Source organism: Mesoplodon bidens (assembly GCF_964165515.1).
Source record: "Mesoplodon bidens genome assembly, chromosome: 19".
Taxonomy (NCBI): Eukaryota; Metazoa; Chordata; class Mammalia; order Artiodactyla; family Ziphiidae; genus Mesoplodon; species Mesoplodon bidens.
In genome coordinates this window covers 55,281,200-55,425,378 of record NC_138179.1, presented here as the reverse complement: position 1 = coordinate 55,425,378, position 144,179 = coordinate 55,281,200, and the positions used below count along the sequence as shown (strand labels likewise).

The following is a 144,179-nucleotide window of genomic DNA, read 5'->3' as shown; positions in this document are numbered from 1 at the left end:
GCACAAGATGGGCACGAGGGACCCTGTCATGGACTTGTGACCTGAGGGACAGGGCTGCCCCAGGGCACACCCCAGCCTTGGTCACACTTGTGGACACTGACTGGCCTTGAGCCAGGGTGGACCAAAGAGGAGGAGAGGCTCTCCTGCCTGCCTGTCCCAGGAAGGCTCCCTGGAGGAGGGGTCAGTGCTACCCCCAACCCCGGCTCCCTGACACACCCACATCTCAGGTTCTGGTGGGTGTGCCTGGTGGGTGTGGGTGCACAGGGCTCCCCTCAGTGCAATCAGAAGCCTGAACAGGCACCTGCCCTCGAGCTGACTGTGTCCCAGAGAGCCAACACGCCAGTCCCTGTGGGTCAGCACCAAAGGGCTGAGAGAAGCAGCTAGAGGAAGGATTCAAAGCTAGGTCTGGTGGGAGAGACACCACCCTATGGGGCACTGCCCTGGGGAAAGGAGATGTGTCCCCAGCCTCCAGCCTCCGGGGAGCCTCTAATCCAATGAGAGACTTGGCCCCTGCCGGCTCCTTGCTAAGTCCCCTCCCTCTCTCAGAGCCCCCACCCCTCACTGAAGGAAGGGTCAGTCTGATGGGGCGGTTTGCACACCACCCCCCCAGAAGAAAGACCAAGACGACCCAGGGAGATGAGTGTGGTGACTGGCCTTTGAGAGTGGGAGGGGCCAGATGAGGACAGGACCCATCCCACCAACATCTCTGAGAGAAGACTAGGAGGGATTCCCAGGGGGTGGAGTTGGGCAGGGAATGTGGGCAGGGAATGTCTGAGGCTGGAGAAATACCTGGTTGGGGCTCAGAGGAGGGTGAGGTGCAGGGAAGAGCTTCTGGGGGGACTCCCTTCCCATGACCAGGAGCACCCCAAAGACTGATGTAGTGGCCACTCTCAGCCCCGAGGCAGCCCAGCCCAGGAGGAGGAAAGACACAAGGCTTTTGCCCAGGTTTCCGACTTGCGCCTAAAGCCCTTTCACATCCTCTTCCCCCTTCACTTGCAGCCCACAGCCCCGGGTGGCAGGAGAGATCAGTGGGGGGCAGGACAGGAAGCGAGGTTCCAGCCCTCCACGCCCTCAGCGGGGACAGCTGTTCTGCACAGCTGCTGGGGACTCTGGGGGCTGCTGGCGGATTTGATTTGATTCAGGCCCCAAAATAGCCCTCATAGCAGGAAGCAGCCCCTCCCGGGACCCCTCCAGGACTCTCTATCGGGGGCTGAACTGACACCTTAGAGGTTCTGCCTCACCCTCCCCCTGCACGCACTCCCTGGTCTCCAGAGACCCACTCCATGTTTTCTCCCCTTAGCCACCTCCCCTCCTCCAGGAAGCCTGCCCTGGTCACCCCGCCCCACAACGTGCCTGTAGCGGCTCTTTGCCCACACATGATTCCCAGCCCTGCTCTTGTGGGGGGGTTGGCCGGGGTGGGGGGAAGGGGCTGGGTAGTCTAGGGCTGAGGGCCTGTGGCCAGGCACGGGCGGGCTGTGGAGGGCACACAAAGACAGGGGCAGCCCTGGTCTTTGATGAGTAATCGCCATTCCCTGGAGCCACGATTCCATTCAGCCCCCTGCCCCCGCCCCCACCCCCAACTCCTCAAATAAGACTCGTTTTTGTTCTGAGGACACAATGCGAGAAAATGTCACCCAGGGGGCGTGCCCCCTGGCCCCAGCCCTGACAACCGGAGCTCTTCATCACCAGGGCTCCTTCCTCCCCAGCTTCCCTCTCCAGCAGCTGGCTGAGCTGGGGGAGGGGTGAGAGTAGGGGTAGGGGGACCGCCACCACCTTCTAGGGTTGAGACTTATTCCAGCTTGACATCTAAGGCGTTCATTTTCCTCCCTCCCTGGGTGCAGGGCCGGCACCAGCTCCTCACAAAGCCCTGGGCTTCTGCTCAGTTCTTAGCTTCCATCAAACCTGCCAAGGTCCCCAAAGCAGGGGAGATAGAGAGGAGCCTTGAAAGTGCACCAAAATCTCTAGAAAGGGAGAACTCTGCCAACACTTTGATAAAAGCTACAAAGAAAGTAAAAGAGCATGGTAGAGAGTGATGGTGGGGAAGGAGGGCAGAGGTCCTTTCTCCAGCAAGGCTCCAGTGAGAGCCTTTCATGCAAAGGCCCTGTGGCCTGTGATGGTGTTAAGAAGTGGTTTGGAGGGGCAACCCCCCCCCAATTATCCCCCAAGATCCTTCTTCACCTGCCCCAGATAAATACAGTCTAAATAAGAGCAGTGTGCTTGCTATACGCACAGCTTCTAGATGGTCTCTTGCCCCTCTTCCAACAACATGACTGCTCCCAAAACCCTTCTATATTGAAATTCTGGAACCTTCACTACTGAGTTCTTTGCTCTCTCTCTCTCTTTTTTAATTTTTTTTTTTTTTTTTTTTTTTTTGCGGTACGCGGGCCTCTCACTGTTGTGGCCTCTCCCATTGCGGAGCGCAGGCTCCGGATGCGCAGGCTCAGCAGCCATGGCTCACGGGCCCAGCCGCTCCGTGGCATGTGGGATCTTCCCAGACCGGGGCACGAACCCGTATCCCCTGCATCGGCAGGCGGACTCTCAACCACTGCGCCACCAGGGAAGCCCCTCTTTTTTAATTTTTATATTGTACTGGAGGATAGTTGATTTACACTGTTGGGTTAGTTTCAGGTGTACAGCAAAGTGATTCAGTTATACATATACATATATCTATTCTTTCGCAGATTCTTTTCCCATATAGGTTATTACAGAATATGGAGTGCTATACAGTAGGTCCTTGTTGATTATCTCTTTTATATTTAGTAGTGTGTGTATGTTAATCCCAAGCTCCTAATTTCCCCCTCCCTCCTCTTTTTCTCTCTTATCCTCACGACTCATACACCAGCCCTGCTCTCCCTCCAAAACCTACACCGACCTGCCCGCTTTCTCTGTCTCCACTGCCGCCCTCCAGCTAACACCATCGCACATCTGTGCCACTTCAGCGGCCTCTATCTGTTGTCCCAGCTCCACTTCGTCCCCTATGATGCAGTCTCCACAGAATAGACGGAACAGTTTTTACGAAATGAAAGTCAGATCACAGCACACCCTTACTTAGAAACCTCTCAAGACTTACCGCTTTGAGAATGAAACTGAAATTCTTCTGTAAGTAGAAGTACGGAGAATGGAAGAGTCACATGAGATAAATGTTGGCGGGTTCTCACTGTGTGTAAGGAAGAGACCAAAGTCAGATGACAAGGACAAGGACTAGAATGAGTATATACTACATCATTCTCTAAGGAGTATGAGCTAAGTGAGCCGAGATCCAGTAAAGAAACAAAAAATCCAAACTCATGATTTTGATCCACAGGCCCCAGCTGGAGTGGCCTTCCCCCCTTTCCCCACCTCGTCTCCTACCACGCTTGCCTTTCCTCTTTGCTCAGTGGGCTCCAGCCTAGAAAAAAGGAAGATTTCACCCCAGCGTGCAATTTCCCAGGCCATTCTTATATTTATTCATTCATTCAAACTCCTGTATTGAATCGTTGCCACACATCAAGCATTGATCAGCTATGGAGATACAGAGCTAAATAGGAGCTTACCGTCCAGTGGGGGAGGCAGACAGATAGTAGAGATGTACAAGAAGTGTGATGGGAACCCTGCCTGGGACACTTGGGAAAGGCTTCACAACCTTGAGCTCAGACTTCAAGGAGGAGTCCAAGTTCACCAAGCAAAAATCAGGGTCAGAATTTTCGGTTGAGGGGATGATGTTTGCCAAGGCAATAACCCTGAAAGAACGTGGGTTGCTTGGTGGGGAGAAGTGTGCTGTGGATGGATCAAGGAACATGCTGGGAAATGCACTTGGCTGGGGAAGTAAGGGTCAGACCATGAATGGACTTGGAAGCTTATTAGGACTTTGGATTTATCTTTAGGCCACAAGGCTAAAGCCAAGATTTTAAAGCAGAGATGTACATAATCAGATTTGTGTTTTAGAAAGAGCTCTCTGGCAGCAGCATAGATGGATGATAGATTAGAGAGAGGACAGACTGGAGTCAGAGAGACCGACCGGTTCCGGAAAGAAAGAACATCGGCCTGAACCAGGACAGGGGTGGCGAGGGAGTGAGAGGTGGGCACGTTCCAGGTAAGACCGCCTGGACTTTTGGCCACGTGAATATGAGAAAGGGAAATGTGAGAAGAGACAGGTTGACGCTGATACCCAGACTTCAGGACAGGGTGACTGGGAGGGTGGCAGGGCCGCCCCTGGGAGGGACAGCCCAAGAAGAAGGGCGGCCTAGGATGGGCGTGGAGGGTTCAGCCTGGCTGCATTCGGATGCAGGCCTGGGGGTCTGGCTGTCCGCTGGGAACCAGGTTGTCCTTGCAAATAAGATGCAGATCGAGAGTGTGGCCCAGGTGATGCTGAGAGCATGGATCTCAGCGCGAGTTCCCCAGTCTCCCAGGGACTCTGCTTCTCACATTACCCGCCCCGCCACCAGAGGACTGCCCCTGAATTGGGGGCTGGGGAGGGGGACGTAGGGGCAGAAAGCTCTGCAGTGCACACCAGTGGAAATCAGTGAAGGCCAAGCGTCCAGGGGAAAGGGAGGTGCCGGGAACCACAGATGGCAGGAACGGTTATGGAATCCTTCCTTTAACCGTAGCAGAGGGCCTCAGGGATCAACGGGCTGACCAGATGCTCACATCTTACCGATGGGGAAACGGAGGCTCGGGTAGGTAGAGTGGCCTGGCCAAAGCTGTTCCCTAAGTTGCTCCTGCTCTGGGTTGGGGAGGTGTCTGTAGATTTGCTTTTGATTTAGGTGCAATCTGCCTATTTCCGCAGAACCTGGAACCCTACTCCCCCCACCACCCTGAGTGTGGCAGAGGAGATAGCCTGAGCCCAGGTCAAAGAAGAGGTGTTCCTGGGAGACCTGGAGACCTCTGGGGCTCTCCCTTCCCACCTACTGAATGTTCCCTCTCCCTAGAGAGCGCCACCCTGCAGTCCACTCGAGGACACTGGCTCCTCCTAGTGGTCACAAGGAGCATTGCTCTTGGTCCCTGGTCAGCTTGGAGTCCAAGTCTGTGGAGCACAGGACCTCAGTTACCTCTGACCAATCTCCAGAATGGGCCCCAGTCCCAGTTCCTAGCCGCCCCGCAACAGACACTCCGCCTGCAACTGTAGGAGACATTCACTCTCACCGGAGCTGAGGCCTGACCCCAGCAAGATGCTATCTCTACCAGGCCAGACTCCTGGGCCGTGACTGATGTGTTTCCACAGCTTCTGGTCCACAACCCGCCCTGTTATATCCAGATGTTTTTACCAGACTGAAAGCTCCTCGAGGCAAGAACCATGCTTACTTCACCTCTGTTTCCTTAGAGTCTGACACAGGGCCTCACACGTACTGGGGGCTCAGTGAGCACCCATCCCTGCTCAGATCCCCTCCCCCTCCCACACACTCCCAGGACCAGCATCCTCTCCTCAATTTCACCTTATCATGAAATTCCCCCTTTAAAAAGAACCCGGACTACTCTGTGTGACTCGTGCCAGGTCCCTCCAGGCTTCAGTGGAAATGGAATAACACCTCCGAGAACCACATCCAGCTGTCTGTGAAGGTCTACACCTAGCCCCCAGCCCTCCAGGCTCCAGCCCCCTCCCCATCTCTTTCCCTGCCCCTCCATCCTACCTCAGAGACTGAAGGTGAATCAGAGCCCTCCTCAGGGCTTTGTCAGCACTTCCCAGGCCCCATCCATCTCTTTTTCCACATGGTCTTTTATTTTTTTAAATGTTTACTTATTTAGTTTTGGCTGTGTTGGGTCTTCGCTGCTGCAAGCGGGCTTTCTCTAGTTGCGGTGCGCATGCTTTTCATTGCGGTGGCTTCTCTTGTTGCAGAGCATGAGCTCTAGGTGCGCAAGCTTCAGTAGTTGTGGCTCACGAGCTCAGTAGTTGTGGCTTGCGGGCTGTAAGGCGCAGTCTCAGTAGTTGTGGTGCACGGGCTTAGTTGCTCCGCGGCATGTGGGATCTTCCCGGGCCAGGGCTCGAACCCGTGTCCCCTGCATGGGCAGGCGGATTCTTAACCGCTGCACCACCAGGGAAGCCCTCCACGTGGCCTTTGAAAAGCTGAAGATTTTTGCTTATTCAACAATCGTGGGGAAAAAAAAAGGAAAAAGAAAAGAATGAAAATTAAAAAAAAAAACTCTGGGGCACGAAAGGTGGTGTAATTTTCATGATTTTTCCTCTCTCTTCTATGTAAAGAGTTAGTTGTGTGTGGCATCCAACCAGGGAAATGTTTTCATCACTCCTGGCCGTGACTGCATTTCTGAGGGAACAGGAAGAAAAGATCCTGCGTGAGGCGGGCATCCTGTCCTGGGGACAGGGGTTGGATGTGACTATAACAGCAACTAATATTTGCACAAGTCCCGAGGTGCTTTTTTTTAAAATAAATTTATTTATTTATTCATTTACTTAATTTTTTGGCTGCATTGGGTCTTCGCTGCTGCACGCGGGCTTTCTCTAGTTGCAGTGAGCGGGGGCTACTCTTTGTTGCGGGGTGCAGGCTTCTCATTGCGGTGGCCTCTCTTGTTGCGGAGCACAGGCTCTAGGCACGTGGGCTTTAGTAGTTGTGGCACACGGGCTTCAGTAATTGTGGCTCATCAGCTCTAGAGCACAGGCTCAGGAGTTGTGGCGCACGGGCTTAGTTGCTCTGCAGCATGTGGGATCCTCCCGGACCAGGGCTCGAACCCGTGTCCCCTGCATTGGCAGGCAGATTCTTAACCACTGCGTCACCAGGGAAGCCCCACGAGGTGCTTCTGTGTAAGACTTTTGAACATGAGAAGTTGTTCTCCCATGTCCATTTAGCAGAGGAGGAAACTGAGGCAAATGTGTTGTGTCACAGAATTGGCAAGAGTGACACAGCTGGGACCTCAGCCTCCTGATTCTCAAGTTCAGTGTCTTTTTCCCACAACAGAGTTGCCCCCTTTCCACAGTCTGTGACCTTTCAGAGACCTGTTTGGTTGTGACCTGAGGCTTGGTGACCTGGAGAGGATGGATTCATGCACTGACTTGGACACAAGGGCCCCAGGATGCTCAGAACAGTGTCTCCCCACTCTGGGTGAGTTGGGTGCTGGGTGGGAGGAGAGCAGGGGAATATTGTACCAAAGTCCCTTGAGAGAGAGAACCGTAAGGAGGGGTTGGACCTATGTGGCAGTCATGCCGCTGCCAGAAACACAGGCCAAAGCTAAGGAGGAGCCAGGAAGAACGACTTCAGTTTCTCTCTCACCCCATCTTCTACCAGGGCCTCCCATTGGCCTAACCCACCCAGATGTAGTGGGCAAGTGAGCTGGGTTGCTGCAGGCCAAAGGACTGGCCTCCCCACCTATGGGGTAGGACAGAGAATGGATCTGGGGGTTGGGGGTTAAACTAAGATGGACCAGCATGTTCATATACACTTAGTATTCCAGGGGTCTAACATAGCATCTGATACACAGAAGGCACTCAAAAAATACTTAAGTGGATACCTAGAATAGGATAGGTAACAATATCTATCCAATGTGGTGTTAGGAGGATTAAATAATAACCCTTAACATTTGCTGAGTGCAGGTGCCCTGCTAGGGAAACCACAAACATGATTTAAAATGGTCTAACGTATGCCTAGATGTAGCAGGAGCTCATTAAGCATGCCTCCCTCTCCTCTCCCCTCCTGAATGAATTCAGTTTAATCAAGCACGGGCCTGGGAAGCACCACCTCGAGCACGGTATGGTCTAAGCACAGGATGCTCAAAGGGAAATCAACGTGGCCTCCAGAGGTTTCAGGGAGAGGGGGACAAACAAGCCAAAGTATAAGCAATCTAGGGCTAAGTCAGCTCCCTTCCAAGGGGAAGGCACAACACCTCCAGATTCTGCTGCAGCACAGAAGACAGGTGAGAGCAGGAGAAGGAACAGGAGACAGAGTCTGGGCCATCACCCCCATCAGCAGGATCTGGGAGCTGTTGCCAAGGAAGGCCAAGCCACCGAGGGAAGGAAGCATCAAGATGGGAGGAGAGGGCTTCCCTGGTGGCGCGGTGGTTGAGAGTCCACCTGCCGATGCAGGGGACACGGGTTCGTGCCCCAGTCCGGGAAGATCCCACATGCCGTGGAGCGGCTGGGCCTGTGAGCCATGGCCACTGAGCCTGCGCGTCCGGAGCCTGTGCTCCGCAACGGGAGTGGCCACAGCAGGGAGAGGCCCGCGTACTGCAAAAAAAAAAAAAAAGATGGGAGGAGACCCCAGCCCACCCCCATCTCAAAAGCCCCACACCTGTCTCCCCAGCCTCACTCCCCTTTCACCCCCATCCCCACCAGAAGTCACCACAGGTCTCTCTGACTCTCATCCCTCTGCATCCCTCCAATCTGACCCAAACCCCTACCCTGGCCCGCAGTCCTCCCAGCCCTCCCTCAGGGCCCCCTGCTGCTCCCAGCCTGTGACTGGCAAACTCCCTTCTGTCTTCGCCTCTGTCAGGAACACCCAGTCCCACGTGGAAGTCTCTCCAGAAGCCTGTTCAACTGAAGGCTTTTCTTCTCTCACACACTGAACACCTCGGGGCTTGGAGGAGAGAGAAGAGTCCTCCCTGCTTTCCATTTCTTTTTCTTCCTTCTTCCCTTCTTTAAAAAGCCCAGGTCCTTTGAAGCTCCTGTGATCTATGTAGGTACCTTCGCCCCACTGCGTTACTACCTGTTCCTCACCAGGAACTATACCTCCTCTGAAATCTCTAACTCCAAACACCACCCCCTGACCACCACCTCGTGTCCTTCCACCCTGCTTGCTTGGGTCCACCTGTGGCCACACTTCTGCAAGTTCACTGAGACCTCCTCGTCGGGTACCACTTTCTCACTAGCCATACGCCCTTCCTGACTTCCCTCTTCTCACCCAGCCTAGATCCTAAGGTCCACCCCTTGCTACCCCTCTACCCATCCCCACCCTTCTCCTCTTTCTGTTGTCATAACCCACCCGACAAAACCCCAACCCTGGATTTAGTCAACCATCCGCCTTCCCCAAGCCTGGCCTGAGTAGCTGGCCCTGGCCGGAGAGAATCACGAGGCTGAGTGGGTCACTGGGTACTGGTGCTCGAAGACTTCCCGTGGGCTCGACTCCGCCCAGCAGTCCTGCTGTATTTCTCTGGTAGTCTTGCTTCCACTTCCCAAGACATCTCGTGCCTCCTCTTCCACCTGCCTCTCAAAAGATGACCTCACACGTACTTAACTGAGAAACCATCTGATGTGACTCTGCCACTCACCACCAAACCCTAACCCTCCTGCATCGCACCATCCCTTTCCTCCTGTGCCAGAGATGGCGACGCCTCCACTTACACTCCTGGCCTTTCCAAAGACCCTGCTCCTTCAGTGAACCACCCTCTCGAATCATCATTCTCACCACCCGATAATTCCCATCAGTCTACAGACAGGATTGAGTCTCTCCCGTGGTGGGGGGGGACCCACCCCCCGCTTCTCCCACGTCATCCTCCAGCTCCTACCTCATTTCTCTTCTCCTCTTCCCAAAAGAATTGTTGACACACTCAGTTTCCACTTCCTTGCTTCCTATTCTCTTTTTCTTCCCCCATGCTTACGAAGAATAGTTAATGAAGGAAAATTCTCACAAGAGAATATAAAGTGAAAATAGGCCAGATGGAAAGCTGCATATTCAGCCTGATTCCAATTATTTATACATTAAAAATGAAGGAAAAAGCAAAATTCTAACAGTGATCACTTGTGAATGTTGGGGTTAGAGGTGATTTTTGTTTGCTTTTGTATACTTCTCTCTTTTCTTATTTTCTACAGTGAACACGTTTTACATTTTTTATAATCCAAAAATTAATATATATACAAAATACAAAATATACACAAAAGAAATCTCCCTTTAGCTAAAAGTCTGTTGTGTCTCTACCACATCTTTCTTTATACCATCTTTCTTTCTTCTTTTAATTTTTATTTTAATCATATATATATATATATATATATATATATATATATATATATATGTACATCGTTAAACAACTCAAAGTATTCCAGAAGCCTTACAAAGACAAACAGAAGTCCTTGTATCTTTTCTTTTGGTATTTCCCTTCATGTTTCTAACAAAACCCCCAAACTGCTGAATTTTTAGCTGTAAGTATGACTTACGGAAGTTGCAGTTTTAGCTCAGACACATACACATCATCTCCTTCCCTCATGTTTCCAATACAGCTGCCGTCTCACCTTTTACGAGATTGTCAAGTGCTAGTATTATTATGACTATGAAAGTGTTATTCACGGCTGAGCCATGTTGTGTACTACAATACTATTTCCTATCTTGAAGAACTTCATTTTCTCTGGAATTAAACTTGTCTCCCTTTTTTAAAAGTTTGTTTAGTTTCTATGTACTTATTGCTAATCCCCACACTCTGACAGAAATTAAAAATCTTCTCTCAGTATTTTCAAACAAAATATTTTTTTCTTCACCATATTCTCCCTGGAGCCCTGCTTCCTCCTGCTCCCATCTGGTGTGGGTGCTTCCTGGGCTCCTGTAAATTCCCTTGACCATCATTCTAGAGATTCCTTTTGCCTCTCTTGTGGTTGGATCTCCTATTTCCTGAATCCTCTAAAAAATTTTTTCTCCTTCTTTTGCTGCAGCTCATCCTTAAGTAGCTTCCTGAGAAATGGTGCGTGAGAGGTAAAATTTTCGAGAACTTATATTCTGAAAACGCCTTGATTTCTCACATGATCCATTGGCTGCATGTAGAATACGAGGTAGCAAATTAGCTTCCCTTAGAAACTGAAAGCATTGTTCCATTGTATTCTAAGTTCCAGTGGAACTGGCAAGATATTCATGCCGTCCATTCCAGTTCCTTTCTCTCTGAGAATCTCCTATTTGTCCTCGTTGCTCTGAAAGTTCATGATGACGACTATTGGTGTCAGTCTTTTTCGTTTCTTATGCTTTGCTTGATGTGATCTTTATATCTGAAACTCATGTCCTTCGGTTCACTGTATTATCTACTTCTTCACATCTTCCTCCTCTGCTTTCTCTGTTCTTATTTTCTGCAAATCTTATTAGTAGAAGTCAGACCTGAATTGATTCTCTAATCTTTTTTCTCCTATTACCCATCTCTATCTTTTTGTTCTGTTTTCTGGGAGTAACTTTATCTCCCAGTCCCTCTCCTGAATTTTTTAATTTAAATTTTATCTCAAAATTTTAATCTCCAAGAGCTTTTTAATGTTTTCAATAATTCATTCAACAAATATTTATGATGAATCTACTATATGCCAAGCATTCTTCTAGGTGATAGGCATATCAGTGAAGAAAGACAAAAACCTCTGTTTTTAGGAGCTTATATATACTCTACTTTCTTAAAAAAAAAAAAAAGACAAAGAAACTACAAAAAAAGAAAATTACAGACCAAATATCACTGATGAATATAGATGCAAAAATCCTCAACAAAATACTAGCAATAAGAATCCAACAACACATTAAAAGGATCATACACCATGATCAAGTGGGATTTATCCCAGAGGCACAAGGATTCTTCAATATACACAAATCAATGTGATACACCATATTAACAAACTGAAGAGTAAAAACGGTATGATCATCTCAATAGATGCAGAAAAAGCTTTTGACAAAATTCAACACCCATTTATGATAAAAACTCTCCAGAAAGTGGGCATAGAGGGAACCTACTTCCACATAATAAAGGCCATATACAACAAACCCACAGCAAACATCATTCTCAATGGTGAAAAACTGAAAGCATTTCCTCTAAGATCAGGAACAAGACAAGTATGTCCACTCTCACCACTATTATTCAACATAGTTTTGGAAGTCCTAGCCACGGCAATCAGAGAAGAAAAAGAAATAAAAGGAATCCAAATTGGAAAAGAAGAAGTAAAACTGTCACTGTTTGCAGATGACAGGATACTATACATAAAGAACCCGAAAGATGCCACCAGAAAACTACTAGAGCTAATCGATGAGTTTGGTAAAGTTGCAGGATACAAAATTAATGCACAGAAATCACTTGCATTCCTATACACTAATGATGAAAAATCTGAAAGAGAAATTAAGAAAACACTCCCATTTACCACTGCAACAAAAAGAATGGAATACCTAGGAATAAACCTACCTAGGGAGACAAAAGACCTGTATGCAGAAAACTATAAGACACTGATGAAAGAAATTAAAGATGGTACCAACAGATGGAGAGATATACCATGTTCTTGGATTGGAAGAATCAATATTGTGAAAATGACTCTACTACCCAAAGCAATCTACAGATTCAATGCAATCCCAATCAAATTACCAATGGCATTTCTTACAGAACTAGAACAAAAAATCTTAAAATTTGTATGGAGACACAAAAGACCCCAAATAGCCAAAGCGGTCTTGAGGGTAAAAAACGGAGCTGGAGGAATCAGACCCCCTGACTTCAGACTATACTACAAAGCTACAGTAATCAAGACAATATGGTACTGGCACAAAAACAGAAACATAGATCAATGGAACAAGATAGAAAGCCCAGAGATAAATCCACACACCTACGGTCAACTAATCTATGACAAAGGAGGCAAGGATATACACTGGAGAAAAGACAGTCTCTTCAGTAAGTGGTGCTGGGAAAACTGGACAGCTACATGTAAAAGAATGAAATTAGAACACTCCCTAACACCATACACAAAAATAAACTCAAAATGGATTAGAGACCTAAATGTGAGACTGGACACTATAAGACTCTTAGAGGAAAACATAGGAAGAACACTCTTTGACATAAATCACAGCAAGCTCTTTTTTGATCCACCTCCTAGAGTAATGGAAATAAAAACAAAAAGAAACAAATGGGACCTAATGAAACTTCAAAGCTTTTGCACAGCAAAGGAAACCATAAACAAGATGAAAAGACAACCCTCAGAATGGGAGAAAATATTTGCAAACGAATCAACAGACAAAGGATTAATCTCCAAAATATATAAACAGCTCATGCAGCTCAATATTAAAAAAACAAACAACCCAATCCAAAAATGGGCAGAAGAGCTACATAGACATTTCTCCAAAGAAGACATACAGATGACCAAGAAGCACATGAAAAACCGCTCAACATCACTAATTATTAGAGAAATGCAAATCAAAACTACAATGAGGTATCACCTCACACCAGTTAGAATGGGCATCATCAGAAAATCTACAAACAACAAATGCTGGAGAGGGTGTGGAGAAAAGGGAACCCTCTTGCACTGTTGGTGGGAATGTAAATTGATACAGCCACTATGGAAAACAGTATGGAGGTTACTTAAAGAACTAAAAATAGAATTAACATATGACCCAGCAATCCCACTACTGGACATATACCCAGAGAAAACCATAATTCAAAAAGACACATGCACCCCAATGTTCATTGCAGCTCTATTTACAATAGCCAGGACATGGAAGCAACCTAAATGCCCATTGACAGACGAATAGATAAAGAAGATGTCGTACATATATACGATGGAATATTACTCAACCATAAAAAAGAACAAAATTGGGTCATTTGTAGAGATGTGGATGCATCTAGAGACTGTCATACAGACTGAAGTAAGTCAGAAAGAGAAAAACAAATATTGTATATTAACGCATATACGTGGAACCTAGAAAATGGTACAGATGAACCGGTTTGCAGGTCAGAAATTGAGACACAGAAGTAGAGAAAAAACGTATGGACACCAAGGGGGGAAAGCGGCAGTGAATGGGAGTTGTGGTGTGATGAATTGGGAGATTGTGATTGACATGTATACACTAATGTGTATTAAATGGATGACTAATAAGAGAAAAATTAAAAATAAAAGAATTTCTCTCTATCTCAGTGGGGTTTTTTTGAAAAAAAATCAACCCTATTAAGGTGTAGTTTACACACAATAAAAGGAAACTATTTAAGTGTGATAAAATTTGACAAATTAGTAACCCATGTAGGAACTTCCCTGGTGGCGTAGTGGATAAGACTGTGCTCCCAATGCAGGGGGCCTGGGTTCAATCCCTGGTCAGGGAACTAGATCCCACATGCATGCCGCAACTAAGGATCCCAGGAGCCGCAACTAAGACCTGGTGCAACCAAATGAATAAATATTTTTTTAAAACTCATGTAACCACCACCACAATCAAGATATAGAAAATTCTTACCACCCCAGAAAGTTCCCTTGAGCCCTTTTGCAGTCAATCACCCCCTTTTCCTGGTCCCAAGCACCCACCAATCTGCTTTTTGACACTATAGATTAGACTTGTCCTTTCTTGAGTTTCATGTAAATGGAATTTTACGATTTTCACTCTTTTGCACCTGGCTTCTTTCACTAAGAATAGTGGTTTTGAGACGTTCATATTTGCTGCTGTATCAGTCATCTCTTCTCGTTGCTGGATTGTATTCCACTGCACACCACAGATTTCTATTTATTCACCTTGTGACAGACAGTGGGGTTGCTCCCAGTTTGGGGTTATTAGGAAGAAAGCTGATATGAACATTTGTACACAAGTCTTTGTACGGACACAGGTTTTTGTTTCTTTGGGATAAATATCTAGGAATGGAATTGCTGAATTGTATAGTAAATATATGTTGAATTTTATAAGAAAATGCCAAATAGTTTTCCAAAGTGGTGGTGCTATTTTACAGTTCCACCAGCAGTGTTCCAATTACTCTATATTCTTACCAGGAGTTAAGATTTTTAGGCTTTTCCATTTTCATCATTTTAGAGGGTATATAGTAGTAACTTGTTATGGTTTTAATTTGCATTTCCTTGATGACTAATGATACTGAGCATCTTCTCGTGTGTTTGTTAGCTTTTTGATGAACTAACTTTGATGAAGTGTCTATTCAAATCTTTTGTTTATTTATTTTTTTAAATTGGGTTTGTATTCTTGTTCTTGAGTTGTAAGAGTTCTTTACATGTATCGGATACAAGTCCTTGGTCATATAAATACATTGCAGACATTTTCTCCCAGTTTGTAGCTTAAATTTTTTTCTTAACAGTCTGTTTCAAAGAACAGAAGTTTATATTTTAATGGAGTCTAATTTATCCATTTTTTTCTTCTATGATTTGTGCCTTTTTTGTCCTATGTAAGAAATTCTTACCATGGTCATGAAGATTTTGTCCTGCTTTTCTTCTAGAAGTTTTATGGTTTTAGCTTTTTTTTTTCCCCCTAAATTTATTTATTACTTTATTTATTTACTTTGGCTGTGTTGGGTCTTCATTGCTGCATGCAGGCTTTCTCTAGTTGTGGCCAGCGGAGGCTGCTCTTCGTTGAGGTGCATGAGGTGCATGGCAGTGGCTTCTCTTGTTGCAGAGCACAGGCTCTAGGCACGCAGGCTTCAGTAGTTGTAGCACACGCGCTCAGTAGTTGTGACTCGCAGGCTCTAGAGTACAGGCTCAGTAGTTGTGGCACATGGGCTTAGTTGCTCCATGGCATGTGAGATCTTCCCGGAGGACCAGAGCTCAAACCCGTGTCCCCTGCATTGGCAGGCGGATTCTTAGCCACTGTGCCACCAGGGAAGCCCCTGGTTTTAGTTTTTATGTTTGGGTCCATGATCCACTTCAGGTTAATTTTTGTGTAAGAAGTAGGATAAGGGTCAAGTATTTTCATTTTTCCATATGGATATTCACTTGCTCCTGTGCCATTTTTGAAAAGACTATCCATTTGCCATTGAATAACATCATCATCTTTGTAAAAACAAAACAAAACCAAAACCAAAAAACTGACCACAGATGCGTGGGTTTATTTCTGGATTCTCTGTTCCTTTGAGAATCAATACCACGCCTTCTAGATTACTGTAGCTTTATGGATGAATGGACACTATATTCTCCATGTACACTAAACCTTCCAACCTGGTTCTCTTTTTAAAAATTGTTTCACCAATTCTAGGTTCTTTGCAATTCCATATAAATTTTAGAATTAGCTTGTCAATTTTTACCAAAAAAAAGAAAAACCTTGCTGGAATTTTGTTTAGGATTGCTTTGAATCGATAGATTAATGTGAGGAGAATTGATATTTTAATAACACTGAATTTTCCCTTCAATGAATATGGTATACCTCTCCATTTCTTTTGGATCTTTTAAATTTTTTCTTAGCAATGTTTGTAGTCTTTATCAGACAGGTGGTATTGAATTTATCCCTAAGTATTTCATGTTTTTGGTGCTATTGTGCAGGGTGTTTGTGACTTTCAGTTTCCATCTTTCAGTTTGTTGTTCAGTTTGTGTATTAACCTTACTTCTTGCATCCTTGCTAAACTCACTTATTGATTCTAATAGTTTCTTTTTAAATTTTTTAGGATTTTCTACATACACAATAAATAAAGGCAGTTTTACTTCATCTTTTCCAATCTGTATGCCTCCTATTCATTTTTTCTGTGCCTGTTGTAACTATTATACTGGCAAAGATCTCCTAATGTTGAATAGAAGTGATAGAAGTGTGTATCTTTGCCTTGTTTTTTTAATGTATTTATTTATTTTTGGCTGTGTTGGGTCCTCGTTGCTGCACGCTGGCTTTCTTTTAGTTGTGGTGCGCGGGCTTCTCATTGCCGTGGCTTCTCTTGTTGCAGAGCACAGGCTTTAGGCACGAGGGCTTCAGTAGTTGTGGTTCATGGGCTCAGTAGTTGTGGCTCCACGGCATGTGGGATCTTCCCGGACCAGGGCTCGAACCCGTGTCCCCTGCACTGGCAGGCCGATTCTTAACCACTGCGCCACCAGGGAAGCCTTTGGCTTGTTCTTGATTTTAAGGGAAAACATCTTTCAACTCTACTTATTTTTCTTAATAGCATCTTGTTCTAGTTTCATGCATGGTAGAATCTTTCTCTTTATCTGAGGATATCAATTATATGGTTGGTTGGGTGGGTGGTTGTTTGGTTGGTTGGTTTAGATTTTCCATGCTCTTTGCCTTGTCTCTGATTCTGCCAAGTTTTTTGTTTGTGTTGCTTTTGTTTTGTTTTTGTTTTGCTTAGTTGTTTTTGTTTGTTTTGTTGTGCTTTTTCATGTTATGGCTTTTCTCAAATGGACTTACGTCACTTGTCTGTTCATACTTGAAAGTGATGTACTGCAGACTGCTGGTTAGTCCCCAAATCCTTTCTTCCTTGATACTTGGCTGCCCAGCTTAAAAACACATTTTCTAGCCTCTTCTGTGACTAGACGAGGTCATGCAACAAAGTTCTCACCAGTACAATGAAGTGGAATTTACATGTGCTCCTTCTGCCTCCTTTGCTTACAACAAAATTGCTGCCCAGATTTTCCTCTGTTTTCCCTTCCTGCAAGCTGGAACACAGATGGCCCATGATTAAGTGAAGACAATCTTTTAGGGGATGACAAACCAACGAAAGGAAATTGGGTCTGTGAATGACCTGTGGAACAAAGACAAACTAAGTTCTATCTTCTTTAGTCTACTGTATTTTGGGGTCTCCTTGGTACAGAAAATCAAACTTTGCTCTAACTTAAATCCCAACTAATACAAGTGCTGAAAAGCTGGCTGGAAGCTTCACTGGTGTGAGTGTCCAGTGGTGGGTTTCACTCCAAGGTAGTGGCTCTCCAGGTGTGGCCTAGGTAACCCTGGAGGTCCTTGAGGTCCTTTCAGGGGGTACTTGCAGTCAAAATTATTTTCATGATAATACTAAACCATTATTTTACCTTTTTCACGCTCATTCTCTCCTGAGTGTCAGTAGAGTTAACTAGAGGCTACATGACCTGTGATAACACAACAGAATGAATGAAGAAACTGAGATTTGCAAGAATGTAAAACAATGCCACTCTTGGACTTCCCTGGTGGTGCAGTGGTTAAGAATCCACCTGCCAATGCAGGGCACATGAGTTTGATCCCTGGCCTGAGAAGGTCCCACATGCCGCAGAGCAGCTAAGCCCATACACCACAACTACTGAAGCCCGCGCGCCTAGATCCCGTGCTCTGCAACAAGAGAAGCCACTGCAATGAGAAGCCCGTGCATCCCAAAGAAGAGTAGCCCCTGCTCGCCGCAACTAGAAAAAGCCCACGCGCAGCAACGAAGACCCAACGCAGCCAAAAATAAATAAATTAATTAATTAAATAAATTTGTGAAAAAAAAAGCAATGCCACTCTTCTCATTAAATCTTTTTATTTGGGAAACTATATTTATTTTTTATAAAAATGTGTTAAAACGATGAGTTTACTGTTGTTATTTTTAAATGAGTAAGTAAATATTTTAAAAATTTTTTCATTTTAACTTGACTGTATATAATCCATCTTTTTTTTTTTAATAAATTTATTTATTTTTGGCTGCATTGGGTCTTCATTGTTGCGTGTAGGCTTTCTCTAGCTGCGGCGAGCAGGGGCTACTCTTCTTTGGGGTGCGCGGGCTTCTCATTGCAGTGGCTTCTCTTTGTTGCTGAGCACGGGCTCTAGGCATGCAGCCTTCAGTAGCTGTGGCACGTGGGCTCAGTAGTTGTGGCGCATGGGTTTAGTTGCTCTGCGGCATGTGGGATCTTCCCGGATCAGGGCCCGAACCCATGTCCCTTACATTGGCAGGCAGATTCCCAACCACTGCACCACCAGGGAAGCCCCCATGCAACCTTTCATGTCTAACTCCTTTACATTTTGCCCTAAATGTCATCTCCTCATGGAGGCCTCCTTGACCAGCTCACTCAAAAGAGACCCTTTGTGTCAGACATGGTTGGTTGCAATTCCAACATCCATTCTCCCTTGCATGCTGTTCCTTGCTAACAAGAACCCCCATTTTGATTTGTTAGCGTATTAAGCAGTCATGTGGTTTAGGAGAAGCCAGCCCTCCCCAGTCCCAGAGGTAAACTCTTGGCTTATCAAATTTCAACTTGCAATGCCATTCCTTTGCCAATGACTGGTCTAGAAATAGGCAGATGATACAATTCTGCCTAATAATGCATAGGTGGATGTCTGGTTGGGTGCTTCTGGGAAACTTTACCTCGCTCTTATAAAGGGACCCAAAAACGTGACATGTCCTTTCCCTGCCTTCTGGCCTTTGGTTATTGTTGTGTGAGAACATTAAGCTTGGACCTTCTACAGTCATTTTGTGACCTTGCGGGGACAAGCATGAGAAAGAAAGTCAACATCTGAAGACGGCAAAGCTGAAAGATGGAAAGATTCTGCAGCTTTGATGGCCTTGGTGAGCCACTAAATTAACCAACCCCAGCCCTGCTCTCCCCTGGCACTTGTTTTTTGATATATCTCTTTACTGTTTGTCAGTTGAGTCCACTTTTCTATTACTTGCAGTCAAAGCCTTCTTTACTGGTTCACCATCTTCCTGTTATGTTTGTTTCCTTCATGAAGCTAGTCAAAATTCCATATCATTTATTTCTTTGTGTACTTGTCTTTCTCTGTATACACCAGCCTCCCCTTAACCCAGAATGTAAACTCCATGAGGACAGGGGCTCTCTCTATCTTCTTCATCACTTATCCCCAATGTCTAGCATGATGCAAGAGGCCTCCAAAATATGTGTTAAATGAAGAAAAAGAGATGCTCTTCTATAATTATTTGCTTTAATTACCACCCTTCCCATGTTAGCACTGAGCCTGGAAGTAGAATCAACCTTTGTTTACATATTACTTACAGATCACACATTCCCACAGCTTGGAAAATCACTGGCTATGATATCATACATATCTGCCACTTACCAGCCGTGTGACTGTAAGCTAGTTACTTGACGTCTCTGAGTCTTCATTTCTTCATTTCCAAAAGGATAATGTGAAAATAGGGTTAAATAAGATTATGTCTTTATGCAGCAGTCGGTCCACAGGCGGTGTTCGAGATGTATTTGTTCTTATCTTCAACCTGTACACCAGTCTGGGAAGAAGAGCTGAAGGGCAAAATGCTCTGTGTGGCAAAGAATTGGATCCACTCCTAAAGCTGGCGCACCAGTGCTGCTCTGTGCCTAATTTTTGCCTCAGCACAATTAAATTCTTCCCAGATATCCTCCTCATTATCCTTATACTTCATCCTCCCCATCTCTCCACCTACAACTAGCCCAGGTCCGCACGATGCCCTCATGTCACGTGAGCTTTCCTGTTGCCTTTGCTTCCCAGGACACAATGTGGGGAAATGGAAGGAATATAGGGCTTAAACCTAGAAGACGTGTGTTCCGGTCCAGTCTGGCTCTGACTAGGTGAGTGACCCTGAGGAAGCCATTTAACCTCTGAACCTCGACTTCCTTATCTGTAGAGGGATAATGGATTGTAATGATGCTCAAGCTGGATGCTGTAGATACACAGACTTGAACGTTATAAAACATTCAAAAACTGATTTCTTTTCATATTTCCAGCATTCCTGCTAGTGAGATTAGACTAGAAGCAGACAATACCAAGGCTATTCTTACAGGATTCCAGAGCATCCTGCCTTGCGTTTCCTGGCCACAGACTGCCTAACCAGCTACTTCAACACCCTTCATTATTCATTCATTCAGCAAATACTTATTGAGTGTCCACTGTGTGCCAAGCACTGTTGTATGTTCTGGGAATAGAACAATAAAGACAGCACACTAAACATTCAGCTCTCATACAGCTTGCATTCTGGTAGGCAGAGGAAAAGACTGTGGGCACTTAGGGCAAACCCATACCACCTGAAGCGTGCTGCCACGTATACCTCTGGCCGTTTGCCGTCCCACTGGTGCCAAGTGGAGACAAAGAAGGGGGACGGAAAGGAGAGGAATGCAGGAAAAAGAAGCTGAAGGAATCCAGTCATACTAGAATCCAGAAATGGGCCTGGTTTCATTAAAATTAAGTGTCCCGGGCTTCCCTGGTGGCGCAGTGGTTGAGAGTCCGCCTGCCGATGCAGGGGACACGGGTTTGTGCCCCGGTCCGGGAAGATCCCACGTGCCGCAGAGCAGCTGGGCCCGTGAGCCATGGCTGCTGAGCCTGCATGTCCGGAGCCTGTGCTCCGCAACGGGAGAGGCTACAGCAGTGAGAGGCCCGCGTACCGCAAAAAAAAAAAAAAAAAAAAAAAAAAACTAAACTAAAAATAGAACTACCGTATGACCCAACAATCCCACTACTGGGCATATACCCAGAGAAAACCATAACTCAAAAAAACACATGCACCTCAATGTTCATTGCAGCACTATCTACACTAGCCAGAACATGGAAGCAAACTAAATGCCCATCAGCAGAGGAATGGATAAAGAAGATGTGGTACATCTTCTTTATCAATGGGTATACAATGGGATATTACTCAGCCATAAAAAGGAATGAAATTGTAGAGACGTGGATGGACCTAGAGAGTGTCATATCCCAATTGAGTAATATCCCAATGGGTATACAATGGGATATTACTCAGCCATAAAAAGGAATGAAATTGTAGAGACATGGATGGACCTAGAGAGTGTCATACAGAGTGAAGTCAGAAAGAGAAAAGCAAATATCATATAACAACGCATATATGTGGAATCTAGAAAAACGGTATAGATGATCTTATTTGCAAAGCAGAGACACAGAGTAGAGAACAAATGTATGGATACCAAGGGGGAAAGAGGTGGGGTGGGAGGAATCGGGAGACTGGGATTGACACGTATACATTATTGATACTATGTATGAAATAGACAACTAATGGGAACATACTGTATAGCACAGGGAACTCTACCTAACGCACTGTGGTAACCTAAATGGGAAGGAAGTCCAAAAGGGAGGGGATATCTGTATGTGTATGGCTGATTAATTTTGTTGTGCAGTGGAGGCTAACACACCATTGTAAAGCAACCATACTCCAATAAAAATTAATTTAAAATAAACAAATAAAATTCAATAGAAAATTAACCACCATTTTTAGACAAAAAAAAAATGTGTCCACAGGACCCACACTCAGCCCAACCCCTTTTTTAATTGGTGCGTGACCCTGAATGACTCCCTTCCTCTCTCTGGGTCTCATTTTCTAGTCCAGGTGTCTCTACGGTTCTCTCTGGTCTGGCAATCAAGGTCCCACAACTCAGGTCGCTTCTAGATAGGTCTTTGGAAAGAAGCCAGCCCTTCAATCTCTCAGCCCACCAGTTACTTCACCACGACTTTCTGCAGCGTGCTCACCTGCCCTCTTTCATCAGCCCTAAACTTGCCCTTGCCCTTCTCTGCCACCAGCCAGCAGGCCCAGCCTCTCCTTCCCAGGGCCTTAGTGCCCATCTTCTAGCAGGCTCCAAATCTGTTCAGGACAGGCACGTGCATTTATCCCTCAAGAAACTACAGCACCCAAAAGGCTTTGCGGCAACCTCTAGGCCTTTAGTACCACCAAAGAGAAAGGTTTTTCAGCGCGGGCCAGCCGCTGCATGGCTTCTTGGAAATTGTAGTTCGTCTGCGAAGAGCCCGGGAACTAGGGTAAGGCTGCAAGCCACCCTTCCCAGAATGCACAGCGCTCGTCTCCACCAATCGGAGGCACGGATCTTGGAAGGAAGGCGGGGAAGAGGGGGGAGCTGCCCGACGCACGCGCAGTATGTTTGTCTGGGGAATTCATGTGGAGGTCAGAGTGGGAGCAGGTGAGAATGGAGCGGAGCCGCTGCGGCCCGCGTCCGGGCGTCTGCGCAGTCCCCCTCTGCACTCCCATTAGCCCCAGGTTTGGGCGGGCGGGGTCCATGCGTGGGTCCGCCTTGTATCGGAGGGGAAGGGGGGTGAGCACGGGAGAAGCCAGGGGTTGCGTAGAGTGAGGTAGGTGTGTATGGGGGCAGAGTGAGGAATCATCTAGAAGCTCCTAGGAATGGAAAAGCTGAGGGGTCGGGACTGGGCATCCGGGTCTCAGGAAGGATTGAAGTGCACGGGGGGAGATGAAGGTAGAGACGTTGAGGTCTGGGGAGGAGGTAGGGAGGCTGAAGCGGACGACGGCAACGGGGCGGAGCCAGACAAAGTTAAGTGCTGGAGTAGATTCTAGTGAGGTCAGCCGTGCTCCCGCCCACCCCGCCTCAGCCCCCCTACCCCCACCCGTTCCAGGGCTCTCCCTCGGGGTGCAGCTGTTTAGGGCCTTTCTGGCCCGATTGGTTCTCGCGATATGTTGACCCCAGAACGTCATGTAGCGCCTGCTTCTATAATAACAGGTCATTCTTAACGCCTGATGTGGAGAAGCTGCGTGGTGAGGAGTTAGGATGTGCCTTCTAGAATTAGACCTCTAGGTTCTGCTCCTGGTAGCCCTCCTCAGAGCTGCGTGATCTTAGGCTCCTGGTGTAACTTAACATCTCTGTGTGCCTCAGTTTCCTCATCTGTAGTTACCTACTTCATACGGGTTGGTGTGAGGATTAAATATGGAAATTGCTGTTAGAAGACTACCCAGTATAAAGGTCAGCTATTACTGTTATTTTGTTCTTGGAATCACATTCTTTTCTGAACCAGAATTGCACAGAACCAGCCACGCAGCCTCTCTCCTGGGGCCTGACTGTCCAGGAAATGGGAGGGTGTTTGGTGTGGGGCTAAGTTCTCTATGGGTATCAAGCCCATGCCTCCTTCCCATTTTGAACCAAGGACCCCAGACCCCTTTTCTTAAGTAGTAGAGAAAGAAGAAAGAAGCGCAGAGGCATTGAGTGTACACTTACACAAGCTGCAGAGTGTTGTTTATGAAATGTCCTTCAGTCGATAATTTAGAGCTCTCACGAGTGGGGAAAGAAATAGCCAACTCGACAGGTCCATGTGATGCCTCAGAGAGGGCTTTACTCTGAGGATGTGGGGATTGAATTGTTTTGTTTGTTTTGTTTTCACCCACTTAGGTGTGAGCAGGCCCAGCAGAAGAAGACATGGCTGCCAAAGCGTTTGAATCCATTGGCAAGTTTGGCCTGGCCTTAGCCGTTGCGGGAGGCGTGGTGAACTCTGCCTTGTATAATGGTGAGGCACTGAGGGGTGGTGGGTCACTGCCCTTTGCCAGAGGACTTCTATTGCTCTTCATAGCCTGTGTGACACTCCCGTTGGCAGCCGCTGTCCGTGAATGTGTTTGTGACCAAGAGGGCTCACCTACTGCCATCCTGCACCACATGGTTGCATTGTCATCAGGGCCTCTGTCCTTGTAGCCGTAGGTTCTCTCAGAGCCTTTATTCACCAAGAGCCTCCCAGCCCAGTTGGACGTTTCCACCTGCTCTTGTGAGTTTAAAGCGATGCTGCAGCAGAGTGCCAGGATTTCGCTGGCCAGCTGAAACGGAGAGCTCGTTTGTTCTCTTCTGCCTGTGTGTGGAGTAACTCAGCAAGGGTTTTAGCCCTTCGGTGACCTTGTCCTGAGCAGGAGCTTTGCTCTGGTGTGTTTGAGTCTTTCCAGAGAAAATATCTTTGAGATTCACTGCCCAGCTTTTAACAGTGTGCTGGGTGTTTAAGCTGGCTTTTCCACTTTTCTTTGTGACCCTAGGCAAGTCACTTTCCCCTCCCCAGGCCTCAGCTTTCTCATTGGTCAAGCCACAGGATTGAACTGGTTTATGTCTAAGACCCCCTCCACCTCTGATATTCTCCAGCTTTCACTGTTGGAAAGTAGCAGTAGATCGACCCACCTCATGTGCGGCCCTGACAAGAGGAGGATTACTTTCAGAGTGAAGGTGTTTGGGCCAACTGTAATGTCCAAAAAGGCAGAGACAGAAAGCGGCTGGTCAGAAAAGCCTGCTCTCGGGCTGCCCTGGTGGCACAGTGGTTAAGAATCCGCCTGCCAATGCAGGAGACACGGGTTCAATCCCTGGCCCAGGAAGATCCCACATGCCATGGAGCAACTAAGCCCATGTGCCACAACTACTGAGCCTGCGCTCTAGAGCCCGTGAGCCACAATTATTGAGCCCGTGTGCCACAACTACTGAAGCCTGCACCCCTAGAGCCTGTGCTCCACAACAAGAGAAGCCACTGCAGTGAGAAGCCCATGCACCACAACGAAGAGTAGCCCCTGCTCACTGCAACTAGAGAAAGCACGCGCGCGGCGAAGACCCAACACAGCCAAAAATTAAATAAATAAATTTATTTAAAAAAAAAAAAAAAGCCTGCTCTCCTTCTATGGCACAGCTTTATACTCTGATCTTTTTGGCCACCCCTGAATAGCTAAACAGTAGTCACCATTACTAATTTCTTTCTGAGTCAGCAAGACAGCTCTATAACCCCTTCAAACCTTAGAGAAACCAAGCTATTGGAAAGAAAAAGTGGGGCCTTCCAAATTTTAGGATTGCCATAGGGAGGATGCTGCTTCCGGAAACACTGAGTTAAATGGGACCCAGGATGGACTGTGGTAACAGTGAAGACCTTGGTGAGTTTTAGAAAGAAGTTTGGGGAGGTGGTTAATCAGAAAATCAGCAGCCAGTTGTTTCAAGGAGAAAGGATGCTGAGGAATAGATCCTATTACCAAAGTCCTTGGGAGGACATGTGGGATGGGAAATGATTGCTTAGTTTTATAGCTGTTTAGAGGCCTCTAGAGACCAGAAGTGTAGGAAGAAAGAGCAGGAGGGGGGAGACTTAATAAATGAATGGAAGGCACCAGGGATTTTCAAAACCATGATCCTTTTGGTTAAAGGGTGAGGGGGTTTTTCTGACCCACCATTATGCTTCATTCCTAGTGGATGCTGGGCACAGAGCTGTCATCTTTGACCGGTTCCGTGGAGTGCAGGACATTGTCGTAGGGGAAGGAACTCACTTCCTCATCCCTTGGGTACAGAAACCGATTATCTTTGACTGCCGCTCTCGACCACGGAATGTGCCAGTAATCACTGGTAGCAAAGGTGAGTCTTGTCTGTGGGTCAGGTAAAGTAGAGAGTGTGGAAGGGCTGCCGTGGGACCCCGAATGAGTTGAACTTTTCGTAATACGAGTTCCTGGCATATTTTCCGTGAAGAGGATTATGTGGCTGCAGAGAAAGAAATATACAGGTATACCTCAGAGATGTCGTGAGTTCGGTTCCAGACCACCGCAGCAAAGCACATACTGTGATGAAGTGAGTCACACGAATATTTTGGTTCCCCAGTGCATATGGGTGCAATAGCTTTATCTCTGAAGAAACAATATATATACAATACCTTAATTTAAAAATACCTTATGGGCTTCCCTGGTGGCATAGTGGTTGAGAGTCCGCCTACTGATGCAGGGGACACAGGTTTGTGCCCCGGTCCGGGAGGATCCCACATGCCATGGAGCCGCTAGGCCCATGAGCCATGGCCGCTGAGCCTGTGCGTCTGGAACCTGTGCTCCACGACGGGAGAGGCCACAGCAGTGAGAGGCCCGCGTACTGCAAAAAAAAAAAAAAAAAAATCTTATGGCTAAAAAATGCTAACCATCATCAGATCACCATAACAAATATAATAATATTGGGAAAGTTTGAAATATTGCAAGAATTACCAAAATGTGACAGATGTGAAGTGAGCAGGTGCTGTTAGAAAAATGGTGCCAATAGACTTGTTTGACACAGGGTTGCCCCAAACCTTCAGTTTGTAAAAAATGCAGTGTCTGGGGCTTCCCTGGTGGCACAGTGGTTGGGAGTCCGCCTGCCGATTCAGGGGACGTGGGTTCGTACCCCGGTCCGGGAGGATCCCACATGCCGCAGAGCGGCTGGGTCCGTGAGCCATGGCCGTTGAGCCTGCGCGTCCGGAGCCTGTGCTCCGCAACGGGAGAGGCCACAACAGTGAGAGGCCCGCGTACCGCAAAATAAAAAAAAATGCAGTGTCTGTGAAGCTCAAGAAAATGACGTATGCCTATATATTTAAAATACACACACAGTTGTACAAATTTAGAGAAATGAACAAAGATATATTTCAAGAGTCACATAGCAATCCAATTTTAAAGAAACCTAAATGTGCCTTTGCTCCCTCGGTTGACCCTTCCCATCAGTTCTTGTTCCCCAGGGTGACTGTAAACCGATCTCCAGCCGTCCTGTTTGCCTTCACAGCTGACTTACCCTTTGCCTTGCTTTCCAAGGCCTCTGTTTCCAGAGGTGCTGCCCTCACATTGTTATCTCCCAGGCCAAGGCCCACATCCCTGAGAGCAATCTGGTCTGACACGCCACTGGCTTCCCAGTTGGAGCCTAAAATGAATTGCTGTCATGGTTCTCCCCGCATCGTACACATAGAGGTGCACAGGCAGATGCTGTCTTGGCCGTGAAGTTTCTGTGCAGCAGGAGAGGGTTGCATGGATGTTGCTGTTCCTCAGTAGATGTTTGCTTTCTGTGATAGTGTCAGGCTTTGTGCTGGGTCAGAGGGTGGGGTAGTTCAAAGTTGACGAAAGCAGGAGCCTTTAGGAGCTTGGTCTAGCTATAGGGAGGTAGCCATGTGGACAGGCATTAGAGTGGGGCGTGGTGACTACAGCATGGAGGGGAAGCCGAGAAGAGAGCTCCTGTGAGGAATGTGCGTCTGCACTGGCACTTTAGGATGAGAAGTGTGTCGGGCAGAGGAGGGGAAAGGGTACATTGGTGTTCACTAACCTGTCCTCTCGCTCCTGGCCAGAGAGAGGAGGAGCCTCCTGTAAAGGGTCTGGCCTGCCTACTACATCAGAGGAAATCAGCGGTGGGGTGAGGTTAATCAAGAAACATCATATTTTAACTTAAAGGCCTAGTTCTGAACTTTCCACCTTTTTGGGATTTCTTTCTCTACTGTTGTGCAGTTGTTCTAAGGATACGTTATACACCTGTCTTCAAAACTTGATAGGAACTTGCAGAGATCAGGGACGGGTGTATAACCATTTCCTGCTCTGGTGCCTGGTTCAGAACTCATCTCATGGGCGTTTGTTCCATACTGTTGATGACTGCAAGCAGCCTGTGACAGTGCCTTAGCCCCAAGCAGGACTGCGTTGTCAGGGGAAGTTGTAATTCCCTCCCTGTGTCCTTTGACTCGGCCAAGTAATGAGAAATGGCCTCTAGATGAGTCTGATAACCCCTTACATCTGTTGCGCATTTGACAGAGTGCTTTTATATCTGTTTCCTCCTTCGGTTTCTCCCAACATGCCTGGGAGGCAGATGAAATCATCCCCATTCTTACATGTGAGGAAATAAGCTGAGATAGGCTAAGGCTTAGTGAGCCCGCGTAATTAGTAAAGAGCAGAGTAGAGGCCGCAGCCAGGCCTTAGACTGCTAGTCTGCTGGACCCACGGTCACCTCTCTGAGGCACACTCCTACCTCGGGCCACATTCACTGGGCCTTGGAGAGGCCTTACCCTAGAATTCTTCGCATTGGCCTATCTGTTTTCTTAAAATATTCAGTGTTCCAGGCATATCCATGGCAACTGTTAGACATACAATCTGAATTTGCTTATATCAGAGGGCATTCAGGACACACTGAAAAGCTGTCATCACCAGAATCCTTTGAGAAGTTTTTAACGCTGATGCTGTGCTGGGTTCTCTACCAAGGAGACCATGCACAGGTGCACCTCACCCTCTAGGATCTGGTAATCAGCAACTTGACTTATAAATTATAGCAAATTTTGGGTAGGAGAGGTCGTAGAAGGCCACTTTGGTTTTTATTTTTAACTCCAGCACTTCTCCCCCACCCTAAGATTTACAGAATGTCAACATCACCTTGCGCATCCTCTTCCGGCCGGTCGCTAGCCAGCTTCCCCGCATCTTCACCAGCATCGGAGAGGACTATGACGAGCGCGTGCTGCCGTCCATCACCACAGAGATCCTCAAGTCCGTGGTGGTGAGTGAACAGGGCCTCAGCCTCGAGCCTCGAGCCCGGCCCCCAGGAGGTCGTTAGGTGGCAGGAAGAGCTTGGCGGTGACTGGCTGGGACTCCGCTTCCTCGTTGTCCTGACCGGCTCCTCTTCCCTCCCTTGGAACCAGGCTCGCTTTGATGCCGGAGAACTGATCACCCAGAGAGAGCTGGTCTCCAGACAGGTGAGCGATGACCTCACGGAGCGAGCAGCAACCTTTGGGCTCATCCTGGATGACGTATCCTTGGTAAGGGTCTTGGGGTGCCTGCAGGGGAGGGTGCCTGGTTCCATATCTGGGTAGACACTGTGAGGTCCTACCTTCCACTTTCCTCAATGAAGGCTTGAAAACATGGAACCTTCTTGGTGGCATGTGGCAGTCTCCATGGGTTTGTTTTCAGAAGAAGGTTCTTTTACCTCCCCTGTGCCACAGACATTTTTCGCCCTGACCACTAGATTTTTCATCTTCCCCAAACTGAATGTTCCCCCGAGCTCCCCAGGAAGTGACGTCGTGTTAACCCTGTTTGACACAGGCAGAAGTTGCCCGGTAGAGATTAGGGAACAGCTTGGGTAGTCTTTCTCCCTAGCACAGACCTCCCAGCCTGACCCCGGGGAATTTCCTAACACCTAGGGTCTAAAGCGCAGTGAAGTGAGCTCTGGGACCTCCCCATGAAAGGTGATAGAGTGTACATGAGTGGTTCTGTTTCCCAAAGCCTGGTGTGGGAGGCAGGGGGCATCTCTGAGGCATAAGCTATCCTCTTGAGACCGTGTGGTCTGTGTATTTATATGACACTGAATGCCGCAATGCAGACAGAAAGCAATACAGGCAGGATAGCATTTCAGATCGAGGAGGGTGAGGGGAAGGGGTCGTGTTTCTGATTCTCCGGGGAAAATCATTTGGAGTGATTTGTTCGGGTGGTGAGGTAGAGTGTTCCCCGTTCCGTTCTCCTGTGCGTCGCTGGGGAAAGGTACAGCTTCCCCCTCAGCATCTGTGCAGCTGTTTCAACAGTAACAACTCTACATACCCTGCGCTCACCCCAGGGCACGGCTCCGCTTGCAGCTACTGCCTGAGCCGTGGGAGGGCTCGTGGGCTCCCTCTACTGGCGAGACGCCAGGCTGCAGCCATTTGGCTCCTTGGACCAGAGTGGTTGCTCAGGCTCTCCCACTTAGTGTTAAACTAAACGCTGTGGCCGTGAGAACACACTAAGTGAAAGCCTAAGGAGAAGCTTGGCATTTTGCTAGACTTTAACCACATACTCCATCCTAGGGAAATGGGGGTTGACCACAAGAAACCATATCTAAGAGGTGTGCGAAGAAAATTAGGTTTCATGGGGAATTTGCTGCCCTCAGCTGGCCCTTTTAGAAAGAAATTTTATTCCTTAATTACGCATTGCATTCTCATTGCTCAGGATTGTATTTTCTTTCGCAAACTTTGAACAAGAGTCCAGAAATGGAGCAGGCGAGGTAGAACAGCTGCAGTTTAAGAGTTAGGAGTGTCAAAAATTCTGGAAGACACTGGACTGGGATTTACTCTTCAGGAGAAGTTTTGAGCCGCTTATTTTCTTTTTTTAAAGCAGAGGTTGGGAGGGTAGTGGAGGAAATGAAACAAGTAGAATTTGGTAGCAAAACCAATGCTGTTATCCCCTTTATTCTTCCCTTTTAATAAAAAATATAGATAAATTAGACTGGGCATTAGTAGTGCTGAGATCTGTTTCCGTTGTTTGCACTGTCATTACAGATACATCACTTCAGCGAAGTCTCGGTCACTCATGTTGTTAGGGAAGACCTATGCATAATCAGAATTTTAAACCTTCACCCGAAGCAATGTCTTTACCTGCCTTCTCTTTCTTTTAAACCCTTTATCAGAAGCACTCACACATAGGGAAAACCATGATTTGCAAAATCATGATTTGGAAATCGTCTCTCTCATCCTCTTCCTGTTTTGTGGTGGAGATGCTGTGAGAAAGCAGTGGCCTGGTTAAGTCATAAGCAGAGAGCATCACACTCTTGAATCCCTGAGAACCAGCTGCATCCCTCACGCTCAGGGGCTCAGTTTTCCATCTGGCTTCTCTGGGGGCTTCAAGCCGGCCCTCAAAGGACCTTGGAAGAGCACTAGTCAGTGGTGGGGGTCCTGGAACCCACAGGTCTCCTCCCCCAGGGAGGTGGTCAGTCGAGTAGATGCCTTCTGGTGCCCGTGGGCTGTGTTGTACCTGAGGGTGCCCGAATGAGGTCCAGGAGCACTTTGGGCAGCCGAGGATTCTGGGGTGTGAGCTCAGTTTGGGCACGGCTGTGGAGGTGGAAGGGCGCTCTGACCTCACATTGTCTCCAGCTGCTGGAGCCATTCGCGGCCTCTTCCTCCAGCGGCCGTGCGGGCCCTGCAGCAGCGCTGTTGAAGCCATTACCCTGCCTCGTCTCGTGCTCACTCTCTCCCCTTAGACGCATCTGACCTTCGGGAAGGAGTTCACAGAAGCGGTGGAAGCCAAACAGGTGGCTCAGCAGGAAGCAGAGAGGGCCAGATTCGTGGTGGAAAAGGTGAGCTCTCAACCAGATGGCAGGAGCCTCTCTCCCCTTTCTCCTGTGCTCAGCCTCCCTGTTTGCTGGGTGGCCTGGAAATTCATCATCTGTCGTGTCTTCCGGGATCATCGGAAGGGGACTGAAGGGACTGTACTCCTGCAATTGGTTCCAGAGTCTTCGGAGTCTAGTCAGGGATATGTGAAGTTATGTTCTTAAATCACTGAAGGGTAATTTTTTTTCCACGTCCCTAAGATCAAAAACACTCTCCCACAAATAAAAACGTTTCTTCTGGAATATTTTCAGCTTCACTGAGAGGTCATTTTTAACTGTGATTACACAGTGAAAGCTGACAGCAAAAGGGATCAAACGTTGCACCAGGTGCACTGTCATCACTGGATTTTTTTTTCAAGCACTAAATCCATCCAGATGAGTCAGAGTGTGCTGGGACGCAATATAGTTGCATAGGGCCTGGTCTTTTGGTCTTTGCAAAGGTGTATTTATTTCATATATTCCCTTCTCCCCACCACTAATTCTCTTGGATTTTTATTCCTAATCCAGGACACCTTAGTCCTTAGAATCAGGCAAAAGAGAGGTATATGGGTAGACATTTAACTTTAGAGAATATAAACTCCATGTGGATGGAGACTTATTTTTTCTTTTTCCACTTTTTTCTGCCTCTCTCCAGCACCTAGAACATGTCCCAAACCATGCCTGGGATAGAGTCTAGGTGTCACTAAACATTTGTGGAGTGGACAGTCCCAGAACCTCAGTTGAACAGCTGTCTGTTCATCTCAGAGGCTCCACACTGTGTTCTCCGTGCTTCTGAAGGTCATGCATTGCACACAGACGTCCTCCTGTTGGTAAGGGTAGGGAGGGCCAGGAGGTCTCGTTCTGGGTGCCTGAGTTCCTGGTCGGGAACCAGTTTAGCCCAAGAGCGACTTTAGGGAGCGTCCCGTGCCTGCTGCCCCTACTTAGCTGCACTGGTTTTGCTGAAAGTCGCTTTGACTTGGGGCTGGAGGGAAAGATGAGGACTAATTCCATCTTTCTTTCTCTCCTGCTTTCCTCGGCCTGGGGTCCTCCTGCCTCGGAGTATGTGGCCGGACTGGGTTGCTGTTCATATTACTGAGGACTTTTAAATAAGACGCTGTTTATGTAGCCAACAGAAATGTGTCCCTGTGGTGGCAAGGCAGGAGAGGAGGACTTGGGGGGGCAGTGCTCGTTGACCCTGTCTGGAGGGGGAGGTAAAGTCCCAGAGTTCCTTCGGGACCCAGTGAGGGTGCCCAACATGGTCCTTTTGAGACTGCAGCCGCCATCCAGCACCCCGAGGTGTGATCTCGGCCTCTCCGCTTCCACCCCCGCAGGCTGAGCAGCAGAAGAAGGCAGCCATCATCTCTGCGGAGGGTGACTCCAAGGCCGCGGAGCTGATCGCCAACTCGCTCACCACTGCGGGCGACGGCCTGATCGAGCTGCGCAAGCTGGAGGCGGCGGAGGACATCGCGTACCAGCTGTCGCGCTCCCGGAACATCACCTACCTGCCCAGTGGGCAGTCGGTGCTCCTCCAGCTGCCCCAGTGAGACCCGCACCTCCTGGGGCCATCTGGACCACAGCCCCCATGATGCTCACCACCACCTTCCTTCTCCCGCCCCAGAAATCACTGTGAAACTTCATGATTGGCTTAAAGTGAAGGAAATAAAAGTAAAATCACTTCGGATCTCTAGTTACTTGATCAGGTGAAGCTCTTTCACTCTTCTCCTTTCCATCCCCTTTTTTTATCCACCTCCCTACCCAGAGTTGCCAAGTACCTACACAGACCAGCTTGGCTCCCGTCTTTGGGGCCTGCTGGCACTCCAGCCTAGGCACTGGCAGTTGGCAGAAGACAGGCAGGGCCATGTGTGTGATGAGCTGGGAGGCAGTGGGCGGCCTGAGTAAACTGGTAGCCTCCAGCCTATCTTTTATTCATGATTTGAGGAAGACGGCATGCGCAGCTGAACAACAACGAACACAGGCCTTGGAAAAGGTTTTTTCCAGTGGTTCCTTCACGTACCCAGCTGAAGAGAGGTGCTGGGGAGGGGTCAGAGAGGAAGCGATCTGTCTCTTACCATAGGCCGATTCTCTTTAACTGCGGGGCCAGCGGAAGCACGGATTGAAGAATCTGCCCCTGTGAAGGTGGGTGGGCTGATTTGCTGCCCTACCCCCACCCCAGGGTCCTAAAATTGGAATGGACTTGGATAATGAGAGAGCAGGCCTGGACCAAGATGTGAGTCCTCTGGCTTTCCTCTCCACCTCCCACCTTGGTGTCTTAAATACCCGGCGGATTTCCAGCTTGAAGGATTGCATCCGGCCGGGGCTACATGGGCCTGCCAAAGGCGTGTGCAACCTGCGTTCCTGGCTTCCCTTGTTCAGAGACTGCCCTTTCTAGAGGGCTCTGTGCCTGTGCCTTGAAGGAAACAACCACGGGAAGAAAACAAATGTGTGTAAACTGCTATCAATAAATGACACCCAGACCTTCCAGCTCAGTCTTACGGGGTTTTTGTGTGTGTGTGGGGGGGGGGGGGGAACCGTGGGATCAGAACAGAGCATTCTAGCAGTTTTTGTGTGCACGTTTGTATCACCAGATACAGACAGAACCTCCAGCAGGGCAGAAAATGCTTTGGTTTCAGAAAACACTTTGTGCCGTGTTCCAGATCCATCCCAGCCTGAAATGAATCGGTGTCAAGTGAGGTTTGTTGTTCCGTGGGTTCTTGGGAAGTGAGGGGTGGTGGAGGTTCGTTAACTTCCCCCGTGGCTTTTGGGGCCAACTGGAAAGTTGTAGGCCCACCCCTTAAATGAGGGGTTGACAAAATACACGTGTGCCAAGCTCTCGGTGCACTCTGGTTAGACTTTTACATACACGAGATGGCTTCGGGTGCCCTGCCTGTTTTGGGCTTCTATTGCTTATTCTGCTTTGCTTTGATGAAGAAAGGCCTTGGCCTTTGAAGGGGGGCCAGGTTTATGCACTTTGAGTGGTGGGGAGGGAAAGCGGACCTACAACTGAGAAGTGGGCCGTGCCAGGCACCCATCTCAATCCTTTTAGGAATAAAATGGAAATAACGTGCAGTGAGCGCTCACATTGACGGCTTTAACCTCCGCTCTCAGTTTAATCCCCAGCTCACCACCTGGCCAAGGAGAGTGGTCTCTTAACAGGACTCTGCAGGCTGGTCTCTGACCTGGATTCTGCATTTCCTCTCCCAGAGTGATAGGGCCAGCTGTCAGCTGGGAAATGGGACCGGTGCCCAGATTTAGGGTGGGCTGGGGACTGAGTTCTCCCAGCACCGCACCGCGCTCCCCTCCCAGGCCCTCTCCCCAGGGATCTCGTCCTTTCCCACCTGTTCTGTTTGATGCTGGGTGAGCCTCATCTAGCCCATCTCCTCACCACCTCCCTGGCATCAGTTATCTCAGGTTAGCTCTTCCCACTTGTGTTTTGTGCTGTAAGCGTAGTGAGACCTGCGAGCGGTGAGCTGCCTGGACTCACAAAACGCGTGAAAGACTGGAGCAGAAAGAGCATGACTGCTAAATAGATTCCAGACCGGCTTCCACTCCGCGGCCTTCCTGCTTTCCTGCTGTTTATTGCTCTGGACACCCTTGTGGGGCTGGGCAGGAGGCCTCTCTGTTCCCCGGGCCCTTTTTAAAAGAGCAGTTTGTTTCTTGCATATGGCAGGAGATTGGGTTTCCCAGCCAGGTGTGTGAGGGGAGCCGTCCCCGGCTTCCGGGTTCCTTCTGCCTCCAGGTCCGCCCCTGGCGTCAGGCCGGCCAGTCCCTGCTGGTTTTGCCTGCGGCCTCCCTGCCACAGACAGTGCCAGTGGCAGGCCAGGGGCCTTATTCTGCCTCGACTTCCGCCACGTAATTCTTTTCCCAAATGTTCAAGGGCTGTTAACTGGCTGCTTAGCCCCAGAGTCCCCCCGATGGCCTCTGGGTTTCTCCAGAAACTGCCACAATGGGCTTTTATCAGCTCGGGATTCTCTGGGCCCTGGATCAAAAGCCGTGTCCTGTCCTGGCCAGGGAGGGGGCCGAGCGGGGAGTGTCTCTCCTTTGGTCAGGCTGAATAGTTCCCTTGTTCAGGCTCCGAGGGTCCCAGACTAGGAAGGCAATGAGCCCTGGATGGAGGGCGGGGGCGGGGTGGGACCCTCGAAGGCTCGCCATTTTTCCTTCCTGCTGCATTTTACACAAGTTCTGCTGGTGTGGACTGAAGCGGGAGGAGCTGTGTCATCCCCAGGTGGGTGGATCTGAAAGACAGGGAGAGACAATGGAATATTGTCAAAGTCTGACGTGCAGCAGATGCTATTCTAATCACCTGGTGGTCCAGCAATCAGCAGGGCAAGAGCAGTTAGGCCCTCCCCTCAACCTTTGCCATCTGCCAATACTGTGGGCAAAGTAGCCCACCTGGACTGAAAATAACCTGGGTGGGACAGTCGCAGGAGACTGGAGTTGATGTCCCCACCTTTCCTAGGCCTCCTGGCCATCCTGCACACCGCTCCAAACTTAACTTTTCGAAAGCAGATCTCATCCCCTTCCTCCTGAAAAATCTTCAGCAGCCGCTCCTCCCTTGGTTCATAAAGTGCAAATGCCTTGTCCTGGCATTCGAGGCCCTCTGCTCGCTACCTTTCTAGTCCAACTTTATACTTTACTGCTTGCCTTCACATACCTACCTGGTGGCTCCCATGGGATGGGGAGTGTTGTCTAAAAATGCAGGTGGAAAGGGGCAGCGGCTACTGGCATTAGGTGATGGGAAGCAGAGGTGGCGGGGATGTTATGAGACCTGCTTTGTGTGGGACAGACTCATGCAACAAAAAATTGTCCCAAACGTGATGCCAATAACGCTCCTCATTGAAAACACGCACCGAACTGAGCTCCTTGCTCTTGTCTGCGTACCCCCCAGCCCCACTTTCACTGCATCCCCTCTGCTCGCACGGTCACTTCATCCCGGACAGCCCTTCCCCCACATTTCACAGGTCCAGATGCCCCCCATCCTTTGAGTGCTAGCTCCAATTCTTTCTTTAATACAAAACTTCCGCTGAGCCACAGTCCCATGAGGCGTTTAGTGCTCATTTGGGTTGCAGGTGTGTGTGTGTGTGTGTGTGTGTGTGTGTGTGTGTGTGTGTGTACACGTGTTCTCCCTCCAGCCCTACATTTATGGAGGGCAGGACCCTTGTCTGATTAAACGTTTCCTCTTCCTCTTCTCCCCCCCCAACCACCCCCGGATCTTTTCCCCCAAGTCAAACATGGCTGGCTCTTGGTGGGAGTTACTGAATGTTTGTCAGATGAAGAGATGAAAAAATAGACATACAGCACTGAAGTTAGAAGTGAGGTGAGTGCTGGGGGTCGAGGCCCCTGATTCTCCTCCCCTGCCGTTATGTTAGGTAGCCTCAAGCTGCTCTGAAGCAGGGTGCTCAGGGTCTAGCAGACTGACCCATCCACAAAGGTCCCACCCAGATCGATTTCCCAGCCTCACCACCCTCTCGCTTCCTGTGGCCTCCAGGTGGGGGCTCTCCCCTTGCTGTCCCCTGCCCACAGCTCACCCTCTCCTGCTTCTGCCTGGAACACCTCTCCTCTCTCGCCTCCCTCTTTCAATCCCGGTCCCTCTCTGTCTCAGGCCCAACTCAAAATCCTTCTTCTCCAGGAATTTGCCTGTGGCTGACCTCTTCCCACCTTTCCTTACATTTAAGGCCTCCCTTTTTTTCTAAAGACATTAGCTCTGGAACTCTGGCAGCACTGGGGTTGAGAATTGAACCAAAAAAGGAGTGAAGAGGCCTGCCGCAGCCAGCAGAGGCTGGGATGTTTGGCCCAGAGGCACATGGCTGGAAGAGGGAATGGAAAGGTACTGGCCTGGGGAAACCAGTTTATAGTTAAAAGAAAATGACTTTGCTCAGGACACTGGGTGGAGAAGGAGGAGGGTGTATTTCCAGCTCCCTCCAATCAAGCTACTTTGGAAGAGAGAGTAAAGCTGAAAGGGCAAGGTTACTCTGAAGGAACTTAAAGCCGCTGTCATCCAGGGAAGATGGGACAAACCATGAGGATTAGCCAGAAAAGCCTTCCATCAATGACAGGCTTGGGCCATCTACATGTGGCTGAACGAGCTGCAAACACCCAGGTCAGAGGCTGGCAAACTGTGGCGCGCAGGCCACGCGCAGCCCGCTGCTTGTTCCGGTATGGCTCGTGAGCTAACCGTGGTTTTCACACGTTTAAATGGTTGGAAAACAATCAAAAGAATACTATTTTGTGACATGAAAATGATATGAAATTCAACCTTCAGTGTCCATAAATAGAGTTTTGTTGGAACACGTCTATGCACGTTTGCACTACGGCAGCAGATTTGAATACTTGCAACGGAGATTATACGGCCTGCAAAGCCTAAAGTCTTTACTATCTGTTCCTTTATAGGAAACGTTTGCTGACCTCTGACTTAAGGGCATTAGATAGCCTTGGAGAAGGGATGAACCCTGGAATATGGAAGTCTCAGGCACCAAGGAGGGGCTGAGGGCTTTAAGCCAGATACAGTGTAATTGTCCCCGAAGTCCTCGACTGTGTCCGAGGCTACAGTAACCTGGGAAGCGAAGTCACACTGAGGCCCTGGCACACAGGCCTATGACACCGTCTGTCTCCGTGGCTGCAGATGGTTCTGAGCTGGGCAGAGGGTGGGAATGGGAGTAGCAAACAGATGGGAATTAGCAAGGAAGAGCCCAGTGGTTCCCCAGAGGCCTGAGGATCCCCAGGCCTGGGGTGAAACCACTTCTTTTCCACTCCTTTGCTCTCCAGGTAGGATTTGCTGCTGGATTGGACTTCCCAAGCCACAGCTGAGGAAGGGAGCCCAGTGCAGCAATGACTCCCAGAGACGGGGACTCTGGGACCTTTAGCCTCTGGGTGGAGGAGTCTCTTGGTGAATGCCGTGTCTATCCTGAACAGTCAGAGACCCCAGAAGAACCCACAGATGCTCCTCGTTGCAGATTGTGCCACCCCTGATCTCCACCAAGCATTCAGCAACAGAGGAGCTTGCCGTCTCTGGCTAGCAGCGACTTCTTTTCCTCGCGTGCCTTCACCACCCTCCCTGTGTGAAATGCTGTGTCCTTCATCCACGTCCATAACCCTCCCGCCTCACTCACTTCCTTTGGGGATCCTTTCCTATCTAACTCCACCCCCACTGGAGTCACAGCAGCACAGAACTGAGTCGCAGGCTTTCAGGTCCTCAGGAACAACCCCTTCATTTGGAAGGCGAGGGGGAGGAGACTTGCCCAACGTCCCACAGGATGCGGGTTGCAAGGCCAAGGGTGGAATCCAGGTGTCCACACTCTGTCTAGTACTGTTTCCGTCCCATCTCTCAGCTTCCAGGATTCTATATCCAGGCCCCCTGGTCCTGTAAATCTTTTGCACTCACAGGTGGGCTTGAGCATGAGGGGTCTTCATTCTCTTCGTAGGCACACTTCCATCCCCAGCTAGACCATAGCAGGCAGAGACAACACCTTCTCCTTCGTAAGAACTTCGAGCTGGCCTGGACATTCCAGATTTATCACCCCAGAAGGCAACTAAGTGTGTAGAAAGAACATGGGTTCTAGAATTAGAAAGATTTGTGTTTGGACTCTGACTCTGCCAATCACTAGCTTGGGAGACCTTGGGAAAAGTACTTAGCTGCTTCAATCATCCTTGTTTTTCTTATCAAAACTAAAGGTACGAATATCCACATTGCAGTGTTGCTGAGGAATAAATGAGTTGACTGATGTGAAAATGCCCAGCACAGGGCTCAGCCCACAGAAGATGCTCAAAATATTCTCGTTCCTGTCCCTATTTGTGTTCTAAGGGGCTGCCTGCCTCTCCCTGATGTCAGAGATCAGGAAACACCTTTGGACTTCTGAGGTAGCAATGGGCATCTACGTGCCCCTGATTCCATGCCTATAGCTATTGAGAAGAGGGCATAGGGACTATCATGGGTCTAACCCTGGTTTGATTCAAACAAGAAGATGTAGAAGTTGAGTTTCAGGCTTCTCCTCCCAGGAGCCCGGATGTCTTGGGGTAGGTGGCTTGATCTAGCACTCAGGAAGCTGTGTTCAGGCCTTCTTTATTTGAGGTTGAGGGTACAGGTTGGCTGCACAGATTCCAAAGTGTGCCTTGTACAGAGAATTTCTGCAAGTCCCTTTATATCTCCAGGTCTCCGTTTCCCCATCCTTACAATGAAGGGGTAAACGCCCTATCAGCTGTTTGCCAGCTGAGCTTGGGGGAGCGTGGAACGCGTCCAGTCTTTCCCCTGCTACAGCCAGAGCAGCGCTGAGTTTAGCAGTCTTGCAGGAAGGCCTTAGTCACTGCTGTCATTTACAGGAAGGGCTCCACAGCTACAAAAGTTTGAAATCCACTGTCATGGAAGCTGTTCTCAAAGGTTCCTTCCGTCTCTCAAGTCTGTTTCAGGCCCAGCCCGGCAAAGCTGTGGCCTCTCTTCTCCACCAGATGGCAGCAACCTGCCTGCTGCTGCAGGTGCCAGGCTGTGTTGACAAGCACAAGATGTTCAGAAAGGTATCCTAGGGAAGGGACCAGGAGGACATTAGCACCAGCTCTAAGGGTAAGTAAATAGATCGAGGTGACCGTCTGCAGGCGACTTCCTGATACAAAACCCCCTGGGCATCTGTGGCTGTAAACATACCAAGTGTCCTGCCCCAACCACCAGCCAAACTGGTGCTACCCCTCTCTTTGCCAGGTGGGAGATCGCCACCAGCTCAGCTTAACTCTTTCTAAAACCAGAGAGGCTCCAAGTGTGCTGGATAGTGAGGCTTTGGCAGCCTGAGGTCAGTTTGGGGAGCTCAACAGTTGTTAATGAATTAGTGAGACACAGAGGGGACATCACATTCTCCTTTGGAGGCCCCAGGAGTTTCCTTCCAGCTTCCCCAAACACTCGTGAGGAAGAGCAAAGTCAAATCTGCTAGGCTTAGGGGTGGTTTGACCTTCCACCTTGTGGATACTCTATGAATGAGCAGACCTGAAAAGGACAAGTGTCACGTGCACAAGTTGTTCCATTTATTCATCCAACAACTATTGAGCACCTACTGTGTGCAGTCCTGGGCTAGATGCTTCAGGGGATTAGAAGATGAATCAGATACAGGTCCTTTATAAAGAAGCAAATACAAGTTAGTCCAAATGACAGGTGATCAGGTTGTGTGTATTGAAGTCATATTGTATATATTCTTCTCCCTTCAGATTTCTGTTTCTTATTGTTTGGTTCAGGTCAAAAGTTAAATGATGAGGGCTTCCCTGGTGGCGCAGTGGTTGAGAGTCCACCTGCCGATGCAGGGGACACGGGTTCGTGCCCCAGTCCGGGAAGATCCCACATGCCGCGGAGTGGCTGGGCCCGTGAGCCATGGCCGCTGAGCCTGCGCGTCCGGAGCCTGTGCTCCGCAACGGGAGAGGCCACAACAGTGAGAGGCCACAACAGTGAGAGGCCCGCGTACAGCAAAAAAAAAAACAAAGTTAATGATGAGGCCATGAAATGGGGGAAGACACAGGGAAAGGGAGTGGTTAAAGGAAACCAGAGACGGCGCAAACATTTGCCATAAGGAATCCACAAAGTGGAGTGTCAAATGGCTCTGCTGTTACTGATGTGTACAGATCTTAAAGCAAAGCGCTTTCCCCATCTCCTCCCATCAGTTGTCCTGGAGAATGTATGATCCTAGCTCTACCCTGTTTCATCTTGCAAATGCACACTGCCCGATTCTTTAAATTGGCTTAAAAATAATACTTATTGCTTTGATATTTTTTATTCTAAATGATACAGAGAAGTACAAAGAATTAAACAGAATACACCATAATCCCATTGCCCACAAGTAATATTTTTAAAATATGTATATCTATCTCAGTATCATATATACATCACTTTAAAATGCAAATGGTACAGGAGGATACATAATGAACACTGAATGCCTTCCCACCACTTTTCTTCCACAGTTCCTCTCCCCAAAATAACCGCTGTTATGTTACTTAAGTTTCCTTCCAGTAAAAAAAAAATGTCATGCATTCTGGAGCACACACATCTCTAAGCCTATATGAACATGTCCTCTGCTGTTCTGATTATTTGCAGAAAAGGGATCACGCTGTTCTGTATCTTGCTGCTTTCATTTACTGAAATATCTTGGACATCTCACCACAGTAGCACAAACGAATCCACCCCATTGTCTTTAATGGCTACAGCGTTTCCCCCGGTATGGATCTATCATGTTTTGTTGTCACAAATCGGCTTTTGGATGACTTGCTGGTGGTTTTTCGTGTGTTTTGCTGTTGCAAACAAAACCACAATGCACGCTGCCCCATTTTTCAAAGGGTCCAATCTCTGCACAAGGTTTTCTTACAAGGCAAAAGGGTTGTGTCCAGGGTCCTAGGAAATAATCTTTGGGGTGGGGAGATGGCATTGTTTGAGCCCCTGGAGCTGCCCAGAGGCTTCATATTATGCATGTGTGACCCTGACTTCTCTGGGGAAGTCATGACTCCACCTCTTTACCCTGCCGACCTGGCATGGCTGCTACCAGGCTAGCCCTCCAAGTGTGGCTGCCCTGGGATGGGTCTCTGCTCTGGAGTTCCAGATGGTTGAGGGCTTGCTGGCTTGGCTGGTGGTCTCCCTGGAACTCTTGGCTCAGGCTGGAGTTGCTCTGCTTAGCTGGGGTTCATGGCTGCACGGTGCTGCTCCGAGATTCACAAACAAACAGGAAGCCAGGCCACTTCCTCCTCGCTGGGGCTGGTCCCCCGTCCTTATCGCCCAGTTGGCCCAGAGGGGAAGGGGCAGCCCAGGATTCACAAGGCAGCTTCCTGGCAGAGGTGGGGGGGTGGAATTCTGGGTCCCACTGCCAGGATGAGCTTCCCAGCCCTGGGCACCTATTTGTTCAGCTGGGACAGCCCTACTGAGAATGAAAGTTAGGCTCCAACCTCCCCCTTTCTAGAAGACTTTTCTGAGAAAGCCCACCCTGTTTGGCTCCCCCCTCACCCCTTTGGTCTGAGATGGAGTTCGTTTGAACTTGTAGTAAGCAGCTCTCCGGGTGTTTGTGGTGGGAGAGTGTTTTCTCCTGAAGGCAGCACCAACATTTTCTTGACTTTTTCCAGTACCCACGCAGCACGGCACTCTGCTCATGCGGGATGCCCGATAAATGTTTGTAGACTGAATGACTGAGCAACTCCAAAAGGGGTGCCAGGGAACAAGCGAGACGGAACAGGGCTGTAGCCCCAGCTCCTGGTGGGGTCAGAAGGCATCGCTGCTCAGGACCGGACCATGGGGCGTCTGACCGGCGGGAGCGGTGGGGACTGTTAAGAGAGTGTGAAGCAGAGGTGTGGCTGGGGCCGAGGCCGGGGACGAGGGCTGCAGATACCATAGTCCACAAGGCCCGAAGGCCCACTAGGCTGCCCGGAACATCAGTTCCCTGGTTTCCAATCAGTAATCAGTTAGTTGCTATATACGCTACACTGGGGGGTGGGGTGGGGGGGGGGAGGGTGCCCTTTTTTTTAACAAATTCAAATTTATAAAGCACAGTCAACATAAAAACAATGCTGAATATACTTTTAATCCTTCATGGTGACTCAGAGGGTGCAGTAGGATACCTCGGTGCTTGGGGCTGTCCTTACGCCTATCAATTACTTTAGAGAACATTAGCCGAGGGCCCAGCAGCCTGCAGTGAGTCACTATCAGTTGCTTAAAAACAAAAATCTCGGCTATCCACTCATTTAGTTGCCACTGTTCTCTTTTTTTTTAAGAAAGCCGAGGACAGAAACCAAACTTAAAAACAAACAATAACTAGGAAACCCTAAAAGCTCAGTTATCTTCCCTTTGCAGTTGTTTGGGTTTCAAACAAAAGTGTCTCTGTTAAGCACCCGTGGTGCAGAGAAGCCTGTGGAGGTTGGAGGCCATCCGTGAGGACTGAGCGATGGGGGGCCAGGCTGGGGCTGAAGCGGAAGGCGAAGCAGGAAGGGCTGCCTGGAGGTGGGGACCTTGGACATTACAGGAGAGCAGAGAGGGAGTCGGAGCTCCCTGAGCCGCGTCTCCAAAGCTGCAAAGATGGTGCAGACCACGGACCAGCAGCCCCCCTGACGCCCCCTAATGTGGGTCACACAGGTGGACCGAGAGGTGACCCTGGAGGCCTGGTGAGGTTCCAGCGCTCGTGGTCCTCACCTGGCTCCATATACAATCTCATAGCATTGCGGGAGGGGGTCAGCTCCCTACGTGTCCTGCACAGTTTCCAAAGCTTCGACCAACAGCCAGTTTAGGGTGTTTCCCTCGTAAGTAGAGAAGGGAGAGCTTTATAGAGATGGCTAAGGGTGAGGGCCAAGGCTGGGCCCAGCATGAGGCCACAAACTGTAGCCTCCAAGGCTGGCAAACCACCGGACAGTAAGAGATGAGTGGAAACCTCAGCTTAAAAATACCCAATCTTGTAAAGAGAAAGGAGAACAGGAAGGAAGTGTGGGCAGGCAAAGGCAGAGTAGACAAAAAGCCCCAGAGAAGAATGACATGTTATTAATGGCCAGAAGCTGATCAGGTAGAACAGGTTGGGAAAGCCCTCCAGGTGCCCGAGGGGCTGGTGGGCAGGGGAGGGGATCATGTGCGTGGTTCAGGCACACCCTCCCAGAGAAATGATTTGGACCTACTGAGACCAGGATTCAGATCCCCCCCCCAAAGAGCCCTTGGCCCAGGAATGGAGTGGCTGGGCATGGAGTCGCCCCAAAGGAGAGTGGGGCAGGGGTGACCAGAGGCAGACGGTCATCTCTGTCCTTCCCTCTCGGGGGAGAGAGCCACCTGAGCCACCGGACCCTCAGCTCACGCCTGGGCAGGGTGGAAGGGTGTTCAGTTGGCCTTGGAACAGCAGCCACTCTTGTGGAGGGAAGGGAGAACAGTGAGAGGGCTGAGTGAAGTGGCATGGCACCGACTCCACGCCACCGAGGTTACAGTCAGGGCTCTGGATCCAGGATGCTGAGTTTCACTCCTGACTCAGCCACTTACTAGCTGCATGACCTGGAACTGATGCATAACTTCTCTGTGCTTCAGTTTCCTCATCTGTAAAATGGAGATGCCAGGAGTGGTAACCTCATGATGGTGTGGTGAGGATTAAGTGGGCAAATATGCCCAAGCCTTCTAGATCAGTACCTGGTACCTAGTATTGTTTTGTAAGTGTTAGCCTTTGGGGGGTGGAGTAGGGGGCAATGCAGGTGATCGGTGGGAAGAAGCTCCCAACACCTCATGTCTATGGGACAGCGCTTCACAGAGAGCCTGCACCACACGACGCTAGGAAGGAGGGGATAGAAATAGGATAGATGTGGTCTAAGCTCTCAGGAACCAGTGGCTTACGGAGGACACAGACAGCTAACCAATCACATTTCGGCATAAGACAAGAGCGTTTCATACCAAGTGCTGGAGCGCTTGGAAGATGGAGTAACTTTCCCTGCCTTCAGTGTTTGGGAGGTGTGGGGCATGCTAGTCTTAGAGGTTTAGTAACATAAGTCATCAGGCCGAGAAGGGAACATGGTATTCAAGGTGGGGCTCCTGGGCGATTGCCCGGGGGTCGAGAGCAGGGAGGGTGGCTGGGAGTGAGCAGTTTGGAAGGGTCAGCAGGGCCTGGACTGGCAATTCTCTGCCAAGAGTTCGAACTTTAGCCTCTAGGCCTGAGGCAAGTGGAGAGGCTAGGAAGGGGGGACCCAAATCAGACTCTTGTATTTGAAAGAATTCTCTGGCACACATTTGAAAGAAATGTGGAGGGGAAGTGAAAGGGGACGAGAACAGTGGCAGGGAGGCCAGTTGGTTAAGGAACCCAGCAATGGTCAGGGCCAGAGACACCAAAAAGAGGGCCCTTAGAAAGTGGACTAATGGGGGATAGGGATAAACTAGGAGCTTGGGATCAACATATACACACTACTATATCCAAAACAGACAATCAACAAGGACCTACTGTATAGCACTCGATATTCTGTGATAACGTATATGGGAAAAGAATCTGAAAAAGAATGGACATATGTGTATGTATAACTGAATCACTTTGCTGTACACCTGAAACTAACACAACATTGTAAATCAACTATACTCCAATATAAAATAAAAATTAAATTAAAAAAATAAGCTACAAGCATATATAGTACAACACGGGGAATACAGCCGATATTTTATAATAACTATAAATGGAGTATAACCTTTAAAATTTGTGACTCACTATATTGTACAGCTATAACGTATGATATTGTACAGCAACTCTACTTCAATTAAAAAATAAAATAAAATAAAAATACTGCTCAAGGAAAAAAAAAGAAAGAAAGTGGACTAATTTGGAAGGATGGCAAGCAGAAAGGAGGGGAAACTGACCCTGTGGTTTCTGGTCTGGGCAACTGAGTGTTTAGTGGTGTCCTTACTGGAGATGGGGAAGAAAGGGAGCAAAGTGGGCTTTTGACAAAGAAGGTTTAGAAAGGGTGAGCTTGAGGGGATTCCTCGGTGGTCCAGTGGTTAGGACTCTGCGCTTTCCCTGCTAAGGGTCCGGTCAGGGAACCAAGATCCCCGCGAGTCATGCAGCGTGGGCAAAAAAAAAAAAAAAAAGAAAGAAAAAGAAAAGGAAAGCAAGCAAGCAAGCTTGAGCCTGAGGTGGCTGCTATAGCCAGGAGGGGCTTGGAGAAAGAGGAAATGGTAGTACAGTGATGGAAGTGAGGTGGGGTTGCAGAAGACCCCCTTCAGAGTGCATCAAGGAACCCTGGACACGGAGCCACGGGCGATGTATGACACGTGGGGTCTGCAGGGGGAAACACAGAAGCAAGGGTAGGTACCAGAGGGGCTGACGGGGCTCCCCCACTCCCTGGCTCATGGCTAGACACCTGCAAAGTATCACAGATTCCATTGCCTAGTTAAATGACATTACGGATTCTATTATCTAAATTGAACTAAATTAACCTTCACGAAATGGACACGGGGTTCAAAAAGATTCCTGCAAAGGAGCTGCAGGTTAAAGATCATACTAATTCAGCAAGCACCAGCACACAAGAAAGTGGCACCACCGGCACGTCTCACACGAGCTCTTTGTCAGCCCCATCAGGAGGTTAACACAGGGACAACCTGATCAGGTCTGACACGATGACAGCCACAAAACTGTTTTTGTCCTTTGTAATTGTCAAGGTCACTGTTGGATACGTGAATTATACTTTCCACCATTGTTAAAAACAAACTCCACCCAAGGATATGTTGTGCCCTGAGATATAATGATAGTAGGCTGTGTGTACACCTTGTAAGTAATTGAACTTATATGAGGGGCGCACGCTCAAATTCTATAATTGATGAGATGTAACTTCTCAGCATGAGGGTAGTCATCTCACTCAGGATTTGATTTGGGGGAAAATTCTTAAGTCATCGGTTTCGGGTCCCAGGGCATGAACTGCTTTCCTATTTTATCAGTTCCACACATCTGAAGTGCTGTGTATTGTATTTACCTCTTAGAACAAAGGATGCTTGTACTCAGAGTGTGGCCGCAGTGGCTCACTTCTCTGTCATTGCCATGGTCCTTCTCTTCTTTCTGGGGATGAGGGAAAGATTAGCTGAGCTCCCTGGAGAAAAGCATTAAGTAAATACAAGGTGTTGCCGGAGCTACTGTTACTGTTATTAACAACACCTAACAGGCAGCAGCAGTGAACACTGCTCCAAGGTGTTCTCGTAAGGATCCAGGTGAGAGGTTTCTAAACACATCCAACCTCTCATCTCTTTTTTTTTTGCAGTACGCGGGCCTCTCACTGTTGTGGCCTCTCCCGTTGCGGAGCACAGGCTCCGGACGCGCAGGCTCAGCGGCCACGGCTCACGGGCCCAGCCGCTCCGCGGCATGTGGGATCCTCCCGGACCGGGGCACGAACCCGTGTCCCCTGCGTCAGCAGGCGGACTCTCAACCACTGCGCCACCAAGGAAGCCCCTAAAATAATTACTTTTACTTTTTCAAAGCACATTTGTGTGGGGAAGTTAATGGGGGGGATGATTATTTGCCACCATTTATGCCCAGCACTTATTTATTGAGCATGTGTCGTGTATGCAGGATGCTGTACTAGGCTCTATGAGGACACAGAGATGGAGAGCTCAGCACACTGATGACCCCAGTGGGCAAGTTGAGATATGCACATAACCAGGGCAGAGGGTGGACCCAGGGGCTTGAGGTTCAGACAAAGAAGAACCAGCATTCCAAGGTGGGAAGAGAGTCAGGCAGTCATGGAAGCAATGATCTCTGGCCTGGACCTCAAAGGCTAGCAAGGTCTGGCCAGGTAGAAATGAAGACAATGACATTCCCAAAGAAGGATGGCAACCCCAGAATGGGACAGCGTGGGACACGCATGACCCACAGCAAGGGGTCGCTTCTGGCTGGCGTCTGGAGGGTGAAGAAGAGTGGGCTTGGAAAGGTGAATTAGAGCCAGATCTTTCGGACTTCCCTGGTGGTCCAGTGGTTAGGACTCCACGCGTCCATTGGAGGGGGCCCTGGTTCGATCCCTGGTCAGGGAACTAAGATCCTGCATGCTGCACGGCGTGGCACCCCCCAAAAAAAGAACCAGATCTTCAACAGCCATATGCTGGACTACGGGATTCAGAGTTTATCTTCAGTGAACAAGGGGGAACCTTGGAAGTTTTGGGGCAGGTGAGACAGTGGACCCAAAGAAGTTAAAAACAAAACGAAACTTGCCCAAGGTCCTAGCGTGAATTAATTTGTGGCCCAGCCAGGACTTGAATTCTGATTTGTATTGACACAAGCAAAGCTCCTGGACCTCAAGCTGACTAGACAAAAATGGGTCTGTGGGAAAGCGCTCCAGGCCAGGGATCGCCAGAGTGCTCCTCTGGGAAACCCAGGAGCCCGAGCCTCCAAGGAGCCTGGCGTCCTAGCCTCGACCCTCTAGTCGAGCTCACTCTTCCCATGGAACCTGGGGGCTGGATGAGCCGGGATCTGGACTGCGGTCCTTGGGAACCCAAATGGATTGGTCTGGGAATGGCTAAGTGTGGGATCACTGCAGTAAAATGAAGGGAGAGGAGCCCTCGGAGTGTCTCGGGGTGTGGGGAGCACAGGGCGTGGGCCTCGCATTCCTGGATGGTTGAGACGCCACAGCTGATGATTATCATTATTATTCCTGCTCTGGCTTCTCCGAGCTTTCATCCTGCAGGACCCTGCCTTTCTGGCCGGGCTTCACCAACTAGCAAGTCCTCCTGGGGTGGGGCAGGGCAGGGCGGGCGGCTCCTGGCTGCAAGGGAACACAACACCATTGTGGGTTTCTTCCCCAGTGAGACCAGGGAATTTCCTAACCCTGGAAGCAGGGGCAGACTTTCTCAAGGGGGAAACTGAGGCACAGAGCCAGGGTATGATGTGACCGAGATCATGGGGGCCTCCCTCTCCTGCCGCTACTCACCAGACCATACTTATCCTTCCCCAACTGGAGCAGAGCTTGTCGGCCTGGAGGGGAGCCAGGGAAGGCGTGGATGCTGGAAGAGAGAATTGGGTCTGGGCCAGGACAGCAGAACTGGTACCTTCCTTGCCAGGCGCTGTGGGCATCATGAGGTCAGGCTCCTGGTTCCTCGTCTCTCTGGAAGGTCCTTCCTTATGGGTGGATCCTCCCCAAGCCCCTGAGGGAGGCCAACGCCGCAGACGCGGATATGCAAAGTGCCTGGCTGTCTCGCATCAGACGCTACATTGAGCACCTGGAGAGGAAGAGCCCCGGTCTCATAAAGTTGGGTCAGGCCGGGGGCAGAGGGCCAGACGATGGCTCCGAGACAGGGAAAGGGGCGTGTGTGCCTGCACGCGCACATCTACTTATGCCAGGTTTCCAGCAGTGACATGTCCCTGCCTGTCCAGATGAGATCAAAGAGAGAAAGACTAGGAGGAAACGTGAACAACACCTGATGACTGGGTGGGGGGCTGGGTGGGATCCTATCGGCAGTGGGAACCCCAAGGAGAAGGGGGGGAGTGACCTGACCAGCTGAGGCTGAGACCCAGTTGGCAGGTGCTAGAGTCACCTTCCCTACTCTCTGCTGTCCACCTAGAGAGCCGCAATCTTTGGGAACATCTTCTGGCTTAAAGCAGAGGTGGGACAACACAGAGGAGTAGGCTGCGGAGCTTGGAGGAGAGAAGACAGTAAACAGGGCTTCAGGGGCCTCCACAGGCTCTCACATCTTCAGTGCCTCCCAGAGCCAGCCAACCAGCATTCATTTATCGAGCATTTATTAAGCAACTACTGTGTGCAAGGCACTCACTCTGCTTGGAGCTGTGGGTGTAGATGCTTAAGACATGGCCTCTGCCCTCAGGAGAAAGACACATCTTCTTATTTGGTTTCACCCCCACTCCACACAGTACAACGCCAGGATCCCGGGCTGGGTCCCAAGGCATCTTCCTCTTTGGCCATTTTTGGCTATTACTGCACTGGCCCTTGCTTCTGTTCCCACCGTCAGCTCTGAGTTCACAGCAGCAAGGCTCACTAGAGCTCTTACTGCATTCTTGACACTCACCCGGCTGAAACATTCACCCTTCAGCCACGAAAGTCATCTCTGGAGCTTGCCACTGTGACTGGGTGGCTCCAAGAAGACGCACTGTTCTTCGGGTGACCCTACCCTCTTCCAGATCAAACACAGCCTGTAAAACCCCCGCCTGCTTGCCTTCTCCTGTCGGTGACCTGAAGAACCTGCAGGGGTTCCCTGTTACTCAGCAGATACAAATGGAACTTTGGGGCTATTTTCCAGAGCCCTCCCATGCATTTCTAGCGCTTTTTATTATTACCCAATGGTGTCCCTACACACCCCCAGCACACCCATCTTGTAATGTAACAACATCTGAGCAAGAGCAAAGAGCTCTTTAAGGGAATCACTTCCACATTTATAGTTGATTTATTCAACCAATATTTAATAACAGCCGCTCTGTACCAGGCACTGTGATACACACTGAAATGGCTCCAATGGTGTCTAGGGCACACATGCCTCCTGTCCTGGGGGAGCCCATGAACTAGCAGTCAGGACAGACACTAATAATGAAAACAGAATGGTATGTGTGGTCAGACTGAATGACCATCTGGGGTTCCTGAGAGTCTGGGCATTTCCACTGTGGCCGCAGAGATCTCTTTTACTTCCTGCCTGGATTCTTCACAGAGCAGAGTGTGCCTTGCTGGGGAGAACTGAAGAATGTTCCAACAGGATGTCCACATGGTAAGACCCCAAGGGCATCAGCCCCCATTCTGTTCTCCCTGGGGGGGGCGGGGGTGCCTAGGTCCCGCCCTTCATGAATTCAGTCTCCTGGGGAAGTGGCACAGGAAGCAGGGACAGAGTTAAGCTTAAGAATTCCACGTCCATATATGTATACGTACAGCTGATTCACTTTGTTATAAAGCAGAAACTAACACACCATTGTAAAGCAATTATCGTCCAATAAATATTTTTTTAAAATCAAAAAAAAAAAAAAAGACGCAGATGTAGAGAATGGACTTGAGGATACTGGGAGGGGGAAGGGTAAGCTGGGACGAAGTGAGAGAGCGGCATGGACATGTATACACTACCAAGTGTAAAATAGACAGCTAGTGGGAAGCAGCCGCATAGCACAGGGAGATCAGCTCGGTGCTTTGTGACCACCTAGAGGGGTGGGATAGGGAGGGTGGGAGGGAGACGCAAGAGGGAGGAGATATGGGGATATATGTATATGTATAGCTGATTCACTTTGTTATACATCAGAAACTAACACAACACTGTAAAGCAATTATACTCCAATAAAGATGTTTAAAAAAAAAAAGAATTCCACGTCCAAACAAACCATTTGGGCCATGAAACTGAGAAGGGCTGCAAAAGGCACTTCCCGATTTCACCCTGCTGGGAAATACCAGGTCCCGCCCCTCCTCCAGAAAGCAGCCACCTTGTGGAGGGTGAAATCCACTCTCCTCTGTTCTCTGACTGCATCGCCCATGAGGGGTAGCACCCCTGTGTTTCATTTGGAAACTTGTCCATGAATGAAGGCTCTAACCTCTCATGCAGATGTTGGATGTTGAGTCAGTGTTTTGTTTGTTTGTTTGTTTGTTTGTTTTTTGCGGTACGCGGGCCTCTCACCGTTGTGGCCTCTCCCACTGCGGAGCACAGGCTCCGGACGCGCAGGCTCAGCGGCCATGGCTCACGGGCCCAGCCGCTCCGCGGCATGTGGGATCCTCCCAGACCGGGGCACGAACCCGTGTCCCCTGCATCGGCAGGCGGACTCTCAACCACTGCGCCACCAGGGAAGCCCCTTGAGTCAGTGTTTAACCACTGTAATTGGCAGAAAAAGTCCTCCAACTATCTAACCGAGATGAGACACTGCAAATTCCACCCTCTTGCTCATCTGCTGCTCTCTGTGGAATGCAGAAAATAAGGAAAAGTTATAAAGCATTCCCTACTCCTGATGCTCCCAGAAAACTTCTGTAAAACTGACATACGTAAAAGGGCTTCAGATCTGATGACCTTCACTCTCTCTAAGTGTCAGCATCCCGTATGGAAATTTTTTTAGAGGTAGTGATGGTGGCTGTAGGTGGGGGGACAGGAGCTCCCACATTCCTGAATACAAGCCTCCTGGGTGCTTTCCTGGGCCCCTCTCCTGGTGGGCGTCTCTCCCTGTTTGGTGCCTCTGTCACTTGGTTGTGAAACTGGAATGGGCCCCAAGAATGCTGTGGAGGTGGCAGGTAAGGCGTGGCTGGCATGTGCAGTGCAGCAGTAGAGCATTCCTTCTGAGGGGTGCCTGGTAGAAGTGAAAGGGGCCTGAGCTCTAAAACAAGAAAAGCGTCGGAGAAATAAAATTTTCAAAGGCTGCTGCCCTACGTTTGTGGGAGTTTCCTAAATCAGCGGGCAAATCCCTACATTAGAAAGAGTTTCTTCCCCTCCTTCGTCACTCCCTCCCTCCCTCCCTTCTTTTCTCCCTCCCTTTCTTTTTTCTTTTTCAATGGAAACACCTTTCTCCTCCCTTCCAGCCTCAATTCTACCATCCTTTCAGGTCAAGCTAAGGGCCAACCTCTTTCATACCACTTTCGCGTCTGGTCAATCTCTGGTTGTCCGCCCCTTTCTCTGAATTCCCACTGAATTCTCTTAAACTCTGGGGTTTGATATGACTACACAGTGTCTCGTGTCCCCCGGCTGTTTTATGTACATGAGTCTTGTCTCCCCAACCAGGCTGTAGATGTCTAGAGGGCAGAGGCCATTCCTTACATCTTCGAGTCCCTCAGCCCAGGGCTGGGTATGTAATAGGCCTTTATTGAGACCTTCCTTTGCCTTTTACTTCCCATTAAACATCAGATAATTCACACAGGGAAAAAAAATCATAAGTGTAATAAATGTGAATAAGCCTTCATTTGGGTAGAGTCACCAACCGTCTTATACAACATCAGAGAATTCTTACTGGAAAGAAACCTGTATCTGATGTGTCCGTGCGAGAGCCCTCGGGTGAGTCTGGAGGCTTGGAAGGCACATCTGACTCAGTGTCCAGGAACTTAATTACATAGAATGTGATGTGCGGAAACCTTCGCTCAAGATGAGACCCAACATCGGCGTGGACATTAGAGAGAAACCATGAATCCGAAGAATGTGGAAAAACCTCCCTCAAGACCTTCACCAACCAGCATCAGAGGATTCACCTGAGAATCAAGAGCAGTGTAGATGCAGGGGATACAATAGGCTGCGAAGTGGCCACAGCTCCTGTCTCTGTATAGCTCGTCTCTAGACCCATTTCCCAGCTGAAAAAATTGAGACTTGGAGAGGAAGCATTGTCTACCGTGGGTACAGCTGGAATATTACAAAACTTTGATTAGCACTTCTTCTTTTTTAACTTGAAACCCTCCCATGTCTCACTTTCTTTGTCATTATCTCTCACTAGGGGAGGGAAGGGATGATTTCCCCCTAACGCTGGTCATCAACGGAGAAACGGGGCTGGAGGGGCTGCATCACTGGTCCAGTGCACAGGTCAGGATTAGAGCTCTATTCTCTGGGGACCTTTATTTGATGTGCTGGGGACCATGCTAGGTACTAAGGGAGACCAAAGGTGAGAAGAGAGGTCCTGTGCCCTCAAATAGCTTTTAACCCAGTGAGGGAAGTGACCGGTCCTTAATATCTGCTTTAACAGAAGTGCATATGAATTGCAGCAGAGGCATGAAATGCAGGAAAGGAGCCCTACGTTCCTTCGGGGGAAGTAGGAAGAGCCTCACAGAGGAGGTATTGTTTTAGCTGAGACCTAAAGGATGAGGAGTTTGCCAGACAAACAAGCGAGGATAGGGTGTTCCGGGCACAGGCATTGACGTAAGAAAGGGCATGGCTGTTGAGGATCCTGAAGAAGTTCAATATGTAAAGCATGGGGTGGGGGGCATAAGCTAGCCAGGCAGTTAGACGGGGAAGATAACATGAGGCCCTTGAACGCCTTGCAAAGCAGTTCAGATTTCCCTTTAAGCAATGGAAGCTGTATTCGTTTCCTACTGCTGCTGTAACAGATCACCACAAACTGAGTGGCATAAAACAACACAGATTTATTATCTGACAGTTCTGGAGGTCAGAAGCTTCACTTGGCCAAAATCAAGGTGGCAGCGGGCTGCGTTCCTTCTGGAGGCTTTAGGGAAGGGTCAGCTCCTTGCCCATCCCTGTCTCTAGAAGCTGCCCACATTCCTTGGTGCTTGTCCCTCTCCCATCTTAGAGCCAGCAATCACGCCATTCTGACCACCGCTTCCTGGTCACATCTCCTTCTCTGACTCTAATGTTCTTGCCTCTCTCTTCTAAGGACCTTTGTGATTAGATTGGACCCACTGGATAATCCAGGCTAAGGTCTGCCTCTCAAGATCCTTAACGTAATCCCCTTTGCAAAGTCCCTTTCACCAATGTAAGGTAACACATTCACAGGTTCCAGGTTTAGGGAGCCATTATTCTGCTTATCACAGGAGCCATTCAAGAATTCCGAGCAGGAGAGTGGTGTGGCTGAATGGGGCAGGACAGCACTGTGGTTCAAAGAGCAGGTTTAGGAGTCTGACAGCCTGGGTTCAATCCTGAGTCTGTCACGTAAGGCTTATGTGACCTCCAGTCATTTCCTACTTTATTTCTCTCTGCCTTGGTTTCCTCATCTGTGAAATGCGGATACCTACCTCCAAAGGAAGTTGGAAGGATTCTATGGGATAACAGAGGTGCAACATTTAGGACAGTGGAAAGCACTCAATAAGTTGGGGACATCTAGGTGCTTCGTAGGTGCTAGGAACAGCAACCTGGTCAGGAAAAAGACATGCACAGTCAATGCCACGCAGAGCAGAACCAAGCTTCCTATGGGGCCCATTTCCACAGGACCGTCAACACGATAGGAAGGAGGTCTCCGAGCACCAGGGGATTCTTTGGCTCAGAGGAAATATGCAGCTCCTCTGAATGGCACCACATTGCTCAGTGGAGCACTCACCTTCTTCGTCTCTGTTGGCAAAATGAAATGAGGGATGTAAGTTGCCCCTGTCTGTTCCCGTTCTTAGGTGAGGTTCCGTCTGTGTTGGATAAGATTAGAGAGTAGGTGATGTTTTGTCTTAAGCTCTTCCCTGAGATCTCTGAAACAACTGTTTGGTTTGACACAGGGCCAGTTAAAGACCTGGTGACATCTTACCTATGCACCCAGTGTGATGGTCAGTGTGCTTCTGAGTCGATGGGCACCTGGTTTAGGGCCTCTTGCTTCCGTATCTTCTCTGTCCCCATTTTTCTGTCACCAATGAACCTGAAGCTATAAAAGAATATCTCTTTCCTGTTGCTGTTTTCTCTAAGGAACTCCAAAGGAGTGGCTTTGGATCTCCTAGAAGTTTACCTGCAAGTGGATAAAACACAGGACACCCAGTTAAATCTGAATTTTTGGATAAACAATGAATAATCTTAGTAGGTCCCAAATGTTACTATGTGCTTAGTACTACTTTAAAACCAGATTATTTGATTAACCAGAATACTCCGTTCCCTAAGTCCACCATATAACACTTTACTCTATGTTCTTTGATGTAATCTGCAAGGGAGATTGGTATTCAAGCCCTGAACGTTCTAGTACCTTCTAGAAGGTGACTTTCTCTGTACTAATACAGGGAAGGGAGGGAAGGCTGTGTTTCTAGAGGGATGGCAAGGGTCCGAATAGTAAGGACTGTCCCCCTTATTTCCCGGATACGAATGGTGATGGCGCTTCAGCTGTGACACAGCTCCTTCTTCTGCCCAGCTCTGAGACTCAGAGAAGCTCAGATCCTGCTCTGTATCTCACCTGCCCTCGTCATTAATGGGGAGCATCATCCCCGCTGCTCCATGACCTAAGGATGACCAGGATACCCATTCTGTTTGGGTATATTGAGATTTTTTGCCTATATTGCTGTCTTTGATGTTGAATAGGATAACGATGATGACTCCCACCATCTATGGCATGTAAGAGAAAGTCTGTCTTTGGATTGAGTGTGTGTAATCTGTAGTCACTGTAACGTGAAACACATAACTAAAAGAACGGTTGAAATCTGCAAGGGTAGTCACTATTGGCACTAGGTTTGCTCAAGGTTTGGCTCCCAGGCTCCATCCCATGTGACTCCGCAATCTAGAACGATCTTCCTTTTTTTACTCACCTCTAGCTCTCGCTCTAAACTTCCGTCCTTGGTCTGTGGGGGGTAAACACCTGAAATCCTCGAGTTTACCTTGTTTGCAGGCCAAGGCTCAGCCTTGCCACCAGTTAGGGCTTCAGGCAGGTGGTCACTTCCTGGTCACTCCCTGGTCATCTGCAGGCCACTCTCCACTGCAGCATGTTATCCAGCCTGGTGCCGTCAGGTGGGACTTCAGTTTTCACATCAAAGTTGTTTAGACATGTTGTGATGGCTGATTTCTACATTTCTATACTCACCCCATTTACGTATCATTTCCGAGACTCTAAGTAAATGCAAAAGCTTATAACAGTTTATGAAATGGGAAGTGAACCCTGGATTTTACCCCTCTGGACGTGAACGAACCCACCCAGCCAATGGCAGGAGGCTGAGCCCCACAGGATTGACTGTGTCCTCTAGCACCTCCATCACTTCTAGAAAAAGGTGCCCTGAGGGGCCAGGGGAATTAATGACTTAATGCCTACAAAGCTCTAGGAACAGCTTGCTGCAGGTAAGGTCTCATTATCGTTAATTGTTGTTGTTATTGTTGTTCTTATCCCAACTCCTGTGAAAAGCTGCCACAGCTTTGTTAACGACCTCAGGTCAGGGGTTTAATGAATACCTCTGAATGCCAGAGGCCCCAGGCACTGTGTTCCCGCCCCACTACATCCAGGCTCCACCTCCTCTGAGCTCCGCCCTCAGGGTCCCCTCCACCCCCAGATCTTCCCAGGCGCTACCTGAGGGGCTCCATCATTCTTCAGTCCTGCTAACAACTCCAGGTCCCACTGCAGCCCCCAGTTTCAGACACCCTCATCCCCTTTGCCACCCCTCCCCCGTAATCTCACACACCTCCTTTGGCCAGGCCTTCCCTTTCCTGCAGTTTTCTGGCCCCCCCAACACGTTTCTTGGGGCTCCCAAACTGTTCTCCTGAGACGAGCCTTTTGAGGGTCACAAAAGCTAAGAGGGGGTTCCCTGAGCCCTGTCCTTCCCCCTTGCAGCCCCCATGTCCTACACTGCATATCAGGTCTCCCATCCCACCTCTGAGAATTTTGGGATTGTTCCTCAGGTAGCGAGGCCGGTTGGGTGGATTGCCAGGTTTAGGGTTACGGAGTTTGGCACGAACTCACAGCCCCGGTGCAGCTGCCTTTTTTAATTAATTAATTCCAATTTTTAAAAACCATGTCTTCAGTTGGACCTCAGTGCCTGCCTCTGGGGCATATGTCACATCAATTACAGACAACAATGAAGCATGCTGCCTAAAAGAATCCCAGAGCCTCTTTAAAGACTCAAAACACAATTGGGCCTAACTGCCTTAGATCACTCCCCTGCAGATGGACCTTGAGGCAGAACCCCCCCAGGGGAGGAATTGGGCTGCAACAGTCCATTTAGAGATGGGAGATGTCCTCCTGTTGTGCGTCCCTGACCTGGGCTGCCCGCACTCCCTAACCCCAGGATTCCTCTTGGCCTTTGCTTAGATATCCAGGAAGCTAAGCTATTGCGGGTAGTGTGGTAGCCTGTTTTCTCTGGGGTAGTACCAACGCCCCTCAGATCCCAAAGCCCACCTCTCTACTGTCCTAACTGGCCATCTTGCACGGGTAAAGATGAATCTCAGGCCCTCACACAACAGGACAGACAGAGACTAAGTTAATCTGTCCTTCCATCCGTAGAGATGGTAGACGCAGGGTTAACTAATGCTTTCCCAAGTGGTTTGAATCAGGAAAATGGTTAGAGAGGCTGCTTGAGGGTAGAGATGATGTCTTCATGGTCCTTGATTCCCACCTTGCATGACAGACACTTAGTAGTTATTTCAGGTAGGTTGATAGAATGTTGAAGACAAGAAGGGGAAAGAGCATGCAGTGCAGCTACAAATAGTTTTTCCGTGTGCGAAGCAAGTAGGCAGAATGGGATTGGCCTAAAGCCTTAGCCTCATTAACATTGTCCTTTCTACCCAACTGGAATTTAAAAAATCATTAATAGGCCAGGTAAACATGGCTTTCCTTATCTATTTAACTCATTTCTTTATTGGCGTATGTGAGTCGACCGTGAATCACTTTGTCCTTTTATGTTGGCCAGAATTGTGGCTGGCCATCTGAGTCCAAACTTCCAGACAGCAGAGACCACATCTGTTCCATGTGCTTTGTATGGTGTCCAGCAAAGGGCTGCAGTACCGTGTCACAGACAACTCCTGGACTTGGACCCTGGAGACCCAGGATTTCATTCTGGCCATGTTACCCTTAAATCTGGACCTTGTTTTTAATTTGCTGTTAAAAAAAAAATAGCGCAAATGTTTTCCGCCCTGCCTACCTCCCAGGGTTGAGGGAAGGATTAAATGAAATACTGTAAAAGAAAGATTTGTAGAAATTGTCACATACGTGTTTTCTGTTTGGTTTTGGTTTGGGTTTTTTTTGGCTGCATTGGGTCTTTGTTGCTGCACGCAGGCTTTCTCTAGTTGCAGTGAGCGGGGGCTACTTTGGCTGCAGTGCGCGGGCTTCTTATTGCGGTGGCTGGTCTTTGTTGTGGAGAACGGGCTCTAGGCGTGCAGGCTTCCGTAGTTGTGGCACGTGGGCTCAGTAGTTGTGGCTCATGGGCTCTAGAGCGCAGGCTCAGTAGTTGTGGCACACGGGCTTAGTTGCTCCGCAGCATGTGGGATCTTCCCAGACTAGGGATCGAACCCGTGTCCCCCGCATTGGCAGGCAGATTCCTAATCACTGCGCCAACAGGAAAGTCCCCATACATGTGTTTTTTAAAAAATTATGAAATGCATTTTGATGATAAGGACACCAGAGGAATCATGATCCAAACTCTGAGATGTTTCAGATGGAGAAGCTGATGTATAGAGACCACAGCTGTAGGGAACTATGAACCAAATGATGGTCCCAGGCCATGCTACAGCTAAAACCAGCCGAGACCGAAGTGACACTGGCTATCTCAATAGCCTCCCTCATCTCCATCCCCAAAGCAAAACAGGTCCACTCACATACCTGGCCTTTTGGTGCATTCTGGCATTTGTTTTAACTTTTCTGTGGAATTTTAGTGGGGGTGGTGGGAGCTGAGGGGGCACAGAATGAAAGTGCCCATGGACCACATATACACATGTCCACAAGTGCACGCACACGTACAAGCCCCATGGCAGATAAGCCAAAAGTCCAGCTTTCTAGAGATCTGAGAAAAAAGAAGTGAATACAAAAGGGGAGTCCAGGACAGCTTTATCCATTCTGTAAAAGGGGCAGTTTCCTATAGGAGGAGCTTAAAGATGAGAATTGGATAGTAACTCTCAGGAAAGGAATGGAATTACAAGGTATTAATGAACACAGTCAACTTTCTAAAGTAGAATCCTAGGTAGATCTGGAAGGCACTAAGAGCCATATAATCCCCTCTTTTTATAAAGCCTCAGAGGTGGAGTGATTGAGCAAAGTTCACAGCACTACAAGTATTAGGACCTAGGAGACCACAACCAGGGCTCTGGCCCCAAGTCCGATGCAGTAGGACGGGGTTACATTAGTTAATGTGTGGGCAGGGAGCCACAGCCACTGCCCCTCTATAAGTACAGGTGGAAAGAACTATTATTGACTGGGGGCACACCCCTGGAAACTTGGGGAGCAAAGAAATGCAGTGAATACGGAGCTTGTACCAGCCTGTCCAGCTCACCTTACAGGAACAAGATAACTCTGCTGCTGTTTAAATTAAATTTGTGAAGGTTTCCAGAGCTGTCAAAATATAAAGAATTTTCTCTAAAATTTTTAAATCAAAAAAAAAAAAAAAAAAAAAAGAAGGTGGGCCCAGTGGTTAGGATTCCAGGCTTTCACTGCCATGGCCCAGGTTCATTCCCTGGTCAGGGAACTGAGATCCCGCAAACCACGTGGCGTGGCCAGAAGAAGAAGGGTGGGGGCGGGGAGTTCTGTTGGTTTCTGCCCATGGCCTTAATGAGAAAGCTAGTGAAGAACTCTCCAGGGCCAGGAAACCAGGGTGACGGAAGCCTCGTCTTCCAATAAGGCCAGATGTGGGTGCTAAATGTTGCCTATGATGGCTGCCAAGACGGAGAAGGGAGGCACTGGGACTAGCAAAGTGATGACAGCCCTTCCTCCTGTAGGTTCTCCAGGGGGAAGACTTAAGGGAGAGCAGAGGCACCCGGCTCGCCTTGCCAGGCCCAAGGCCTTCCGAAGTACCAGTTGCCAAGGCTTCAGATACACAGGGCAAGTGCCAGGGTCCTGGAGAGAGCAAGGACGAAAGAAAACATGAAATAAAGGAGGTGCAGATGTAGAACCAAATATTAGAATTATTGTCCCTCACACGGCCAGGCTACCTGCTTTCAGTCCAGAGGAATATGTAGCTGTTTTTCCGAGAAGGCCTGTTCAACCCTTTGGCAGGACAGCACACTGGGAGTCCTGCTTTGCCTCCATTGTTGACTGGGCTGGGTGACTTGGGCTGAGCCAGGAAACATACCTTGGCCTGGATTTCCTTCACTGGGAATAATACCTGTTCTGCCTGCTTCATGGGGTTGTTGCAAAATCTGATAATGGACATAACCTTTCTGCAAAAACCATAAAGCATGCTTCAAATGGAAGGTGACAATATTACTCTTCCAATGACTAGGAGCCCTTCAGAGGTTTGGCCTGTGGGTAGAAACTCCTAGAAACTTGGTTCTTTAGCCGTCACTCTGCATACCCCTCTTCCAAGGAGGATAGCCCTGACAGGCAGAGGGTGGGGGGTGGATCAAATGTCCAAGAAGGCAAAGCTGGACACCTCAGTCAGATATTCTAGGCTCACCAGCCTCCACGGATGCCAAGTTATTTCTCACACTGAATCTAAGGCTTTTCTTTTACTACGTATGCTTGCTTCCTCCTGTTCTGCCTGAAGATTTTCTCTACTTGCTAAAATATGGTATCATTTTTAGTGTTTATCCACTGAAGACACTCACTATTGAAGAACATGACCCAAAGTTGCTAAACTGCAATCTAGAGTATGGAGTCCAAGTGTAATAAAAACCAAGCCTATGTTTTTGGAAGGAGCTAAGGACAGAGTTAACCCTCAAACCCCTTTATAAAGTTTCAGTCTCTTCCCTAAACTTTTCCCAGACTCACATCATTTTACTCTACACAGGAATTTTGGGGGGGCTGCTATCTTGGGGAGAAATACCTGCATGTGTCTTCAAAATGTTGAGAGCTCAGCCTTAGTGCAAGAACATTTGTTAAGTGTGCTTTTAATAATGGAAGGATAATAAGGAATTCCAATTAAGATAAAATTTGGATGGACTTCCCTGGTAGCGCAGTGGTTAAGAATCCGCCTGCCAATGCAGGGGACACCGGTTCGCTACCTGGTCCGGGAAGATCCCACATGCTGCAGAGCAACTAAGCCCGCTACAACCACTGAGCCTGCGCTCTAGAGCCCACAAGCCACAACTACTGAAGCCCGCGCCTAGAGCCCGAGCTCCGCAGCAAGAGAAGCAACCGCAATGAGAAGCCCATGCACCGTAACAGAGTAGCCCCTGCTCGCCGCAACTAGAGAAAAGCCCGTGCGCAGCAACAAAGACCCAACACAGACAAAAATGAAAAAATAAATTTATTTAAAAAAATAAAGATAAACTTTGGAAATCATCGAGGAAGTTTGGTTTATGGTGGGAAAGGTCATGCCCTGGTTCTACTCCATCTAAGGTCTTTACCTTGCTGGGTTCATTTCCCCTCTCTGTACTCCAAGCACTTTCAATTATGGACTACTTCTCTTGGCTATGAACTTGGATAAATGCTACCTTGTTAGCTAATAGTACCCTTAATTATATTAATGATTAATAGCTAATTAGTCACAATGCTATAATACTTAAATGGAGGCTTTCTTTCAGCAGCTCCCTGTCTCAAGCGCACGCGCGTGCACGCACACACACTCACACACATATCCCCTTCCCTATTTCTGGCCACAGAAAAAGCACGGCTCTAAATATGTTCTTCTGACCACCCTGGGTGATCTCTGAATTTCTCGTTTTTATTAGCTGTCCCATTACTCTAGCGAATGACCACTACTGCTTATATTTTGCCTCTTTTATTTCTGTCTTCTGCCACACTGCTCTTCAGTAACAAGGAGGCCAGAGTCAAGTTGTTTGTTTCCTTACTTTATTTCATAAACCAAAAAAGCTCTTTTGCTTCTAAATCTCACTCGGGCCTACTTTTCCTCACTTCACCTTTCCCTAATCTTAACCCGCCCCCTACTTCGTGGAATCCCGCCCCCCAGAACCCAAAGCTCCCTCCCACTCTACGTTTTGGCTTCCTTTCAGCAGCCACGCCCCCAAACCCAAGGAGAGCGGTGCGCACGCGCACTCCACGCCTTTACCTGGGTGCCCGGGAGTGGGTGGAGTGGGGGAGGCGGGGGTGGAGCGGGAATCGGCAGTTTTGTGGGCGGCGGAGCGCTCACGATGTGGCAGGAGGGAGAAAAGGTGCGCCGGGGCCGGCCCCGAGGGCTGCGCATGCGCGCCGCCGCGCCCAGCGGCCGGGATGCCAGGGGGCGGGCGGAGGGAGGTGTCGGGCTCCCCGTAGGGCGGGGGGGCCGGAGAGGGAAGGGGCCGCGGGCGCGCGCGCGCTCTCGCCGCCGCTCGCCCTCCCTCCCTCCCTCCCTCCCTGCCCTCCTCTCCGCACACACAAGCACACACGCACACCCCCTCCCCTGCCTCCCTCCCCGCGCGCCGCCCGCCCCGCCGGCCCCGCTCGCCCTCGCGCGCTCGGAAGGGAGTCGCGAGACGTCGGAGCGGCGGCCACGTAGCGCTGCGGCGGCGGCGGCGGCGGCGGCGGCCGAGGCCGGGACTGCGGAGCGGCCCTGAGGACAGACGTTGGGCAGGGGGGAGGGGCCGGCCCGGCCGGTGGTTGTTACTCGAGCGCCGCGGCTACAGGCCCCCCGCCGCAGGGATGGACCGCCGAGGCGGCGGTCGGGGCGGCGGAGGCGGAGGCGGCCGGCCCGGGTGAGTAGGGGCCCCTGCCCCCAACGCACACGCCACAGTCGCGGCTGCGCCCCTGGCAGCAGCCCTTCCTCTCCGCCGCCCGCTGAGCCGACTGGGGCTCTGGGCGCCGGGTGAGCCCTTCTCCAAGGCAGCTGCGTCCAGTAGGCCGGAGCAGCCCCCATCCGGCGGGGAGGCCTGGGGCGCTGCGCTCTTCTGGCCCCGAGCCTGGGCCGGGGGCGCCCGCTTCTGCACCTTCGCCCCCTCCTTCCCGGACCCGGGCCGGACTCCAGTTTTGCAGAGTCCGCTCGCCCCGCGGCCCGAGGGGAGGCTGGTGTTGCACGGGTTAGCGGGCCGAGGGGGAGGTTTGCACCGGTCCTCCTCCGAGGATTCGCCTGTCCTGAAGCTGGTGGCTTGCACCCCCTGCCTCCCCTTCCCTGCGGCTGCGCCCAAACCCCCAACCCCCGGGAGTATTGTGCCGCCTGAGATAAAATGTATCTAGTGTACACCCGCCCAACACTCACCCGGAGGGTAATGCAGACCTTTCTCCTCCCCCACCACCTCCTCCCCTCCAATCAGGCTGTGCTTGAGATTCTTAGATGGGAGCCACTAAAGGTAGTGACACCCGCGTTACATCTGCACAGAACATGTTCATTGTCGAGGAATGTCTCCTGTAGAAATGATAAATGCCCCTGCCTCACCCTCGAAGACTGTCTTCACGGTTTAAGATCCCATATGCTCTTCTTGAAAAGAGCCAGTCTTTGATCACATCTAGCATATCCCTCCCCCACAAAACACACACACACACTTCCTGATTGCGGAACAGTCCCTGTCATCGCGGATCCATTGTCAGGAATGGCTTGTGCCAATCAAAGGAATGTGCTTTTGCCTTTGGAGAAGGGTGCCTTCCACAGCCATGTTCTCAGGATGGTGCTGCGTGAGTCTGTCTTTGATTGTCCCGTGTTCAAGCATCATTATTACAGTGTTTCCCCTATATACATCTCCCATGGACCCTCAGTAATACCTGAGTGGTGCTTTTTTCCCAGTTAATTACGTACGTGTGGTGTGTGGGAATTTCATTGTATTTTAAATTTCATTTATTTTTGTTGTAATTTTGAACATCTGTGGTCAAGGCATAGTAAATATATAGGGTGATATTTTGGGAAGAACGTGTATTTTTTCCCAGAGATGGTCAGGTCCATATTGTTCTGGGAATGGCAGCTAGCACATGCCTTGTTGACACATGTGTATGCTTAGGGAACGAAGAGCTGCTGTGGCTGGCATGTGAGAGTGTGTGCAGGTGATGTTCCCGGGTAGGGCTGATTTGAGAGTGGTGAGCTGTACTGTCATAGGGCTGGCAGGCATCTTGGATGTTTGTATCAGGACCGTGCACATGTATTCAGATAGATACTACCTTTAGTATAATTTTGTTTAAAATGTTCACTTCTGAGTTTTAGGGATTCTGGAAAAGTCTACTTCAGTGGTTCTTAACCTTTCTTTGGAGTCATGGAAGCCTTTAGGACCCTCTTCTCGGTGAAATAGACACATAATTTTGTGTGCAATTACAGTCATCTTGAGCCTGGTCCTGGGACCTCAGGTTAAGATCCATATTATGCAAAAGTGAAAGGAATTTGAGTTTTGTGTTTTGCTTTGTTTTGTTTGTCCCTTGAGGATTGGCATTACTTTGGTCCTGAGCAATAAGCAACAAAGTAGATTAAATATGTATCCTTGTGTTCTGTTCTTTGATTACAGTGAGTTAGGTATTTGTAAGGTATCATTTCCCCGTCTTCCTGTAAAGAGATGTACGTGAGAGTTTCAGAAACAGTTAAAACTGAACTCAAAATAACTTGCCTAAATTTGACCAGTTGATAACGTATGTTCCTTGCACTATCTTCTAAATGTTGTACATTTCAACAACAGTCAGTGGTCTGTTTTGTGATGCCTATCTGGAATTGTTTTGTGTTCTTTGAGGTTGATCCCGTCTCTTAAAAGAAGGCTTTATCATTCCTGTAATAGAGCACCTGCTCTGTGAAGATTTTTCAACTTTATTAAATATGATTTCATGTCTTTTTTCAGGGTGACGTTGCCATCAGAATCATCCATTTTTAAATGTTGTTTTAATGGGAGGATTTTCAATAAACGTGGTTGAAGTGGCTTATATTACAGGTTATATATTTTTTTCATGTCATGCCTAAAGTTTTACTGTCAGAAAGTATTTGCCTATCCTAAACTCAAAGTATTTCAAAGTTGCAAATATGTTGCTTTTCTTTGTCAGGGTAGTATAGTGACACATCATTAAAATCTCAGGGGACGGTGTGCTTCCTTGATTTAATATTGCAGAACCTCTTCTAACCAGTCACTTACCTAGTTAAACACCCACACACCACAAAGCAGCTGATCATGTAACTCATATGGCTGTGAGAACAGCATTCTCTCTGCCAGATTCAGAGCTTGGAAGCTGAAAAACAATTGCATAGCAGTGAAACCCTTACGGAGTAGTGGTGCCAGTAGCGCACTCTCATTAATACAAACAGCTTGCTTTAGTTTTTTCAATGCTCTTTGTCAGACACCCTTCTTCAGACACCCTTCCCTTGGGAGGTTTCAGATCAGCAGCTCCTACTCAAGGGAAACAGCACCTACTTTCTGCAACTGTGGCCTCAAGATCTGATTCGTGACACCCAGAGCTGTTTCCATTTCTGCTCTAAGTATGGGAAGTAATCTTGTAGTGTGGTAAGAAGATACTTTTCAAGTCTGTAGAAAAAAGTTGATTAGTAATGCCGCTGATGTGATTTTGTTTTTGAATGTCTGAAGCCTATCAAAGAAGTAAACTGTAAAAGTGAATTGCTTAAAAAAATCACCTTTTTCTCAAGAGTTTTAGAAAATTTCACCAAAAAATGTGAATATACTCTTGAGTTTCATTTCCCTTGTTCTAAAAAGTCACTTGATTTTGAATCATAGCCTTTGGACCTAGTTATTCTGAAGGAGGTGACTGAGTTTCCTTGCTGGGAATTCCTGGGTCTTGTGCCATGGTTTTAGGTATGATATTTTTCTCATCTTTGTCATCCTTTCAGACAGCACTTGAATTTACTTTGATAAAGGAGAGCTGCTGTTGGCGTTAGTGACGTTAGCTGAGGGAGGATCACGGAGATGGCTCTTTGGAGCCAGGTAGAACGAAGTTTGAATAAAGCACCACTGGCTTTATGGCATTAGACAAGTCACCTTGACCTCTCTAGCCTCAGTTTCCTCATCGGCAGAACAGGATTTGTTATAGGTATTAGAGATAATATATGCAAACTTCTAGAACAGTTCCTGGCACATAGGCACATTAAGGACTCAATAAATGGTAGGACACAAGTGATGTGGGAGTGAAACTACAGATCATTTTGGCTTACAGGATTTAGAGGGCTGGTTCTGCGATCTGCATACTTTCATCTGTGCTGATTTGGGGTGAAAAAATTGCAAATATTTGACTTGGAGCATACCTAAGACTTGCAGGTGCACTGTGCTTATTGGAACTTTGATTTGTTGCTCTATGGCTGGCTGAACTTCGTGGAGACAATAAAACTTGGCTCCAAATTCTACAGTGTTACCCACAGGCTGTGCTTGTTTTAAGCCTTTACAGAGCTTATGTGGTGAAAGGGGTGTTTTAGGATATTAGCGTAGCTCAATAAGTTCTGTGTCCAGAGTTGAATCACGTGCAAAGCCTTGTGTAAATTTTCATGGTTAATGCAAGCCATAAAGTGCTTGGTAGAATCAGTGAAGACATCAGATGCTTTAGTTAATCTGTTTGTTTATATAGCAGTTACCTTTGATTTTTGAAGACACTTATGAACATTTTTTCTTAAAGAATTCCCATTGCTCTTCTGAGGTTTTTAGTCAAGAAGGCAGTTTTATGGTAAACTATGACATTATCTTTTTCTTTTTTTAAATATAGTTTAAGAGACTGGTTACTTTGAAAAGTAGATTCAAGAGCATGTATACAGTTTTATTCAGTGCATAGAGCTTTTAAAATAGGATTTCTTGGGTTCTATAGAATTAAATTATTCTGTCATTTTTGCAGAATATCACTGTGTTAAGTCTATGAACCCGCCAAAGTTAGCTAGAGACTTTTCAGATAAGGTAGACACATCGGTAATGCATTAGGATTTACCTCAAGGGAATCTGCTAAGCCTTATTTTCTTTTGTTATTGAGCCACCTAGGGGCTTGCCCATCAGTGGAATCAGTCACTAGTATTGGGTTGCTGATAAAGAGGGGTTGGCAAATAATGGTCTTAGACTCTCCTTAGACTTTGCAGAACACTTGAAAAAACTTAACCTCGGCCAGAATGTATAATATTAATAACACCATCATTAATGTTATGTGAGCCCAGACTGACTAAACAAATAAAATTTAGATGATTGAGTTACATATTTTTTTCTCCACTATAATACATTTTGCTAAGTAAAATTTTTCTTGGAAAGGGGTGCTATTTTTTTAATTATTATTTTTTCTAGTTTACTAGAGTCAAATGGCTTAGCAGATAGCTAGTTGCTTTTGTCAGTTTCTTGATAGATGAACCAGTGTGTGGTGAGAAGGGTTTGTTGGAAGAGAATAAGAATGGAAATGATGCAAAGAATGGCTCCTAGCCTGATTTTTTGGTCTTTACTATGCACGTGGCATCAGAGGGTTGTGACTCTACCTGGATTTCACCAAGATATGCAGTGGTGGGTGATTCCTTTTGTCTTTAATGCTAGTGTAGAATATAGTCTTTTACACACATTTATACTTTTCAGCTTTGGAATTTTGACTCAGTTTGGGGAATTCAGTGGAATATAACTTCTTAATTACACTGCGTGAGCTATAAAATGAGTTCTATAACTAGGTCCTTATGAATTGTTTTCACCCTTCTGAATGTATCATTTTAATAGATCTAGAGTAGTATCAGTGGCCTAGAAACATTGAAATACATGGGAAGTGTTTCATTTTCTGAGGGGGTGGCAAGGAGAGTGTTTATGATCTCACTTTTGTGCATAAATAAATATGTATTTTTCCCCAGTTCCTCTTAAAACTGTGACCCGGATGCCCAGGGACTTTTCCTGTATTAATATACTAGGAGCTAGAGTTTGAAGTTACCTTGCCTGAAAGATCCTGAGCCCTTCAGTTTTCTTTTTAGCATACCAAGCATACAAAGTCCTTTAAATTAACTCATCAAAAGTTTGGAAAAAACCTAAATGCCCATCAGTAAGAATTGGATAAATAAATGAACATATGTTCATGCAATTGAATAAATTTTATATGGCTACAAAAACGAATGAAGAAACTATATATTACTCTGGAAAATCTCTAAGCCATATGTAAGTGTAATACAGTATGTACTCATTTGAGTATGGCATATAAGATGCACCCATATCATTATATGTAAGAATAATTAGTTTCTTCTCATATAATATTCCACTGTATGCATATATTATAATTTATTTCTCCATTCTACCATTAATGGACATTTGGATTGTTTCTGGTATAGCTGTCATGAGTAATGCTGCTCTATTCACTATATTCTCTTCTGTATTTAAAATTTTTGATCCATGCAAGTGTATACTCCATAATTTTTTTTAATTTAAAAATTATCTCATTTCAAATGGCTAGTTTCCTCCTGTCAGGTTGTGGTAAAGAAAGTATACACTTCTGCATCTATTCCAACTTGTCGGGGGTTGTAACAATAACCAAAGGACAGTGTGTTCTGCCTTTCAGTATCTCCTCCACCTTTTCATCACCTCAAATGGAAAGTTAGATTTTTTTTCTTTAAAGATGACTTGTGTCTCTAAGGTCAGGTGGTACAGTGAGTACCAAAAAACGTCCAGAGAAGCCAACTGTTGCAGGGTTGTACTGTTCTAAATCTAGAGCTGATGTTTATTTAATCCCTGTAACACTGTTTCTCGAACTTTTGGACCATGATCCACAGTAAGCAGCAGTATATGCATGCCTACATTTTTCACTCACATACATGTCCCCACCCACAACTGAAACAAAAGCTTCATGAAACAGTATTTACCATCTGTGAGGCAGTCTGTTATTTTACTCTATTTCATTTGTAAAAATTGGGTTGGGACAGACAGTTTGAAAATCACTGCCCTAAATAGAGCTTAACAAAAAGTACTTTCCTGAAGTAGGTGCTAAGCAAATGCTTACTGGATTAAATGGGGGGTGGGGGAGTGATAAAACGAAAAGCTGGGCTTAAAGGTATGAGTTTGAAAGTAGAAAGCTAAGAAATGTGGCATGAAGAAAATCATCATATTTATGACCTTACTCCATATAGAGGAGTAATTCTTAAAGACCTGAAACTCTGGAAAGGTTAAGGTTAGATTCTCATTTTGCTTAGCATTTAAACGGTGTTCTTCTGAGAGGTAGGACACCTACTATTACTTAATACACACACAAACACACACACACACACAGACGAGCACTGGCTACCTGTTTATTCATTAAGTTAGGTAAAATTAAGAGGACTAAGAAATATGTACAAACAAATATATACAAATATATACAGTGTAATCTTTAACACAGAGTCTGGTTTAAACAACAATTTATTTGTGTAGAGTCATTACAGAATAAAAATACATCGAGGACTCAGTAGTGAATTTTTACTTCTATGTGAAAATCAGATGCTGGGCTTGGACTATGTTTCAGAGACAGCTCTATCAGAAAAGCAATCATCAGAACCTGGTTCTCTGGAAGGACAAAACTTAAGAGTTACTTGGTTGGAGTTGTCTTCCATTTCCATACCCAAAGTTATGTATACTGTGAATATGTCTATATTTTTATTTATTTATTTATCTACCATTTAATTCTCATATAACCCTTTGAGGTAGGTATTATTATCCCCATTTTGCCAACAGAGAAATTAAGAGAAAATGAGGCTATGTAACTTGCCAAGTTGAATGTATTCTTTTCTTGGCATTGAGATTTTATAGGAAAAGAGCCATCAAATCATTTTATTTTGCTAATTGAAAAATTAATTTTAAAATTGAATTTAAAAATCCATAAATATTTCTGGCTTTTAGAAGCCAGAGACTGAGTAAGTAATTTGTTTTAATTTTTTTATCTTTTATTTTATGTATTTTTTTTGGCCACACCATGCAGCATACGGGATCCTAGTTCCCCGACCAGGGATTGAACCCATGCCCCCTGCAGTGGAAGCGCAGAGTCCTAACCACCAGACCACCAGGGAAGTCCCTGGGGTTTTTGTTGTTTTGGGGCTTTTTTTGGCTGCATTGGGTCTTCGTTGCTGTACGCGGGGTTTCTCTAGTTGCAGCGAGTGGGGGCTACTCTTCGTTGCGGTGCACGGGCTTCTCATTGCAGTGGCTTCTCTTGTTGCAGAGCACAGGCTCTAGGCGTGCGGGCTTCAGTAGTTGCAGCACGTGGGCTCAGTAGTTGCAGCACACAGACCCCCTAGAGTGCACGGGCTTCAGTAGTTGCAGTGCGTGGAAGGAAGTCCCTATTTTAATTTTTAAATTAATGTACAGTAAAATTGACATTTTGGCATGTGTACAGTTCTTTGAGTATCAATACCTGTATAGATTCATGTAACCACCACCACAATCAGGATACAGAACAAGTCCATCACCCAAAGACTCCTTCTGTAGTCCCTTTTCATTCATACTCTCCCCCACCCTCCACTCTGACAACCATTGACCTGTTGTCCATCTCTATAGTTTTGTCTTTTGGAGAATGCTGTGCAAGTGGGATCATTCAGTATGTAACCTTTTGAGACTGGCTTCATTCACTCAGCATAATGCCTATGGGATTCATCCAAGTGTTTGTGTGGATCAACAGTTTGTTCCTTTTTATCGCCAAGTAATATTCCACTGTGTGGATGTACCACAGGTTGTTTATTCATTAACCGGTTGAAGGACGTTTGGCTTGTTTCCAGTTTGGGGTGAATGTAAGTTCTCATTTCTCTAGAGTAAATACCTAGGAGTGGGACTGCTTGATGCCATGGTGTGTGTACGTTTCACTTTATAAGAAACTGCCAAACTGTTTTCCAGAGAGAGTGTGCCCTTTTGCATCTCCACCAGTAACATATGAAAGTGCCATTTGTTCTGCATCTTTACGATACTTGAAATTGTCAGTATTTTTAATTTTAGCCATCCTAGTGGGTATGTAGGAATAATTCATTTTGAGCCTTATGACCTTATGACCAGAATCTGGGTGATAGGCCCAGCTCTGCCATCAACTAGCTGTTGACCTTACAGGAACCATTTAACATTTTAAAGCCTCATCTTTCCTCATCTCTCATATAATGGAGAATATTGAATGTGTTATAAGTTCTCTTGCAGCTCCCCAATTCATTGGTATGGAAAGATAAATCCTTGGCAAGAGGACAGATTTCTGTTGCTTGTGCAAAAAAAAATCTATTGACTGATCTCAGCTAAGGTACATATTTATAGATAGAATCTATGTGAAATAACTTGATATTTATAACTATAGTTTAGCTCTAGCTAAGCATAGTAATACTGTGACATGTCATGTCTATAAGTTAAAATTATATAGCTAATGTTGCAGTTAACATTGACAACCTAGAGTCTTTGGCTAATGTCTGATGTTTTTATAGTAGAACTATTTCTCAGCTTTCTAGGTTTATAGTTTACAGTAAGTTTAATAGCAAATATTTTGCCATTTTCAGTTGTGAACAGGGGATCACTTTTTAAAAATTACATATTTGGGTACTTAATGTCTTATTTGAGTGTGAAACAAATTGCTTCTATAGCATTATGAAGAATAGCTTTATTATTTTTCTAAAAAATTGTACAGGCTTATCCAAAATTATTTACAGATTACAGAAAATATAAAGAAAAAAATAAAATATCTCCTTCCCCATCTTTACCCCTGTCCTGAGATATCTCTCAATATGAGCATATATATGCATGATTGTATATGCAGAGTTTTACATAGTGAGATTGCATGATTCCATTCCCACATGTTCTTTAGTCTTTTTTTTTTCATGTGGACATATTTTTGGGTCTGTTAATATAAACCTATGTCATAATTCATTCGGTTATGTAGTATGCCAGTGTCTGTGTATATCATTATTTATGTTTCAAATTTTTGTTATATTAAATAGTGCTATAACGAATGCCCTTGTGTACACATCTTTGTATACCTGTGGTATTATCTACTAATGAGGAATTTTCGATGGCTGGGTCCAAAAATATGCACACTTCACACTTAGGAAAATAGTGCTAAGCTGTTCTAAGGAAGGTTATTCCATATTCACATAGCATTCTGAGCTATAGTCGGCCATACCAGCTGATGTCAGAAGTCAGTCAGGTTATCTTGGCATTAGCCAGTTTGGGATTTAAGCCATAAAACATACCTATACGTGTTTGTAGGTGGATCCTGCTGAAAAAACCCAGCCCGTTTCGTAATTGATAGTCTTTACTAAGTAAACCTGAAAAAGTTTTAAAATATCAAAGTTAAAAAAAACAGTTTTTTAGGGAATTCCCTGGTTGTCCAGTGGTTAAGACTCTGAAGGCCCCAGTTCAGTCCTTGGTGGGGGAACTGAAATCCTGTAAGCCTAGCGGCACAGCCCGCTCCCCCCCACAAAAAAAGTTTTAAAAAAACTCACTTTTGAGAAAAACTAATAAACCAACTTGCTTTTTTAATTCAAAGAAAATCTTTTAATTAATGTGATTATATCAATTTGTGTTATCCCAGTAAGTTCTCTTTTTTAAAATAAAAAATTTTAAATTTTGGAATAATTTTAGATTTACAGAAAAGTTACAAAGCGAGTACCTATATACCCCCTCATCCGGTTCTCTTCTTTTTTCTTCCTCAAAATGAACACATATGCATTTATTTCTTGGTTATAAAAAGAAAACCTTGGATTAAAATCTACACTTAAAAATATTATAATAACAGTACAACTAACTGTATATAGAAATATTATAAATTGTGGTTGATAATCTTTAATAACTGTGTGGTCTTTTTGTGGTTTATGGAATAATGGTAGAGTTTAAGGTCCAATGCTCTTAAAAGTTTATTTTCCTTTTTTTTATAACTATGCTTCCATTTCCTAACCTATTACTGATACTTAGAGTTTTACCTAACAGCCATTTAAGATAAAATAATTTAGTCTTCCACATTACTCTGAAACCTAAATTGAAAACAAATATTTCTTTAAAAGCAATTACATATTTCCAGTGCTTATTACTTGCTCCACATATATTATAAAAGTTGAGTGCTTTATATTAGAGAAGTTAATCTGAAATCATTCTTAGCTAAATTCATTGCTCTCTTATAATTGTTAGAACAAGTAAAATAAAATGGTAGGAACATTAAAGTTGGAACATTTTTATTGTATGTTTGGCAAACTATGAAAATGAACATTTGAAAATTACTTCACTATGTTGACATTTTGTTGTTTAGTTATAAAAGTAGAAATATGAAAATATTGCATATGGTTATATCTTATGAATAAAGTAGAAGGCCATATAAACACAAAGCATAATAATAATTATAACGTTTGTATAGGATTTTGAGATATTTTTCACATATATTACTCTTAAAAATTTTTTTCATTTCATTTAATTTTTTATTGAAGTATAGTTGATTTACAATGTCATCTTAGTTTCAGGTATACAGCAAAGTGATTCAGATATATATATATATATTTTTTTTTTTTTCTTTTTTAGATTCTTTCCCTTATAGGTTATTACAAAATACTGAGTGTAGTTCCCCTCATCTAGTTCTGTTATTGTTTACAATCATACATACACTAAGAAACCAACACTGGTACATTACTATCAACTTAACTCCAAACTTAATTCAGATTTCACTAGTGTTTCAACTAACATCATTTTTCTATTTGGAAACATCCTAAACCAAGCTTTTAAACTCTTTACTTGAATAAGCTTGAATATCTGTTCATAGATTAATTTTAGTCATACAGTGTACCTATGTATATACCATATATAATGTATCTGGATGTCTATATTTGTTTAGACAAATTTAAGTTTTCGTTGACATTATTATCTTTGAAAGTTATCTTTTGGTGTTCACAGTCATTCTCTCCAAGGCTATTTTAGGGTAAGTGTGAAGGTCTTTTTCCCCACCCTTCTTGTGTCCATGCAGGAAAATGGTTGATAACATGGATGAGTGTAGCTCTTGCACAGTGATAACCCTTTTCAGTCCAGTTACAGGTCCCTGTCTCCAGGAGCACATGGAAAATAGCCACCTTTTGTTTACTAGAACATTAACTTGTGCCAGATGGTCACACTGTCTGCAGCGTCTGGCTCTGAGAGAATATAAGTATTAAGCAGTTCTTGAAGGAGAAAAAGGTGCTGGTCTTGAGGCAGAATACCATTACAGATGGGGTACTACTTGAGTATCTTTCACTCTGCACTTGCTAATGCAGAAAGTCCCTCCTGAGGCAAACCATGACATCCCCCAAACGCTATATTAATTTAAATCATTCCCTGAAACAGTTTATTTTATGGAAGGGGAGGAAGAAATTGACAATATCACATGCATATGGATTTTTAAAAATCACTTTCCTCCCATCTTAAACAGAACTGTTGAGTATTCTTTCCATTAGCTTACACGTCCTTTTTTTTTTTTTTTTTTTTTTTTTTTTTTTTTGCGGTACGCGACGCGCAGGCTCAGCGGCCACGGCTCACGGGCCCAGCTGCTCCGCGGCATGTGGGATCTTCCCGGACCGGGGCACGAACCTGTGTCCCCTGCATCGGAAGGCGGACTCTCAACCACTGCGCCACCAGGGCAGCCCTTTTTTTTTTTTTTTTAAAGTAATTAGAATGTTTTATATATTTTATTTATTTATTTATTTATTTATTTATTTATTTATTTATTTATTTATTTATTTATTTATTTATGACTGTGTTGGGTCTTCGTTTCTGTGCGAGGGCTTTCTCTAGTTGTGGCAAGTGGGGGCCACTCTTCATTGCGGTGCGCGGGCCTCTCACTATCGCGGCCTCTCTTGTTGCGGAGCACAGGCTCCAGACGCGCAGGCTCAGTAATTGTGGCTCACGGGCCCAGTTGCTCCGCGTCATGTGGGATCTTCCCAGACCAGGGCTTGAACCCGTGTTTCCTACATTGGCAGGCAGATTCTCAACCACTGTGCCACCAGGGAAGCCCTTACACGTCCTTTTAAAAGAAAATAAAAATCCTCCGAAGCATTCTACGAAACAAAAATGGTGGTCAAGAAAAGCTTCATGAAGAAGGTACTTTTGAGCTAGGTCTTGAAAGGTGGCTAGGATGTTATGGTCCTGTGGATGGCGGGGGGAATGATGTTCTAGGTAGAAGGAAAGAATGACATAGTCAAAGGTTTAGAAGTGGAAAAAGTCAAGGTTCATCTGAAAAATAGCCTGAGGATGTTAGGTGGGAGGGGAGGTCTTTGGGAGCCAAGACTGAAAAAGTCAGTTGGGCGCAGATGGTGGAGGGCTTTTGAATGCTTTGCTAAGGAACTGAACTTTATTCCAAGGCTCCAGAAACCAGTAAAGGTTTGTAGCTAGGGAGTGACATGATCCAAATTCTTTAGGAAAATGTAGTTTAAAAAATCTCTGTGTAATGTGGTTTGAAAGAGGGAGGCAGAAAGACTGTTGTGATCTGTGTATGAGGTGATGAGGGCCTGAACTCCGAGGTTACGTTAGCAATTGGAACAGGGAGGACAGGGCAGTTTTTAAAAACAGGACTTGTTGGTTCATTAGATATTGGGGTAAGGTAGAAGGAACAAGCCCAAAATGAATATGAGGTTTGGGTCCTCAGTCAGAGACTATAGCTGCTTCATTTGGGTCTTCCACAAACTTGACCCTAAAATAAGAACTTAAAATCAATAGCATCCTAGAACTGAGGAAAAGTATGTAGCATCCTTGTTTTAGAAACAATAAAATGGAGCCTTAGAACTGAGAATACCTGATATTTGCTGGCTCATGATGGAGGGAGAAAACCAGGGAAGGAAGAAGGTAGTTTTTCATTTAATGGTGAGAACCATGGCTATGGCCTGTACTTACATCTGACTTTTATGCAGTGAAATGCTTACGGCCATTGCACTTACGGTGATAGCAACACCACAACACTGAATAAGAAGAGAATCCTGGTCACCTCATGGTACAGCAGATTTAGAAAATCATCTAAAATGGTCTTCTGCACACCCACAAGTCTCTCTATATAAACATACATGTACTTTGTTTGGATAATGGTTTCTTAGTTCGACCTGTAAATATGAAGGTGGCAGAATGTACTGTGTGGTATATCAGCTGGAGAACGCATATAAAGCAGCTTTAATGGCAGTTCTTACTAAAATATTGGCTATGTACTTAAGCAATATAGATCTAAAACCTTACCTGTAGCCAGATCTACATAGTAAGTTCCACATGAAGACAGAAGTTTGTGGTTCAGTTTTAGTGTCCTGTCCCTGAAACATTAAAAGCTAACTTAGTATCTGGGTTACAGTAATGTCTACTCTCTAAAGGCTGGATTCTGATCTTGACTGAGTGATGACCTTACTAGGCAAAGTGTTTGACTTCTAACATGTTTAATTTTTCTTTTATACTTTTGATCATTCTGTGTTAGCGTATTTGGGATTAAAGTTTTATTAAATCAGAAATATACCATAAGACCTGTATGCAGAAAACTATAAGACACTGATGAAAGAAATTAAAGATGGTACAAACAGATGGAGAGGTACACCATGTTCTTGGATTGGAAGAATCAATATTGTGAAAATGACTATACTACCCAAAGCAATCTACAGATTCATTGCACTCCCTATCAAATTACCAATGGCATTTTTTACAGAACTAGACCAAAAAACCTTAAAATTTGTATGGAGACACAAAAGACCCCGAATAGCCAAAGCGGTCTTGAGGGGAAAAAACAGAGCTGGAAGAATCAGACTCTCTGACTTCAGACTATACTACAAAGCTACAGTAATCAAGACAATATGGTACTGGCACAAGAACAAAAATATAGATCAATGGAACAGGATAGAAAGCCCAGAGATAAACCCACACACCTATGGTCAACTAATCTATGACAAAGGAGGCAAGGATATGCACTGGAGAAAAGACAGTCTCTTCAATAAGTGGTGCTGGGAAAACTGGACAGCTACATGTAAAAGAATGAAATTAGAACACTCCCTAATACCGTACACAAAAATAAACTCAAAATGGATTAGAGACCTAAATGTAAGACCGGACACTATAAAACTCTTAGAGGAAAACATAGGAAGAACACTCTTTGACATAAATCACAGCAAGATCTTTTTTGACTCACCTCCTAGAGTAATGGAAATAAAAACAAAAATAAACAGATGGGACCTAATGAAACTTCAAAGCTTTTGCACAGCAAAGGAGACTATGAACAAGATGAAAAGAGAACCCTCAGAATGGGAGAAAATATTTGCAAACGAGTCAGTGGACAAAGGATTACTCTCCAAAATATATAAACAGCTCATGCAGCTCAATATTAAAAAAAACAACCCAATCCAAAAATTGGCAGAAGACCTAAATAGACATTTCTCCAAAGAAGACATACAGATGGCCAAGAAGCACATGAAAAGATGCTCAACATCACTAATTATTAGAGAAATGCAAATCAAAACCACAATGAGGTATCACCTCACACCAGTTAGAATGGGCATCATCAGAAAATCTACAAACAACAAATGCTGGAGAGGGTGTGGAGAAAAGGGAACCCTCTTGCACTGTTGGTGGGAATGTAAATTGATACAGCCACTATGGAACAGTATGGAGGTTCCTTAAAAAACTAAAATTAGAATTACCATATGACCCAGCAATCCCACTACTGAGCATATACCCAGAGAAAACCATAATTAAAAAAGACACATGCACCCCAATGTTCATTGCAGCACTATTTACAATAGCCAGGACATGGAAGCAACCTAAGTGCCCATTGACAGATGAATAGATAAAGAAGATGTGGTACATATATACAATGCAATATTACTCAGCCATAAAAAGGAACAAAAGTGAGTCATTTGTAGAGACGTGGATGGATCTAGGGACTGTCATACAGAGTGAAGTAAGTCAGAAAGAGAAAAACAAATATCATATGTTAATGCATATACGTGGAACCTGGAAAAATGATACAGATGAACAGGTTTGCAGGGCAGAAATTGAGACACAGATGTAGAGAACAAACGTATGGACACCAAGGGGGGAAAGTGGTGTGGGGTGAGGGTGGTGGTGGGATGAATTGGGCGATTGGAATTGACATATATACACTACTATGTATAAAATGGATAACTAATAAGAACCTGCTGTTTAAAAAAGTAAATAAAATTAAATTTAAAAAAAAGTACACACAAAGTACTCTACACTTACCATAATGTATAGCTGGGTTTTTTTCTATTTAATAATAAATATTTTTTCTCCCGCAAAAAAAAGAAATATACCATATTGCTTATAGTTTTTAGAGATATAAAATTTAAGTTGTATAAAAGAAAATTAAATGTAGTCATAATACAGAGGGATTTTCAAACTATATTTTACGTCTTCTGTAATTCCTTAGTCAAAAGATTAATTTAGAGTTAATTGTAGTTGTCATAAAATATTTTTTCTCCACTGTTGTCAGGTTATAGTGTCCTGTATGTTTCTAAATTATATTATTTTTGGTCTTTCAAAACCCTTTTTATATTATAGAAATTCTCAAATATAAAAAAGAAAATATAATGAGCCGAAATATACCCATATCCCAGCTTTAACAATTATTGTACATGGCTAATTTCATATATATCCACCCTCACTATAATTCCCTCCCTCCAGTTACTTTGCAGCAATTCTAAATGTCATATATTATTTTTATATACAAAAATTCTTTTTTTAAAAAAAGACAGGGCTTCCCTTGTGGTGCAGTGGTTGAGAGTCTGCCTGCCGATGCAGGGGAACGGGTTCGTGCCCCGGTCCGGGAAGATCCCACATGCCGCGGAGCGGCTAGGCCCATGAGCCATGGCCGCTGAGCCTGCGCGTCCGGAGCCTGTGCTCTGCAACGGGAGAGGCCATGATAGTGAGAGGCCCGTGTACCGCAAAAAAAAAAAAAAAAAAAAAAAAAAGACAATACGATGATTATTACTAAAAGACTTCCTGACCATCATTAAGTGTTCAGTGTTTTTTTAAGTCTTTTGTCATTTACAGACAGTTCTGGGTGTACTCTGATGCTTTTGCAAAAATGTTCCTATAAAAGGGTTTCATCTTCAAGGAATTCATGGAAAAGACTGACAAGTACAGGTTTTTGGTAACTGACTATACTGCTGAACTGAATGAATAAGCATTTTCAGAACTCTAATGGAAAACTGATGATTTCATAAAAGTGGTAACAAAAGATCAAGATGAAAAAAAATTATTTACATGGGACTGAGTGAACTGATGAGGATGATTATAATTTTTGTGACTTCCTGTTTGAATTTAAAAAAAATCCCACAACGACTCAGAGGCAAAAAATATACAAATCAATTTTCACTGCAAAGTAAAGGAACTGTTACAGTGGAGGATTACTGGACTGAATGTCAATATTATGACAAAGTATGAGTGTGTTTCGTGTATAGTATGAGTGTGTTTCATGTTTGGTAATTGCAATCATTGTTGCTTTTGTTGTGGTCATCCATTTACAATGCTTGGTGTCAGTTTATCTCTTGTAAAAATAAAATACAGTGTGTGTGTGTGAAGAAAAAAAAAAGACAACTTAATACTATGATTACACTAAAAGACTTCCTGACCATCATTAAGTGTTCAGTCAGTGTCTGTACTTCCCAATTGACTCATAATTGTTTTTTCAGTTAGTGTTTTCAACATTTAGACACAGGCTAGAATGTTGAATTAAGGTCCAAAGAAGTGTGGTTGGTTAATATGTCTGTTAAGTCTCTTTATAAGTTCTCCTTCCTTTCTTTTTCTTTCTTTTTCTTTCTTTTTCCTTGGAATTTTTGTTGAAGAATCCCTATCATTTGTTGTATAGTCTCCCATAGTCTGGATTGTGCTGATTGTATCCACGTCATATCGTTTAACATGTTCCTCGGTGCCTTTTACTTCCTGTAAATTGGCTTTTAGATCTACAGGCTTGATCAGATTAAGGTTCAGTTGTTCTTGTGGGTGTGGGGCAAGACTAATAGCTGGTGGGGTATAATTCTACCAGGAGACGTACAGTGCTGGTTGTTTCTTCTTTGGTACTGTTACCAGCCACTGATGATCTTTGCCTATATCTGTTCATTCATTATGGGTTGCAAAATAATACCAAACACTATAATTTCTTCTTCAATTATTAGCTGGAATACTTCTATAAAAAAATTTCCCCTTGGGCTTCCCTGGTGGCGCAGTGGTTGAGAGTCCGCCTGCCGATGCAGGGGACACAGGTTCGTGCCCCGGTCCGGGAAGATCCCACATGCCGCGGAGAGGCTGGGCCCGTGAGCCATGGCCGCTGAGCCTGCGCATCCAGAGCCTGTGCTCCGCAACGGGAGAGGCCACAACAGTGAGAGGCCCGTGTACCGCAAAAAAAAAAAAAAAAGAAATTTCCCCTCAACAAATACTTAGTTTCCTTGAGGTACAGACCTGATAGGAATGGCAGACTAAGTGCTTGATTCTCGCCCTTCACTTACCAGTTTTCAGAAGAATGAGTTGGTTCTCTTAGCGTCCTCTAAAGGTGACCAATGGATTTAAGCATATTTGAAACGTTTCAGTGCATTACTGTTATTCATCCTTGTTGATACTCAGTTGTCCTGTTTTTGTCCATTAGGAGCTTATCAGGCTGGCTCCTGAGTCTTTTTTTTAATATATAAATAAATTTATTTATTTATTTATTATTTTTGGCTGCGTTGGGTCTTCGTTGCTGCATGCAGGCTTTCTCTAGTTGCGGTGAGTGGGGACTACCCTTCATTGCGGTGCGCGGGCTTATTGTGGTGGCTTCTCTTGTTGCGGAGCATAGGCTCTGGGCATGCGGGCTTCAGTAGTTGTGGCACGTAGGCTCAGTAGTTGTGGCTGGCAGGCTCTAGAGCACAGGCTCAGTAGTTGTGGCACACAGGCTTAGTTGCTCCGGGGCATGTGGGATCTTCCCGGATCAGGGCTCGATCCTGTGTCCCCTGCGTTGGCAGGCAGATTCTTAACCACTGCGCCACAGAGAAGTCCCTCCTGAGTCTTTGTTTTAAAATAATTTTTTTAATAGATTTATTTATTTTTATTTATTTATTTTTGCCTGAGTTGGGTCTTCATTGCTACAATGCTGGTTTTCTCTAGTTGCGATGAGCGGGGGCTACTCTTCCTTGCAGTGCGCGGGCTTCTCATTGCAGTGGTTTCTCTTGTTGTGGAGCACGGGCTGTAGGCGCACAGGCTTCAGTAGTTGTGGTACATGGGCTCAGTAGTTGTGGCTCATGGGCTCTAGAGCACAGGCCTCAATCTGGACCTCATTATGTTCTCAGTACTGAGCTAGACACAGGCTAGAATTTTGAAGCAGTATTTTTAAAAGAACTACCTCTCCTCAAGGGGCTTATAGTCTTTAAAGTTTCTACTTTTTTATTCATTTGATTTATTTATTCTGTATACATTTTTTAAAATAAATTTATTTATTATTTTTGGCTGTGCTGGGTCTTTGTTGCTGTGCACGGGCTTCTCATTGCAGTGGCTTCTCTTGTTGCAGAGCATGGTCTCTAGGCGCACAGGCTCAGTAGTTGTGGCTCACGGGCTTAGCTGCTCCGCGGCATGTGGGATCTTCCTGGACCAGGGCTCGAACCTGTGTCCCCTGCATTGGCAGGCAGATTCTTAACCCCTGCGCCACCAGGGAAGTCCCTCTGTATACGTTTTGATGTGGTAAAATCAGATTTTGATTTTCTCTTATTTGATTAAAGCAAATCTTTGATTTTATTGTATGACAGGTATATATCAGAATGAGATGAAGGTCTAAAATAAGTTACTTTTTATAATTTGAGAAAATCTAATGTGTAATAAAAATGAATAAAATTAATTTAAAGAGATAAAATCTGGAAATGATACATATTTTACAAACCTATTGCCATATAGGAACAGTAGTATATTTGTTTTTTGCATAAATGCATAACCATATAATTTATTATCCAGACTGGGAGACATGTGTGAGAGGGGCATTATTAACAATTAATCTGGGCTTCCCTGGTGGAGCAGTGGTTGAGAATCCGCCTGCCAGTGCAGGGGACATGGGTTCAATCCCTGGTCAGGAAGATCCCACATACCGCGGAGCAACTAAGCCCGTACGCCGCAACTACTGAGCCCGCATGCTGCAACCACTGAAGCTCACGCACCTAGAGCCCACGCTCTGCAGCAAGAGAAGCCCCCGCAATGAGAAGCCCGCACACCACAACAAAGAGCAGCCCCCGCTCTCCACAACTAGAGAAAGCCTGCGTGCAGCAACAAAGACCCAACACAGCCAAAAATAAATAAATAAAATAAATAAAATTTTTTAAAAAGTTAATCTGGGAGGGCTTCCCTGGTGGCGCAGTGGTTGAGAGTCCGCCTGCCGATGCAGGGGACACGGGTTCGTGCCCCTATCCCGGAAGATCCCACATGCCGCGCAGCGGCTGGGCCCGCGAGCCATGGCCGTGGAGCCTGTGTGTCCGGAGCCTGTGCTCCGCAACGGGAGAGGCCACAGCAGTGAGAGGCCCGCGTACAGCAAAAAAAAAAAAAAAAAAAAAAAAAAAAAAAAAAGTTAATCTGGGAGAAACAGGTATAAGCCAGGACTTTGCTCATTAAAATAGGATATAAGGCCACCCTGTCTAAGTGGCAATATTGTAAGCTTCTGAAACCAGGGCTCATATGTATCATGTTCATAGTTATGTCTGTGGCACCTCACACATGGTAGGTACTCAATAAATATTTGTTGAGTGTTACTGAAAGTCTGCTGGTATTTTAAGGCTTGGTGTAGATTTAAGTGTTTTTTATGCTTAGTTAAATTACGTTTGCACTTTCATCAACACTTGCATCTAAATGATCTTATACGTTGAATCTGAATAGGTTTGATGAATTCATTTAGTTTTTAAGTTTAGGATCAGTTGTTTGGTTTATTGTAGAAATAATAGGGACTTCCCTGGTGGCACAGTGGTTAAGAATCCGCCTGCCAATTCAGGGGACACGGGTTCGAGCCCTGGTCCGGCAAGATCCCACATGCCATGGAGCAGTGAACCCCGTGCACCACAACTACTGAATCCCGCCCCCCTAGAGCCCATGCTCCACAGCAAGAGCAGCCACCGCAATGAGAAGCCTGTGCACCACAACAAAAGAGTAGCCTCCTCTCCCCGCAACTAGAGAAAGCCCGTGCACAGCAACGAAGACCCAACGCAGCCAAAAATAAATAAATAAATAAATAAATTTATTAAAAAAAAGAATACATGTCCATTGTAAAAATATTAGAAAGCCTAGATTACATTACCTCTTTACCAGCAACCCTCACCTCCACTTCCAAAAAAAGTCATCGGTCCTCCGATTGGGTTTTATTTTAAGGGAGAAAAGAGTATAGCAGTTATATACTCAACTAGTTCTTACTCTCTCAGAGCCCCTCTCACCTTTTAGTCAGCAGGCCTTAATTTCCTCTATTTATGAAAGAGACTAATACTTACTTGACAGGAACTTTGTGATCCTAGATAGATGTGGGGTTTTGGCGGGGAGGAGCTGGGGAAGGAGGGAGCAGTTACTAGAACAATGGTTCTGTGATCAAAACTCTGATTGCTCTAGCCACATTTCTTAAAGGTGTTGCCAAAAGGAGTTGGTAGAAATTTTACATTGATGTGAACCAGTGTGAAAACTCTTTGATTTTGGTGAGGGAAGTATATCTAAAGATATTACAAGAAAAACCCACATTACTAATTAAAATATTTTCTTCAGTATAAACAGGTGAAGGGGAATTAGTCTTGGTCATATGTCCCCAGGCCTTCAACTGGGCAACCTGCTTGGTCACGTTGGCTTGATTATCTTGATCACCCATTGGATTTGGGTTGTGACAAAAGTTGTTTAAAAACAAAACAAGTAGGCAAACAAGTATTCAGGTTTTTGACTGATTACATCTATTTATAGCACATATATTGCGAAGAGCTGTGGTTTTCTTTAGATTAAGAAAAGCATCCTGTAAAGATCATCCTCCCCACATAAATGTTTCCTCCACCCACTCATTTGTCTGCAAGCCAGGAGTCTGTTCACTTCCTCTTGGGCCCAGTGCCTTTGCTGTTCATAGACTCATTTTTTAGACATTCCAGTGCAGTTACAATATAAATGTCTAAAGTGTGTATTGTTACTAATTAATTTATTTTATACCCTCAAAGTAACTTCTCTGGGGCTTATAGGGAGATAGTGTCTTGGAACAGGTTGTTCACTCAGAAATGTGGATGTTTGGGATTTTTGTCTTTCTGAAGTATGCATAGTATTGACAGCTCAATATAGAGAACCATGTTTTGGGAGAAAGCAATTAAGAATTCTATGTGGAAAAACCTTTGTATATTTGAACATCTTCCACCAGCTTTCCCTGCTCAGGTTATTACTGACCAATTATTGAACCAGGGAGCAAATAGTCAAGCGTAATTTTGTGTGATGCTGGGGATTTTTGCGCCTCACAAGCAGATGGTTAAATTGCCACATGTTCTATAGGTTAGCCTTGAGTTAACATTTTAGTGTTATCTCACCAATAACTAACAGAAGCTTATCAATGTGATACATGTATATGTGTGCGTGTTTTGTATATGTATGTGTTTGTAAGTACTGTGCTTTTCTTCCCTTAAACTGAACAGTTGAGATGTGTTGTAGCATGAAGATGTATTGACTTTTTTTCCTCCTCTGCTTTACCTGTTATATGGCATTTAATGAAAGAATCTTGCTCGAAAGTTGCAGATCCCTTGAGGGCAACAAACACTACACTCAGAGTGAAACTAGGTTACTGCTTCTGCAACATGCAGTGGTTTGTATCAAAAGCTGTTTTTGTCTTAACTTTGAAATTATCCCCTTTTCTTTGAAGTGGTCATATTTTAATTTGGAGTGGTTTTAAATTTTAGAATTTCCTGAATTGAACATTAAAATGTTTTGATATTTTCTTATGTGGTTGTATACACAAGCTTATAGAAGGCTTATCTCCGGACAGCGTATTTCTTCAATAAGACCAAAGGGAAAAAATACTTCAGATTTGAGAATGTATTAAAGACTGATACAATGAGGTATCACCTCACACCAGTTAGAATGGGCCTCATCAGAAAATCTACAAACAGCAAATGCTGGAGAGGGTGTGGAAAAAAGAGAACCCTCTTGCACTGTTGGTGGGAATGTAAATTGATACAGCCACTATGGAGAACAGTATGGAGGTTCCTTAAAAAACTAAAAATAGAGCTACCATATGACCCAGCAATCCCACTCCTGAGCATATACCCAGAGAAAACCATAATTCAAAAAGACACATGCACCCCACTGTTCATTGCAGCACTATTTACAATATCCAGGTCATGGAAGCAACCTAAATGCCTATCGACAGACAAATGGATAAAGAAGATGTGGTACATATATACAATGGGATATTACTCAGCCATAAAAAGGAATGAAATTGGGTCATTTGTAGAGACGTGGATGGATCTAGAGACTCATACAGAGTGAAGTAAGTCAGAAAGAGAAAAACAAATATCGTATATTAACGCATATATGTGGAACCTAGAAAAATGGTACTGGTTTGTAGGGCAGAAATTGAGACACAGATGTAGAGAACAAACGTATGGACACCAAGGGGGGAAAGTGGTGGTGGGGAGGGTGATGTGATGAATTGGGAGAATGGGATTGACATGTATACACTGATGTGTATAAAACTGATGACTAATAAGAACCTGCTGTATAAATTTTATATATATATATTATATATATATATATATATAATATATATATATAAAGACAGAGTGTTTTAGGAGGGTATTCCAAACAGTTTTAGGTAGCTATGTTATAGATTTCCTTAGCTTTTAAAATATCTGAGCTTTTATGATTTAGTACTTTGTGTTTTTGGTTTGTTTTTTTTTTTTGGTACGCGGGCCTCTCACTACCGTGGCCTCTCCTGTTGCGGAGCACAGGCTCCGGACACGCAGGCTCAGCGGCCATGGCTCACGGGCCCAGCCGCTCCGCGGCATGTGGGATCTTCCCGGACCGGGGCACGAACCCGTGTCCCCTGCATTGGCAGGCGAACCCTCAACCACTGCGCCACCAGGGAAGCCCCATAGTACTTTGTGTTTTAATATTGGAATCATCTTTTTAGTATAACCAAGAGAAGATTAGGCACTTTTTATTAACTATTTACTATTACTACTTATTGTGATAGATAATCTTTTTTCTTTTGGTTGATATGTTCTGAAATGAGGTAGAGATTAAGCTTGTGGCTTTATCATACTTTTTCATCTGTATATAATTTTTTAAAGCTTAATAAACTAACCTACTCTAATAAATTCCAAAATGTTTTCTTGTAATGGGTTCCTTGTGGTAAAAGGTGTTCCTTCCCAATCAGCATTTAAACACGCTCCAGTCTCTCCCATCTTTAAAAACCGGATGCAAACCCTTTGTCTGTTTGGAGTCTGGTTCCGGCTGCCATTCCCTCCTCCTCACAGGGTGGGCTGGTTGATTGAGCAGGCCCCACAGCTAGGAGTGGTAGCTCCAGAACTCAGCCCAAGTCTGAGCCCTTAACCATTATACTAATTAACTCAAGACGGCTGTTTTTCCAGGGAGAAGGAGGCTGTGGAAGGACAAGGTGGCCTTTATGTTAAGGAATTATTCAGCCACTAAATTCAGTGGCCATTTTTCTCTTACTCAGTGTTTTAGCAGCATTTGATGCAGCTGAACAGTTCTTCTTTCTTGAAGCTTAATCTCTTGGCCTCTGCGCATTGCAGTTTAGTGTTTTCATTTTACCGCAGTGTTAATTTCTTCTCTCTTCCTTGTTGGCTTTTTCTCCTGTGCCCATAGGGTGCCCTAAAGCTTGCTTTTCTCTCTCTATCCTGTCTTCCCAGCCCCGAAATGTAAATTCTGTATGTCGCTGTCTCCCAAATACATGGGTCCAGTCCTGACTTCTCCCCTGATCTTCTATCCAGTTGACTACTTGATGTCTCTGCATAGATGTCTAATTTGCATCTCAAACATGACTCTATAAATTAGGATGCCTTGGGCTTCAAATGATAGAAAATCCAATTCAAAATAATTTGAAAATAAGGAAAATTTATCATAACAAGTAACAAGATGCCTCAGTCTAGGATTGGCTTAAATCTGTGGTTTAGTGACATCATCAAGGACCCACATTCTTTCCACCTCTCTGTTCTGCCACCTTGGACTTGTCTGCTTTCTCCTTGAGCCAGTTCTCATCATGGATGCAAGATGGGTACCACAGTTCCAGGCATCATATCCAGACAAGATGACATCCAGCAGAGAGTGGTGGTTAGTGCTTTCTTATGCCTTTTTAAGAGTTTGGAAATCTTTCTCAGAAGCCTTCCAGCTGATTTCAATCTCTCTGTCCAAAACTTAATCATGGACCCACTTCTAAATCAATCACTGACAATGGGAATGTGGTCATATAAACAAATTTTATACAATACGGGATGAAATAAGTATAATAAAGCCAGGAGTAGTAGAGTAGAAATACACACAGGAAAAGTGATAGGGGCTGGGGATTTTTAGGAAGAGTTAGTGGTGTTTGAACTGAATTTTGAGAGATGAGTGAGATTCAGTTGACAGCGAGAGAAATAAGGGCATTCTCGGCTCATGGGGCAGGATACACAAATAACTGGCATGAGAAGTTATATGGCATGCTCAGGGAACATTTAGTAGACAGACCTTAATAGAGTTTGTGGAGGGATGTGGAGGGAAATGAGGTTAGAAAGGTAAAGTGAGGGGCCTAATCTTTTTTTTTTTTTTTTTTTTTTTGGCTGCGTTGGGTCTTCGTTGCTGCATGCAGGCTTTCTCTGGTTGTGGCGAGCGGGGGCTACTCTTCGTTGCGGTGCATGGGCTTCTCATTGTGGTGGCTTCTCTTCTTGTGGAGCATGAGCTCTAGGGCATGCAGGCTTCAATAGTTGTGGCACGTGGGGTCTAATCTTGAAGGAAGTTTGGACTTAATTTTTTGGTAGTGGTTGTCATTGTAAAGGAATGTTAGGAATATTTAGCAAAAAACGTATCTAGTCACTCTGCAAAAGATAGAACTAGATCTCTGAATTGAGGCTGATTGTCTTAACAGTAATAAGAAAGATGTGCTCTCCCACCTGTATTTTCCTGTTAGATATGGGTGTGGAAATTCAAACTGTCTAAATCATCTTTGGTATTTTTATTTACCCTTCACATCTAATGAGAAAACTCTGTTGATTTTCCCCCTTTTTTTTTTTTTTTGGACTCTCTCTGCCACTGTTAGTGATGCCCACATCTCTCAGCTCTACAGTCAAACCCTCGCATTTTCTGTCCCTACATTGACTACGTTTATAACCTTATCACCAGCTAACCCCTGGTAAAGTCCCTTTGACTGGGCCTAAGTATACTGTGCTTCTTCACGGTAACAGCCTTGCTCTCCTCATCCTGTTCTCTCATTTCCTCTCTGCTTCTTCAGATCCCTCCATCACTCAGGACCTAGCTCAGATCTCATGCTCTTCACAAGGCTTTCCATAGCCTGTCCATTCTACATCTTTCTTGCCCTTTTAAATAGTTATATGGCACCTTTTTAAAAAATACCACCGGTTTTATTTGGCAGTTGTGACTTTTTTTATAAATTTATTTATATTTTATTTATTTATGGCTGTGTTGGGTCTTCGTTGCTGCACGCAGGCTTCCTCAATAGTCGCAGCGAGCGGGGGCTACTCTTCGTTGCCGTGCGCGTGCTTCTCATTGTGGTGGCTTCTCTAGTTGCGGAGCACAGGCTGTAGGCGCACGGGCTATGGTAGTTGTGGCGCGTGGGCTCTAGAGCACAGGCTCAGTAGTTGTGGCACACAGGCTTAGTTCCTCCGTGGCATGTGGGATATTCCCAGACCAGGGCTCAAACCCCTGTCCCCTGCATTGGCAGGTGGATTCTTAACCACTGCGCCACCAGGGAAGACCCAGTTGTGACTTATTTTTTGTGTATAGTTCTTGCTTCCCAAACAAATTTAAGCTTGTGAAGGTTGGGGTCAATACAATAATTATTTGAAGGAATAAATAAATAAATACCTTCTTACATTAGACTCTTGGTACTTTGCGTGTAGATGATAGTTAAAGCTTGTGAATGGAGAGTAGAGTGTGGTAATTGGACAGAAAACACAGTGCATAAACCCGTTTGACCTATAAACTTTGCCTTTATAATCAGAAAAAAAAAGTTAAAAGCTATATCTCTCTTTAGAGGAGAAAAGGAGATCTGGGCATTCACAAATAGACCCTATGTTTGAGAAGCAGCAACTTTAGTAAAGAGTCCCATCACTTCCAAGACTGTGACACACTGGATATCTCGTGAGCATTCATTAACCATAACTCAGTGTGGTTAGGGTCACAACCCAGACCCCAGTATCAACCTCTTCTCTATGTTCAGCTGTACTTCCCAAAAGGGAGGGAGGATCCTTTGGCTCAGTTTGCCACCATCCCGCATAGAACACCTCTGTTGGGTAGAGTTGTGCTCCACACCACCTACAGAGTGATTGGGCACTTTTGCCTTTAATTTTGACACAGTTGTGGCATTGCTACCTGGCTTTGTTTTACTCAGCCTACAACTTATGTTTTTTTTAAAAAAAGGACTATTAACAGTAAGGTAGTAATGGATATGGCAGGTTATCTGAGGCTTCATAGGTTGCATCTACATCCCATTTGGCATGTTGCTTTAAATGCCTTCTGATCAAGGCAGAGGACTGAATAGAATCATCTGAGGGATGGTGTTATACGTGGTCATATCTCTCTCTACTCTGAGAAAGTGTGGTAGACCTAGTGTTGTTTTTGGAAAAAGTTACCTATACCATGGTTAAGGCTATGGGCCAGTCCCATTTAATGTCATACTTATTTCAAGATTGTAGATAGCATATTCCCTTAACTCAGGCATCCCCATCCTGAGATTAATAAACTAATTTTAGTGTTCAGAAAGTCAAATGGAAATTATGGTAAAAGCTGGAGAGTCTAACCAAAAAGTTATGATAGGCTACTTTTTTATATTTGGTTAGCAAAAAATAAAATAGTATGACCTAAACGCAGTTTCTTAGACGCAACTTTTTTTTTTTTTGGCTGTGCCACGCAGCATGTGGGATCCTAGTTACTGGACCAGGGATCAAACCCGTGCCCCCTGCATTGTAAGTGTGGAGTGTTAACCACTGGACCACCAGGGAAGACCCTCTTAGACATAACTTTTAAAAACAGTGCTCCATGGGAACGTGGGAGGGACGTAGGAAGAGTGGTGAGCCCTTAATTAAAGGGCTCAGCATTAAAGCCCTTAATGTTGAAAAGGTTGGGAATACTGTGCGGCAGTAGGTGACCAGATGAGCTAGGCAAGAGAATGGAAAGAAACAGCACAAACAGTGAGTGTCACTGGTGGGAGGGAATCCCTTAAGTGTGTAGCTGAGAAAACTGAGGGTTCGAAAAGTAAAGTCACCTGCCCAGCAGTATGGAAGAGCCCCAGGTAGAGCCAGTCCAAATTCTGTGACGCTCAGCACTGTGGGTGGTTTTGAATTTTCCGCTCAGTCTCATTGCATCACTGCTGTTAGAGCCCAGTTCATCACTTATGACCTATCCAGTAAATCAATAATGTCATTTTTATATAAAATACCTAATTTTCAGATAATCTTATTTCAGACCGTCTTTGGACTACTAGTGTCCAGATAGCCTATTTCATCTCATTTCATTTATTTATTTATATTGAGATATAATTTATATACCCTATAATTCACCATTTTAAAGTGTACAAGTCAGTGTTTTTTAGTGTATTCAGAAAGCTGTGCAACCATCACCAATATCTATTTCCAAAATATTTTCAGCACCCCAGAAGGAAACCTGGAATCCATTAGCAGTCACTCCCTGCTCCTCCCTAACCCCAGCTCCTCTCAGTCACTAATTTACTTTCTGTCTTCATGGATTTGCTTATTCTGACCATTTCATGTAAATGCAGTCGTACAATGTGTTGTCTTTTGTGTCTGGCTTCTTTGCTTAGCACAATGTTTTCAGGATTCATCCGTGCTGTACAACGTCTCAGTACTTCATTCCTTCTTATGACTGATCGTATTCCATCGTGGGGATATAGGTTTTATGTATGCATTCATCATCAGTTGGTGTATAACTGGATTGTTTCCACTTTGGGGCTATTATGAACAATGCTGCTATGAACATTTACATACAAGTTTTTGTATGAACATATATTTTCAGTTCTCTTCAGTACATACTTAGGAGTGGAATGACAGGTCATTGTGGTAACTCTACGTTTGACATTTTGAGGAACTGTCAGACTTTTCAAAAGTGACTGTACCAGTTTATATTCCCATCAGTAATGTATGAAGCTTCCAGTTTCTCCACATCCTAGCCAACACTTGCTTCTTTCCAGTTTTTCATTATAGCCACCGTAGGAGGTATGAAGTGGTGTCTTATTATGGTTTTGATTTGCATTTTTTTAATGACTAAAGATATTGATCATCTTTCCCTGTACAAATTGACCATTTGTATGTCTTCTTTGGAGAAATGTCTATTCAAGTGTTTTGCCCATTTAAAAATTGGGTTATCTTTTTATTGTTGAGTTGTAAGAGTTCTTTATATATTCTGGATACTAGACCCTTATCAGACCTATGATTTGCAAATATTTTTTCCCATTCTTTGGGTTATCTCTTTACTTTTCTGATAGTGACCTTTGACACCCCAAAGTTTTCTATTTTGATAAAGCTCAGTTTATATTCTTTCTTTGGTTGCTTATGGCCTACTTCAGTTTTTAAACTTTCTGTTCCCCATCTTTTCTTTCATCTCCACTGCATCATGTTCACTGTGGAAAAATGCATGCAACAAACTCTAAAATTACATAAATCTCTGCTCTGCTATCCATAATCTATAACTTCTTTAGGAATGATCTTCTCAAGTAGGAAGGAGAAAGGAGCCAACACTGAAAGCCCCCTGTGTACTGGGAACTTTGCCTGTGTTATCAGATTAAATAGGTGTGGGTACTATTATTCTTCTTTTACGGGGGAACACACTGAGATCAAGTGAGATTAATTGGCTTGTCTGAGGTTATACATCTGGTTAACTAGCATATTGGGGTTTATACTAAGATCTTTTATTCTACATTTAATGATGTTACTCAACACAGTTCTTTCATTCAACTGTTAGTTCTTTTATGACCATAGATATGCTGGAGAGATTCAGAGAAAAAGATGTAGGAAAGAAGAGCAAAGGAGGTAGAGGAAATTTTAACTTACAAACCTAATCTAAATGTATATTACAAATACAGAAAAGTAAAAGCTGCTGTACAACAAGAGTTCTTAGACTGGGGTTTGGGGATCCTTAGGGGGATCCATGGATGGGTTTCTCAAAATGGGCAGACTCCTTGAAATTGCATGTAAATATTTGTGTGTTCATTTTTGTGGAGAGAGAAGATTTGTAGTTTTCCAGAGATTCTTAAAAGTTTAAGAATTACAGCCAAGGAGAGGAAAATACAGACTTAGGAAGGAAAAGGCAAGTTGTATGTTAGCAATTCACCTTTTTCCATTGGACATGTTTTGGGTATGTCATGGTTTGGGTTAAACCTTCCCACAGGGTTTCAAATAATTTGTTTTAGATTAGTTGTTTATACCTGGTTTAAGACTAGTTCAGTTAAACTTTTTTCCAAATGTTAATTTTTGAAGTGTCAAAAATTTTTTGTTAATGAGAAAATGGTAACAATCCTTTGTCTTTTGGTAGGTCAAATATATAAATTAAATTCCAGCATTTCCTGGTGGTGTTCACACATTGTAAAATACAACGTACGAGTGTAATGAGGGCATTTCTCAGTTATTTTCATTTTCTAAATGAGTTTTTAATTCAAGTTCACAATGATCTAGTCAACTTGACGTATACATAGGCCTCTCACAATGGCTTACATTATAGGTAGCCACGATGCGAACATCTGAACCTGCTAAACAGGTCTCAGTTCTAACTTAAAGTGTTACTTTTAAGGAGTTTAAGAAAAGTAAGATTCACAAGGCCTTTTAAGTCTCTGATTTTTCTTAATAAAGCTAATAGGCAGGATATCAACTACTAATGATCAAAGTACTCACATTGATAGCCATTTTGAAAATGGACTAGTGCATTAAGTGTGATAATTGCGTTCCATAAAACAACCTTTGGTCAAAGCTAGACTGAGACTTTCTAAGATTATGTGTCTTGTCGATATGTTCTTCTGATTGTTTTTAAGGGTGCTGAAAGTGTTTATGTATCCAGGACTTGGTCAGATTTTAATGGGAAAGTTAACAGTAATACAAAACTCTTACTCTTCTTTTGAAAATAACTCCTTTGTTTAAATTACATTCTCCTGTCTGTAGATGACTTTTGTGAAATGAATTGAATAATGGAAAGATGTTGTAAAAATATGTTGTAATCATCCAGGTCCTGCAGTGTAACCTACTTAGTATTTGATTTCTTCTTTGGCCCTAGGGGGTTATTGGTGAAAGTTAAGGTTGCTTAAGCCACTGTGTGATGAGTAATGCACATTAGTTTTTATTGTCTTATATGGAAATGTGGAGACTGTTGATGCTTGAAGGTAATTAGGTAGTACGTAGGAGAAGTACCTCTCCTTTGTACTCTTCTACTAGCTTCACTTGCATATTACTGAGGAAACGCAAGGACAGTCTCATTTAAATGCATATGTGGGGCTTCCCTGATGGCGCAGTGGTTAAGAATCCCCCCCGCCAATGCAGGGGACACGAGTTTGATCCCTGGTCTGGGAAGATCCCACATGCCACGGAGCAACTAAGCCCGTGTGCCACAACTACTGAATCCCACGCACCTAGAGCCCGTGCTCCGCAACAAGAGAAGCCACCGCAGTGAGAAGCCCGCGCACCGCGAAGAAGAGTAGCCCCTGCTCTCCACAACTAGAGGAAGCCCGCGCACAGCAACGAAGACCCAACGCAGCCAAAAATAAATAAATAAATAAATAAATTTATAATAAATAAATGCATATGTGAAAAACTGCAGTGAAATTTTTTTATTTTTACAAAAGGTTTGTCTAAGGTTGGAGGTGACAGGCATTTCTCAGTTTCATTTCTTACAGATAACGGATTAAATGGACTGCTTAAAAATAATTATTTGACATTAAATTTTGTTAGATGAGATTGCATTAAAACTAGTTATATTTTTCAACTATGTAAAATATAGGCATCTGAGAACACTTTATGATGTTTATCTAAAATATGGTCCAATGATATATGTCATTTGAGGTTTTGTTTATTGCAAAGTTGACTTTTACATGTTGGTGTTGGTAGCTTTTCTAGTGCATCCCAGGTCGATTTTGTGAGCACCTTTAGAAAGTAAGCATTTAATAAATGTTTAACAAATGTGTGATAAATGTGCTTTGTGTAATCTAAAGTATCATATAAATGCATATAACTGTCACCACTACCATATGTGTTTCGTAGATCAGAGGGGAGAATTTACCAAGTTTTTCAGTTTTTCAGTTTTTCTTGGCTCCCGCTTTTCAGGTTGGCAGACTGAGGCATAGGTTAGTAAAATTTAAGGGTTGACAGTACCAAAATTGAGGTTAAAAATGAACCCCCCGGGACTTTCCTGTTGGTGCAGTGGTTAAGGATCCGCCTACCAATGCAGGGGACACGGGTTCGATCCCTGGTCTGGGAAGATCCCACGTGCCTCAGAGCCACTAAGCCTGTGCGCCACAACTACTGAAGCCTGCACTTTAGGGCCTGTGTGCCGCAACTACTGAAGCTGGCACGCCTAGAGCCCATGCTCCACAACAAGAGAAGCCACCACAATGAGAAGCCCACGCACCACAAAGAAGAGTAGTCCCCGCTCCCCACAACTAGAAAAAGCCCACGCGCAACAACAAAGACCCAACACAGCCAAAAAAAAATGAACCCTAATTATCGACCCCATCATTAAGCCTGTATGGTCACACATTCTTTACCATAATAATATGGCTTGTTTTATATAAAAGAACAAGATCTTAATCTCCCTCACCTATTCCTCTCCTCCCCCCTCCCCCCTCGGCTCCCCACCCCTTTGGCAACCACCTGTTTGTTCTCTGTATCTGTGACTCTGTTTCCGGTTTGTTGTTTGCTTGTTTTGTTTTTTAGATTCCACATATAAGTGAAATCATACAGTAGCTGACTTATTTTACGTAGCATAATACCCTCTAGATCCCTCCATATTGTCGCAAATGGCAAGATCTCATTCTTTTTCATGGCTGAGTAATATTCCTGTGTGTGTGTAAATATATATGTATGCATACACACCGTTATCTTCTTTATCTATTCTTTTTTTTTTGGCCGCACCGCATGGCATGCAGGATCTTAGTTCCCCGAGAAGGGATTGGACCTGTGCCCCCCTGCCATGGAAGCGCAGAGTCTTAACCAATGGACCACCAGGGAAGTTCCTCCATTCAACTGTTGATGGGCACTTAGGTTGCTTACATTTCTTGGCTATTGTAAATAATGCTACATTGAACATAGGAGTTTTCTTTGGATATATACCCAGGAGTTGAATTGCTGGATCGAATGGTAGTTCTATTTTTAATTATTTGAGGAATCTCCATACTGTTTTCCATAGTGGCTGCTCTTACAGATTGCTTTTAAGGAAAAGACAGGACATGGTGAGATTTCATTTATTTTAGGCCTACGGAAAGTAGAACCTACTGTATTATCAAAAAAACAAAATTAAGGTTTTAGTGTGGACATGAGTCTTAAACTCAGTTTAACTACTCGGTAGGGAAATTAATTATTTCATAAGGAATGCATTCTTGTAGAGAACTTTTTAGAATCACAGTTTGGATATTTTTAATTTTATTTTAGTCAGTACTAATATAGGATTTAGTGTAAAATTGTTTGTGCTTTTATTTTGTTTTTATCCTAATTCCTGGTATTATTTTCCTACTCCTATTTTTTTGTACTTCAATTTCTTTACTTATTTTAAGTTTATTCTATTTTGCTTAATTGTATATCTGTTTTATCATATATATGTTTCAAAGATATACTTACATATAGGTCTACAGTTGTTTGCTGTCATGTAATTTGACCCCTAAAACACAACTCTAATTATATTAGTTCCTTCCTTAAAAACCTTTGATGCTCTATCTTGTCATCCATATTAACTACAAACTCTTCAGTCGAGCCTTCAAGGTTGGCCACAGTATGGCAATAACTCACCTATTGGGACTTCCCTGGTGGCTCAGTGGTTGGGAGTCTGCCTGCCAATGCAGGGGACACAGGTTCGAGCCCTGGTCTGGGAAGATCCCACATGTCGCAGAGCAACTAAGCCCGTGTGCCACAACTGCTGAGCCTGCGCTCTAGAGCCCATGAGCCACAGCTACTGAACTCGCCTGCTGCATCTACTGAAGCCCATGCGCCTAGAGCCAATGCTCCACGTTAGGAGAGGCCACCACAATGAGAAGCCCGCGCACCACAACAAAGAGTAGCCCCCGCTCGCCACAACTAGAGAAAGCCCGCGTGCAGCAACAAAGACCCCAACACAGCCAAAAATAAATAAATAAATAAATTTATTTTAAAAAAGTAATAATAACTCACCTATCTTGCCACCTCTCCCTTCCTCAAGCCCTATATTCTAGCAAAACTAAACAGCTTACACAGTCTCTTGTTTAAGAATATACCTCACTATTACCCCATTCTAATTTCACTTTACTAGAAGTGACTTTTTCTGCCTTCATTTCTGCCAGTCTAAAACCTGCCTGCCCTTTATGTTTTCCTGAAATGTACTATCCTTCACAAAACTTTTACTGATTTTCCCACCTGCATGCAGTGTCTCTTCCAAACTTTCGGATTTCTAGTTTTGTTTTCTTTTTTTACTCATAGTAAGCATATAGTTAGTAGTTGTTAAATAATTACCTGACCATCCAAAGACTTTGAGATTAGTTGTTATTTGACAAATGTATCACAGACATAGTTTCCTAATGAGAAAAAAGTGAGTAGCCTTCGGCAAAAGCAGGAAAGCTTTGACTAAAGTATCAGACCATTGCATTGCTATCACTGACCCAAATGTCATCCTGTCCGTTCTTCCTAGTGGATCTTTTTTTCTTTTTTCTTTTGAAAGAACTTTGCTGATAGGCATTTATCTTTCCCTCCTTGATCCTTTCCATTTCTTGGTGGTTTTAGTTTTGGCCTGATCCTCATAGGTAGTTGTATGCTTTAGAAACCTCTCCATTCAGCAGGACCAGGGTCTGGCAGTACATGGGTGGTTTGAGCTTTGGAAACAGGTCAGAGGCCATGGCTCTGAAGGAGTGGAATAAGCAGAGATATCAGACTGATACACCTTACCAGGTTGCCTTTTCAACTTGCAAAGACTCGTCCAAAATAGGGTCTTTTTAACATACAAGGAGGATGCATAGGTACATATTTTAATAGAAAAAAATTAAATTTGTTGAAATTAGCTATTAAAACTTCTCAGGGAACAAAATTGTTTTCCTTTTAAAACTAATAAACACTCTTGAAGACTGCATAATCTTATTTTGTAGTCCACTTGGGGAAAAAATGGCATTGAAAAAAAGCACATTCTGGAAGCTGTACTTTACTATCTGTATATATGCTGTCATATTTTCTAACTTTTTTTTAAAAACCGTATTTTCTTCCCAGTAGCTGGTCCAGCTTTTACAGTACTAGGACTGACTGCTTCTCAGCTGGTGAACCCCTGACATACAGACCACGTTTTCCCCCAAGTTGTGTACACTAATTATAGCAAGACACTAAGGAATGACCCACTTCATTTTGGAATTTATTTTATGACACTCAAACAATTATCTTTAAGAACAGATGAACTTGTGTTGTTTTAATACCATAGAGAGATGAATTTAAGCAGCTTTAAATATTGAGGGTTATTTCTTATTTGCCTCTCTGTCTCTCTGAGGTTCTTAGAGCTCAAAATATTCACTTAGAGAGTCTTCTAAAAAACTAAGATGATTTGTAATAAGTAAGTTAGAACTGAGGATACGCATGAAGAGTTGGATAATGGAACATGGAAGATTCTAATTTCCCTAATGTGGTTTTGGTATTGTAAAGGTTACTCTGTTGTGCCCTTAGGAGATATTTTAAGTTTTCTGGAAAGGGAATAAAGAAAGATTATCACCAAAACTCAGACAAGGGAAAAGGTGCCAAAACCAAATGAAGAAAGTAAAATGTGGGCAGAATGCCCATATGTGTCTCAAAGTGAACAATTAGATTGTGTCTTTTATTGTGACAGTGTGATTTATTGGTGTTTCTATGAGCCTTCCTGATTTTAATAGTGGTGAGATGTCACTTTCAGGTTCATATGGGGGGACTTCCATGGCAGTCCAGTGCTTAAGACTCTGCTCTTCCACTGCAGGTTCATATGGTAATCCTATATATATGTACATCATTTAAAATCATATAAAGCAAAAAAGGGCGGATTTCCAGGTGGTCCAGTGGTTAGGACTCAGCACTCTCACTGCCGGGGCCCGGGTTCAGTCCCTGGTCGGGGAACTGACATCCCACAAGCCATGCAGTGTGGCACAACACCCCCCCCAAAAAAAATAGAATAAAGCACTTTAATTCTAATTTTTTAAAGAAGGAAAAGTCTTATTTTCTAACTTATTAAGTAGAGAATTCCCATGTGAATTGATCCCTGCGTCTGTCTGATTTTTAAACTTTTCACCTAGCAATTCTGTCTCTGCTGTCTAGCTTAAGACTGAGACCATTGATATATGTAATACGTATACATATTCATAAAGAACTGCATTAGCTAGGTTATGCTGCAGCAACAAACCACCTCCCAATCTAGGTGGCTTAAACAATGACGCATTTGTTTCTCACTACATGGCCATGATAGATCAGCAGGGGAGCTCTGCTCGTGTCACTCAGTGATCCAGGCTGATGGAACAACCACCTTCTTGTACACTATTGGTCACCATTCTAAGAGGGAAATGAAGTCTGGAGGGTCTCTCACTAGCTCAGAAGTGATTCACATTGCTTATTTCACAACATGATGGCCAGATCTAGTCATGTAGTGCCATGTAACTAGGCAGGGCCAGGAAGCACAACACTGCCGGTGCCAGGGAGACAGCTGAAAATATATAATAAACAGCACTATTCTTTTGGTCACCAGATAGTCGATCTACTCTCTCTCACAGGCAAAATACACTCACTTCCTCCCGAGGGTCCTATCAAATTATGGCGTCAAGCTTGAAGTCCAGGATCTCTGAGTGGTGCAAGGATGTGATGACTGCTGGTCTGTTCGTGAGGTGATAATGCACATAGTAGTCTCTACATCAGGCCCAGATGTTGCTCTTTTTGATCCATAGACTTATGAAAGAAATTGGCAAATGATTGGCTGCCCTCACATAAAATATACAGTGGTGACTAGCGACAGGATGATAAAAATAAACACTCCCATTTGAAAGGGGAAAGAACAGGAGACGTATAGCAGTCAGTGGACTGCAGCAAATTCTGCAATTCCTCTGAGCAGTCATTGAGAGGACCCCTCCAGGGATGGGTAATGTTCTTGAAGAGACCCTGACTTGGTTCCTTAGCTCACTTATCTGTTCTTTCTTTGCTCCCCTAGCTCCATCTTATTGGACCTCCTCCTCCTTTTTTTCCTATTATGTTCCTTGGCTGTATCCCAAATGGACAATGAGGAATATACCCCTTTAAGGGGATGAACAGCTTTCTTAGTCCACTTCCTGCCATAGATGCCTGGGAACCCAAAGATCATTTTAAGAAGGCTTGAATAGTCATAGGCTCTCAAGCCCAGGCTGGTGGTCGTTTTGGCAGTATAACTCTCAAAAACTTAGTTGGATTTTTACTTATTTGTTTCCAATCAGCTCCATGTGCCCTAGCCATGTCCACCAGTGTTTTCTAACCATACTTTATAGATTTGCTGCATAACTCTGCGTTATTGGTCTCATACTTCTTTCTTGACTTAATTTTGAATACAGGTATTTCTACCATAATGCCGTATATGCTTTCCTGAATTCTGCAAAATTGCACACTAAAATAAACAGGGCTTATGGGAAAAACAGGATTGGGCAGACCACTCAAAAGCTGTGGAACACTGTAACCAGTGCACTAATAAAAGCAAAATTAATTAAAATTAAAACAGTAGCATATTAAATCTCCAGTGGCATATGCACTCAGCATCAGTTGGTTGGAGCTTTACAGGCTCAATCCCCTGGGTGCTTGTTTCCTCCTCTGAGATTTTGGGGTCTTGAAGACATTTACGTATAATAGAGACTAATTTCATTACAGTAAAAATTTGATCTATGGTATGGTGTATTTTTCAGCAATCAAAAACTTTCTTTCTTTTTTAAACACAGGAGGAAAAACATATACCCTCAACTTCACCAGATATAAAGTGGAAAGTGCAGTGGTTCATGAAGCAGCTGAACCAGCCACAACTTGCATTAAAGGAAGGTACAGAAATGGGATGTTTAGCTTTTTTCTTAGTGTTTTCATATATTGCTAAAGCTTTCTTTTTAATTTGGGAAAGCTTTCTCCTGATCACTTCAAACAGGAAAATTTCTTATAAACCAACATGACTTCTGTGTTATATTGACATCATTTCCCTGTTTACTAATAGCATTTGAACTAATTCACATCACAAAGAAACGTGCTTTGTAGCAAAACAGACTAAGAGACTGCTTTGGTGAGAGAACCTCTCTTTAGTCTCTTTTTAGAAAAGCTATTTTATTCAGCACTACCTTAATCAGTTGGGAGGTTTTATCAGTGGTTGTGAAGGCCAAAACTTTCACTTGATCCTTGCCTCAAGACTGAATTCTGATCAGCATTTGTAGCTCAGAGACCTCCTCAGTTGTCTGTTAAGCACTTGCCTCTTCTAACCCTACAAATCACTGACCTTCTGGACTCCTTTTTTCATGATTGGAAACTGACTGATTCTTTTCTGAATTCATCCTTTTCAAATAAGAATTTGTCAAATACAGCCAAGAGCAACCAACACACTCTTTTAATAGTCCATTTTCCCACTAGAGCTATCAGTCTTTATGGCATATTAACTCTCTTCACCACTGTGCAATAGGAGCTGCTCTCCTTTTAGCCTCTGATAACTTCTTCCTTGCCTCCTTCTACCCAGCTCCTAAGCCTTCACCATATACTTTAGGTTTTTTGGTGAAGCAGCACCACACTTCTGGATTCCACCTGTATCAGCTAGGAGAGACCAGGTTATGCTGCAGTAGTAAACAACAGAAGATCTCAGTGGCTTTGTAGTGGGAAGCAGCCGCGTAGCACAGGGAGATCAGCTCAGTGCTTTTCGACCACCTAGAGGGGTGGGATAGGGAGGGTGGGAGGGAGACGCAAGAGGGAGGGGATACAGGGATATGTATGCATATGGCTGATTCACTTTGTTGTACAACAGAAACTAACACCTAACAGCATTCTGAAGCAATTATACTCCAGTAAAGATGTATTAAAAAAAAAAAAATCTCAGTGGCTTTGAAAACGTGCTCTCTTTCAAATTAAATAAAAAACAAAAAAAATTTAAAGATCCACAGCATTATGCATATCCTGTGGGTCATTTTGTTACTTAGTGTCCCAGAATGATAGCAGTCATAGCAGTCATCACCTTAAGGATTGCTGGTCCCTGTCTCAGAGGGAACAGAGGTCTGGAGGGTCTCATATTGCTCTTCCATGTATCACTTCTACTCAGCTGTACTGGCTGGAAATAGTCACACAGCCCCACCCAACTACAGGGGAGGGGGCAGGGTCAGAAAGTGCAAGTCTGTCATGTGCCCAGAAGGCCGAGGGTCAGGGGTATTTCAAAAGAACAAATTGACCACTACCACAGAGGATATCCTTTCATTTATTTTTCTTTGTCTTCATGATTTTGTTTTATTCCTATCTTTTTCTGGTTAATTGAATTTTACTGTCTCTCCCCCCTTGCTTAATTTGAGCTAATTAATGTGGGTAAGTTTATTTACTGATACTTGTAGTAGTTTGCATTATTTCCACGGGTCAGAAGTTTGGGCAATACAAAATAAAGCTCCTATGCTTTTCCTACATAAAATGCAAGGTACAAAACTGATGCAAAAAGTATGTGGTTACAGGAATAATTGAGTTTTAATTATTTTGGAATGTCATTTGTCATAATAGAAATAGACCATGAGCTTTGGAGTCAGGCAGGCCTGGAGTCAAACATTGCTTCTGTCATTTAATAGATTGGTGATCTTAGACAAATAATTTGAACTCTCAGAGGCATAATTTCCTCTTTTATAAATACAAAAAAGTATAAATATATCTATTTGGATGTCAAGTAAAACATGGTGGCATTTATCACCATTTCTTTCTGAAATTCTACTAAAATGAAAGTAAAATAATTTTTTATAATTAATTAATTGATTGATTTGGCCACACCACGCGGCTTGTATGATCTTAGTTCCCCAACCAGAGACTGAAGCTAGGCCCTCGGCAGTGAAAGCACAGAGTCCTAACCATCGGACTGCCAAGGAATTCCCTAAATATTTTTTTTAAAAGAATAGATCGGGCTTCCCTGGTGGCGAAGTGGTTGAGAATCCGCCTGCCGAGGCAGGGGACACCGGTTCGTGCCCTGGTCCAGAAAGATCCCACATGCTGCGGAGCGGCTGGGCCCATGAGCCATGGCCGCTGGGCCTGCACGTCCGGAGCCTGTGCTCTGCAACGGGAGAGGCCACAACAGTGAGAGACCCGCGTACCACAAAAAAAAAAAAGAATAAATCCATAAGGAGAGAAAATGGAAGAGAGACAATAGCAGAGGAATGATAGAAATAGTTGTGAATTACGTATTATAGTCATAATAGTGTAAGCAATAAATACTGACTTAACAAAAAAGTGATACAACTATATGGGGAGGATGAAGGGAGAGTTGGGAGCAATAAGGTAAGAATACTATAGTGGGAGACAAGTGGTATTATCTAAAATTGAAAAAAAAAAGTCAAGAAATAGAAATACAATCACAGGGACTTCCATGGTGGTCCAGTGGTTAAGACTCAGCACTTTCACTGCTGAGGGCGCAGGTTCAGTCCCTGGTCGGGGAACTAAGATCCCACATGCCATGTGGCATGGCCAAAAAAAAAGGAAATATAATCAAATTGTTTAGAAATATGAAAGTAAATACAAGGGGAAGGGGATTAGGAACCAAGATGGCGGAGTAGAAGGACGTGCTCTCACTCCCTCTTGCAAGAACACCCGAATCACAACTAGCTGCTGGACAGTCATTGACAGGAAGGCACTGGAACTCACCAAAAAAGATACCCCACATCCAAAGACGAAGGAGAAGCCACAATGAGACGGTAGGAGGGGCACAGTCACAGTTAAATCAAATCGCATAACTGCTGGGTGGGTGACTCACAGACTGGAGAACACTTATACCACAGAAGTCCACCCACTGGAGTGAAGGTTCTGAGCCCCATGTCAGAGTTCCCAACCTGGGGGTCCGGCAATGGGAGGAGGAATTCCTAGAGAATCACACTTTGAAGTCTAGTGGGATTTGATTGCAGGACTTCGATAGGACTGGGGGAAACAGAGACTCCACTCTTGGAGGGCACACACAAAGTAGTGTGCACATCGGGACCCAGGGGAAGGAGCAGTGACCCCAGGGGGGTCTGAACCAGACCTACCTGCTAGTGTTGGAGGGTCTCCTGCAGAGGCGGCGGGTGGCTGTGGCTCACCGTGGGGACAAGGACACTGGCAGCAGAAGTTCTGGGAAGTACTCCTTGGCACGAGCCTTCCCAGAGTCCACCATTAGCCCCACCAAAGAGCCCAGGTAAGCTCCAGTGTTTGGTTGCCTCAGGCCAAACAACCAACAGGGAGGGAACCCAGCCCCACCCATCAGCAGTCAAGCAGATTAAAGTTTTACTGAGCTCTGCCCACCAGAGCAACAGTCAGCTCTACCCACCACCAGTCCCTCCCATCAGGAAACTTGCACAAGCCTCTTAGATAGCCTCATCCACCAGAGGGCAGATAGCAGAAGCAAGAAGAACTACAGTCCTGCAGCCTGTGGAACAAAAACCACATTCACAGAAAGATAGACAAGATGAAAAGGCAAAGGGCTATGTACCAGATGAAGGAACAAGATAAAACCCCAGAAAAACAACTAAATGAAGTGGAGATAGGCAACCTTCCAGAAAAAGAATTCAGAATAATGATAGTGATGATGATCCAGGACCTCGGAAAAAGAATGGAGTCAAAGATCGAGAAGATGCAAGAAACGTTTAACAAGGACCTAGAAGAATTAAAGAACAAACAGAGATGAACAATACAATAACTGAAATGAAAAATACACTAGACGGAATCAATAGTGGAGTAACTGAGGCAGAAGAACGGATAAGCGACCTGGAAGACAGAATGGTGGAATTCACAGCTGCGGAACAGAATAAAGAAAAAAGAATGAAAAGAAATGAAGACAGCCTAAGAGACCTCTGGGACAACATTAAAAGCAACAACATTCACATTATAGGGGTCCCAGAAGGAGAAGAGAGGGAGAAAGAACCCAAGAAAATATTTGAAGAGATTACAGTCAAAAACTTCCCTAACATGGGAAAAGAAATAGGCACCCAAGTCCAGGAAGTGCAGAGAGTCCCATACAGGGTAAACCCTGGGAGAAACACGCTGAGACACATAGTAATCAAACAGGCAAAAATTAAAAACAAAGAAAAATTATTGAAAGCAGCAAGGGAAAAATGACAAATAACATACAAGGGAACTACCATAAAGTTAGCAGCTGATTTCTCAGCAGAAACTCTACAAGCCAGAAGGGAGTGGCATGATATACTTAAAGTGATGAAAGGGAAGAACCTACAACCAAGATTACTCTACCGGGCAAGGATCTCATTCAGATTCAATGGAGAAATCAAAAGCTTTACAGACACGCTAAAGCTAAGAGAATTCAGCACCACCAAACCAGCTCTACAACAAATGCTAAAGGAACTTCTCTAAGTGGGAAACACAAGAGAAGAAAAGGACCTACAAAAACAAACACAAAACAATTAAGAAAATGGTAATAGGAACATACATATTGATAATTACCTTAAACGTGAATGGATTAAGTGCTCCAACCAAAAGACACAGGCTTGCTGAATGGATACAAAAACAAGACCCATCTATATGCTGTCTACAGGAGACCCACTTCAGACCTAGGGATACATACAGACTGAAAGTGAGGGATGAAAAAAGGTACTCCATGCAAATGGATATCAAAAGAAAGCTGGAGTAGCAATACTCATATCAGATAAAATAGACTTTAAAATAAAGAACATTACAAGAGACAAGGAAGGACACTACATAATGGTCAAGGGATCAATCCAAGAAGAAGGTATAACAATTATAAATATATATGCACCCAACATAGGAGCACCTCAATACATAAGGAAACTGCTAACAGCTATAAAAGAGGAAATTGACAGTAACACAGTAATAGTGGGGGACTTTAACACCTTACTTACACCAATAGATCATCCAAAATGAAAATAAATAAGGAAACAGAAGCTTTAAATGACACAACAGACCAGACAGATTTAATTGATATTTATAGGACATTCTGTCCAAAAACAGCAGATTACACTTTCTTATCAAGTGTGCATGGAACATTCTCCAGGATAGATCACATCTTGGGTCACAAATCAAGCCACAGTAAATTTAAGAAAATTGAAATCATATCAAGCACTTTTTCTGACCACAATGCTATGAGATTCGAAATGAATTACAGAACTTCCCTGGTGGCGCAGTGGTTAGGAATCCGCCTGCCAGTGCAGGGGACACGGGTTCGAGCCCTGGTCTGGGAAGATCCCACATGCCGTGGAGCAACTAAGCCCATGCGCCACAACTACGGAGCCTGCCCTCTAGAGCCCGCGAGGCACAACTACTGAGCCCGAGTGCCACAACTGCTGAAGCCCATGCGCCTAAAGCCCATGCTCTGCAACAAGAGAAGCCACCCAATGAGAAGCCCGTGAACCGCAACTAAGAGTAGCCCCCACTTGCCACAACTAGAGAAAGCCCGCGTGCAGCAACAAAGACTCAAGGCAGCCAAAAAAATAAATTAATTTTTAAAAAAAGATGAGTTACAGGGGAAAAAAACGTAAAAAACACAAACACATGGAGGCTAAACAATATGTTACTAAATAACCAAGAGATCACTGAAGATATCAAAGAGGAAATCAAAAAATGCCTAGAGACAAATGACAATGAAAACATGATGATTCAAAACCTATGGGATGCAGCAAAAGCAGTTCTAAGAGAGAAGTTTATAGCTATACAAGCCTACCTCAAGAAACAAGAAAAATCTCAAATAAACAATCTAACCTTGCACCTAAAGGAAATAGAGAAAGAAGAACAAACAAAACCCAAAGTTAGCAGAAGGAAAGAAATCATAAAGATCAGAGCATAAATAAATGAAATAGAAACAAAGAAAACAATAGCAAAGATCAATGAAACTAAAAATAGGTTCTTTGAGAAGATAAACAAAATTGATAAACCATTAGCCAGACTCATCAAGAAAAAGAGGAAGAGGACTCAAATCAATAAAATTAGAAATGAAAAAGGAGAAGTTACAACAGACACCGCAGAAATACAAAGCATCCTAAGAGACTGCTACAAGCAACTCTATGCCAATAAAATGGACAACCTGGAAGAAATGGACAAATTCTTAGAAAGGCATAACCTTCCAAGACTGAACCAGGAAGAAACAGAAAATATGAACAGACCAATCACAAGTAATGAAATTGAAACTGTGATTAAAAATTTTCCAACAAACAAAAGACCAGGACCAGATGGCTTCACAGGTGAATTCTATCAAACATTTAGAGAAGAGCTAACACCCATCCTTCTCAAACTCTTCCAAAAAATTGCAGAGGAATGAACACTCCCAAACACATTCTATGAGGCCACCATCACCCTGAAACCAAAACCAGCCAAAGATACTACAAAAAAAGAAAATTACAGACCAATATCACTGATGAATATAGATGCAAAAATCCTCAACAAAATACTAGCAAACAGAATCCAACAACACATTAAAAGGATCATACGCCATGATCAAGTGGGATTTATCCCAGGGATGCAAGGTTTCTTCAATATATGCAAATCCATCAATGTGATAAACCGTATTAACAAATTGAAGAATAAAAACTATATGATCATCTCAAAAGATGCAGAAAAAGCTTTTGACAAAATTCAACACCCATTTATGATAAAAAAACTCTCCAGAAAGTGGGCATAGAGGGAACCTACCTCAACATAATAAAGGCCATATACGACAAACCCACAGCAAACATCATTCTCAATGGTGAAAAACTGAAAGCATTTCCTCTAAGATCAGGAACAAGACAAGGATGTTCACTCTCATGACTATCATTCAACATAGTTTTGGAAGTCCTAGCCACGGCAATCAGAGAAGAAAAAGAAAAGGAATACAAATTGGAAAAGAAGAAGTAAAACTGTCACTGTTTGCAGATGACATGATACTATACATAGAGAATCCTAAAGATGCCACCATAAAAACTACTAGAGCTAATCAATGAGTTTGGTAAAGTAGCAGGATACAAAATTAATGCACAGAAATCTCTTGCATTCCTATACACTAATGATGAAAAATCTGAAAGAGAAATTAAGGAAACACTCCCATTTACCATTGCAACAAAAAGAATAAACTACCTAAGAATAAACCTACCAGGGCTTCCCTGGTGGCACAGTGGTTAAGAATCCGCCTGCCAATGCAGGGGCATGGGTTTGAGCCCTGGCCCAGGAAGATCCCACATGCCACGGAGCAACTAAGTCCGTGCGCCACAACTACTGAGCTTGCGCTCTAGAGCTCGCGGGCCACAACTACTGAGCCCGCGTGCCACAACTACTGAAGCCCACGTGCCTAGAGCCTGTGCTCCGCAACAAGAGAAGCCACTGCAGTGAGAAGCCCGCACACAGCAACAAAGACCCAACGCAGCCAAAAATAAAAATAAATAAATTTAAAAAAGAATAAACCCACCTAGGGAGTCAAAAGACCTGTATGCAGAAAACTATAAGACACTGATGAAAGAAATTAAAGATGATACCAACAGATGGAGAGATATACCATGTTCTTGTATTGGAAGCATCAGTATTGTGAAAATGACTATACTCCCCAAAGCAATCTGCAGATTCAATGCAATCCCTATCAAATTACCAATGGCATTTTTTACAGAACTAGAACAAAAAATCTTAAAATTTGTATGGAGATACAAAAGACCCCGAATAGCCAAAGCAGTCTTAAGGGAAAAAGATGGAGCTGGAGGAATCAGACTCCTTGACTTCAGACTATACTACAAAGCTACAGTAATCAAGACAATATGGTACTGGCACAAAAACAGAAATATAGATCAATGGAACAAGATAGAAAGCCCAGAGATAAACCCACGCACCTATGGTCAACTAATCTATGACAAAGGAGGCAAGGATATACAATGGAGAAAAGACAGTCTCTTCAGTAAGTGGTGCTGGGAAAACTGGACAGCTACATGTAAAAGAATGAAATTAGAACACTCCCTAACACCGTACATAAAAATAAACTCAAAATGGATTAGAGACCTAAATGTAAGACCGGACACTATAAAACTCTTAGAGGAAAACATAGGAATAACATTCTTTGACATAAATGACAGCAAGATCTTTTTTGATCCACCTCCTAGAGTAATGGAAATAAAAGCAAAAAGAAACAAATGGGACCTAATGAAACTTCAAAGCTTTTGCACAGCAAAGGAAACCATAAACAAGACGAAAAGACAACCTTCAGAATGGGAGAAAATATTTGCAAACGAATCAATGGACAAAGGATTAATCTCCAAAATATATAAACAGCTCATGCAGCTCAATATTAAAAAAACAAACAACCCAATCCAAAAATGGGCAGAAGACCTAAATAGACATTTCTCCAAAGAACACATACAGATGGCCAAGAAGCACATGAAAAGCTGCTCAACATCACTAATTATTGGAGAAATGCAAATCAAAACCAATGAGGTATCACCTCACACCAGTTAGAATGGGCTTCATCAGAAAATCTACAAACAGCAAATGCTGGAGAGGGTGTGGAGAAAAGGGAACCCTCTTGCACTGTTGGTGGGAATGTAAATTGATACAGCCACTATGGAGAACAGTATGGAGGTTCCTTAAAAAACTAAAAATAGAGCTACCATATGACCCAGCAATCCCACTACTGGGCATGTACCCAGAGAAAACCATAATTCAAAAAGACACATGCACCCCAATGTTCATTGCAGCACTATTTACAATAGCCAGGTCATGGAAGCAACCTAAATGCCCATCAACAGACGAATGGATAAAGAAGATGTGGTACATACGATGGAATATTACTCCACCATAAAAAGGAACGAAACTGGGTCATTTGTAGAGACGTGGATCGATCTAGAGACTGTCATACAGAGTGAAGTAAGTCACAAAGAGAAAAACAAATAGCGTATATTAACGCATAGATGTGGAACCTAAAAAATGGTACAGATGAACCGGTTTGCAGGGCAGAAATTGAGACACAGATGCAGAGAACAAATGTATGGACACCAAGGGGGGAAAGCGGCAGCGGGTGAGGGTGGTGGTGTGATGAATTGGGAGATTGGGATTGACATGTATACACTGATGTGTATAAAATGGATGACTAAAAAAGAAAATGGATGACTAATAAGGACCTGCTGTATAAAAAATTAAATTAAAAAATTTTTACAAGTAATAAATTAAAAATAAAAAAAGAACACTACAAGGGGAAGGGAAGGAGGAACAGCTAAAAGGAACGCTTTTGTCTCAGGTATGGGACTCAGATGGGATGGAGCAGGCAGAGGATGGCTGCTGTTTTATAAACCTTGCAGTCTATTTGACTTGTAAAACAATGTATGATTTTTCTGAGTGATTACTTTGATAAAAAATTTAAAATAAGTTTAACAGTCAACCCCAAAGTTTTGTAGTGAATGTTAACTAAAAATAATAAATAATGAGAACCTTTACAATTCTGTGCACATAGCAGGTGTTCAGTAAATACTAGTTTCCTTCCTTTTGTCAATTAGATAGAGTATGTGCTCGCAGTGATATTCATATGACTCAGAGGTTAGGTGGTTGGCTAAGCAGCAATGTGGGGTATGTCACAAAGCAAATTATGTGCCTTTCTCATCTTTTTTTTTTTTTTTTTGGTACGCGGGCCTCTCACCGCCGTGGCCCCTCCCGTTGCGGAGCACAGGCTCCGGACACGCAGGCTCAGCAACCATGGCTCACGGGCCCAGCCGCTCCGCGGCATGTGGGATCCTCCCGGAGCGGGGCACGAACCCGTGTCCCCTGCATCGGCAGGCGGACTCCCAACCACTGCGCCACCAGGGAAGCCCTCATCTTTTTTTTTTAATGGATGGTTTTATTTTTCTTGGAACCATATCAACCTTATGGTTACTGTTTCTTAGAATTTAGACTTCTGTGCAACTGACACATGAAAAATCACTTGGTTATTGAGTGGATCTAGAGGGCTATGCATAGAACAAATTTTAAAATACTTAGCAACTTTGAAATTACTCTAAGAAACCTGAAAACAATGATATCTATACCTAGATTATAAATTATTTAAGGCCAGTTACATTTCTCTCTCTTCTGTAGTTGTCAGTTAGCTGCTTTATTTTCCTAGTCCACAGTGCCTAGCCCACTACTACCTCTGTTCCATGAGCTCTCACTGTGGTGGATGGTGGTGAGCGATACTGAAAAGAAAACCAGCCAGCATAAGGTCCTTACATGTTTCATGGACAACACATATTGTGTAACTGGACTGTAAACTCCTTGGGGACACAGACCATATATTCTGCCATGTCAGTACGTCCAGGATAATGAATGCTATGCAAAAACAGATATTCACTTAGTCATCAAATATACACTGAACACCTACTAAGTGCTGGTAGTCACTGTGCTAAGCTGTAAGAATACCTCAGTGAACTGGACAGGTAAACTCCTGCTGTCTTAGAATTTACATTCTAACAGAATGTTTGTTGAATTCATATAATCCAGTAAAATGATGGCCCGCATTGAACCATTTAAGCAGGATAAAGAATTGTATATATAAAGAGTTTAACCATTTTAAGATATGTTTGTTGTATGATGTCGGTGCATGCTATGAGAAGGAAATAAGAGATATCCGATCTTTTTTCTCTTTGCAGATAAGATGCTCCACGTCATTTGCAGCTTTCTTCAAAAGAAAAATCACTAGTGCTGTGCTCTTGCCATAATACCAAACCTTTTGACTTATGCTTTGGTGCTGCAACACTGGAAGAATTGCACACAGGTTCCAGGAATACCTTTTTTTTCATTTGAGTGATTCTTTGTGGATGGAAAAAGATTTGAGTCTTAATAATTACCTTGTTTTAAAGCTACTTCTCTATAGTCTGAACTGCTTAATAAAGTAGGCCACTTACCAATGAGCCACACAGTCAGTTCTTGTCAGGAGCTGGTTGAAAACTGTGCTGTGCATGTAGCAGGGATGGCACAAGAAGATAGCCGCCGTGGTCAAGTGCCGTCTACCTTTTATCATGGTGCCAACCAGGAGCTTGACCTGTCCACCAAAGTGTACAAAAGGGAATCAGGAAGTCCTTATTCTGTGTTAGTGGACACCAAGATGAGCAAACCACATCTCCATGACGCAGAGGAGCAGCCGTATTTCAGGGAGACGAGAGCAGTGTCTGACGTGCCTGCTGTGAAGGAAGACCGGGAGAATTCTGATGACACAGAGGAGGAGGAGGAGGAAGTCTCCTACAAAAGGGAGCAGATCATAGTGGAGGTAAACCTTAATAATCAAACATTAAATGTGTCTAAAGGGGAAAAGGGTGTCTCTTCTCAGTCCAAAGAGACTCCTGTTCTTAAGACAAGCAGTGAGGAGGAAGAGGAAGAGAGTGAGGAAGAGGCCACGGATGACAGTAATGACTATGGAGAAAACGAAAGGCAGAAGAAAAAGGCGAAGATAGTGGAGAAAGTCAGCGTTACCCAAAGGAGAACGAGGAGAGCTGCCTCTGTTGCCACAGCTGCCACTTCCCCTACTCCCAGAGCTACGAGAGGTCGTAGGAAGAGTGTAGAGCCACCTAAGCGTAAGAAGCGGGCCGCGAAGGAGCCCAGAGCGCCAGTCCAGAAAGCTAAGTGCGAAGAGAAAGAGACTCTGACCTGTGAGAAGTGCCCCAGGGTGTTTAATACTCGCTGGTACCTGGAGAAGCACATGAACGTTACTCATAGGCGCATGCAGATTTGTGATAAGTGTGGCAAGAAGTTTGTCCTGGAAAGTGAGCTCTCCCTTCACCAGCAAACAGACTGTGAAAAAAATATTCAGGTAGGTTTCATCACCAAGAGGGCAAACTTTCCAGGATAGAACCTGGCTGTTGACACTCACCTGGTATCTGCCCGAGAGAATAAATGCAATAGAGGCTGAAGGGACAGTTTTCACCAATTTATCGTTTTAAAAGCCCCTGCTTTGGTCTTTTCAAAAGCAGCCTTAACAGTTTCTTTCAAAAGCATTAAATGTAACTGACGCTGGACTAGTGGGAACCCAGGTACATTGGAAGGGGGATCTGTTATAGGTGATTGACAAGGAGGTAAAGTCAACACCGACCTTGCACTGAGATTTACTCTTGTAAGACATGTAATATGATTCATTCTGGCATCTTCTGTGTCAAGGTGGGAGATACCAAGTCAAGGTCAGGAGTAGAGAGAGGTCCTTTTCTAAGGTTTGAAAGGATGCCAGATGCTAGTGCAGCTGATGGGGACAGAAACCATAATGACTCAGACTGGTGGAAATGGAAGATCTCCAGGAGTGAGTTTGCTTTCACCAGTGGAGAGATGACAACATAAGTTTGTCAAGAGGCTGAGCCCATGGGAATACGCAGACGTTAAACGAGGCTGGGCTGGTTGAGAATGCTGCCCACCTGGCAGTAGGGTTGCGTAATGCTACTGTGCAGTATTGTTAAGGTAACAAAACATGGTGTTCAAACCGGGCGAGTCCTTGAAAGGACTGTCTTGTGATAGGTTAAGAAGTGTGCTAATGATATCACGTTGAGTGACGTATATTATGTTGAGCTATGTTGGTTTGCACCTGTGAATGCATGTTAATGAATATTCATAAAAGGTAAGTCTATTAATGTCTCCAAAAGATATGTAAAATAGAAATTTCTTGTACCATATTTAAGCTAAACTTCTTTTAGAAGATGAAATTGTTCTGTTTCAGTGTGTTTCTTGGAATACTCTTGATTTGGAGCGCTCCTTATTTTTCACGTTTCTTTCTTGCTTTGAATCGACGACCAAGATCATTGCTTTACTTCAAAGAGGTCTTTTTAACAGTATAAATTATATTTGCTAAAAATTCACTGCTTTTTGATTCGTCAGTTGTGACTTGATCTCTGACACGCTTGGTAAATAAAAGAAGACTGAATCGTGGTGCCTACCCTCCAATAACTGCTGGTGCCCAGGGCCTGGTTCTGAATTGGTTGCAACAGTTCAGGCCAAAAGGAGTGCAATGCTGTGCTGCACCCGAGGGTCAAACTTAGTTCTGTCATGACTCGTTGCTGGAAAGGGTGTATCTTGATCTTGATGTTTATATAGTTTGTTTGTTTTTTTTTTACTTACATTTGCTTCATTAAGTACAGAAAACAGTTAATAAATCCTTTTTTTGTGTGACTTTCTTCACTGTTCCTCACCATAATTTCATTTACACTTGTATTTAGGTTTTGTGGGTTCTGCTAAAAGAACTCTGTTTGCATTTCTAATCCTGATGACCTGGAAACAAGTAAAAATTAAAACTGTGCTTATAGGAGTTGTCTGTCCTTCTCTCGAGCAGTATCCAGCCAGAGGCTTATCTCTGTGACTCTTCTTTGTTTCCTGAAGGGATAATGTGTTCAGAGATCTTTATTTACAGTGAATAACAGCTTGCTCCCTTCAGCATCCCAGAGTCTGATGGTTACCTAGAACTTCCTAATATTGTTTTTAACCAGAAGTATTTTATTTTGGTACATGTTATGATAGCCTAGACTAGTGATGATGCATAATACAGGGAACTAGGCAGGAACGCCTGTGTCTCCTACAGATGCCTATGTGAGAGATCTGGAGCTGGGCTCCCCGGGAAAGGGGAGGATGAGACCAACAGCCGAGGGGTCATATTAAATTCTGCCAGGGGGAAATGTTTAAAAGAAAAAATTCGATTTGGGAAGATATAATAAAATCTCAATAATTTGTGTCAATGAAGGCTCCAAATGCATTCTCTAAGCTACAAAAACATTGTTATACTTCTACAGATATATAACCATTAATGTATGCTTTATCTTGTTTTTATTTATGTTAATATAAAATTAGTTTGTATTCTCTGGTAAACACGTATTAACTGCATAGTAACCCATGTGTAGGAAACAGCTGCTCTTGGTAATCCATATATAAAAAAAAAAAAAACACTTGAAGGTTCTTTCCAAAGGTATAATGCTAATTCGATAAAAGCAGTCAGTTCTTTGACATTAGTGGAACTTCCTTTTTGCCTTACTTTTTGCCATTGTCTTCATACTCCCAAAGTGTCTCTAAAAAAATTCATCTTGGGGCTTCCCTGGTGGCGCAGTGGTTGAGAGTCCGCCTGCCGATGCAGGGGACGCGGGTCCTTGCCCCAGTCCAGGAGGATCCCACGTGCCGCGGAGCGGCTGGGCCCGTGGGCCATGGCCGCTGGGCCTGCGCGTCCAGAGCCTGTGCTCCACGACGGGAGGGGCCACAGCAGTGAGAGGCCTGCGTGCCGCAAAAAAAAAAAATTCATCTTGGAAAATAGAACATAAGAATGTTGGTGTTGGAATCTGGACTCCGTGGATTTGTTTGGATTCTGGCCTGTGCCACGAATCTAAAGCACACCCATTTCATGGGACTTCTCTGGTGGTCCAGTGGTTAGGACTGGCACTTTCACTGCCGTGTCCCAGGTTCAGTCAGTCCCTGGTCAGGAGAACTAAGATCCTGCAAGCTGTGCAGCTTGACCAAAAAATCATTATAATAATAATAAAGCACACCCATTTCAGCTGCCAGTCAGCAGGTGTGGCTTTCTGGAAGCTCCTATAAATAAAGATTATTTCTGTTTATCCTGCTCAGTGTGTTTCCTGTAATAAATCATTCAAGAAACTCTGGTCCCTTCATGAACATATCAAGATCGTCCATGGATACGCAGAAAAGAAATTTTCCTGTGAAATTTGTGAGAAGAAATTCTATACCATGGCTCATGTACGGAAACACATGGTTGGTAAGTTTTTTCTGTTGCTTTTCTCGTACACCTATAATTTACCCTTGTTCTTTGGTGTGTTTTATACTTTGGATTGGGCAGGATATGAGGAACTGCCTCATTTGAATCAGTTTTGACTTGTTGAAACTAAATACAACATGTCTTCAGTAAGCATCACCAAATTGGATGGTAGAGTCTTCCACACCCAGGTTTCTTTTCAACATTGTTATTTTTTCCTTCAGAACTTTGCCGGTAAAGCCTCACAGTTTAGAGAATAATCAATTAAGATGGCATGACCACCTTACAGTAGGACATATCTCTTTTCCCATTTGAGCCTTTTGGTGGACCGTTTCTGAGCATAAGTGCATTCTGTGTTGCAGCACACACGAAAGACATGCCGTTTACCTGCGAAACCTGTGGAAAGTCATTCAAACGCAGTATGTCACTGAAGGTGCACTCCTTGCAGCACTCTGGAGAGAAGCCCTTCAGATGCGAGGTAAGGCATGTGCTGCCCACCGGGCCCAGGCATGGGGGCTGGCTTATGTGTACGTGGTGAGCCGTGGGAGAGAGGTGTGCCTCGTGCAAGGCACAAGGCTGCGTTTCCACGGAGCCATCAGACCCATGCTCTGAGCGTTGTGTTATCTCACTGCTGGATAGAGAGCGGTCCTTTTTAACACAGAGTTAACTCACTTAGATGAGGTTAAGTTTGGGACTAACACGTGACGAGTCATTTTACTTTTCCCAGTAATTCAGAGAAGTTAGATATGCTTCAGGGATAATTACTTGGGAAATTTTCCCTTTTATTATAACTCAGCTAAAGAAATATAGCAGAGCCAAATAGTTGACACAAGCAGGTTCTATTTTGAGTATGAAAAATATACCTAATCTCAGGCTATGTAGGGTGGGCGCAGGTAAAGCTGCTATGCTTGGCATTCAAAAATCTCCACTGTGTCCAATGCAGAACTGTGACGAAAGGTTTCAGTACAAGTACCAGCTACGCTCCCACATGAGCATCCACATTGGGCACAAACAGTTCATGTGCCAGTGGTGTGGCAAGGATTTCAACATGAAGCAGTACTTCGACGAACACATGAAAACACACACTGGTAAGAATTTCTTGGGAAAGGTACAGATGTGTCTCAAGCACTTGTTAATGATCACCTGTGAGTCTGTTTACTTAAAATTCTAAGCCACGAGTCTGCATTCTAAGTGCAGATTCCGCTTTAAATAAACCTGATATATAAAAATACAAATTTATAATACCGAAAAGTTAGGCTTTCATAATTTTATTTATTTAAAAAAGGATTGTTAGTGCCTTTTAACTGTGGGTTCCTTCAAGATGGTAGACTCTTTATTTGGGACACAGGATCTCCTGAAATTGTATGAAACTTGTTTTGCATATGTGTGTATGTTATTTTTCTAAGGAAAGGGTTCTGGGTCTTTAAAAAATGGAGGCCATTGTGGGTTTTTGGGTTTATTTATTTATTTAATTTTTGGCTGTGTTAGGTCTTCATTGCTGCGTGCAGGCTTTCTCTAGTTGCCACGAGCGGGGGCTACTCTTTTGTGGTGTGCAGGCTTCTTATTGCAGTGGCTTCTCTTGTTGCGGAGCACGGGCTCTAGGCGCACGGGCTTCAGTAGTTGTGGCACGCGGGCTGAGTTGCCCCATGGCATGCGGGATCTTCCTGGACCAGGGCTCAAACCTGTGTCCCCTGAATTGGCAGATGGATTCTTATCCACTGCACCGCCAGGGAAGTCCCTGAGGACATTGTTTTTAATAGGATACTCTCTCAATATCCTTAAAGTTTGATTGGATTTTATTTACCGCAATTCACTACTTTTTACGAACACATCCATCAAATGACTTTAAGTAGTATTTTAACTACGTTGTGTTTTCAGAGGTATGTGCTTCATAGCGTAGATTTGAGTCTTGACAGCATTGGATCACACAGCCTCCAGGACGCTGGTTAGCATAATAGCCCCCTGTAAACACTGGGGCATTGTGTGTCTGTCTCACCTTGACGCTCTGGAATTAGCTGGCTTTGCACAAATTGAACAGTGTGAAACATATTTCAAGTTTCTAAATAAAATCTAATCACAGGATTCTAGGTTCTGTTAGCCTACAGAGTAGCAGAGCTAGAAAGAACCACAAGAGATTATCTTGCTTAGCCTTTATCTTGCTTAGCCTTAGTGAGGAAATTCTGCCCATAGCTGGGCCTCCTGTAGTTCCCATCTCTGTTAAGTCCAAAGAAAAACACCTGCCTGGTGGGCTTCTTTCCCATTCAGAGCAGGACCTCTGATTTCAAGGAATAAGCTAGAGGAAGAGCCATGAGAGGAGTTTAAGTAAATTACATCTCAAAAGGTAGTGATAACCTTGAAGCCTAAGTGGATAGCAGGATATATCAGAGTATTTTAACAAATTCTCCTCTTAAAATCTGGTGGCTCTTGGATAGGCTCTTAGTTCTGAGTCGCCTTTAGGGTGCAGTCTTTTGTTAATTCAGCAGGAAACTATGGAACTAGACAGAAAGTACGTTTTTTTTGAAGGCAGAAGCTGTGTCACATTCACACACTGTGCTTGGCACATAGTAGATGCCCAGTAAATGTTTGTCGCAAGATTGGAAGGAAACTCCACCACTTAAGCCTCTGCGCTCACCTCCTCTTTCCTGCCCGTCTCCCTGCGCTTCTTCCTCCCGGGTCCCCCCTCTCTCCTTCTCCTTCTGCGTTTCTTACTCTTTCTTCTTTCCCCTTTGTCCTTCTTTCTTTCTTCAGGCCCTTAAATGTCCATAATATGAAACTGAAGTGTACATTTTGTGATTAATGTATAAGTTGAATAAAACTTTATGTGAAGTATTCTCCTTTGACCAAATAGGCAAGCTGAACATTCCCTGTTCCTTCTAAAGGAATACAGCCACCTAAATTCACTTAAGTTTTTATTTTTCTCATTAAAAGTAGTAGTACATACTTATTAAAGTATATTAGAAAATATGACAATTGAAATGATCTATAATCTTATCAGTGAGAGATGACTACTGTTAACATTTTAGCACATATTTTTTTAATTCTATAGTTTCTTAATATACATATAGATACTATGCATAAGTGTTTATACGTTCATGTATATAGTAATAAAACAAAAGTTGGGTCTTTACGCTCTGTTACAACCTGCTTTTTATTTTACTGTATTATGTCATTAACAGTAATATCATTTTAATGGTTGTATAATAGTCCTTCTTATAAATTTGCTGTAATAATAGCCATCATTTATTATGCACATATATGCTGAGTACTATCTTAAATACTTTACATACATTATCTCATTTAATCAGTATAACCTTTTCTTTTTTTTTTTTTTTTGCTTTATAACAAATTTAATCAGTTATACATATGTTCCCATATCCCCTCCCTTTTGCGTCTCCCTCCCACCCTCCCTATCCCACCCCTCCAGGCGGTCACAAAGCACCGAGCTGATCTCCCTGTGCTATGCGGCTGCTTCCCACTAGCTATCTACCTTACGTTTGGTAGTGTATATATGTCCATGCCGCTCTTTCACTTTGTCACAGCTTACCCTTCCCCCTCCCCATATCCTCAAGTCCATTCTCTAGTAGGTCTGTGTCTTTATTCCTGTCTACAGTGCTCCTGTTAAGGATGTTATCTCCATTTTATTTAGCCAGTTCCCTATTGGACATTTAGATTATTTCTATTTCCAATTTTTCTACTGTTATAAATAATACTGTGACAAACAACTTTGTGGCTAACACATCCATGATTATTTACTTAGGATAAATTCCTAGAAATGGGATTATTAGGGCAAAGGGATGTGTATAGTTTTAAGACTTGGTGGTATGTATTGCAAAATAGCCATCCACATATACTCTTACCAGCTGTGCATGAAAATACCCATTTTCCCAACCCTATCCAATGCTAAATAAAATCATTGTTGAACTAATAGGTGAAAAATGGTTTCTTACTGTGTTAATTTGCACTTAATTGCTAAGTAAGATTGGACATTTTTTTTCATATGCTTGTTGGGTATCAGTATATTTTCTTTTCTGAATTGCTTGTGCCTTTTCTGTATTCATCTTGCCACCGCAGTGTTTGGCTTTTTCTTATTGTTTATGATAGCTCTTTATATATATATCTCTTTGTATATATTTATGTGTATGGGACCTTGTTTAGCACCGATATTAAAATTCTTTTCCTGGTTTGCATCTGCCTTTTAGTATTGTTTGTAATGCTCACACTGGGAAAGCGCTGGATGGTGGAGTTGGACAAGCCTGGCTCTGCCACTCACTAGCAGTGTGACCTTAAGTGAATTATGCAACCCCTGTAGGCCTCTGGTTCCTTGGTACTACATAAGGATTACAATAGTACCTGAAAGGATCCCAGAAGGGTTAGCTTTTAAAGAAGAAAAGGGAGAGCTCTTTTAAGGCTGGATGAAACCACATTTAGAGTATGTTTTGGTGGGGGTTAAGGCCATTGCAGGAACTGACATTGATTGGGCTGTTTCTTTGCAGTTAAAGAGAAGTGAGGTAGATCTTATCTAGGGAAGCCGACCAGCCCTCAGGCAGGGTTTCCTGGGATGGTGTGGACTTGGGGTGAGTTCAACATAGAATAATTGTTGATTCTCTTTGTACCAGGCACAGTGCTAAGTGCCGAGGGATACAGGATGAATTAAGACCTGTTTTTTGCCCTCAAGGAGCTTACAGTCCAGTGATAGTGATGATGATGATGATGATGATAATAGCAGCACTAAAATGCACTGAATGTCTACCATGTACCAAATACTGTTCTAAGCACTTTCCTCGAATTTCTAACTTATCGCAATAACCTATTATTATTATCTTCATTTTTCAGATGAGGCTCAGAGAGTAAAGAACTTGTCCAAGGCAGTCTGACTCCAGAAACACATACTTAGTTATTCTGGTACAAATTTAATGAAGCAAGTAATAAAATGGAGGGATACACAGGACATCATGAGGGCAAAAAGCACCATCCCAGAGTCTGGTTCTCAGCTTCCAGAATTTGTCAGTGTACCCAAGCAGATGAGGGTCAGAGGGATTGATCTGTGCTAAATAATCTTAATAATATATAAATAAAGTTGCTAATTCACAGTGAAAAGCCTGAGTGACCAGTGATTCCGAACTCTTATGTTCTTTGGTCTGAATATTCTTTGCCTAAAATAAATTTATATTAGAAGCTAAATTACAATCACAAGATCATCAGGGACAGAAAATTACAGCAAAGGAAGGTAATCGAATGATCTTAATTGTGAGTACCGTCCTTCATGGAATCCAAGAAGCCATCAGTTTTAAGACAAACCTCATTCATGTATCGCTAAGAAAATGCTGCAGATTAAAGAATGACACGTCACCAATTGTTATGGTATATGTCGGTTTCACAGATGTAAATATTTGGGGGGAAATGCATGTCTTAGAATTAACTAATATTTATTTGTAAATATTAATTAAGAATCTACTAAACGGGGCTACTGTAGCAAACAAGACTGAAATAGTCCCTAGATTCACAGAGCTTATAGTCAAACGCAAGGCAGGCAAGGCATAACAGTGGTTTGGTGGTGAGAGCACAGTAAGTACAAGTAAATGAAGTTGGTTAGAGTTTGATGGATTGGGGGAGGAGGGGAGGCAGGGAGTATAATAAGACATGATACTGGAGAGCAGTAAGCAAGTGCCGCATCACAGAATAAGCCGTGTAGAAAAGTTTGAGCTTTACTCTGAGGACAGTGGGACGTTCTTCAGTGGTTTGAAGCAGAACGTGACACATCTGAAAGGTCGCTCTGGCTACAGTGTGGAGAGTGGATTGGAGGGTGGGGAGCAAGAACAGAGATGGTGAAACCAGTCAGGTGGATACTGCGGTCATCCAGGTGAACGATTGTAATGTTACGGTAGGCCAGATATATAGATACACAGATTTCTGATGCTGCTCAAGGATATTCATAAGCAGACTGGGATGCTTGTGTTCATCGGCCAGATCACGTTTTCCTTTGAAAGTTCAAAAGACAGCTGACTAGCCAAATTCGTGCTCTTTCTCTCTTCCCTGCAGATTCTGTCTTCATTTATTACGTGCATTCTTCAGACTCATTACAGTACTGTTTCTTATAATTAGGTTAGCCTTATCTGTGTGTAACAGTTAGGTTACATCATAAGATGTATTGACATGTGCGCTTTCTAGTCACCCTGACGGACTTGTAGCTGTTAGTGCCTCCTCCAGCCACCCACTTACTAACACTTCCTTAAAGTGGGACATTGTGCAGGTGGTTGACTTCAGATGTTACATTTCGATGTTTCCTTGTTTCAGCCTCATTGTAATCTTACCTTGAGGTTTCAGGGAAACCTTATCATCAGTCATTAGCACAGTTAGGAGATGGGGCCTAATGAATAATGAGAGGTAGAGTTGGGTGGGATTGTGGGTTTATGTCTGGAATAACAAATGTGGAAAATTTGCTAGGACATCAAGAAATGGATAAAAGATTATTAAGTAGTTAAAAGGACCCATTTAAATTTGAATACATGGATTTATGGTAGGCCAGTTCTAATAGTTTTTAGTCTTTCTGCGGCAAATCATTATAGCCTAGAAGACTACAAATGAGAGATGGATGCTGAGAGAGATCCAGGACTGGATCCAGGTTTGAGCACCTAACAGAAAGTTACATGTCCATACATTAAGGAAACTGTCAATGAATAAAGTGTCTAGTGAACCTAGGAAGTGACTAGTGAATTAAGTGGAGAATGTTTGCTTGTCTTAGACTAACAGTTCAAACATTAGGTCCTTTGGCTCTGGTTCCGCATGGCTGTTAGGAATGGGAGAGTCAAGGAGGAAGGGGTCAAGGGGATTGGTAGGTTATCAGACAGGGGTGCTTTTAAAACATTTTATTATACAAGTAAATTGTGTTTATTTTAGAAAACAGGAAGTACATATAAGCATACAAAATAGAGTAAAATTTCACTCATAATCCCATTGTCTAAAGATGATCACTGGTAACATTTGTTGTGTTTCTTTCCGTATGTTCCTACACATATTTTTCATTAAAAAGGGATAATACCATGTATACGTGTTCATAACTTGGTTGTCTTACTTAATAGACTGTAGGTAATAGATTATAGACTTTCATGTTAATAACTACATTTCTACACTTTTATAATATTGTTTTTAATGGCACTCTCCATTAGATGGGTATACCGCAACCGATCTAATCAATTCCATTTAACATAGCATTTGAAGTTTTTAATTGGAGGAAATGGATTAAAAGGAAGGAACACAAGCCAGTACAGAATTTATCTAGAAAGATGAGTATGAATCACAGTGATGAGCCTGGCAGTGGCAGTGATTGAATAATGAAAGGTAGGAAGATAAAAGAGATACTATAGTCAGCAAATAGTACTGGTAGCTATGGAGAAAACTGATCCCTCCTGACGCTTCGATTCAGTCTCTCATGGGAAGTGAGGGAAAGTCTGGCTTCCATGGAAGGAGGCAACAGGAGGTGTCAGTTTTCAAAGGCAGAGGGAAGAAATAAGGACTACAATATGGATAAAGAAGCGTTTGCTCGTAGTGTTAGAAGGAGTCCCAAAGTGGAGGAAAACAGTAAGAAAATAACATTCCTTTGTGTGTTCAGGAATGCACAAGACGTTGAGGCGTAAAGCGCCGTTGTTTTACGTGTCTGGCGCCAGACTGCAGAGTTTTAACTCCTGCCTCTCCACTGGCTGTAGAACCTCCAGCAAGTTTCTTAATTTCCTCATCAGTAAAATAGGGATAATAGCATACCTACCTCCTAAGGCCGTGAGGATCACCAGCGGTTAATAAGGTGTCAAGTGATTAGAACAGTGCCAAGCACACAGTGAGACTCCGTACACAACAGCTCTTATTTATGCCGAGTGGAATGAGGACACCTGTTGGAAACAAAGGGACTAATAATTGAAGTGAGAGCAGACTCTTGCAGCAGGAGCTACAGTAGAGATACAAGCGGCACACACTGAGCACTGGTGAGGAATCGATAAGTACAAAGCACGTGGTCGCTGAAGCACGTGGAGACAGCTATTCCACACCGCACACCACAGCATTCTGCATGAAGTGACCATGGACCTGTGTGTTCAGACATCATTTTGTTTCTCCTTGTGGCCTGGGGAGAGAGGCAGGCAGACATAGCATAGAACTAAGCAGTAAGTCCAAAGGACAGTTAGGAAGTTTAAGAATTCAGCCCTTAGAACCCAAACCTCATTTCCTCCCTAAGTGCCCTTAGAACTAGGGGGTTTTGTTTCCTTTTTGGCTCATTTTCCCAGCGGTTCCCCACCAAGAGGGGTAGCCTGCTGCTCAACCCTCCCCACACCCATGGGCATTTGGAAATGGTGTTGGGGACATTCTTGATGGTCAGAATTTCTTGGGGGCGTCTAAGTAGTCTGGCGCCAGGACCACTGAGCGCTCTTCAGGTGTGCCGACAGCCCCACGTAATGGAGAGCCGCCTGCAGAGAAACACCGGTGGTGCGAAATCTGTGTTGTAGGGTGAGTCAGTCCAGAATTTCCCCAAATAGCAAAGCGTAAGCCGCATTCTAAGGATTATGTTCGAGTAGACGTGCGGAGACTTAGGTACTCCACAAGACATTTTCAGCAAAGTCCTACTCTGGGTTGCAATGTCAGAAATTGCTCACAGATCAGCTCGCCTGTGCTTAGAGGCAGAGATGCATCTGTGGGCTTGGTTCCCTGGAACACAGGAAGGCCATTTGAACACTTCTTCCTGTAGGATGTGGAAGATCACGACTGTCGAAGCCTTTTTTGTTCTTTTAAGCAAGCCCAGATGGTAGGTTGTAAGTAAGTTTGAAGTTGTATCTGCTCTTTTTTGTTAAGTCCCGACTTTGAGGAACTCTTTTATGACTGTTAGAATATAATATGCCGTAAGGGAGAGGAGTGGAGACCTCCTTGTTTAGTACGAGGAATAGCTGGAGCACACACTTGCCGCCTAGTGTGTTAATCCTGTTTTTGTGTCTGTGTTCGTCTCAGGAGAGAAACCCTTTATCTGTGAAATCTGTGGCAAAAGCTTCACCAGCCGCCCCAACATGAAGAGGCACCGCAGAACTCATACAGGCGAGAAGCCCTATCCGTGTGATGTGTGCGGCCAGCGGTTCCGCTTCTCCAACATGCTTAAGGCCCACAAGGAGAAGTGCTTTCGGGTGACCAGCCCCGTGAACGTGCCGCCTGCTGTCCAGATCCCACTCACAACCTCCCCGGCCACCCCGGTTCCTTCTGTGGGGGGCACCCCCACGAGCCCCGCCCCTCCCATCAGCATGAACCCCGTCAGCACGCTAACCCCTCGGCCCATGCCTCACCCCTTCTCGCACCTTCACATCCACGCACACCCTCACCACCCACACCACCTTCCTATCCCCCCGGTCCCTCACCTCCCCCCACCTCCAGCTCTCTTTAAGAGTGAGCCTTTAAATAACAGGGGCCAGGGTGAGGACACCTTTCTGCGGCACCTGGCAGAGAAGAACAGTTCAGCCCAGCATCACTAACATCCGTCTCCTTAAATGTGTTCTCCACGAGAGTTCCGTGCCCCGGTGTGAGTTTGCAGAGTGGGGGTTGGTGAGCGTTTCTGTAGTTGTCAGACTCTCCCCAGCCTCCGCCAAGAGCTCTGTCATCGTCTTGGTGAATCAGCACATCCGAGGGAGTGGACGAGAAGACCTTGAGCTCACGGAGGGAACTGTCGAACCAGGGAACCACCGAACTAAAGCCCAATTTGCTTGCATTTTCTGGTGACTTTTATAAATTTCAAATACTCAGACTTGTGGAATTTTATCATTTCATATCAGCTGATGAGGTATGCTTGCTTTTATATCCTGGACTTCTCCTCAAAGAGGAGACAGGCCTGGTTTCCTTTGTACTAATCGGGAAGGCTGTGACATTAATCCAGAGCATTAATTGTATCACTGTGTATCGTAACATTCTTTTCAGCTTTTGGTGCTGGCTTCAGAGTTGAGCCAGCCGTGTTTCACAGTATATCAAGCATTATAGAGAAAGACAGAAATTTTCTTCTTTGTGTAGCTCTCCTAATGCACTCTTTATTTTACTACAGAAATTATTTTAGAGTTTTTGTATAGACTTCTTTAGTAGTCTGTTTCTAAAATGAAATGTATTTCAATAAGCAGTGTAATTTTTTCAGTGTAGCTGGACCTATGTTGTAAAATAGAAAAAATTTTTATAATCATCAAAATGGGATTCTTAAAGATGCATATAACTTCTATAGTTCAAAGTTAGTCTTACATCCGTACAACTCAAAGGTGCTTCAGAGACTAGATGTATCTGAAAGGGTCTCCAGACCAGGTTACTGCGAAAATGAGGTTTTGCTTTCGGAATTTGGCATAAGTAAGTCCTTGGTAGTTTTTTAATCTCTGCTTAACACTCGGGGGCCTGTTAGGCTCGTGGACATGCTGTGTCCTCCATGTTTCGTTCAGTTCAGTTAGTACGTTGAATGGAATGATTTGCAGAGGGTTGAGCCTTTTCCAGGGAGGTCACCTGAAGCTGGCCTGCTTTGAAAATCTGAGTAAAGCTGTTCGCCCTCAAGAGGAGGAGGTGGCGGAGGCTGTTTGCTCTCAGTCACGTCTCGCTTCCCCCAGAAACGTGTTCAGGTTCAGCCTCTGTGGGACGACCAACTGAAGTCTCCTAATACACTGCTCACTTTAAGGTTGCTTTATTTTTCTGGAATTGTGACAAAAAGATAAAATAGTACACTAAACTCACAAACACGATGTTGCTGATAGTGGCTGAGAAATTTGGATAAGAACACAAATTGGTCATGACTTTTAAAATGTCTCTTCTGTCCATGGATGTAGTCACAACTTCGAGCTATCCTAACACAGTTTAAATTGTGGTGAGAGAGAGAAAACGACATTTTGCTGCCCTGTCCTCTGCAAGCGATGATATGGTAGCTGCCTTCTTGGTGATGAGGAGAGCCGCAAGTGGGGCAGGTCTGAAAGAGTGTGGGTCACGTCTAAAGAGCATGGTCAGTCAGGAGCTCGTTATAAGAAAGGCTGAACAGAAGGGCTAACACATTGGTTATATTTCACTGATCACATTTATCCGGACTCAGCGTAGCTAAAACTTTTGTAATTTTTCATCTCAGCGAACTGAGTTTCAAAGCGAGGTCTACTTTCTTTCTTTCTCTCTCTCTCTCTCTCTCTCTCTCTCTCTCTCTCTCTCATTTTTTTAATCTTGAAATTTCTTCATTTTCTTTCATCAAGGTTTTAAATCTCTGCCTGAATCAGAACCCTGACTTTTATTTATTGTTTATTTTTAATGTTAAGTGTGCAGATAGACTTCAGCACTTTTCTGGCTGATGAGCTCTGTGGTAGGAAGACTGGATCTCTTTCCATTGGGGTTAAGTCCCTGTTTTTAAAATATCGCATTCTCCGTTAGCTTCTTGGTTTAATATTTCCAGATTTTTTCCTTCTGATTACTGCCTTTGTCTTCTATAATGAGCATAGGAAAATTTGGGAATGAGGCAGAAAAGTATCTCAAGACATACTTTTCCTGTTTTGGGATGTAGCTTCTAAGGAATGTGGTTTTAAATATTTGTATACATTCTTTGAACATTCAAGTACCCAAACCAATAAGAAAAGTTAATTCCTTATTTATGACTGTTAGATCTTTAGTGGCTGCCTCCCCTTATTTACACAGTCTCCTTGGCGTTCCATGACAAGTTTGTGGATATACACCTTTGTGTGGACATGCCATTATTTCATGTCCAAGCTTCTAATATTAAAATGATGTTTAAGATATAAATTACAGCTTAGTTAATTGGTTATGCCTTATTTTGTTCTAAATAAATTTACAATATTGGGCAGCAGTTCTGAATTCTAGACTTGAGACCACTGAATCAATCATTTTATGAAGTGTACTATAATTACACACTGAAAAATTCAGGTAGTCGTATGTGATTTTCCATTCAAGTGAATATAGCCATAAGAAAATATCTACTACATCGGAAAACCAGTATTAAGCATATAATCACCACCATCCTTAACAGAAGCAAAGAAAGGATTATCTTTTTTTTAAAAATCAGCATTGTCACACAATACATTTCTTAGTGAAATGTATTGTGGAACAATCTGGAAACTTCCAATTTTTTTTCCCTAGATAAGTATACCCTCCCTGATTTGGGGTTTCTGGTCTTCAGGAAAACTGCTCAGACTATAATGACTCCTCATCAGTGTCATATTACATATGCCTAATGAAATGCATTAAGAATACTCATAACATTAATGCTTCTGGATAGAAGAACTGCAGAATTAAGCCTTAAACATATACGTGCATCAGGTTTAACACGCTTAAGACTCAAACTCAGGGTTAAAATTTTGATTGGGGTCCTTTACGAAAATAAAAGTTGCATTATATGGTGTGTTCCCTCCCACCTATAGTACAGCACCCTGTGACTTCTTCAAAACTTATTAACTACTTGTTATCTGTTTATGAAAAAAAGAACTATGGAGGAGTTTGAGTTCTCAGCCCTTATCTGTACTTAAATTTTAAAGACAACAAAGGCCACATTTCAGCATTATATAGATACCAAATTGAGGCTGTTTCTCCTGACTTAATTTTACTGTCTTCAAAGGCTTATATCATTGCTAGAGTTAAGACTTACTTGAAAATTCCCGGCTTGAGTTGCTATTGCTTTGTAAATTTCTTTTGCACTTTTCTATTCTTTTCTCATAGATTTATCATTCAAATATAAACTCTTCCTTAGCCTTAATGAAAGGCTGCTTGTTGCTTTCTCAAATTGAGTGGGGCAGGCTCATACTGAGTCAGATTTTACATTTGAATGAAGAAAATAAGATGAACAGCTTAAAAGCATGTGGCTTCCTTTACATGTATATTTGTGATTTGATCCTTATTTTTAGCAAGCAGGGAAGTCTCCACATAAGACTTTACTACAGTAGTTCAGAGTAACCTTTGCAAATCAGTTACGTATACTTTTACAGTCTGCCATTTTTACATTAACTGTTCTAGATTAATGACTGAGTGTGGATATTACCATAGTTGTACCATCTTTTTTAAAACTACATTGGTTGAAAGTACCTTTTCATTGTGGTTAGAATGCTCCCTATAATTTGATTGTCCCTTGTATACTAACTGGAGGCAAAATACTCTGAAGAGATACTTGTAAACTTTTAATTTTCTACTTCTTGAGATTTTTTTTCACTTTTTATGTTTTTTGAATGGATATGCTTGTTTTGCTTAATTTTTATTTCACTGGAAGTTTTAAATTTTAAGAAAATCAAGCAGAAATAGAAATCCATTGCAGATGTGTATTATATTTACCACATCTTGAAGATTTCCGTTAGTGAAACACAGAATGGTAGGTGGGGTTTTAATGTTTAAAAAGAGAGAGAGAGAGAGAGAGAGAAAAGAAAACTAAAGTTAGAGAGACCCATCTGTTTGAGCTACTGCATAAAAGAGACAACTTTTATTACATCGCTGATCCACGTGATGAACATTTCGATGCTGTTCCAGACTGTATGGGAAGTATTTGATGAAACAGGGATAAGTTACATTTAAGAATTTTATCAACTATCTCCCATTACAAAAATCAACTCACTTGGAATTCTTCAGACTATAAAATTGAGCAAGTAAATATTGGGGTTTAATTTTCATTTACCCAAACCAAGATAGGAAATTTCCCAAAAGATCATTTTTTTCAGGAAGGAAAGGTCATTAGCCACTAGAGATGCTGGCATTATTATGTACTAGCAACACCCTAGCTAACCTGCTCCTGTCCTCTGTAGTGTTTATAACAAATAACAATGACCTTCCAGCCCTGGACACTACCTCGATAAAGCAAACCAGAGATCCTCTCTACACTTTCTATGGAAGCCATAAAAGTTGCCATCAATATATCTACTTTCATAGCTCTGTACTTTTATACTCTCTAGACTTTTTATAGACTTTGTGATCAGATCTTTTTGTCTTAGAGGATAGGTTTTGCAAGATTCAAAGGAAAATCAAACTCCTTGGTTGTCCCAGCTTTGCAGCTTTAGCCTCAGTAAAGTTGTTTAAAGAACTAGATAAGGTACCACTTACCAAATTTTTCATTAAATTATTTTGCAGAATTGCATATCGGGAAAACAAACGTCTCATCCCCTAAGTAGAAGCTGTGTTGTTGTAAGAAACTACTTACAGAGTGGATTTCTACCTTGTTAGACTCTGTGTATAACTTGATAACCTATGTATTGTCATAATGTTCCTGGAGTTGTTTTTATTTCCTTATGACAGATTAGTGAGTGTACATCTCTCACGAATCCCGTTTTATCTCACTGCAGCTTCAGTCTCTCTCACTCTGTTCTTGAGTGCCTTCAAAAAGCCAGCATCATGGAACATTCTTTTCCTGATCTAAATCCTACCTCTGATGATTCATCCTCCATGACCATTGGAACTCACTCTTATTCCAGTTGATCTGTCTCTACAAACTAGCTCTAAAACCCTGGATGTGAATTTTTTATGTATTTCTGTTTTGTTCCCCCATGTCGCTTTTAGATTACATTTTAAACTTTTATTTATATCTTATTTCTTCATGCATTACATCTCTAGTGATGAAAGGCTTTATCCTTATCTTAACTCCTCATGTTCCTTTCTTTCACCAGAAAGTAGACGTTCCTTTCAAAGGAAAGGTCATTGGGCTTCCCTGGTGGCGCAGTGGTTGAGAGTCCGCCTGCCGATGCGGGGGACGTGGGTTCGTGCCCCGGTCCGGGAAGATCCCACATGCCACGGAGCGGCTGGGCCCGTGAGCCATGGCCGCTGAGCCTGCGCGTCCGGAGCCTGTGCTCCGCAAGGGGAGAGGCCACAAGAGTGAGAGGCCCGCCTACCGCAAAAAACAAACAAACAGAGGTCATTGAGTATCTCTTTTGAACATCTTTTTCTCACCTTAGTCTTCCCGAATGCCTCCCCTTTCTGATGAAGGGATCTTGAATGCTGCTCTTGCTATGCCCTATTCTGATAGGCTCTCTCTCTTCGAGAAGCATTTGGCCAGGTTGTACCCCTAATGTTATTTGAGTCAAATTAATTTAAAATTGCCCTCTGGGTTTACCAGAAGTCCTTGACTGACTTTTGATCTGCCTCTCTCATCCTTCTGTCCCTCAAAAACTTCCAGTTACTTTCTCTTCTACTTGTTCTAATTAATTTTTAAAATAGTGTGGATACGTAGTATATGAAGGATGTAATAAAAAGGAGGTTTCAGTGTGTTCTCCATGTGATATGAGCACCTTATTGATAAAACATTGTAGCAATTGGCTCATCTTTCACAGTCAGAACTGCAGTTTGTGCTGCGTACAGGTCTCTTGCTCCCTTTCAGTTCTCCTCCCAAACTGAAAACAAATAGACCTCATTAAAATGAGGAAATCAGATGGCTTTTTTTTTTTTTAAGTGAATGAAAGCTATTGAGTTGAGTATTTTGGCCTTAGTCGAAATTTTTCCTTTCTGACTTAAAACGTCATGCCTCTTTCCTTAAAGTGGAGATAATACTAATACTCAGGTTTTCAAGGCTAACTAGCCACCACATGAAGTGGGAGTCTAAGAAGGCAGCTGTTCATAAATTCTTGTTCCTTTTATCTGACGACAGTATGTGAATCGGTGGGATAGTGTAACATTGTGAGAATGCTTATGTTTGATAACGAATAAATTCAGGACATTTCAAGATGTCACTGGCTGTTTGGAATGGGAATACTCGTTTACAAAATGCAAAAAGTAGATTGCTACAGAAATAAGTAACAAGAGTTTCTTGTTGTTTGAAATCTTTTTGCTTTAGTATGCCTTGATAGTCCCCGAACCTAGAAGTTTGCCTCTTTTAGGTAGTAACTGGCTACCTAAAGTAACCACTTTGAATCTGTGGCTTTTCTCCTGGGAATCTCAGGCAGTACAGCAGTGGGAGCCCGTGTGGGGAGTGGGGGAGCGGGGGGTGCTCACACCTGAGGAGCCACATCCCTGAGACAGACTGTTGGCTTGTTTCATGTCGTCGTATGTAGGAGACGTTTGGCACAAGTATCAAAGGGCCTTCGCCCCCAAGAAGTGTCTCCTCCACTTTCTAGTTTCACACTATTTGAGCTTCCCTGGTGAGATCAGGGATGTTACAAATTACTTGAAAATGATGTGGGGGGACGGGGCAAGAAGGGGTGGGAGCTGAATTTTGCTTAACTAACTGTGGAAGGAAATCTGGAACTTGCATCGTTGGTTTTGATCAACCAAAGAGCCTGTCTCTATAGCGGATGTGCCAAAGAATCAAGTTGTTTCTAAATATCCAGCTCCTCTGAGCAAACACAGCTTCCTTCTTACCTGACTTTTACAGGTGAAGAGGGACCGTGTGATCACAAGGCCAGAGACACCAACTCACATTCTGCATAGGACTTGAGGCTGCGTTTAATTGCATTCAGAAGTTGGTGGGAAATACTTTGTTCTTTTAGAAGCTCCAGCCTATCCTAGAAATATCTTTTCTGTGCTTCATTATTCGACTCATTAGACTTGTTCCAAAAGTGAAAAAGAAAGAAACTCTGTGGCGTAGTCTTGGTGTCTACTGCTGAAGTTGTATCCCCAACCATATATATGCAGCCTCTGAAAATCAGATGAATTCTTCTCAATCTTCCATCAGTTTGAATATGCATCTTCCTCTTGACCTGGGCAGTATGATTCTGCTCCACCAGCAGTACTGGCTTTGTCCACAAGGGAGCAACCAAATACTTCAGCTTCTTTATTCTCACCTTCTAAAGAAAGATCCCGCTTTTAAGTCTCATATAGAATATTCTCTCTAGGCTCGATATTTATTCATAGATCTTGGTTTTTAAGACGTTTTCCCTTATTACTGAGTGCTCAGCCTTCATGATGGAAACAAAGGTTGATATGTGGGTCAGAGGCGCTTGTGGGTCGGGCATCTGAGTTAGCCTTTTTACATATTGGTGCCAGAGATTGAAAGCCAGAACCTTCCCACGGGGGATCCGTTGTGTGCTAAATGCAGAGCAGGAAGGCCACCCTCCTTACTTCTTTTCTCCCAAATCCCACCGCCAGCACAGGGCCATTACATCTCTGAGGAGGACACCAGCGGCAGGGGTAACTCTGGAGCATGAAAGAGGAAGTGCTTCTTACCTTCTGCTCCAAGCAGATGTCTGCCACAGCAGGGACCAAGTCAGCGGGGCAGCCCTGTGTCCTGACCTGTAGGGAGTCCCCTGCAGCAGCCAGTCCTCCCGGTTAGAATTCAGTTTGTGTTCCCTCTGTGTCAGTTGCTTGTCTTAGGGCTCCTAACCCTCATCAGTTCTCTGACCGCAAGTTTTGTTTGTGCTCATAGCAGCACCTTCCTCCCAAGAAGCAGGTCAGTAATCGACTAAGAGGAAACACCAGACCCTAACTTTTTAGCCCGTAGAGCCAGGAGGCATTTGTACCTGGAATGGCCTTGCGAACAGATACCTGCCTGGCCCTTTTTCCCCAGCCAAGTCTGACCCTGAGCAATACAGACAGATAGAGGCATCCACTTGTAAGCCCAGCACTTGGCGAAAAACAAAACTGAAGCTGTGATTGGTTTAGGTAACGGGGCCAGGTGTAACTTGGTTGTCTTTATTTTTATTTTCCCCGACAGTACTGAAATCACTTGCACTTTTCCTCTTTTCTTAAAGAAAAAATCCAGTTTGCTTGCCAGGAATTGTTCAGCGTTAGGTTTACAAAGCTTGTTGTTGAATGTTGAACATTTGTCCAAAGGAGTTTGACAAAACAGAAGCTGCTTGGTCCCTGTCCTGCCTGCTAGGTCATAAGGATGAAGGCCATGTAGCTGGGGTACTTGCGTCAAGTCCAGAAGAGGGCAGTGTCCCTCTCCTACCTCTGTGAGGACGCAATTGAAGGTGAAGTTGGACTCATGTAGGACAGGTACCTCTCGTGCTGCAAAGAAGTTTAGAGGAGTCTTTCAGTTGGGGAGGTGACAGGTAAGAGGACAGGATCTCGTAAGATGGGAAAGATACTGGGGAGAGGAGAGCTGCTTGGCCCCAGGGAACCGTGGTGAGGGGGAACCAAGCTTCCCTCCTGAGTCTCCAAACTTGCCCGGCTTCCCTGAGGCCTCTGTATTCCAGCATCCTGCCAGATCCCTCAATGTACTGATTCTCCCCCCTTGCGTTAACTATACCAATATTATTGTTTTAGCAATTGAAATGCACTTTTTAATTTCAACTCAATCATGATTTTAAGTATAAGAAATTTATAGACTGTTAAAACTACTTTTTTGTGTATTTTTAACCACTTGATGTAGCGTTGTTTATTTTATTCTTATGAGACTCTGGTACAAGGTGTGCCACTTCATGATGTTTCTGAGATGCTGGGCCTTTGGATGTGTACGGTAACCAACTTAATGCTAATGTTCACAGTAAAAAAAAAAAAAAAAAAGTAGTTATATCCATTGTGTGTATTTCTTCACTTCATTTCTTCCTTCCTTATCCTCAGGTGACAGTCCCCTTAACAGGCTGCCCGGCCCACAAATCCTGCTGACCTCTTTATGAAGGGTAACACGTTTTCAAGGCTGCTGGCCAAAGTTAGAGTGATCGGTTCTCTTTTAATCTGTGCCGCCCGGCTCAGTGCTCATTGGTTTCAGTAACACTACTCTGTCTAGCTGAACGATAATCTGAACATATCCTAGAAAACAGTATTCGAAAAAAAGGGTCATGATTGGGTTCTGCATCAGTTTGAAGCAAAAGAAGACAGATGGAAAGCGCTTACGAAGTACACTCAGTGAAAAGCAATGATTCTAAAATGTGGTACTTGGATGAGGCTCCTTTTCCTTCCCCTATTCCCATTAATTCGTGCACTCATTTGTTTACTCCACAAATGTTTAGGGAGTGCCTAACGTATTGGGCCCTGACCTGGCCACCGGGGGTTCAGCCGTGAACAAGACACAGTCCCTGCTCTCATGGAGCCCGTGTTCCAGTGGAGGAGACCCGGCAACAAACAAATAATTCTCCAGCAGGGAGGCTTTTGCCCTCAGAGCTATTGCTGTAGCCACTGGAGGAGCAGCTATTTTCTGTCGAGCCCTTCAAGCTCAGGATCCACCCTGTTGCTTTCTGTCTAAGGATTCCAGTGAGGGAGTTAAGCACAAGGAAAGGAAATCTTGTTCAAGGTTCCTTTTGTTTAAAACCTCTTAGAACGGAACAAAACTGCCCAAATCATAGAATTCCCATTCTTATTCTCTATCATCTTGTAACTCTGACTAGATGCTGATGTTAACACACTTTTTTCATGAACATAAAGTAGATATTCCCCCTACCCCAGTGTATACTAAATCAGTGGCTTTCAAACTTTGGCTGTGACCCATAGTAAGAAATGTATTTTCTCATTACTTGGCTATCCAATATACATATCTATGAGTTTATTTATACAAGTGAATTAAAAATCCAAGAAAAATATCTTTGTGCTGCCCTTTGATATTTTCTAGTCTATTTTTTAAATGCTGATCGTGAACTACTAAATTAATTTTAAGACCCACTAAGCCCTACCTGCAGTTTGAAGACTCTTTTCCTAAAGCAGTGTGTATGTGTATTAGTTTATTCCAGCAGCAGCCTGAATTCAGTTTCGTACAGAGTCGGGTTGTTTTAACTGGATCTTCTAACATTTTAAGTCTTGCGTGTTTCTATTTCTGACCGGGTCCAAACTCTGAAGCTCCCTGCACAGATTAGCCATCTCTCATTCCGGTGCCCTGCAGCGGAGACAGGTCACATCCTGGGCGCAGTGCAGTCGGTCCTGTCTCATGGGGCCTCTGACCCGCCGGTGCAATGGTCCTCGATGAGTCACGCCTCCTTGTGTCCACACCCTTCTGTGGTCTGTCCTTGCCCCTCCTTCCATTAAACTCCCAGTAAGGAGTGTGGCCATTCTCAGCTCCCTTGAATCTGGGCCGGTCTTAGGAATTCTTTGACCAATCGAATGTGGGGAAATGATGTAGCAAGTCCTGGAGCATGGTGCAGCTTCTGCCTTTAATCCTCTTGGAACATGACTGAGGCAGCTCAGGTGAGCCCACTGACTGAGGAGAAACTGCGTGGAGAGAGAGGTCCCAGCTGTCCCTGTCAAGGTTCCAGGCACGTGGTTGAGGCCATCGCAGACCCTTCAGTTCAGCTGACACTCCGACTAAACGCATGCTTCAGAGCCCAGGTAATGCCAGCAGAATAGCTGCCCCACCAACCCAAAGAATCACCAGAAATAAATTATTTTTGTTAGAAACCACTAAGATTTGGGGTGGTTTGTTACACAGCAGTAAGATAACTTGGAAACGCCCTCAGATTTAGGTCTAACAGTTACTACGAGCTTATAACTTCGCACAGTCCGTTATGCAAGAACTTTGGGGGGCATAACGAAGTAACAGTTTTGGCTCATGTGTAACCCTGCTACTTCTATTTCCAATCCCTATTCAGCAACTGTGTACTTGGAGAGGAAGGAGGGTTTCCTCATGTCCACAGCTGATTTCATCAAGAACACCACCATTTCAGAATTCCCCTCCACCCAGACTTCTGGCCTGCTCTTCTGTGTTCCCAGCCCTATTCCTGAACTTCCTGGGTGAGGTACTGCCTGGGTTTAGAGCCCTCTGACTGGTACATCTCACCCCCAGTCCCTGCACCTAAAGCATCGTAGCCCCTTACTTAGCTTCAGTCTTTGCAATGACATTGACCTTCCCAAGATGTTATCAGGGGAGACAGTATAAGAGTTAGAAACACACAGGCTTGTTCACAGACAAACCTGGGCTCGATCTTTTCTCCCCTAACCGTCCCTTCTGTGGCCGCGAGTAAGTTATCTAACCACTCTGCGCCTGTTTCCACATCTGCAAGGGAGGATATTAATAGCAACTCCCTTAAGGTCACTGTGAGGATTGAATAAAGCCGTGCAGGTAAAATGCTCAGCTTGGTGTTTGCCAGGTAGTACTTGTGACAGGCCGCCCCAGGGTGGCCCCCACCTCCTGGTAGCCGCACCCTGTGCAATCCTCTCGCCTTTAGTTGGGCTGGTTTCGCAACTTGCTTCTCAGGAATGGAATGTCACGGAACTGCTGCAGTGTCACCTCCAAGATTAGTTACAAAAAGACTCTCGGTCGTGGTCTCGACCTCTCCAGTCACCAGCTGCCACGTCATGAAAATACTTAAGGCAGCCTATGGAGGACTTGTCCAGGAACGGAAGCCTGCCAGCAACCCCATGAGTGGGCTTGGAAGTGGGCTCTCCAGCACAGTAGAGCCTAGAAGTGACTTAGCCCAAGCCAGTAGCTTGGTGACCCTGAGCCAGAGACAGCTGTCGAAGCTGAGGTCAGATTCATGACCAACAAACTATGGAATAATACATGTTTGTTGTTTTAAGCTACCAAGTTTGGGGGTAATTTGTGCAGCAATAGAAAATTAATATGAAGTACAAATGTTACCTGTTAGCAGATGGAGAAAACAACGATTGCAGTGGATGCTGTGGTGTGCTTCCCAGATTCTCCCCCCTTAGGGTCGAGGCACTCATTCTCCCAGCTGCTCCAGAGCGTTGGCGCTGACGGCTCTCAGCTGAAGACAGCCACCTGCCCCGAAGTCACACCTCCTCCCCTCCCCAAGGGCAGCCCACATCCAGTGACTCGTTGGCACAGAGGTATAGTGACCCGGACCTGTTGCCTCAAGGGGGGAATTTTGAAGAGCTGCCCTCTCCTTAGCTCCTGTGGGGTCAGCCGCGGCCTTTACTGTGAGTTCATCACAGTCAACGCTGCCCAACTTCACCTCTGTCCGGTCCTTCTCCTTTGAAGACTTTCCAAGTTTTGATTCTTGGGAACCTGACCTAATACAGTTGGTACCAGGATTGGCTAGGGGAAGCAGCGTCAAAAATGGGATTTGGGGGCTTCCCTGGTGGCGCAGTGGTTAAGAGTCCGCCTGCCGATGCAGGGGACACGGGTTCGTGCCCCGGTCCGGGAAGATCCCGCGTGCCGCGGAGCGGCTGGGCCCGTGAGCCATGGCCGCTGAGCCTGCGCGTCCGGAGCCTGCGCTCCGCAACGGGAGACGCCACAAGAGTGAGAGGCCCACGTACCGCCAAAAAAAAAAAAAAAAAAAAAAAGAACATGGCAGGAATGAGAGTCTTCATTATATCCTTGCTAAATTCACCAATCAGGACCTAGGGAATTAAAATGGGCCACTGCGGATTTCCATGGCGGTCCAGTGGTTAAGACTCCACGCTCCCAGTGCAGGGGGCTCGGTTCAATCCCTGGTTGGGGCAGATCCCACATGCTGCGTGGCACAGTGGAAAAGGAAAAAAAAAAAAAAAAAAAGGACCCCTGCAAACTCAACAAATGGTAGCCCCATTGAAACTGCTGTGCCAGATGTAGTATCTTTGCTAAAGGTAATTCACCCAGCCTCAGGTACATGGTTTACAGCCATTGATCTAGTGAATACTTTCTTTTCCATCCCTGTCAAGGAGAAGCAGAAAAAATTTACATTCACTTTAGATGGATAAATGTATATACTATGGCCTTATTCCCCCTACCCTCGACCTGTGTTCCTTCTCCTGCCCTCTGATATAGTCCAAAGAGACCTGACTGTCTGGACATCCTGAATAGCATCACATTGATACACTACATTGATGACATTATATTAATCAGACTGGAGGGGCAAGAAGTGGCAAGTATTTTGGAGACTTTGCTAAGACGTGTTTACTCTAGAGGGTAGAAAATAATCCCTAAGAAGATTCTAGGGCCTGTGCCACATCAGTGAAATGTTTAGGGGTCCAGTGATCTAGGGCATCCATAAGAAAGGACAAATGATTTCATCCTGCACCTCCCAACTCAAAGAAAAAAGTACAGTGCCTTGTGGGCCTCTGTGGGTTCTGGAGACATCTTTCCATACTTGGCAATGCTGCTTCAACTCATGTAAATGATGGCAGAAAGGGATGCCAACTTTGAGCGGAGTCCAGAGTTGCAAAGAGTTCTTCAGCAGGTCCAGGCCATGGTGCGAGCTGGCCTACCGCTTCGCAGATAAGGGCCATACAACTGTGGCATTAGAGGCATCCGCGATGAAATTATGTGGAGTTTATAGCAAGCCCAAATAGGAGAAGTATGTAGACACATGGGGTCTGGAGCAGGTCTATTCTATTTGCATAAGATCATTATAACCTTTTTGCAGAACAGCTTCTGGAATGCCACTGAACCCTGGTATAAACACAACACCTGACCACGGCCATCAGTGTTCATGCAGCCAGGACTTCCTACCACGAGCTCGATTCTGTCAGACTCATCCGTTGAACTTGAGCAAAGACAGAGGGCACAAGGAAGACGTACAAGTAAGCTACACCAGCACGTGGCCCAGACCCCCATGTCTCCCACTACACAGGTACCTCTCCACTAGTTATCCATGGTTGGTGGATACATGGGAGTTGGGGGGGGGGTGCACTTTATGATCATCTGAAGGAAGAGAGGGGAAAAAAGGAGAGCTTGGTTCACAAATGGGTTGGCTTGCTGGACGCACGCTGGGAACAGACTCGTGCTGCACTGCCACCCTCTCTGGCTCGTCCCAGGGAACAGCAGTGAGGGAGGATCCTCCCGTGGGCAGAGCTTCGGCGGCGCACCCAGACATCCACTGCACGTGGAAAGAGAAGCAGCCTGAGGTAAGAACATACCAGAAACAGGCACAGGGGCAAATGGTCTGACTAGCTGTCCAGGGGCTTGGGAAATAAAGTTTGGAAGATCAGGGACAAGGAAGCATGGTAAAGAGATATGCAGAATGACCTATGGGAATGGGCATGACGTGTGAAGACTTTCACAATACACGTTAAAGGTCATCTGAAACACCTACCATGCCTACACTACACATGCCACATAGACCAAATAACTGGGCCAGTTGACATTAGCCAGTCTCCGTCATTAGTCGACCCAGTGCTCACTCAATGGGTACACGAATGGAGATCCATGAGAGCCGGGAATGAAAGTTATAACTGGTCCAACTAGCATGGACTCCCACTCACCAAGATTCACCTAGCTACCGCCAACCAACCTGCCACTAAGAGGCCAATGCCATGGCCCTGACACTGCACCACCATTCCTCAAAGAAATCACCTAGCCACTTGGTAAGAAGTTGGCCACATTGGATCCCTTCCACTCTGGATGAAGCAAGACTTGACTGGAATCAACACATATTCTGGGTATGGGTTTGCCTTTCCTGCCACAGGGATGGTGATGGTTAGTTCTCTGTGTCAACTTGACTAGGCTATAACACTCTTATTCAATCAAACACCAATTCAATCTAGGTTTTTCTGTCCTGGCAGTTAACATCTACAGTCTGTTGACTTTAAGTAAAGGAGATTATCCTTGATAATTTGGGTGGGCCTCATCTAGTCAGTTGAAAGGCCTTAAACTCAACGGTGAGATTTCCCTGAGGAGGAAGAAATTCCACTGTGGACTGCAGTATCAGCCCCTGCCTGAGAGTTTCAGCCTGCTGGCCTGCCTAATAAATTTTGGACATGTCTAGCTAGCCCCCCACAACTGTATAAGCCAGTTCCTTGCAATAAGTCTCTAGAGCTATAGATAGATACAGATATTTCGCCTACTGGTTCTGTCTCTGGTAGAGCCCTGGCTGATATAGGGCCTGGTGCAGCATCACTATCTGAGGGCTTACTTTTAAGAAAAACAGAAGCATGGGAGTGGACAGGAGGCCTCCGGCTCCCAAATCACCAGTTTCCAGGGAACCCAACTTAAGGCCACAGCTCACCTGTCCCAAGCACCTGTTGTGTGGTAGCCATTAATGTGGACTTGATGTTAAATACACGACCAGGGAGGAAGAAAACTGTTCAGGATCACAACTCTCCAGGCTAATAATCACAGATGGTGGCAAATCACATTTTGTAATGTTGTCAGTGGATGACAGGAGTGGTAACCAGGGAGTGTGGCCAGCCTGAGTGGGTGGGCACGGATTCATCCAAAGAAGACTTTCATCGAAAAGTCTCCCCCTTGAGAAATGGGCAGGTGCTGATGTTGGGGTGAAGCCAGGGGCCTCTTCAGGATGAATGCAGCACGGCCCCCTGCAGTCCCTCACGTGTGAAGTGACCGGATCAAGCCCTGAAAGGGGTCAGAAGCAGAGGAATGAGAGGTTGACCAGTCAGAGGAATGAGGGGTGCTCCGCTGGAGTCAGGAATATTGAACTGAAAAATTAGAACAGTCAGCATTCAGCGTTTGGAAATTGCTTTTCTTGCTTTCTGGTTGTGACTTTGTAAAAATCAGTTTAGGAAGCCACTGAGCTGTCTTGACTGATGCATTGATTTCACAGCTGGCTTTGTCTTCGTCTCATGCTGGGCCCAGGTGAGAGGACATTCATTTCTGTAGGCCGGCCCGGCGGAGGGTTAAAATCAGGGAACTCATTGGGGAAATGCCAGCCCAATGCGGGCCTAGAACCACAGAACTTTTAAAAAATAGGAATGCAGGCAGGCCGAGGTAAATGACGGTGGCTTCGGTTAGCAAATAATATCCCAGACAATCTCAGACCACAAAACAGTGCTCACCCTGGAAAGCTATAAAATTAGAACTTCAAACATTAGCTAGTTACCAAATTAAGACTCTTTTATTTACCTTCCTCACCCTCAGGGAGCCACATCTTTCTGCCCAGGTCGGCACCACAAGGAGGATGAATAGAATGATGTACTGGGGGATGATGTGACATGTTTGGGTCTGTGAAGACCCACACCCGCTGTCTTGAGTGAAAGAACAGGGCCCTTTTCAAAGGATTTGGTTTTTTCCACCTCTTTGTGATCCAAGTTACCAGACCGTCCGGAAGGGTCAAGGAGAGAGCCGGGGACTTCAGCTCAGGAGACCAACGGTGGAGCATCTGAAACCGCCACTGTACTCGGGGACGCATTCTAGTGAATCCAGAGAGCGGCGCCATCAGTTGAATCGCAGCTTGTGGGCCTGACAGGAGAGCAGGATCCATCAGGGCCGCCTGACCAGCAACGGGCAGAGCTGCCTACAGCCCCCCCCTGCCTCCCCCACCTTCCTGCCTCCAGACCAGCCCTCTCACCGCCACACGGCCCCGCTGCCTGGCCCTGATCTCACCCTCCACGTGCTCACGCAGGCCTGGGCCCCAGGCGCAGGCTCTCCCCCTCCACCTTCACTCCTGTGTTCTAGACTGACGGGCAGGACAGTCACCAGGAGACACTCTTTTCCACGTGACAGGGGATAAAGTTTGCCTGGTGGGCTTCAGTTTCAAGAGTCTGAGTTCCCTAGGTCTAAACTCCATGTTTCACAGTGCCTGAAGTCTCAGCCCTCATTTCACAGGTGAGGAAACTGACTCCTGGAGAGAAGTGACCAATCAAGGCCACACCGCAAGCTCATGGCAGAGCTGAGGCTGTATTCTTCGGAAAGTCAGTCCCAGGACCTCCTTGTAGCACTTCTTTCTCATCCTTACACGTGCATGTTGGTATTTCTCTTATTTCAGTCTTTCAAAATAATATAAAAATTCTAATTCATTCATATTTTAAAGGAGAGGAAGCAATGTAGAGTTCAATCCAAAAAACCGCAGTAGGTTCCAGCTTCATTTTTACTGGATATTCATCCTATAATCGCGTGTTTAAAGCAGCACTTTGCCATTCTGAGTTGGCTTTGTCTTGTGCTGAGACATTTGCATCCTCTGAGCACCCTATGCCAGATACCAGGGACCAAGGAGTCTGGGAAATAGTTTCTTCACTAGTGGATAAGCCACACTCAGATAATCAAGAATCAAATGCTCAGATTCACCAGGCTATCCTCGTGGTGTCTACGAGTGGAGAGAGAAGTGGAAACTATCTCTCCTCTCCTGGACTAGGATAGATGGAACACTAGGCCCTGGTTTCCGTCCAGGCGATGCCAAGATGTTGAAGGGTTCAAATCCCCACTGCTGCTGCCAACGCGGTCTGTCTGTCTGCAGGGCTGTCTCTCGTTTCCTCCCTCAGTGGCCCAGGCAGCTCTGGTCTTGCTGATGGATGCTGGCCTTTTCCAGACTGCTGCATCGGTGCCCCATTTCAGGCAGCTGGGAATTCAGGTCTCCAGCTTCCCCAGCAAGTCATCTCAAGATGACAGAAACACTGACCATGTACGCAGAGAACACCAGCCTAGAAAGCAGGTGTCTAGTCCTAACTCCAGCCTCTATCACGACCCACCTTTCTGGGCCAACCATTCACCCTTCAAAACCCAGCTCAAGCACCACTTCCTCTGTGTATGGTCCTACTGTGAGCTCCTGAGGGAGGAGGACTGTCTTGATCATCTCAGCTTTCAAGATACTCAATATACAAATAAGTAATTATGGAATTTCTCCAGAGTGAGAGGGTGGTCTTGAAGATGGGTTCCTTATTTAAGAGTCTGTGATGACCCCAATCTGACTTCCAGGATTGGGACCTGATGCCTGAGAGGCACAGAGAGGTGAAAGACCTAGGATTCCGAAACCCTCAGACCAAGTGTGCACGACTCACGTGTTCCAACCTAGTGAGTCTCTGAGAAGTTACATGGATACATCAGGTACACAGGCATGACAAAGATCTGGAGTTTCGACGTGCCTCTCTTACTTCTGTGGGCATAGATCAGTCATCTGTGGGCATGAGGTCTGTCATCACAGTGTGAGGCGACATGGTGTTTCTCTAATAGGTGAGAAAATGGAGTGGTTCCCCAAGGGGATGGGGATGGAAAGAGGAATATCTAGAGGGGTTGAGTGATTTGCTGAACCACACACATGTTGAGGGGTGATCCAGATTCTCAGCTGACATTCTCAGTTTCCCCTCTGGGTTTTCCTGACCAAGGAAAGTCTTGACCAGGCTAAGGTTTGCAATCAACGCAGCGGACACGGCTGGCCATTTCCTCTCTGAACCGTTTGGGGGCAGGGCAGGGATCTAGGAAGAGCTACTTTTGAAGTGGGACTTATATGCTGAGGGTCCTCCTTGATGTGGTATGAAACACCTCCATGGTATGTTTGGATAATGGCTAAATTAGCCCTCCATAAAGACTGAGAATGAAGGGATGTCTAAATATTACTCTGGGACACAGTTTGAGAATCGCCTGTGGGTAGAATGGAAGAACCCCATCAAGAGGTACAAGATAGTAGAAAACTCAAGTCCACCTCCCATCCCCACTTTCCCAGTTCTAGGCGTTTTTTAAAGGTAGAGAAAAAACAGGCAGTCAGAGGTCAAATCAGGTCTCTGGGCATCTCCGCCCCTTCCAGGTGCCAGAGAAGAAAATGCCATTGTGTGTGTGTGCTGGGGGGAGAGGGAGCCTGGGGGTGCTGCAAAGCCCACTGCTGCCAGGCTGCAAACGGCCAGCAAGGTTGTGCAGGTGATTTGTGGAGCCAGTGGGTGAGACCTTATAACACTCTGGGCCCCTGGAGGCAGGCTTTTATTAGAAACCTTCCATTTTCTGGCATTTCACTAATTTAGCCAAACCACTCCTGGCAAAAAGTCTGACTGTCCTTAGCCCCAGGGTGGGTTTGATTTAACTTAACGTAGGTAGGAGAGTGTTGGAGAAAGGGCCCTGGGCTGGGCGACGAAAACGTAGGCCCCAATCCCGGCTGGGCAGTAACTTACCTTGGGACCTTGATCTTGAACAAATCAACCCCCTTCTCTGGGCCTCTGTTTCCCCCGCAGTAAAACGCACAGGGTTAACCTTAGGCTCGCTCCACCCCGCTCCACCATGGGACGCCATCCTACAGTTAGTTCTACGATTGGCTCGTGACTCAACTCCGGGCATCGGAGGCGGGGGCCCAGCGTAAGTTGTTTGAGCCCCCAAGTTGCCGACTCAAGTTGAGCAAGTGTCCTGAGGTGACCAAGGGGGCCAGCGAGGGGCCGTGCGCCCTGCAACCGCGAGCTGCCGCCCCGCGCCCCGGGAGCGCCACGTGTGGCCGGGAAGGGCGTCGGCTCCCCAGCCAGAGAAGCAACGCTCCCGGCGGCCGCACCCGTCCCGGAACGTGGCGCCAACGGAGGCGTGGCGGGGGCCAGGGGGCCGCTGCCCGCCCGAGCCCGACGCCGGCCCCGCTGCCAGCCCTGCCGCGGGCCAACGCGTCCTTCCTGGACGTGACACGCTCCGCACTCCCGCGACTGCGAACCAGGAAGCGCAGGGGACGCCCGGCAGGCGCGGGGCGGGGCGGGGAGCAGGAGGGGGCGGCCATGGCAACGGGTGGGGGCCGGGAGGGGACGTGTGTGCAAAGCTGCTCTCTCCAAGCGTCGCTGCGCGGCCTCCGTTCACCGCCCCCGCCGTCTGAATAGACGTTCTGTCTCCGCGGATCCCCTCGCCGGCAGCTGATTGTTTAACTCCCAGACTGGCTGGCTCTGTTGAATTTCCAGACGCCTCTTTGGGACAGGTCCTTGGGGCGGGGCGGGGGGGTGGTGGTGGTGGTGGTGGTGGTGGAATTTTTT

At 44.8% G+C, this 144,179-nt stretch overlaps 2 protein-coding genes across 6 annotated transcripts; both read left to right on the top strand.

The window, feature by feature from the left end:
* The first annotated feature begins 22,310 nt into the window (after positions 1–22,310).
* On the top strand, positions 22,311–32,702 carry PHB1 (prohibitin 1). Of its 4 annotated transcripts, none has more exons than XM_081219985.1 (8): positions 22,318–22,387; positions 23,093–23,179; positions 23,603–23,717; positions 25,409–25,570; positions 28,326–28,468; positions 28,611–28,727; positions 30,914–31,009; positions 32,353–32,702. In XM_081219985.1, the coding sequence occupies exons 3-8, from the start codon at positions 23,630–23,632 to the stop codon at positions 32,563–32,565; spliced, it is 819 nt and encodes a 272-aa protein (XP_081076111.1). In that variant the 5' UTR covers positions 22,318–22,387; positions 23,093–23,179; positions 23,603–23,629; the 3' UTR covers positions 32,566–32,702. The 4 variants fall into 4 exon arrangements, with proteins under 4 accessions (XP_081076113.1, XP_081076111.1, XP_081076114.1 ...); XM_081219986.1 differs by lacking the exon at positions 22,318–22,387 and adding an exon at positions 22,441–22,464; XM_081219987.1 differs by lacking the exon at positions 23,093–23,179 and having other exon boundaries at positions 22,311–22,387.
* A 29,405-nt stretch (positions 32,703–62,107) lies between these two features.
* ZNF652 (zinc finger protein 652) lies at positions 62,108–128,208 on the top strand. Of its 2 annotated transcripts, XM_081219983.1 has the most exons (7): positions 62,108–62,516; positions 99,910–100,006; positions 110,749–111,905; positions 114,683–114,830; positions 115,190–115,305; positions 115,771–115,915; positions 123,816–128,208. In XM_081219983.1, exons 3-7 carry the CDS (start codon positions 111,006–111,008, stop codon positions 124,325–124,327), a joined length of 1,821 nt encoding a protein of 606 aa, XP_081076109.1. In that variant the 5' UTR covers positions 62,108–62,516; positions 99,910–100,006; positions 110,749–111,005; the 3' UTR covers positions 124,328–128,208. The 2 variants fall into 2 exon arrangements, with proteins under 2 accessions (XP_081076109.1, XP_081076110.1); XM_081219984.1 differs by lacking the exon at positions 99,910–100,006.
* Positions 128,209–144,179: the final 15,971 nt, after the last annotated feature.

Coding starts and splice junctions, on each gene's coding strand:
- PHB1 (XM_081219987.1), top strand. CDS start 23,630: ATGGCTGCCAAAGCGTTTGAATCCATTGGCAAGTTTGGCCTGGCCTTA. Junction 28,469..28,610: donor AGATCCTCAAGTCCGTGGTG/GTGAGTGAACAG, acceptor CCTTGGAACCAG/GCTCGCTTTGATGCCGGAGA. Junction 31,010..32,352: donor CCAGATTCGTGGTGGAAAAG/GTGAGCTCTCAA, acceptor CCACCCCCGCAG/GCTGAGCAGCAGAAGAAGGC.
- ZNF652 (XM_081219984.1), top strand. CDS start 111,006: ATGAGCCACACAGTCAGTTCTTGTCAGGAGCTGGTTGAAAACTGTGCT. Junction 115,306..115,770: donor AGAAGCCCTTCAGATGCGAG/GTAAGGCATGTG, acceptor TGTCCAATGCAG/AACTGTGACGAAAGGTTTCA. Junction 115,916..123,815: donor ACACATGAAAACACACACTG/GTAAGAATTTCT, acceptor TGTTCGTCTCAG/GAGAGAAACCCTTTATCTGT.